General features: G+C 43.3%; 3 protein-coding genes across 4 annotated transcripts in view; 2 read left to right on the top strand and 1 right to left on the bottom strand.

The window, feature by feature from the left end:
* AMN1 (antagonist of mitotic exit network 1 homolog) overlaps positions 1-3,356 on the top strand; it is a 13,850-nt gene extending 10,494 nt beyond the window's left edge. The window contains exons 6-7 of the mRNA XM_058023073.1: positions 262-373; positions 939-3,356. Coding sequence (XP_057879056.1) covers positions 262-373; positions 939-1,012 — 186 coding nt within the window. The 3' untranslated portion in view covers positions 1,013-3,356. The remainder of the gene's footprint in view (positions 1-261; positions 374-938) is intronic.
* A 634-nt stretch (positions 3,357-3,990) lies between these two features.
* Positions 3,991-11,872, bottom strand: ETFBKMT (electron transfer flavoprotein subunit beta lysine methyltransferase). 2 transcript variants are annotated; one of them, XM_058023070.1, is made up of 4 exons: positions 11,822-11,872; positions 8,381-8,812; positions 5,729-5,859; positions 3,991-5,008 (listed from the first exon to the last, which is right to left on the bottom strand). In XM_058023070.1, exons 2-4 carry the CDS (start codon positions 8,698-8,700, stop codon positions 4,644-4,646), a joined length of 816 nt encoding a protein of 271 aa, XP_057879053.1. In that variant the 5' UTR covers positions 8,701-8,812; positions 11,822-11,872; the 3' UTR covers positions 3,991-4,643. The 2 variants fall into 2 exon arrangements, with proteins under 2 accessions (XP_057879053.1, XP_057879054.1); XM_058023071.1 differs by lacking the exon at positions 11,822-11,872 and adding an exon at positions 9,045-9,167.
* Positions 11,873-24,987: 13,115 nt separating this feature from the next.
* On the top strand, positions 24,988-130,849 carry DENND5B (DENN domain containing 5B). Its single transcript, XM_058022656.1, has 21 exons — positions 24,988-25,119; positions 73,581-73,690; positions 78,746-79,412; positions 90,681-90,868; positions 94,093-94,626; positions 95,967-96,198; positions 98,246-98,396; positions 106,868-106,961; positions 110,314-110,445; positions 111,400-111,552; positions 112,001-112,079; positions 113,273-113,354; positions 117,833-117,961; positions 118,684-118,805; positions 120,462-120,607; positions 122,245-122,363; positions 123,409-123,596; positions 124,811-124,893; positions 125,039-125,165; positions 125,893-126,067; positions 126,909-130,849. Exons 1-21 carry the CDS (start codon positions 25,008-25,010, stop codon positions 127,090-127,092), a joined length of 3,807 nt encoding a protein of 1,268 aa, XP_057878639.1. The 5' UTR covers positions 24,988-25,007; the 3' UTR covers positions 127,093-130,849.
* Positions 130,850-142,999: the final 12,150 nt, after the last annotated feature.

Genomic DNA, 142,999 nt, shown 5'->3' with positions numbered 1-142,999 from the left:
AACAGCATTTTGAAGAGCTGCCTGGAGTCCCACATCTCTCACCTCAGGCTTTTACACTTTGTTTTTAGTTTAGACTCTTTACAGAAAAGCTGTCTTATTTTTCCTTAGGGTATTTTCCTGCTCTGCACAGGACCACATATGAGGTCAATGCTATAATTCCTTCTGGTTGGGGATCTCTGAAATGGGTTGGGCAAAGGAAAGCTTTGCCTCTAAAACTTTGGCTGCTCTGACAGGCTGTTGTCATTCCTGTTTTCCTAACAGGAGATCCACATGGAGCGCTGTGTGAATCTGACGGACATCGCTGTGGAAGCCGTCCTTACTTGTTGTCCCAAGATACACATTTTCCTGTTCCATGGATGCCCACTGATAACAGGTAGGTCTCATCACAAGAAGATAATTACTTACTAATCAAGTGCTTTCTGAAAAGCACACTGTACTCCATAAGTAATCCCAAACAAATAACTTACTGGATAAAATAATCATCGTACACTGAGATTTTCAAAGCAAGATGAGAGTTTTGCTTTGAAATGTGGCAGCAGCCTTCAGAGAGGTGATTTTTTTTTTGTTTGTTTGGAAATCATGGGGTTTTTTTCCCCATCAACATGCTGATGAAGACCCAAAGACTTCAGAAAAATATTAGCATCTTAAACCCCTACTCTATTCCAAAAGTGTGGAACAGCATCCATTCAAGAAACAGTGGAATGGAGTAGGACAGCCTGTGAGTGTTTTAACTTCTGTTGGTTGGTGATGCTTTACAGTTAGGTGATTGGAAAAAGAACTAAGAGGGTTTGGATTCCTGTAGATGTGTCTGAAGTGTGGTATTGTGACAGCAAAAGTAGTATAGAGATGTAGAATTCCTTTACTGTGTTGTGTGCCTAGTCCAAATACCACCTTTATATTCTGAATGAGTAACAAGAAATTCCTTTGTTCTTTTTCAGATCGGTCCCGAGATGCTTTAGAGCAACTCATCATATCAAACAAAATCAAGCAACTAACATGGACTGTTTACTGATTATTTATCCTGTACATGTGAGTGTCAGGTTTACAGGTGGAGAGCTCCTTCAGTAAACAAGCACCTTGGAGAACTAGCTGGTGACTTTTGTTCCAGCAGGTTGCATCCCTCCTGCTTCCCACTGGAGGTCTCCATTGCCATTCCAGTCCTTGCCCGTGAGCCTGGGCTTCCTCATTAACTTTCCTTGGGGCCCTGTCTGTCTTTGCATTGATCATACTTCATTAAGAGGAAAGTTAAACTATTATTAATATTACAGGGCTGTTGCACAGGCTTCCTGAAGTGCTGGATTTGGCTGCTACTTAGCATCCATTAGCAATTTAGCCACAAACCCAGTTTAGGTAAGTGTGTGTTCTGAGTTTGTATTCTGGGATGGTACTTAAAATTAAAAGTACCCAGTTCAAATCTAACATTGACACACAGCAGTGTCTGTGAAATTGGGAGTTGAATCTAACAAAAATCAGCAGCCAGAACTGGTGAATGGAGGTGGCATTAACAGTGAGACAAATGTACTTGCAGTAGTAACAAAGAATCTCCTTTCACGGTGTACTTCTGCTAGGTCTGGAGTAAAAAACATGGGTTTCTTTCTTCTGATGTTACTGATGCTGCAGGTTTCTGTTCTTACTTACCATCAAATACTTGCTGGATTTTTACACACCCTAAAGTACAGCCTGTGAATGTGTAAACATAAACTTGCTTTGGAATTGTTATGGTGACTTTACAAATTTCAGAGTAGTAGCTGTGACCAAGAAACAGGATTTTATACATGGGCAAATATTTAATTTGCCCTGGCTTTTGCCTGTTTCTACATGAAAATCCTTTTAGGGAACAAAACACTGGTACTTAGAAGCATATCTGTGAGTGAAATAGGACCAAATGGAGTGTCTGAGCACATAAATCTCAGGATGGTGTTCTGCTGCATGCAGTTCATTACATATCCAGTGGCCCCCAGAAGCTGAAAATATAAATAAATTTATTGTTCAGTTATAGTAATATTAAAAAATAATTTTTCAACTGTAGAGTGAGTTTATTACATGATGGAGCAGTGCTCTCATCACAATTGTAAGTCATGTTCCTTGGCTTTTTTAAACCAGCATAACCTCTAGTCAGAGTTCTAGGATTTCTGCATTTAGCTCCTTAATGCCAGCCATTTTAGCTTTATAAGGGCATGGAGCACACTGGGTTCATCCTCTGGATCTGGAAGTAGAAGGGTTTAGCTACAGTGGTCTAACATGGATTTGATGACATCTGGAAACCTAAAGAGTTTAGGCAACCATAAGGAATATGTTTATTTTAGCATTTAACTCCTGTCATAGCCACACCTAAGTGTTGCAGAAATAAACCAGTCTTCTATTGATATATTTAAAGTTGAGGTCTAATTGCATGGAAGGTAATTTTTGTTGCCAATATTAAATAATATTATGATGTCTGACAATCTTTGTTCTTCTGTTGATTATATGGTTTATGAAAGTGGAAGACTATTTAGAAAAGTTGTTCAGGTGTCAGTAAAAGCATATTTTTCCAGGACCAGCACCTAAATCCCTTACTCTTGTTGCATGGCTCAGCCCAGTGATGAATATTTTCCTGTGATGCCTGTGGGTGTAACTGCACCAGTACAAACCATTGATACAAGGAGTTGATTTTGCTACAGTAGCCACAAGCATCTGGCAGCTGTCACTGCAGCAAATCCTTGCACCAGATAGAGGCCTAATAACCAAATCTACCAGGTTTTATTTATTTTTTAATTTTTTTTTCTGAGGAGTAGTTTATTGTTATGCCCTGTGGAATCCCTGGGATCAATCAGGACCCATCATTCCTTTGAACTCTTGGACAATAAATCTGTGTTGCACTATTTTTGATAGTGAATCATACAGCTGTTTAGGCAGCTCTGTGAAACAATGCTATTGCTAACCTCAGTGGCCAAGTTGTCCTTTTTCTCCTTGCTAATATAACCTTGGGTTTGTCACTTGTTGAAGGCAATTGCAGCTTATATTGTCTTTAAGTGTGCCTGTAGATTTACCATCTTCCCCTACAGCTTCTCCTCAATGTGCAACTTAGTGGTGCATCCTCACCCAGTGCTTAAAAAGCTGTTCAACACTGCAACGAGGTAACACTGTAATTTTAGGTTTATTTTTAAAGTTACTTTAAATCTTTCACCATTAGAGCTTATGTTTTTAGTATTTCCATAACACTACTGGAATGTTTTTTGGTTCACAGTAATTTTCAACAAATGTTTACAGGCACTGGGTGAAGTGGGAGAAGAACCTCGTGGATGTGCTTGCCACTCCATATTCTCTATTGTTTGGACATTGTTGTTGTTGTGAGCCTTGCAGAATATTCACATATTGTTATGAAGATTAAAGTTCAGAAGTTGGCTGTTTGGATAGTTCTGAAAACTTGCTGGATTATAGAACCATGTATGTCTGACTAAGTTCCTAAACCTCCTACTTCATGAATCCCATGGTTTTCTGAGAGAGTACCACACACTATTTCACATTTGTAAGCTTTCACTACAGCACCTGGCACCACTGCACAGTGGGCTATGGTGCAGTTATTAGCTCCCCATCACTGCTTGTTCAATGATTGACTGCTCAAGTTGACACTTCCTCTAAGACTGCTCTGAAAAGATTGGTTTCTTCTTCAAATGGCCACAGTTAGAGCATCTTACCTGAGGATCAGATTTTTTTTTTTTGTACCATGTTTGGCAGATGAAACTGGTTCTTCTTAGTTGGCAGATAAAACTGAGAATGATTCTGGAGTTTGTCCAGCATCTCCTCAGGAGAAGAGCAAAATAATTCTATCAGACTTGCATTCCCTGTTTTTATTTCATTGCCCTCTGTTTGTCACAGAAGTAAAGACTTCATCCCCCAGCAGCTTCCCAAGGTGACAGATTACCTGGTTTACCCTTGCAAAGGGGAATATAGGGAATGTAGATCAATTGACCCTACTCTCAAGGGAAGGAAGGTACCCCATAGCTGGTACTATTTATTCACTTTCCATTTATTACAGCTTTTACACTGGCTGGCAGTCAAGAAGCAGAGTTTAAATTTGGGTGCAACTCCTACATAATCACTCTGTCAGTTTCAAGGAAGAGGAAATTTTTATTACAGAGGGGAAGGGGGAGATTTAAATTAGTTACTTTGACATTCAGAAGAGATACCCAGAAAAAGAGCAAGGCACTTCAAGTTGAGCATAATCTGAGCTAAAAATCTAGTGGAGAATTTTATGGAGGACAGCAATAGTTTTCTATATTTAGAAATTTTCTATAAATAAGCTGCAGAAGCCTGTAGAAGCAATGCAGTAGTCCTTCAGCCACAGCCCTTTCCCCACAGCAGTATGCTGGACATCCAAAACACTTCACAGTAATGTCAGCAGGACATAAATACACATGGGAAACATCAAGCATGCAAACTCCTACATGTAAGTTGTCTGTAGATCTGCACTTCAGTGCAGGCCCCTTTGAATACAGTTTGCATGTAGCTTTTACACCAAACTGAGCAAAAGCCTCAGTGAGAATGATTGAAATCACTCCAGTGAAGGTACAGTAAGCTGCTTTACTGTTTAATTCCCATTTTCATGTTATATACCTGCAAAAAGCCAATCAAGTGAGACAAAATCCCATAGGAAGGCAGCTTCAAGAATCATCTAAGCTGTTTGAGGGCTGATAACTCCAGACAATACTTGATGTTAGCCCATAGTTTTCTTGTCTTGTAGACTCAGGCAGTGAATATTCTATAACTTTGTGCAGCTGGCTGTGAATGCTGTGGCTTAAAAACTGATGTCTGCCAGGGTCACCAATCAGCACTTCAGTCTGGTGAATCCTGATGCACTTCTGCAGCCAGTGATGCAGACCATCAGCAAGTTGTTCATCATAAAACATATCTCCTAGAACTATGAGGTCCCAGTTGCCAGCCTCTGAATTAATGATGTTCTTAATGGTGATGGGGAAGGGATCCAGGTGGTTCAGTTCACAGTTCAAGATCATTGCCATTCCTGCAACTGAAGAAAAGTCAAAGGAAAATTAAAGTTACATTTTAGGATTCTGCCATTCAGCCCTCTTACATATTTCTGTGATGAAATATTTCAGTTTCATCTCTTAAATGTTGTTGTTCACCCTATCTAGGGTGCTTCCACAGTTTTTATTATGAGTAAAAATCTAGCATGAAGTGATGAAATTTTATCCTCATTACACTATGACACAGGGAAGAAGTTTTCCTAGAATGGATACCAGTGGAAACCAATCATGGAATTGAAGTAGAATATAATAACTGCCTTAATCTATGGATATACTTCCTTCCTAACTAAAGAGTAACTAAATTATGCATAAACTGTATTCATAAGTCAATTATGGAAGGACAAAGCCTAGAGGAAAAAGGCAAAATCTAGGCCCTGATGTACATGAAAGCACAGGAAAATGCTGGGGTCCTACAGAGAAGCCAACTTGCTGCTTGTGCTTGGAGTTCTCATCCAAACCAGCTGTGGTGGTGTATGGGCAACACTTGGCAGAAAGTTTGCTGTTTGTTCTAAGGAGCTATGGAGAGATACCTGGGCCAAGAGAGGCCCAGCTTCCAGTACTGGCAAAACCTATTCCTCTTTTTAGCATTCTTAAAATTCTGTTTGGAACTTGAATTTCTCCCAAACAGAGCAAAGAAAAGTCTGTGTTAAAGGTGCTTTAAAAATGAGTAAGTATCTTTACACAGAGATGGAAAAAAGCCTTACTGGGGTCAATGTCATTGGCAAGGACTTGGGATGCACCACTCATCACAGCAGCTATGGCTGTTGCTCCACATCCACTTCCAAGATCCAGAACTGATCGCCCTTTAACCACACGTGGATTATCTAAAATATACCTGAAAAAGAAAAGCTGTTAAAGCAGTGAACAAGATCAGGCAAATTTCTCAGATTTACAGTACACTGCATAAGAGTTTCTTGCCAAACATGTAATGAAGTGTGGTACCTTAATACTATTCCACATGTGCAGCTGCCATAAAACTCCTTATTTGTTTCAGATGATATAAAAATCAAGGACCATAATTTTTCTCTCTTAGTGTCCTCCCCCACCCACAAACAAAAAGAAATTCAGCCAAGTAAGCAACATTTTATGTCAATCAGCCCCTTCTCTGACAGGTGAGCTTATCTGTTAAGTAGACACAAACTGGTAAGTAGACACTTCTAGGTAAATAGAATTCATCAGAATCCATGAGAAATAGTGAAGTAAGGATTTGTAGAAATTAAAAGCAATCTGACTGAAAAAACATAGTGTGTTCACAGTGAATATGGTGCCCACCCACCAATCTGAAACACTGCTTTTGCAACTGCTTGGCAGAAGAGGATTTTCTCCTGGTTTTTTTTCCTGAGCCATGCAGATAAAGATGCAAATACTTTGAGACTGCTTAGGGTTGTTCCTGAGTAGCAATGAGAAAAAGACTAGAGTGGTGGTGAGCAGAAAAGCTATCTTCACCTAATTGCTGACATCTGCCAAGAGAAATCCTGAAAAACCTCTGAGCTGGAAGTGGAGAACTGACACGAGGCAAGTAGCAGTTATTGTTAAATACTATGAACCATATTGTAACTATTGCAGAGTGTTCAAAACTTTAACAACTGCCATGAAATTCAATTTGCTGCCAAGGGGAAAGGTGTCAGGGAGAAGAGTCCTGGGTGAAATGAATTACTGTAAACTGCCATAATTTTACTACCAATTTCCATAACTTCTTTTGAACTAGAAACAAGAAAGGATTCTACATTTATGTTATCTTCTGACAGGGAGAGTGATGGCTGACTCTTCACAGGGGTCAGACAGAAATGTTAAGACTGGTGTGCATTGGGAATGGATGGATGGAAGTGTCTGGCCTGGAAGCACCAGCAGCAATGGCACCAAGAGGCTTAGTAAGCTTGTCCAGTGCAGGACATTTGTGTCCAAGCTCAGCAGCTCACATGTTTAACAGCATTCCCCCAAGGCCATCACTCCCCTAAGTACAGCCCCTAGTTTACCACCAGGACCAAGGACAGGCGTGGGATCTCCACAGAAGTGCTTTGTTTCTCCTTTCTAGGAGCCCCTCTGGGATTTGCCAGACTTTCCATTAGTAATTTGTGTAGGGTGTAATGTGGCCCTAATGCTGCAAATGCCTTGTTTCCAGCTGAGTGGTTCCTGAGTTGCTGCTGCTGGTTGGGTGACTCAGGACAGCTGGATGCTGCTGTGTCCCCTGGCACAGTGCACACAGTGTCTCTGCCCTCCTGGGTTAATGAGCAGTCTTGAATTACACCAAGAGTAGTGTGAAATAGGAGATTTCTGATGCTGTGGAAATGCCAGCTCTGATAGGAGGACAGTTATGTGGGGGCAACCATATGTTTTTGTGCTCCCTTTTTACTCTTCCAATTTATGCAACTGGTTTCTGACATTTCTTAATACATCAAACCAGTGCCTAAACAGTAAGACAATAAAGTAGTGAAATGCCAGATAATTATTACTGCTACCCAAATATCCAACTATATAAATTATAAGAAAATATAGAAATTAGCTAATCTATTTTACATACCCAATGTTTAGGAGCACTCTATTTAATCTACATGGCATAATCAACTCTTAATTTAACAGTAAGACTCATCTTTTACCTGGTCAAAACTGCCTTCTTATTAATGCTTTCTTGCAGAAAAACAGTAACGCCCCAATTCAGATTCTTCCCTTTCATCTATGTGGGGACTCTCTGACAGCTTGTTCTCTGCTGTAAAAATTAAGATTTTTTTTTTCTGCTGTTTAAATGAGAGATATGATTTCACAAAATAAAAGAACTCTAGTTCTTCTGAATCAGGAACATTTAAAGACATTTTGACAGTCAGCAGCCAAAATCAAATGTGCCTTCTGATGTGACTAAAAGCCACAAAAAGTCACGACAATAAGGCTGCTGAATCCTAGATGAGGAGAGTTATTCAGGCTAACCAACACTCCAAGTGCATCAGCATTAAACTACTTTTCTCAACAGAGGCACATCCACACTCCAACAAAAAACCCATACACTCACTTTATGACAAAATAGCAATCCTCTTGTTTGGAGTGACAGAATTAAACACCTCACTAGGTTTTGATGGCATCTGCACAGCCCTTCATGGATCCAAATTCAGCCCTGTTGCCAGCACATGCATAGCCATGATTATAACAAATTCCTATTTAAAAGACACAAGTTATTTTGCACAACAGGTGCTGAACTTGCTGCCAGCCAGCAGGGACTGGGACACTGCAGTATAAGCAGAGAGGAGGATGAATAATGCACCCATAATAGGCAATCACACATCACTAAGAATTACCACAAACAGAGCCAGGTCTGACATCCTGGCACACTGCACTTATCAGCTGTGGTGAATTTTGCTGCATACCTGGAGAGGGCTTGTCCTCCTGGCCAGTAAATTGCCCAGAATGGGTCCCCATAAGGCCACAGGTCAGGTTTCTCTCTCCAGAACCTGCAGCGGGGGGTGAGCAGGCGCAGCCGGATCTCTGGCGTGAGGTGCCCGCTGTTGGTGACCTCGGTGTTCTCCTCCAGAAACGCTCTCACCTCGGGGGCCAGAGCCTTGCCTGAGCTCCAGTGGCAGCAGCGCTGCCAGCACACAGAGGGGCCTCCCCTCCTGCTCCTCCACACCTTGGCAAGGCTGTTCTGCCTGCCCAGGAGGAGGAGCCACCTCCAGCCACGGAAGGCCATGCTTCCCCAAGGAGAACAGCCTTCCTCAGGAGAACTTGGAGCACAGCTTATCTGAAGAAAGTTTGAAGCAAACTCACAGGATGTTGTTGTTCATAGTGATGGATGACAATTCCTGAAAGGAGAAAAATGCTATGTCAGTGATGTTTCTTCTGTGACTTCAAGTCTTTAAGAAGAGGAGATCCCTGTGCTCTTGTGCCTTGCCCCTGCCCAGTCTTAAGTCTGAAAGAAGTGGTATTCAAGGAAGAAACTATCAAGAACCCATTCAGAAGAGTACTCTGAACTTATCCAGTGAGAAACAACCAGTTAGTGGGACAGCCAATAGAGCTAAAAATTGAATGTGCAACCTTTTAACATCTCTCTCCCTCTGCCCTGAAGATAGACACACAGCAATCTACTCCCATTTTGGGTTCTTCCACTCTCTTCAGATTTTGCAGGGAGACTCTGGCATTGCAGGGCCTGTGGACACAGCAGTGGTTATCAGCAGGTTGTTTGAAGAGACACCATTAATTACCATTTTTATAATGGTGATGAATCCTTATACAAAAGCATTATTTTAAAGGCATTCCTCTCTCTCCTTAAGATTTATCAATCTACCAACTCCAAAATTGAGAGAAACACAAAAAAATCCTCAAAACTGATCTTAACCAGAGTAGTCCTAATTCATTGCATTTCAGCCAGTATTTTAAAGGATTGGTTAGTCTTGTGGTGCAATAGTCTCATGTGGATGCTGTCAGTTGTAGAAGAAAGCAGACCTCCATCCCTGTAGCCCACTCTGAGACGCTATATAAACATGCTCCAAAGCTGTCTGAAGAGAGAAACTGAACCCAGCACATTTAAATTCATTTTTAAAAGGTGGACAAACATTTGGACTGGACAGCCTTGTCACACCACTCAAGGCGTGTAGTACACTTCACACAAACAGTGAAGAAGAATGAAAGATTGGTATGTCAGAGTTTAGATTCATTTATGAATCAAGAGCATGGGGAGTAGAGAGCCACAGTACTGCATTGAGATGCAAAGAAGAGCCTCTCAGCACTTTATCAGCAAACTTTGCTCACTTGCCTTCTTTTGTAGACCCTGGGCCTTTTCTGTGCTGATCTTGAGAGTACACTCAGCAAGAAGTGTCCTGAAGGGAGAGGAAATATTTTCCAGCCTCCCTGCTCAGATCTCCTTTACCTATCCATTAATATTTCCATATCCTTTTTCCTTCCTCACCTTCTCTCTAATTTCTTTTCAATAACTTAGACTTCCTTGCTTCAGGGCACGGCTTTTGAACCTCCCCCGAAACTGACGACCAGGGAAGCATTTCAGGCCTGTGCTTCCACAACAGCAAGACTGCAAGTAGAAACAAACAAGAAACTGAACTCGTTGTTTTGTAAATGTTTTCTCTCTTCTGCAGCGGCTTTCACAAACCAGCAGAATAATGCATGAAGAAAGACAACTTTCATCCCAGTCCCAGCAATTTTTCACAACAACAGAATCATGGACAACTTCAAGCTGTGCAGGTTGTCCTTAAAACTGGACAAATGCACAACAGGAAGAATATGTCAGTGAAACAATCTTAACACTTTTTAATTAATTAGATCAGATTTTCTTTATTTGTCTGTATCTTTAGAATAAAATTCATAGGTGTTTAACTGTATTTTTGTTGTGTGCTGGCCTCTGCTTTAAGTACTGGCTTTAGTTTCATCACTTACTCAAATGTTAAGCTGTGAACTTCACACTTTGATTTTAGGCTGATATTCCTACTAAATCTTGTTTAAATCATTGGCTAAAGGCTTTATGTTTCTATTACAAACAAATACACATGATCAAACATTTTGCATTTTTCCACACTGGAGAATACCATTCAGTAGAGTCCATGTAATTAATGAATGCAATTAGCAAATGCCTTCCTTCTTGAAGGCAGATCTCTATAATCCTCATCTGCCTAAGGGAAGCATGATGTTAACTGCAATCAATTGGACAGATGAGATAAATCTTGTCAGCAAATGCTGTATGCTGGCTTTTCTCCACGAATTGCTGCAAATTAGCAGGGCTGAGATCCTGTGGTGTTTATTTTGCATGGCCTGTCACGATGGTTACTCTCCTGAAATTAATTGTTGGTACAGAAACACCTGCCAAGAGCTCAGCATTCACGATGCCAAACTGAGCTTAAATGCTTAGTGAGGGAAGGCATCAGGATGGACATCCCTGTGTTGACTCTCCTGGCCCATCCATCTTACAGGGAATAAAACCAGGATGGATAACAGGATGGACATCCCTGTGTTTGACGCCCTGGCCCATCCATCTTACAGGGAATAAAACCAGGATGGATAACAGGATGGACATCCCTGTGTTTGACGCCCTGGCCCATCCATCTTACAGGGAATAAAACCAGGATGGATAACAGGATGGACATCCCTGTGTTTGACGCTCCTGGCCCATCCATCTTACAGGGAATAAAACCAGGGTGGATAACAGGATGGACATCCCCGTGTTTGACGCTCCTAGACTGTCCATCTTACAGGGAATAAAATGAGGCTGGATGACAGGATGCATATCCCTGTGTTTGACACTGCTGGCCTGTCCATCTTACAGGGAATAAACCAGGATGGATAACAGCATGGATATCCCTGTGTTTAACACTCCTAACCTGTCCATTTTACATAGAATAAAATCAGGGTGGATAACCGGCATTTGACACTACTGCTTGTCTTACTCTAAATCAGTGGGTGAGTAGAACTTGGACCAGAAGACAAAACCTAGCAAAACACATAAGAAAAGCCTCACCTCCCTCCCCCCCCCCCCCCCCCCCCCCCGCCCCGATCAAAAAAGAAAAAAACCAAAACCTCAATTTCTATGCAATTTAAGCTCTTTTTTTTTTTTTTTCCTTTTTTTCTTTTTTTCTCTTTCAGAAAGAACCGTCCAAAGCCCAAGCACCCATCCCCATCCCCTCGGGGGATGCCAGCCCTCCCCACACGCCGCCCGCGCCGCGGGCCGAGCGGAGCTGCCGCGGCCGCCGCGCCGCCCTCCCGGCAAAGCAGCCACAGGCCTCGGCAGCACGGGCAGCTCCCGGCCGGGGCAGGGGGACAGCCGGGCCCGCTGCCCGGCCCGATCGGAGCTCCCGGCCCGCACGTACCTGCTGCTGCCGCCGCCGCTGTGCCGGGGCCGGGCCGGGCCGCGCTCCCGCCCGCCCGCCCGCCCTTAAAGCGGCAGCGCCGGAGCGCCCGGCCCCGCCGGCCCCGCGGCCTCCGCTGCAGCTCGGGCCGCTGCTCTTGGCCGTCCTGCCCCGCTCCCAGTCCGCAGCCCTGCTCGGTGCCTGGGCTCGCTCCGCTCCCGATGCGTTCGAAAGGCTTTTCTGAAAGACGTGCGTCAGTGCGAGCGTTTAAAAACGCTGATAAAAATCCGCGCGGGAAAAGGAGCGATAACACACGGCCCAGCTGAGCGGCAGGGAAAACGAGGGCGTTTTTGCCCTTCGCACATCAGATCAAGGGCGCTGTCAATGCGGTGGGGGCGAGGGAAAGCTCTCCGGCCTCTCGGAGACAGCGGCAGCTCCCATAGGCAGCGCCCAGGGCCGGCTCTGCCTCTGGGGCGAGTGGGACCTCTCCCCGCTCCTCTGTTGTTCCATGTCCCGTTCGTATTTCTGCTTCTCCAAAGATCCCTTCTCTTCTCTCCCCAGACCCTCTCCGGTGTGCACAGGAGAGGGGCCTTCCCACCCTGTGTTGTTGCTGTCCCTCAGGAGGGCACAGCTCGGTAAGGCAGGTAAGGCACACCTTCGCTACAAACGCTGGTGTTTCCTCCGAGGCCTCGAAGTGGCCACATTTTCACGTGGCAGTGACTGGGACTCATTGGTGTGGGGCAAGGAACCAAACCCACATGCACCCCCTCCAATTCCCCAGGTTTTGAGGTTCACAGAGATGTCCCCAAACGGGCTCACCTCCCTCTGAGACCCCTGTGACTCTCCAACAGCTCCCACCTTGTCTCTGCTCCACCTCCCATCCCATCTGCTGGGATTTAGGGAATACAAACCGCTTCTAAAGGTTCTCTACCTTCCTAGTGGGACAAAGTGTACCAAATTTCTCACTGTGCGTTTTTGAAAGGCTCCTGTGCATTGCCCGAGGTCATGATTCTGCAGCACTTGGGGTGCCAAGGGTTTAAACCGAGCGATTCCTGAGCCCCAGCCAGGGTCTGCCCAAATCTCTGAGGTTACGAGGCCATCTAGTGATCTGCGAGCTTGTTACAGTCAAAATGTACTCTCCAGGGTCGGAAAGCTGCTTGTAAATCCGATCTCCCCTTTAAATGCGGGTGATGTGCAGCCTCCCGAGAGAAGGTGATCCCTCCGTGCTGGGCTGTGGAGTGACCAGGACAGAAGCTGGTGTCCTCCTGCCACACGAAGGAGCCTGGAATCCACAGACATGTTCAACTACAGGGATACTTGCATGCCTTTTACTCTTCTAAAGCAGGACCCACACTCAGTCTTTTTAGAAATTCTATAAACGTGGACCTTTGTGGTTTATTTGGTGTGGACCAAAGAAATTATTTATTTAATGTGGACATTATTTCTTGGGGCCCCCAGGGAAACTGTGAAGTTTCAAAGGTTTTTCGGCAGCTCTTGCTGGTCCTCTCCAAGAAGGTAGATGTTGAAAACATGCATAGCACCCAAAATTGTGAATAAAACATGCAATATTTTGTGAAATAAAAATTGTGAATAAAACATTGTGCCCTCTAGATACTCACCACCATGCTAGGAATGAAGAACTCTAATGTTATCAACATCAGCTCAGGATGCCATGGAAGATATGGGGCCAGGATGCTGACAGGTGATGATACAGCTCTACCTTGCACATTTTATTTTGTGCCTGACATGGTTCTCAGGGAAGCTTTTACACTTAGATCACCAGCCTCTTTGATTGACATTTTAACAAGTACCTTCTCAGATCTGGTTTTTCTGAACTTCTGATAGATGGTTTTACTTGGTACTATGTGAACCTCAGTGAAGTCACTGCTGTCTGATACAGACTAACATCACACTTGAAAAGGCAGTTAAAAAGGATTGAATCATAAAACCACAGAGTGGCTCGTGTTGGAAGGGGCCTTAAAGATCATCTAGTTGCAGCCTCTCAAAGAAGTTGTCTGGCAACTCCCAGCTGAGAGATTTCTTAGGTGAAAAAGGAGGGGTAAAGCCTTTGCTTCCCAGTAACACTGGCAGGGATGTTAGAACCAGAAATTTTTCTCATTTAACTACAAGTAATTAGTTTTAATTGTATAGATTCCTAGCATGACACAAGAAGCCCCAATACCAGTGATAGCTGCTGTGCCTCTTGTGAGAGTCTTAACCTTTCAGAACAAGCTTTGTGCTGATAATTTTAGTAAAGTATCAAAGCCTGCCATCCATTAGAAAACAAGTTTAATTTGCAAAGGCTTTTTGCTTTAGATGGTGACATCTTAAGAATTCCAGCTACAATTTCTGGTATCCTGTGCAAAGTACCAGAAGAGTGCTGGAATTTGCTCTGAGGACAAGGACACCTTTGATCAGCACAGAACATCGATTTGGTGTTATCATGGAGGAGTGCAACACCTGCAAAATGCCGCTGTAGAGTAGCACACAGGGGACTCCCGGGTGTCCAAGGGAATTAGGGGATTACTGGCTGATGCTACAACCGCCCAAGTGTCTGGGGAAATCTTGTTTGAGCCAATTAATAACAAAGAAATGGAGCTGCCCAAGGACAGAGAGGAAGGCAAGGCACAGAGGAGCTACCTTCACGTCAGCAAGCTCACAACCCATGAGTTTTCACAGACACAAATGTTAAACTCAAAGGAAGGCAGGCCAGTGGTTCAGCAGCCAGGTGACCTCCCCAGGTCACTCTTCCAGCTGGTACAGGTGACGGGGCCAGCTGCTCCAGTTTGCTGTGGTGAAAAGCCCTCAGTGGAAATTCACCAGAGGGAAAATGGATGGATTCAGGACGCTGTTGATTTGTAAAAAGCATTCCAGCAACTCAATATGAACAGTCAGGATTTGTACATCAGGCTCAATTTGTGGTTGCCCAGAGGCTGTGGAAGCAAGTCATTATCAGAATGTAGCTGGTGCAAGTAGCTAAGGTAAAATTGAAGCTGAGAGCTCTAGCTAGGTAAGGGAGAGGCAATTCAGTTATTCTGTCACGCCTTCAGCTACAATCCAATTTTAGAATAGCAGTACATCTTTTGCAGTTGAAGAATAGGCATCTTAACATAACAACAATCACATATTACCTGTGATGTGTCTTGAAAGCACTACATGTGCTTTTCATAGGATTACCTTTCCCCACTGCCTTGCCAGGTTAGGAGCAGGAAGGAGCAGCAGCTAGCAGAGATGAAGCCATCAAGTGCCTTCTAGCAGTGGAGGCAAGAAGGGGAATTTGTAAGGTGCAGCTACTTATCAGAGTGGAGGTGGGATGAAGTGAGGATAAACTGTATTATCTGACCTTTGTGCTGCTGTAGATTCAGGTTTTCTGGCACAGAAAATCTCTCCTCTGTGAGAGCCTTATTGCTAAGAGTGAGAAATTGAAAACTACTATCTCTGAGCTCATTCTTGATTTTGTCTTTTGTTCACGTCTGTGGTTGAAGTATCCTTGGCCTTTGCTGGCTGGATTTATTTGTGTGCAGTCAGACATGAGAGTACATTTTTAGCATGAATGAAGATGTGACAGATGCACAGAATCAGGTGGCTTGTGCTTCTCTTTGGTCCATTTTTGGATACTTGTTTTTCTCTTCAAACTAGAGGGTTCATATTTTCAAGCCCTATTTTTTGAAGTCTCCTTGAGCTGGAGGGACTTTTGTTCTCATATATCTCAAGCAGGAATGACCCTTGGGCTCCTCAGTTTCAGGTCACAGGAATATTTTGTAATAATCAGCTGAGTAATGGTTGTGCCTGGCATCAGAGCCTTTGTTTGGGGGTTATGTAATTGTTTTAGACATTTTTGTGTGTATGGCTCCTGCAAAGCCCTGAAAGATGATGGAAGCTGAGTGAATACGGGCAGCCAGAGAAAAAGGCTGCTTAGGCACCATGGAGTGTCTCTGTCTGGTCTCCAGACAACAAGTAGCTAAGTTTTCCTGAATGATACAAAATCATTCTTCATGACCTCATCCCTCCTGACTTCCCTGTGTAAAACCCATCCCATCTGTCTTCCCTGTGGCTTTGTCCCACATTCACTCCATGTGTGATATATCAAGGGTGATATGCAAATCTCATTATTTCTGGGTATATATTAGTCCTTAGCTTTTCCCAGACAGGCAAAAAAAGCAAAGCATCAAAGACCAGAGCTGAGCCAACACTTAGTCTGGAGCATGAGATCATGACAACCAGCTGGGGCCCTAATGCAAGGGATGCTTCCCACTCTTGGCTCTCTGTGTTGCCAGGCAGGCTGGATTCACTACTGGTTTAAACCTCTAACTGGTCTTTGACAAATTCTTCTTCTTCTGACTAATTTCTTCTCTTTTCTCCAGGTAGAGTAATTGCTCCATCTTGCTCCAGAAACAAATCCTGAAACCATCGTACCTTTGGCCATCTGATTGTAAGGATCAAGCAGTTGGTGCCAAGGGGCAAGGTAAGCAAATCATATTTTTAAGGAGCTGTATCAGTTCACAGCAGCTGGTTTGCTTTCACAATTCAGCTTTTCTAGTTTTCCACTGGTGTTCAGATCCAGGCAGCAGCAGAACTTTTCCTTTCACCTTCCACATGTTAGCCTACCAGAAATTTGGACCCAGGGACAGAGGAAAGAGCGGGGATCTGAGACAGACAAGGCAGACAGGTGGTGCTTACTCTCTAGAGCATCTAGAGGAAGCTCTTTGCCAAGGACCTGACACAAATGCTTCCTCTTTTGGCTGATGTTTGCTATTGTGTCTTGGGAGGGTGTCAGGGTCCTCAAGAACTGTAGTTGTGAGTCAGGGTCATGCTATGTCAGGGCATGTGCTATTCATTATTTTGCACTAATATCCAGAGGACATGGAAATCAAGTGATACCGCTGCAAGGAAAGGAATGGACACAAAACTCCCCCACAACACCAGCCAGCTCCCTCACGTGATAAACAGGGTGAAACTGAAGTTGGATGTGACCAAGGACAGAATAGCTGCTGTTTATGCACATGGAGGCATGGAAAGGTCATAAGGAGCTGAAAAAACTCAGTCTTTGAAATTCCTCTCAATTTTCATTGATATCCTACAAAGAGTTAGCTCCACTGGCTTTCTCACCCATACTTATGCAGCATATCCTCTAAAACGGGGTGTTTGGCATACCTCTGCTTTAGGATACAGGCAACTCTGTCACTTTTGTGTCAATAGATTTCAAACACACTTGTGAAGAGACAGGTAATTGCCAGAGGTCTTTTCCAACCTAAACTATTCTATGGGCTTGGATTGCAAAACGACTCGGGCTTGGTTTGCAAAACAACTCAAGCTGACATTAGCCCACATATAATGTCTTTGTCTAACTCAAGCTCCTGCAAGTTCAGTGTGTTGGCAGTACACTGCAATTTCATTCCCTGCAGCAGAGGACATGGTGCAGTGACACCCAAAACCCAAATGGCTTGTTGGGAGCAGCTTGCTTCCAGCTGGACCTGTTTTCTTCAAGGCTGGGCAGGCTGCAGGGGAGCTGCTTGGACGCCTCCTTGTCACAGCTCCCAGGGCTCTGAACAGCAAGGGAACCTGAGAACCCCCAACCTTCTGCTGTGCAATCTCCAATGCAAGCAGCTGCATCAAGTGGAAGCAGCAGTGTCACCATCACACTAAAGCTCTGTCACTGTGACAGCAGTGTCACTGTGACCCTCTTCAGCTGTGGCACCTTGAACTGGTGCTGGGGGAGCCAGGACAGGAGTACCTGCAAGAGAACTAATCCTCAATATGAATAAATGGCCCAAGAATAATGAAGCACACAGGCTCTGTTATCTTCCAGACAAGAAGGTAAGCACTTCTACCACTGAAATCAGCACAACTCAGCTGTGTGTGCTGAGTGTCAGGGCCTTGAAGGCATCAATGGGTCTTACTGGCCCTGGCTCTCCCCCACCCCTTACCCACAGCCCAGGACCCTGTTTCAGCACCTCTGGGGCTCTCAGTCCTTGCCCAAGCAATGTCACTGCAGGGCTGGTCTCTAGCTCCCCACAGTCCTGCTCAGTCCATTCATGGATCCCCAGGAAGCCATCCCAAGGTTGTGTTTCCAGTCTGGCTCCCTTCAATGTCACCCATGGGCTGACATCAGAGTTGGAGCTGCCAGACACTCTGACAGTGCCTGGCACCAAAGGTCATCCAAAGCCTTCATCCCTGCAGGATAGTGTTCAGCACCAGGAAGCCAATGGCTCTGATCTAGCTGGGAAAATACTTTTTACTGAGTTTTCCCAGTAAGAGCTGAATTTTAGCCTGGAGGGAGGTACTGAGCTAGCTCATTGCCACATTAGATAGTGTCAAATGCTCCTACCCCCAAAGGATGTGCTTGATGGGAACTGCTGGAATTGCTCAGCATGGATCTGGGCTTAAAGAAGTTGTGACTATTACTTTGCAAGGAAGTCACTAAGAAATATGATCTTCAAGGAGAAGCAAACTGCTTTGATGTCTGTCCTTCTGGTTGAGCTCCTCTGTGTGGGCTCAGAGCTGATTTCCAGTAAAGCACGAGCACAGCCAGCACAGAAAAGCTGCAGTGTGGCTGCTCTCAGTAGTAACTCTCCTGAGCAGCAAATACTGCAAGAACATGTGCTGGTGGCAGAGAGATATGGCTGGACCTGTGGTTGTAAATGTTTAGATTTTTGCTAAAAGCACTAGTAGGGGAATTGAAACAGACCCTTGATTAGTATGAACTGCTTCTACATTCAGAACAACAGCACTGCAATGATGTAAACACAGAGGACAGAGGAAAGGCAGTCCTTGCTAAATGACAGAACAATTCACAATGCATATTCATTGCAGGAAATACTTTTCATCCGTCCTTGATTGCATGTTGTATATTGGCTATGGATTCGATGGCTTTGGATTTCTTTAGCCTGCCCTTGGGCTTTCGAGTGTGCTAGGATGCATTGTAATGTAGATGCAGGGTGTCTGGCACTTCTTACTGAATGAGGCTTCAAAGGGAAGTTTGAATCAGACTCTAATTACATTTGTAATAATGCCAAAGGCATTTTGACAAAGGGATTACCTGCTGTTCATGGACAGATTTTGTCCAGAGCACTTGAAACCCGTGGGGTTGGTTCACGCTTCCACTGGTATTGGCAGACATGGGATTACCTGATTTTTGGTAACTGAGGTAAAGGCAGGCAATATTTGTGACTAGGCTTTGAACACAATGGTGTTACTCAGGTAGATGTGACAGCCTGGATATATCTTCTCTGGAAGCTTTCCCAGTGCCAGAGATGATCTAACTGGGAGCACAGACCACTGGCACAGCTGTGCCTGAACCCCTGCCACTGCAGACAATATTGCTGTGGGCATGTGGTCCAAGCAGCTTGCCAGGATCCCCTCATGCCTTTCTCCTTGCCACAATATGTGCCTTTGAAGCTCTAGTGCTTTAGAAAGAAGCACACAGCCTTTTCCTCATGCTTTATGTGGGGAGTTGTATTATGTTGCAAGACTCTTCCACCTTCTCAGGTCTTGTAACAGACTGGGTTCTGGAGAACTGAAAACAGAGCAATTGGAGTTTAGAGGCAGGGAAACAAACACCTTCAGCAGAGAGCAGAAATTAGTTTGAAATGCAGAACAGAGGTTTGCTGTCCTCACTGAATGCCTGCCTCATGCCAGGCCTGGTGTGAAAGGCATCTGCCAGCAGATGATGGTGTTGGGAAGCGTGGCTGGAGGGATTTGGGGCTGCTGCCCTGCAGAGGTGCATCTGCCTCCTGGTGCAACGCCATTGGGCCAGCCTGGGGAACAATGGAGCTTTGTGCCTGGCAGATGTTCAGGCAGTGTTTGCTTTCTTTTCCTGAGGGCAGTTGAAACACAGTGACCTGATTTGCACAAGGCCTTCTGCAAGTCAGGTTACAAGCAATTTGGCCAAGGTCATGCAGCGAGTGAGGGATGCTGTCAGAGACAGATGGAAATCTCTGTGTTCCTGCTTTAGCTTGATGGTCCCAGCACAACACCTCCATCACTGCATGACATGCTGGTGATTTATCCAAGCAGTACTTTGCTCAGTAGGTTTTATCTCAGTAGCAGTGGGAACAGTCTGTGTCTTGTACATCCAAAGAGCAGGAAGTGTACCTTTCTCAGAGCAAAATAAGGTCTTTGACCCAAGGATCTTGGCAGTGAACCATACAAAAGGTAATGGTTACATATGATCTTTCTCCTGACTTCATGGAGTGAGGAGGGACTGGAGCAAGCCCTCACCTCCTTGGCAGGAGAAGGTGCATCTCACAAACTCAGTATAGAATTACAGGCAGAAGTGCAGGAAAATGGCAGGAATCACCACAGATTTTTGCCATACTGTGCTACTGAACATGGGGAAAGAGCTCCAAAACCTCCAGAAACCAGGCCTGGCAAACCCCAGGACTTACCTAGGAGTGGTTTCTGTGTGAAGTCTGACCTCTGTGTCACTTCCCCCCATCCAAGACCCCATCCCTCTCCCCTTGAGGAGGCTGATTCAGGATGGGAGGAGGTTTGAAAGGCCAGAGAGACCAGCCCTGAAGCAGAGCTGCCCACTCAGCAGAGGGATGAGCTGCATGCTGAGAAGCCTGGCTTGCAGCATGATGATGATGTGAATGAAAAGAGACAACACAGTTCCATCCCTGCCTGTGTTTTGGGATCTGTTTGCCGATGGTAAGCTGGATGCACTCAGGAGAGGCAGACAAGGCTGCAGATTTGTTTGTGAAGGAAGCAGTGGGAGCACAGAGCCAGCCCCAGGAAGGAGAGGGGAAGAAGGTGCAATAAACTATTGCATAATTTCAGTTGCCTCATGAAACCTCTCCCTCAAGGATCCTCTCAGAAAGCAGATAACAGTGGAATGCATCTATATGTGTCTGGAATGCAAGGCCATGTGTGTGACGAATGTACATAAAATTAATAAAATGCAATGGGCTACAATAGGGAATTAGAGATTTAAAACCTTCAAATTTTAAATCACTGGAGCTTCAGAGGTCCTGTGGCAGAGATTCTGGAAAGCAATCATGTTTTACTTTATCTGTAAGTCTGCTGGATGAATAATAATTACACAATGTGGCAGACGAAAACCATGTGCTTTTATTTAAGCTTAATCTTCATAGATATGAGGCAGTTATAGAAGGTGAGCTGCTTGCTTTAATGGTATTATAATTTGATAAGATATTAGAATATGCCCCTGCAGTCTCTGCTTTCTAAGCAACGATGGATTGGGCTGGAGGAAGTGTTCTTTGCTTTATGCCTTATGGTTTATTTGGGTTTAGACCCTAAGGCAGCCAACACTTCTCCCATGCTCTAAGCAGTCTTCTTGCATAAGCTCAGAGAATGAAAATTGCATTCTTTATGAACCTCTTTATAAAATCTTCTGCTGTTGTTTTTTTTCCAACTTCTGCTATAGACTCTTCTGCACTTTGTGCCAGAATGACTTGGATTTCAGTCTTACAGTCCATCCTTAACCCATCCTTATCCCGTGACTATTCATATCCAGATCTTCATGAAGGAGCTGACAACACTGCTCCACTGAAAGTCAGCCAAGGGTTGGAATGTCCTGAGCCTTACCAACATTCATGTTGCATCTTAGTGGTTTTCCTTCCTTCCATCCTACAGGATCTCCTGACCCCTTAGATACTAGAGCAAAACAGGAGAGGCTTTCAATGGAAAATCAATGTGGCTTGGCAGCTTGTGAAAGATCTTAGAGAGGGAACTGTGGAGCTGTGTGGAGGAGTGAGCAATCCATCACAGCAGCATGATTTCCAATTCATGGAAGAACGATGAAGAAAATAGAAAGTGAAGCAAGAGTGTCACAGCAAGGGGGAGGGACGTAACCTTTAAATTGCAGGTTTTTCCACCTCTGTGAAGCATTGGGCATTGGCTTCTTGCAGAAGTAGGACAAAGAGCTTGATGGTCTGATCTTTTATGGCAGATCCTAGGGGCAGGGGGAGCTGACACGCTTGTTAGCATTTGACCCAGTTTAAACTAACGCGTTCTGAGGAACAAAGACTCACTGAGAGGTTACTGAGAGGGAAACTTGAACCAAATTGACATTGAGAGAAATATTCATGGCTAGAGATACAAGTACCTAAGGAAGAACAAATCTGCCAAGCCAAAAACCTTCCCTTGCTCTGTTGTACCAGTGACAATACAGCTGGTGAAGGAACAAAGCTGCTGCCACAGGAGAACAGACCAAAATGAAAGGTCACAGGCAGATCTGGTCTATGCCAGTAAGTTTTTTGTGCCTGTCCTAGTCTGAAATCCTCAGTCCTACCTTATCCCTGTTCCTTGGAGCAACTCATAAGAAGTTCTGACACTGCTTTGTGCTCTGCTGTGCCAGGGACAAACCTCATCTCCCCGGGGTTATTGTTAATATGATTTGATTAGAGGACACCCATTCAAACCCCTTGTGGAACTTTAACACTTTTTGTTGGTGAAAGGAAAAAAAAATACTCATAATCCCAGCCAGTTATCTCTGATCATCCTAGATGTGTCTCATGGCACAATCCTATCAGGCACTGCTGCCTCCCAGGCTGTACAAATGTTTTCTCATGGCATTTGCCTGATTAGTTAGTATGTGCAGCACTTTGTGGTGCTTTTAGTCCTCATCTCTGTTTTTCTCTCACTCTTGCAAGAAGCTCCACAGCACCTTGGTGGACCTGCTGTGACTTCTGTAAAATTTAAGCACTCAGTGTTGCAAGTAGAGCAGAAGTATTGAAAGCAGGGCAGCCTTTTTAAGGAGGCACTGGTGATCACCACAGGATGGTTTTGGATGGTGAAAGGACAACCAAAATGCCTAGGTTCTGCTAAAATATAATAAATTACAGATTCCTTGGGATGAGAGCCAGGATGGAGGCGGGAAAAAACCCATGAGAGTGCAGAAGAGATAACCAAAGGCAGCATGCAGTATCTAAGCTAGATCAGCTTGGGGGGAAATATTAGAACAACTTAGATGGAGGGGTTTAGGTGAGAAAATCCAGGCCTGGGGACATAACATGGCTTACCAGAGCCCAGGCAAGCTGGATCTGCTGGCACTGCTTGGCAAAAGATCTGAGTGGCCTCATTAGGATGAATTTTGTGCCCAGATCAGTTGTCTTAGGAGAACAAATCAGTGCCCCCACAAAATTCCCGCACAAAATGTGTCTGTGGCAGCTGCATGTATAGAAGTGGGGGCTCAGCCTCACAGCTAACCCAGGAAGGATGAGTTTAATAATTTTACACCTCCAATCCCATGTGTTGTGCTTTTCCTCTTGTTTAATGCTATATGCACTACTGATTTTATTGAGATTGAGGTGTCTGTGAACTGAACTTTATTAAAGAAAAAAATGCCCTGTACAGAAGACAGCTAAACCAAAGCAATCTAGAACCAGCTAGCAGCTGGTTTTTACTTAAGGTAAAAAGGTCAGAACTATTGTGTTAATTTTTGGGTTATTTTTAGAAGCATCCTTTAGAGGGGCTGATGAAGCTTCTGTCTTGGACTTCCTGGAGACATCCATGCCATTGGGCCTCAAAAAACAAACATACCTACAATATAAGCACTTGGTTTTGAATGAGAGTCAGAGACTGACTTGTCAAGCTCTTACCATCTGACCCAAAGCTGAATAAGCAAATACAAGTTAATAAACAAACCAAACTAAATAAAACAACCTAGCTCTGGTGCAAAGTCGAGAAATTTACCAGTCTCACAGAAAATTTCTCTGCAGCTCCAGAAAGATTCAGGTTGCTACTGAGGGCTAAAACAACAAGAATTGGGGATTGTGAGAGAGGATTTGTCTTCTTTTTAATTTTTTAAAAATTTTTTTTTTATTGGAGATTAAAGTTATTGGGAAGGGAAAAAATTAGTTTAGTTCCTGTCTGCTTTCACTAGAACACTAGAGGAAGCTGAGAAATAAAAGAGCATAAAATTTGTTAATTTGATGAGATAAAGAGAGAGAGAGAGAGAGAGATGCTGACCTAGGTGGCTTCGAGGTCAGACAGTTACCCCATGTACCTCCATAAAATGACACAAAGTGGATGAATTATCAGTTTCCTTGTAGGCATTTTCTTATCAAAGGCGCTTGTTAAACAAGGACAAATATAAACCATAAAAAGAAAATACGTGATTCACACTGCTAAGAGGTAAAATAAAGGGGTCATAGGAGTCCACAGTAAGAAAATGAGAAGACTGTAATTATTACAGGTGGCATGGACCAAGACTAACAAACAGATGAAACACAAAAGGATAAAAGTGAAAATACTGAATAATATGATATCCAGAATGCTGGATAACACCGGAATACTAGAAAATACTGGATTATCTTTATGATATTCCGATGTCAGAATTATTGACATATGGGGCGGGGGATCTTATCACTTTGGAGAAGAAAAAGTTAGAACTTCAAAAGAATCATCTCTGCCCCTTTAAAAGTAGGTGCCGCTCGCGGACAGAGTTGCCACTATTTTGGCATCGGGTGATCCTAACGAGAAGAATTCTAGCAGCGGGAGTAAAATAATGCGGATTTATTTCTGGACGCGGCACAATGGCTAGTAAATCTTAAATAAACTAGGAACGAAGCAACATTTTAGATTTTTGCTTTGAAACGGAGTGCGGGTAGCCCAGGAATAGCTCTCCCGTAACGTGGCACGGGTGCCATCCATCACGGCGCGGGGATGGAGAGCGCACAAAAGCCATCCCCGTGGGTGGCGGCTGCTGCTTGCACATTGGGCTGGGGAGGAGAAGCAGCCGCTTCCCCCGGCAGGATTCCCGCAGGAAGCGCTCAGCGCCGGGCGGGGCTCGGCGCGTTCCGGCAGCGGGGCTGCGGAGCTCCCTCCTGGGGCGGGGGGAAGAGACATTCCCGATAGGAAGCGGCACCGTCTCCTGCTTTATTTAAATAAAGCCAACCTCTGCGGTTCACACGCGGGGGAGCTTTAGGCTGCAATCGCGGATACAGCAGGTGACAAAGGCGCCCGCGGCTCTCCCCACACGCCGGGAACGCGGGCCCGCGGCGCGGCGCGGGGCGGCCGCGGCCGCGCAGGGTTTAAATGCCCCGCGGGGGCGGTCCGGCAGCGCGGCGTGTCCCGCCCGTCCCCGCCCCGCTCAGCTGACAGCAGCGGGGCCGCCCGCCCGTTCTGTGCTCGGTGCCGCCGCTCGGTGCCCGCCTGCGCGGCCCCGCCGGGGATGGGGGGCGGCGCGCCGTGACCGGCCCGAGCCGCGCTGCTGCCGCCGCCTCACGGAGCCGCCGCCGGCGGGATGAGCGGGAGCGGCAACCCCGGGCCCGGCGCGGCGCCCTGCCGCTTCGCCCACTACTTCGTGCTGTGCGGCATCGACGCGGAGAGCGGGCTGGAGCCCGACGAGCTGGCAGGTGAGCCTGGAGGCCTCGCCCGCGCCGCTGCGGCTCTCGGCGGGCGTGCGGGATGCGCTGCCTCAAAATGTCTGCTCCCCCCGAGGAGGGCAGGAGGAGGAGGGGTCGCCGCGCCGGTGGGAGCCGCTGGGAGGGAGCGACTCTGGAGGATAAAGCATCCCCCTCCGGAGGGGCTGGTGGAGCATCCCCTGAGGATGTGGGGAGCGTTCGGCCGCGGGATGCGCCGATCCCCGCAGGCCGGGCTGCGCTGACCCCGCTGGCCCCGGTCCCTGGCGGTGGCGGGGACAGGCAGCCCCCGGCGGGTGTCACCGGCAGAGAAGGGAACCCAGGGTTACGGAATTGGAGGGAGCCGAATGACCGAGCTTTCTGCCGGGGCAGATGGGTTTTCTTCAGTCTCTGCGCTGGAAAGGAGGGGGAGGGATCTGGGGAGAACTGAATATATTAATGGAATCGCATCTTTCTTATGTTTATTCGCACCTTATGTCTACTCAGAAATAGTCTTCCCGCATTCTTCTTTCCTTCTCTACCCCAAAAACGTTACAGAAAAAAGGAACAAAACTATTGCTGCAGGCTCAAATACATTTTCTAAAATGTTTATTTTTGATGGGTTCATGACTGGATATAAGCTGATTATGTTGGCATAAGGCAGCACTTCTTCCTCAATGTCACTTTTGTTTATGCAAGAGAAACGAAGTCAGGTTTTTACATATAAAATTTGATCAACTTCAGGCTTAATAACAGGGCTTAATTTCATGGAAGGTGTTTCCTCATGGAGTTCCGAGTTTGGAAGTGTTTAAGTGCCAGTGTTTGCCCATTCCCGTGCGTTCTCACTGCAGGCAAAGGAGCTGTGTGTGGCTGGAGTTGAAAGCAGCTGTGAGCCCCTCTGCCTGGCAGTGAGATCCTGGAGATGGGATCCTAATGAGGTCTCTGCAGCTATTGCATCAGGAAGTACCTTGCCTTCTGGTTGTGTAAGAGAAAGACACGATGATCTGTATCACTGGTCAATGTACGCTGGTTGAAGTTCATGTTTTTGTCACCAGTGAAAGGGGTGGATGCACGTATGTTTCCAAGGAACGACTTTCCAGGGAGCCTTATCTTGAGGCAGGGTAACTAAGTCTCTACCCTTGGCAGGGAGCACACACTACTGTATGGAGGTAGCCCTGGGGACTCCAAGTTGAAGCATTAGCTAAATGTACTTTCATCTCTTTGTTTTTTCGCATGTACTTGTGACCACAGCTGTGTGTTTTCAGTTTTGCTGCTTTTAGTAGGAAACTCCTGACTCCCAGGAGCCTCCTCCCAGCTGATGGTGTGCAGGGTTTGATTTGCATGGTGTGACCTATTGGGGTTTCAGCTACCTAAACTTGGAGTCATCTATCTGAAAAGAAACTATTTTTAAAGCTGTGTTGGCTGGTAGGCTGTGTTTCCCTGATGTACCCGGACTTTCCAAGTTGTCTTTTGCTGATTTTTGCACCATTTCCCAGGGAAGTGCACAGCTGTGTTCTTGGGGAGCACTGCTCAAGGACAGCCTGAGTGTGGTGGGTTTGTGCAAATGTAGTGCCTTGACTACAGGGCTCCTCCTCTGTGGTCTTTCAGTAGGTTTGGATGGACTGCTCCAGCAACACTAAGCTGATTTCAAAGCTAAAGTAATCCCCCTCTTCATTTTTCAGTGAAAGAAAGTGATTTTGGCACATACAGGATAGACCCATTTAGAAAATACAGTGCAGCTGTGAATAATTTCAAAGAGAAATTAACAAAAGTAGTAATTTTTGAAGCAATGTCTTTGTAGCTGGTTTCAACTAGGCAAGGTCCAGCAATATGGTTTGGACATACAAACACTTTTGGTAATGCCAGTTCTGGAGGCATTCTTAATACCTTAGGAGGGTTGGGATGTGATAGAGGAAGAAGTGGAGTAACAGAAATATGATGGGACTTAACATTGCCACTGAGCAATGTTATATTTTTAGGGACTCGTGACATGAGCTTTCTGCTATCAGTTGGAAGCTCAGCAGTGGGAAATGCTGGGGAGGAACAGGGAGTGCTGTGAGCCACAAATACAATGCAGCCGTGGAAGAATTAACTCTGGTTTGAGATGTAGCGGAGAAAACATTTCTGTTAAAGCTTGGGGAGTACTGATGCTGCTGTAGGTAGGTGGTAGTGAGAGCCCATCTAGAAATCTGTGCCACAGATTTCAAAAACTAAGGTACTACAATAGAATTCTCTGATGTAATAGGCGGGGAGAAAGATGCTAGAGGGAGCAGAAAGTCTGTTCTATCACAGGAAACCCACAAATGGCTATTCTTTCTCAAAATGTTCTTAAAATTCTTTGTGGAAGTAAATGACCCTGTTCATTCAGTGTTATGTAGCTGTGGTCGCTACATCTTGCTGTCCTTGTGCTTGAAGAGCTTGTTGAGGTAAGTCACAAGGCATCAATGAAAAGTTGCTGTGACTTAAGCTGCTGCACAGATCATCCCCAGTTCAGCAAAAAAAGAAAAGTAATCAAGAACCTGCTTATCCCCAAACCCATGAATCCCTTGGCAGCCAGTGCTCACAAGGCCCCTGCTCACCCCAGCTCTGACTGATGGAGCTGCCTTGAGGGAAGGGACAAGAGGAGCTCTGCTGCTGCCTTGGAGGCCCCAGGGCCTCTACTGTGAAGAGAGGAGCAGAAGTTAGAAAATCTCAGAGGATTTGAGGTGAACCCTGTGGTGATATTCAGGCAGCTCCCCGTGGTACATGGTGTGCTGAGGAGCTGCCTGTGAGTCAGCTCTGGCGTCACCTGGAGCTCCCTGACCTGTGCCCTGCCTTGCCTGGGGACAGCCTGGCACTCTCCCCACTGTGGAGGCTTTCCTTGCCTGAAGCCCAGAATATCTTTTGACAAAAACTCTCTTCAATTAAAACCAGCAAAAAGCACCAAAAAATCCTCATCTGCTGCATCAGGCAAGAAGTGAAATGTTTCAGTGTTACTTGTGAAAACAAAGAACTGCTTTTCTGATTCTTGTAGTGTTGATAGGTTTGTTCAGAAAATGAAATAAAATCAACATTTATGGTTGTATAGCATTTTTACATGCTTTTAGGGGAGAATATTTTGGTTTATAGTTCTTGTTCCACTGAATGGATGTTCATGCTTAAAATAAGCTTGGTAGATGAGAATTTTCCACCAAGCAAACAGTTCATTTTGCTTAGATTATTTTTTGTCTTTTGCATGTATGATGTTTTCTGGTACAGATTTTTTTTTTTTTTTTGTGAGTTGCTTTGCAGCTGGCTCTTCAGATGGCTGATTTGGGGTTTTTAAGTGAGCTAATTCTGAACAGCTAAAAGCTGTTTACCTATTACTCAACTTGGTAGTGTATCCAGGCACACAGCAAAATTGTGTGTAGATTATGATGTTGTCAAAACACTTGTGGCCCTTATCACAAAGCTCTCACTCAAGGATGGAGGGAAAAAAACCCCTTTTTTTTTCCCTGGGGTTTCTTTTCCAGGCTCTTTCCAGGGACTGAAGGAGGAAAGGAAACTATCTAAGGATTTATTGGTGTTTAATAGTTGGAGGGGTCATAAAAGAAAAGCAGGGTATTTGATGTGAAATATCTTGAAAAGCATGAAAATTTCAGTATTGGTTTCAGTGCCCTGTTGAACTCTCCTAAAATAGGGTAAAGGGAGCTTTTCTGTCATATGCAGGGCTGATGGAAAATAAATTTCAGTTCCCTTTCCTCTTCACGCCTGCTTCTTTCAGGTGAAGCCATTTTGAGACTATCAGCCTTGGAATTGCATGTGCTCATATGAATTTGTTACAGTAAATATTTAACATTGCATTTAACAAAACCACCTAATCGTACATTAAATTGTTTCTATCATATGTTTTTTCATACTATGTGAATTTCATGTTCATATATAATGACCTATATGTGCAGGGCACAAGGTTTTCTGGCTGTAGCAGCTTTTACCATTTGCTTGGGGAACATGTTAAATTTTGTAATATCTTGTTTGAGTGTCACAAACCACAATTTAGAAAAATCCATAGTACACATGACTCAATTAAAAAGAACATGAAATATACTTAATTGGGGAAGTAATTAAGTGCTCTGAAGGAAAGTAGGGAGAGAATTAGGGATGGGTGTTTTGTTCTGAAGTGGAAGGACTCAATTGAGGGTGCAGTTTGGAGGAAGAGAAGGTGCAGTAAGCTAGTGTGGGAATTGGGACTTGAAGGACCATGTTGGATGGTGCCTTCTCTGTCTTAGAATGTGAATATTGGTGGAGTTATGGCTGCCTGCCTGCTGCTTATAAGATTTTTATAGGGTTTTTCTCCACACATGAGCTGTAAATGTTACATTACACTGTCTAGTTTTGGCCATTGTGTAAAGATTCAATGTCTTACTGTCCTATTCAGTGTATGCTTGAAAACTCTAGGGAGCTTCATTACCCTACTGTTAAGATCAAATTCTTTATTTTAATGGCCAGCAAAGCGGAGAGTGGATACTGGTCATGCTGACTGAAAATGCTGAATGTCTTGGGGAAAATGCACATTTCTTCTACCTTATGCTGTTTCCCTACAAAATATCCACATATTGGTAATTAATTTCCCTTCAATGAAATGGTAAAATCCAAACAGGGCATGCTGCAGTCTGGCTAACTGTGCTTCTTATCTAGTAGGCTCTTATTTTTAGAAAGCTAAAAGACTTTTTTGTCCTTGTGTGTGCTTGGCACCTGCGTGCTGACGCCCCGCGGAGCCTCCCCGCCGCCTGCGCCGTTCTCCTTCGCGCTTCCTCCGTGCCAGGGCTGTGCACTGCCAGAAAACTCGGTGGCATTACTACAGGCATACAACTTCTTGTGTGCGTGGCTTTTCTGAAAATAGGCAGTTGGATTTTTTCCTAGTTTGCTGGAAATAGACTAAGTTTCCCTCTGCCGAGGAATATCTGATCAGTTGCGATTCCTGTTCGTGACTTACGCAACTGGAAAGCAGGCCACAGAAGTTCTGCTTTTCACTTTTAAGTGTGGTCCAGATTTGCACAAAGCATTTTTGGAGGGATTGTCCAGATTAAGTAACCTGGATGTGGATGAGAATGGTGCAAGTAGAGGCAGAGATGGTTTATGCTGTTCGAGTTAATAAAGCTTAACTTGCTCCTCAGAAGCAGTTGAGGTCGATTGCTTAGGATTTCTCATCTTTGCAGGGCTTGTGGGAGGAATGGAATTCAAGAGTTTCTCCAGCCCCCCTTAAGAAGTGATGCTCAAATGCAGCACTAAATCTCCTGACATTATAGCTAGAAAAAAACCAAGTCTCATGGATTAGGGATTGGATGGACTAGCCAGCTTATTGAAGTAAATGTCATTTTTTGTGAACTGTCGTAATAATAGGGAGATACTGTTTATTCATTTAGGAAACCTGTTTGATAAAAATCTAAGCTGGGTTAATATTTTGTTCATGTGAAACCAAATCTTATTCTGCATACATAAAGTGTTGCTTTTCTAGTTAAAGGAGCATGGAGATAATCCCTGCTTTTGGAAAACCCAAATTGGATGCTGAAACAGAAATAATGTTTCTGCTCTCTTCTACATCTTCAAAGGTGGTGACATGGATAATTGCTGTAATGGTTCATTCTTCTTTTTTTGCTATTGGAGGAAACCCGAATTCCACTGTAATACCACAAAGGTTTTAATTTTATTTTTAAAAAATATCTGAATTATGCATTAAAGACTTAGTTCCTGATTTCTGCAGCCAAAGGAGTCAGTGCTTTTTATAAAGAACTGTCAATATTATTGATAAGTATGATCTCCATTTAATAAGGAGTAACTCTCTCTTGCTGGCTTGGATAACACACCAGTTTGTGGAATTGCTGATGGTTGTGATGTATTGCTGTGTTTCAGCAATAGCACTTTCATTCTCTATCTGCATGTATGCCAGAGAAATGCAGGATTTAAATGCTCACCCAGCCCTGATGTGACTATTCTGTTATACATTTGCCTTCATCTAAGTTTTTTTTACTGTATTCCTTTGAAAATAAGGTACTGACGGGGTTGGAAAAACACCATTATTCCTATCAATAGCACTGACTCACTAATGCTAAACCAAAGAGAATTTCTTGTACTTTGCTTGCCAGATAAGCTGCTGTTTTGATTTCCACTTAGACTAAAGCCTCTTGCACGCTTGGAGGCTGCTTGGCTGCCAGTGGCTGCTGCAGTGGCCGAGAAGCAGAAGGTGTGATGGTGTACGTGAGGGGCTTTTTCAGCGAGGATCCCAGAACTGCCCCGTGGATATTGCAGGGGGCAGCCCTTTTCCTTCTCACTCTGTAATTGCAGCAGTGATCAAAGCAGTGCCAGGCAGAATGGCTGAGCTGCTGTCCTTTAGAAGAACGACCTAAATCCAGCCCTAATCTTGTTCCTGCGCAGCAGCCTGAAGTCACTGCTGGCCCCATCCTGGCGGCTTAGTGCTGCAGTGGCTGTGGAGAGACGGGGTCCCAGGCCCACAGCCTGTGCCACAGAGCCCTGGCAGACAAAGGTGGCACACAGCCTGTGCCTGGGGCACAGAGCCCTGGCAGACAAAGGTGGCACAAACGTGGCACGTCCCGGGGAGCGCAGTGACAGTGCCGGATCGGGATCGGCACGGTCGTGTGTCGGTGGGGAGGGCATAGATGTGGTGGTGGTGTGAGCCTGACCTGCTGCCAGGAGAGAAACCCCTGTGTTGGTGTCCACCTCTGTCCTGTCCTCAGGGTGCTGGAGGATGGAGGCATCAGGGTAAGGTGATGCCCACCGCCCTGCAAACGGAAGAGCAGTAACCATAAGTGTGTCAGAATTGCTCAGGGCGGTGCGTGACTGTAATATTGATTTCTCTGCTCAGCTGTTTTCCTGTGTCCTCGCCAGAGCCTTTTCCCAGTGCTGCAGGAGCTGTGCCAGTGCCCTGACACCCTTCCCACAGCATGCCCGTGCCAATGCAGAGCTCCATGCAGGAATAACTCCAAAATCAGCTGCTTCAGGAAAGCTGCACGTAAGCCAGCAGGGCAGGGGTGTCAGGGCTCTCTTGCCTGCCTTCTTTCACCTGCTTGTCATGGGCTAATCAAGTTGTCCTTAATGCCAGCTCACCCCTAAAACATGCTGGCAAGTGTACAGCCCACAAAGGCTCTGCGTGGGCTGGCACTGGGTATGTGGCTGGCACACTGCTTCTGCTGCAGTTCTGGTCTGTTGCAGTGAGGGCTGGACTCAAGGAGAAATGTGAATGAAGGGGAAAAAAACAAACAGTGCATGCACTTCGATGCAGTTAAAGCTGTGATCTTTGGCTGGTGCTGTTTGAGATCATGTAGGACCACTTACATATGTGGGAAGAGTTTCTTTTTGAGCCATTTCTGGTGTGCATGGAGAGGAACTGTGTGGAATATGTGAATCTCTGTATAGCTCATGACTGAGCCTACAATTTTTGTCCTTCTCTTGTTTTTTTTTCCATTATTTACCTCTTAACCAGTGAATAACAAAAATACATACAGTAGGAAAAATTGCATTGAGGAAAACTAAATTTGGTCAGGAAACAGCCTTCACTGTGGTTTTTTGATCACATTAGCCATATAGATAATCCCAGAAGTAATTAGGGAAGAAATGGTGATGGGTCATCATAGTAAAAGAAACATTCTGGGGGAATGACTAATGTGTGATAGACTGCTGAGGTGTCAGATATAGGCATGGCTGGAAAAAATTTCTGTTACATTACCAGTATGAAAATATAAACAATGCCATTTGTGCTTGTTGCTTGGAGTCAAAGATAATTTTTAATCATCTGCCTGATCAGCTGAAGATTCTCTCATTAGGGTGTCCCAGGCTTGGTGGAGGTGCCTGGCTGAAAACATGAAGCCATTCTCCTTTGAGGTCTGAAGTTTTGCTTCTACCGCCATGCCTACCCAAGCCATGAAAAATAACATCACAACTTCCAAGCAGATGTTTGAACAGTGAAATGTGAAGAATATTCCATGGGAAAGAGGAATAGGAAGAGTACTTCTGTGGTTTGAAGTACTTTGTCCGATCTCAGTGACCTGCTTCAAGTGATAGTACAAAAATTAACTCTTACTAGAATATGATATTGGACAGAGGGGTCTGTTTTTGGTGGATCTGTAAAGAAATCTTGTTCTCTTCGCAGTTTCTTACAAACACGTCAGCTGTTCTTGGTTTGTGTTCAGAGGCAATGTTTAAATATGTCAGTCTTGTAGAGTAAGCACCCCTTCACCCTGGAGCATGAATTTGAGTTTGCTTTACAGTCATTTTAACCATCAAATTGCAATAATAATTCTGGGATCTAGTAGCACTTAAAAGAAAACCTAGTAAGCTTTATATCAAGCTTGATATGGAGTCAAATCACGCTTTGAAGCTGTGTGAGTGGCAAGTTGCACAGCATGAAAGCCAGAAGTATCCTCTGTCCGCCCCCTTCTCGGTATTCTCTTGTCGTGTTAAAGACTAACATGTGGAAGGGTAAGGGGGCTTAATCTGAAACACCATTCTGTGTAAACAATGACAGGATTAAACAAAAAAAAAAAAAAGAGCCAAGCTCAACCGCCATGGGTGTGTAGTGGCTGCTGCTTTTCACGGATGACTGCAATTATTTGTGTAAATTTGCATTTTCCCCTCAGCATCTCTATAAAGCCCTGCTCATTCCCATGCAGAGCTGTTGGCACGTACAAGCGGGTTGGCATGCGGTGGCACGCGATGCCATGTCACCTGTGGGAGCAGGAGCTGCACTTACAAGGGAAAATCAAATATCACCATTTTTGTTTTGTTCCTTACGTGTTTGCTCCTTACACGAGGCTGCCCAGGTGTCAGAGGTGCTTTGAGTCCCTTGTGACTGAAACACAAGAGGGCTGAGCTCTAAGTAATGAAATGATGAAACCCAGAACTCACTTATCTGGTAATTCCTCAATGAAATATTGATTAGATGGGCCAAGCAGCCTGCGTTGGACTGACCGGCATCTGGAATCAGCTGGAGCCTTCTGGAAGAGGATGCTGCTGTCATGGTCCAAATAGGTATTGCTTACACTGACTTCAGGTGTCTGACAGGTTCTGCAGTCTGTGTTCTCGCTGGCCTGGAGCCTGCCTGGAGGGTCTAAACCATCTAAGAGCCCCCCTCTCCTGCTTTTTCTCCAGATTGCTGCTGAGATTAATCCAGTCAGATGGTGTAAATACCTTCTGCTGGGCCCTCTGGTCTCCCCTGAGATGCCCAGGGAAGAAAATTGAGATTTGTTGTTTTAAATTCAAATTATGAAGTATTTGAGCAAAGAATGCAATATGCAATTGAATAAATATTTGGCTTTTCATTGTTGAGGGAGGGGAGGATTTGCTGATGAGTTAGTTATTCACACAATACTATTTTTCTATCAGCATTCCCACTTGGTATTCTTGTTTGTTTTATGCTGTGCAATACTCTGACATGAATTTAAAATTAAGAACAATTTTATGCTTAAAAACAAAACACCAGTTCTGTTAACAGACTTTCTCTAAGCTGTGATGCTGGCTGGTGTGGAAGAGATAAAGGGCTGCTGCACTGTTTCTAGAATGGGAGTTTTTTGTAATGTAGATTTTTGTGCTTTCTCACTTTTATTCTTCCAGTATGGCTATATGAAAATACACAGTACCAAGTATTTTGTTTGAAAAAAAAAAAAAAATACTCAGTACCACTTTTTGTTTGAAAAAAAATCCCAAAACCAAGGAATCCAAACGAAACTAACAGAAACACTAAAAATGCCCAACCCCCTAAAATTTTGTCAGGATCTGAAGATTAAATGTTGGTCATAACTCACATTGCTTGAAAACTGCCAGGTGCTTTATAAAAATGACTGATGGTAGATGTGTGTGAAGGATCTATTTTGCTGTAGTGATGCCTTGTAAGCACTGCAGAAATATCAAGGCCAGGAAGAATGATATTAGTGTCTTTAATGCACCCCTTCTGGGGTTGTCAGCCTTTGTCTGTAACTACTATTGCTATGAATCTATTAAGAGAGAACATTTATCTCTGGAAATCAGGATAGCAGCTATTCAGCATGGATGGATTGGGTGTTTAGCCTTTTCCCAAGATGATGCTGTTCAAGATGGGTTTTTCTTACGAAATATTTGCAAATATATTGACTCTTTCTGGCTTTAGTGAGTATGATAGCAGATGTTGTTTGACTCTCTTAATTCAAGCAGGGATGTGTTGTCTAGTGTTTGTGTCTGAAATTTGGGAATGACTAAGAATTACAGAATCCTGTTGTAGGGAATGCTATTAAGTAATCATTTTTTTCCTGTATAAATATGAACATCTGCATGGGGTGAGGCAGCTGTAACCATGGTCTGCTATTGCACTCAGCCAAAGGGGAATGGTGGTGGGAGATGTTAACTTTCACAATAGCAGTTCTGGGTAATAACTTACTGTCATTTCCATGCCCATGTCTTTGTTTCTCTCTACTTGGAGCTGCCCACAGGGTGGTGAGTTGAGTGGGGAAAGAAAGAACCCTGTTGAAATTTGCTCAGTGTAACATACTGCTAAGAAAAAACAACCACCAAAACAAAAAAAAAACAAAAACAAAAACAAACAAACAAAAAAATCCCTTCAGCCTCATGTGTGCTGAACTTCCCATGAAAGCTGTGCCTTAATGAGCTCAGGCCCCTCAGCCCTGCTTTGTCCCTGTCAGCAGGTGAGAAAGGGCCAAGGTCCCTGGCGTGGGTGCCCTGGCTGTGACCCAGGAGCTCGGGGCCCCGATTAGTTCAGCTCTTGTGCTTTCAGTGGGAATAAGAATGACAAAACATTTGTCTGGGGGCCTGGTTGTATTCATACTCCTCCCTTCAGGTCCGTGCTAGCGCTGGCAGAACCATTTGTCCAGGAACCAGGGAGAAAAGGCACAGATTTAGGTCTGCCCCAGAGCTGAGAGTGCATCACTCAGAGCAGTCATTGCTGTGGTGTGTCCGAGATACAGATCGTATATGATGGTGATAATGATCTGAAAGCTATCTGCAATTCAAAGTGGGTATTGGGTTTCAGTTATTGGTTCATATTTTGTCAGCACTTTGTGACGATGACTTGTGACCGTGTCCCAGTATTGCTTGTGATGCACTGAATAACTCAAAAGGGAAGCTGATGCTAACTAAGCAGGAGACCATCTGTGTTGTTAATAGTGCAGTGTTATCACACTCAAAACTCAGCTTGAGTGATTGATAACATGATCACACCAGGCTTGTTTCCTTTTTATTGAAAAAAAGTCAAAATACCAACCAATCTTATCCTCCCCCCAATCTTATCTACCAACTTCTGAGCACGCATGTCAATTTAATTTTGTCAGAGATGGAATGGAAAACAAAGAGGATTTTTTCTTTGTTTTGTGAAGTCCCTGCAGCTAGAGCAGAGATCCTCCTTAACCTTCCAATAGTGTAGGTACATGGTTTGTGGTAATTGGGAGTGGGGCTGTGGCTGAGCCTCATCCCCAATGGGCTACAGCTGTGCAGGACAGGTGAGCAGCACTGAGGGCAATGGGTGCCCAGGGGCACTGACCAATCACCAAGGGGAACAGAGGGCACACAGGTGTAAAGCATGTAGGATGATGGCTATAAAAGGTTGGAGAGCAACAAGGGCAGATACTTTCAGCCTTGACAAGTGACGTGGTGGTGCTGTGTATGGGCAAGTGCTTAAAATCTGATGTGGTATGGTGTTACTCTGTATGGGCAGGTACCTGATGTGCACTGGTGTTACTCAGTTTGGGTAAGCGCTTAAAACCTTCTGAAATTGTCTGGTGATACTCTTGGCCATCACAGCTGTGACATATGCTGCAGCACAATAGCACAAAGGCTGCAGGAAAAGCAGCAGCAGTTCCTAAAGCAAGGGAGGCCCCTGCATGAGGGTGTCCTGGCAGTAACTGGCAGCCCCAGAGTGGGATCCGAGCAGAGCATGCACTGCCTCCTGCCCAAAGGTAGCCCCTGGTACTGAGGGGAAAGGAAGGAAGGAAGGGCTGTTGGAGCTAGCAGGCCTGTGTGAGCAAAAGGAGCTGCAGATGAGAGCACCGTGACTTCTGTCCTGCCATCCTGTTGCATAATTCCTCGTGCTATTCACCCCTACCTGTGAAAACCTACAGCTGTGCTAAAGCCATTGTCCTCAGTCTTTCTTGCTCAGTCTCAGCTCCTACAGTGTGATAACAGGCAGTGGGAACAAAGCTGTGTTTGGCAATAAATAGCAGTTCTCAGATGGTTGTTTGCAGGGTCCAAGTCCTTCCTCGGCCTCAATGAAAGGATGTAGGAGCTTGAGTGTGTTGGTACTATTGCATTCAGAGATGTGCCTATGGAAAAACACCTCTGTATTTCTTCAAAATATACTGAATGGGAGATTCTTCCCCAGCATATTCTGCTTCTGTGAGTTCTTTAATATCTTTTTCTTTTCTTATCTTCCCTCTTTCTACATTCAAGAAAAAACCAGCTCATCCTCATGCTTTATTGTTCTAAAATGCTATTCTGACCTTTCTGATTATATTGTTCAGAATGACAATCTCTAGTCTGATATATTAAAGTGCTAATGATGCATTAGGAGTCATAAAACTGTATTTAGTGCATTAAATTTTGAGTAACTCCAGTAAAAGGCGCTGCAAGGGATGGCTAATCACTTGGCATTTATGAGTTGTCTTGGAAGTAAATGACAATATCCAGCTGAATCTGCCTGCTGGAATAGCCCAGAAGGAGATGGCATTGCCTTGCAGTGGAAGGTTGGCAATCTGTGCTTGATTAATCTGCTCACCCCAAAGTGGCATTGCTCCATGCTTCCAGCAAGCTTGTAACAGATGAATGCATTAATGAGCCCCTGGGTAAGTGAGACGACCCCCGGGGGCCCAGGGATGTGGGGAATGATAAACATTGCTGACTCAGTTTCTTGCTCTTATATTACATTTTTTTCCCCAAACTGTGCTTAAGTGATTCCATGTTAAAGTGCCTTTGTGCATAGCTAACAGTAGCAGAGCTGTTTGTGTGGGTTTGACTGGCTGGGTTACTTAGGCCTTTTTATTTCCCTGACTTTTCTTTACTTGAAAAATGTTGCTGTCTTCAGATGTGAAACGCTGACTCTTGGTTAGTTGCTGCTAGACCATGCTGAGTCTTTGTATGTTAGAGAGGCTGAGATCAAACCTCCCTTGGGGCCAGCCCAGTGATCCACTGAGCCATCATCATCATCTGTGTGTATTCAATTAACTGGCTGGTAAAAGTGTGCAGAGGCCTCTGAGGGCTGATGGCAATATGTGGTCCAGAAAGTTTAGGAATTATTCTGGCTATAAGAAAAAACAGTTTCAGGAGGCTACTTAGCTTTTGCAGACTAGATTGTCTTTAATTGTCACCATCTGAACAGGTTTAATAAGAAAGGAATTGCAGTTAAATTTAAGCAGGCTTTTGCATTCGGGAATTAAATTTCTGTTCTTCTTTCTTGTAGTGGCTTACTAACAATTGTCTTGCTAATGCATTTAAATTCTGCTCCTTAAAAATGTATTAAGTGGTTTATTTGTAGGAGGTCATCAGTTTCACAATATTGTATAAAACTGAAACCAAATCCTCCTGTCTGCAGCTGCAGTGTTAAATAGAGCATCATTGTCATGTGGTGAGCATGGCTGTCAAAACACTTCGGTCAGAGTGGGTAACATGAACAGTTCTTCTACATTAAATATTTATAGAAGAAAATACAAACTCAGAGGGCTGCCAGCAGACAGACATACTACTTAAATACATTGTTGTGGTGGTGAGGGCACGGATCTTTGTGCTGCAGCTTTAGGAAAAAGACAGCAACCTGTTTCTCCTTGCTCGTGGGCTTTTCTGCGTATGTGTATGAAAAGGAACTGGAAATTTAAAACTTCCAAAGGAAAACAGTAGCTCAGCACAAGCGATTTGGCTGCCAGCATCCCCCAAAATGTCTGTTCTGCTACAGCAGCCACAGAAGAATGCAGCACAAGCTTCTCTTGCCTGGCCCCAAGGGCAGCACGTCTTTATTTCAGGTCCTCTGGTGCAAACAGGTGGTGAACTACAAGTGGCGAGATGCTGAGGAGAAAACCATGTAATTAAATCTGGCGCTGTAGCATAATAAATCTCCCTTGTATTCTTTAGCTTCCTAGAGCCTTTCTAGCAGTACACAATGGCTGTGATTAATGACTGTTGTATTGTCTTAAATAATAAGCTTGAGCTTTTAGATAGGTGACATAATTTACCCTTAATGAGCGTCAGCTTCATGTGTTTGATCTCAATGCTTTGAATTTCAGTGTCGTTGTTGCCATGTCCTTGAGAGATTGTTTTATGCTGAAGCAAACCAGTAAAGGAAGGGGGATGGGGAGCAATTTTTATCAGGGTGTGAAGAATCCAACCAAACTGTTGCTCTGATGATGCTGACTTTCTTGTTGTTTCGTGTTTTTGATATGTGAGATGAAAGTGATTTGAATTGTTCATAAACTGGACCCACTGCTATTGAGAGAGATCTTTTCTTTGATAAAAGTGTTCCTTGTGTGAGGTGTCTGAGAGCACCATTGATGGGTGTTTCCTTTTGTGTGTCAGGATGCACCAAATAGCCAGAGCAGGGAAAAGGCTTTTCGAGCCTTTCCACATCATTGCCTCGTCCATCACCACCTCAGTAGGCTTCTCTGTTGTTTTCTCCCTTGACCGAAGATAAGCAGCTCTTTGATATGAGCTCCTGTGTCTTCACATTGCCTGGATTCAGCTGGCAGACAAGAAATAACATTATATTCTCTTCCCTGCAGTACCTGTGAAGAGCTTTCCCCATCTCCATCTACTCAGCACTTCAGCAGGGCTGGAAAGGGAGGGCTGAGAAACTACAAAGCACATCAGACCTAATTATTCAGCCAGCATAAGGGCCTTTCTTTCCTGCTTGGGATATTCACTTTTGCCTGTGTGGGTAGTTTGACTGACAGAGCGTGCTGATCCCAAAGCCATTGCACTGTGCCCTGTAAATGCTCCAGCCCCAAATCCATCCTCCTTGGGGCAGCCTGGCCCAAGGGGGCAGCTCTCATGGCAGGGCTCATCAGTGGAGGGTCAATGCAGACTCCCCCCCTTTGTCTTTATTTTTGCAGGGACGGTGGGGAAAGGGATTTAAAATCCCTCATCCTTTCTTAGTAAGTCTGACTCATTTTGTTTGGTTTAGCGTTGTGGTAGAAAGAAACATAATGGATTTGTTAGGGTCAGTGCTTCACAATGTGACGGTTGACTTTGATGGGCAATAGGGCCTAGTTTGCCACTCCAGACAAAGGATTTGTAGGTCTTGCAGGCTGCCATCTGTTCCTAAAAGCGAGTTTTGGTGGAGAAGTGATGCAGCTTGCATGCTGAAAACGTTGGGGTCTTTCTATTCAAAACTGCTGTGCCCTTATGTTTGAGCTTTAAATTTCAAAACTAAACACAGTTTATTAATAGCAGGACTCCCTTTTGCCCTCCCTCAGGCAAGCTGAACATGCAAATAACATTAGTGATGTATTGGCGTCTTCTAAAATATTTGTGTTTTAGAATGTGTACGCTGATCCCCAGAGTGGGTTCTATTCTCTTCTTCAGCCCCCACCCAAACTCTGAAATGCTACATCTGGCTGCATTCAACAATGCAAGGTTGAATGCAGCCAGATGCAAGGCTGCATTCAAACAAAAAAGGTTGTTTGCCTTTTTTCTGCTACTTCAGCATATAAGGCACAGATTGGACAAGAAATCATGTTCAGCTTTCATTTGATTTTTCTCTTGTGCTGACGTTTTGTCTTATGCTCCCTTAAAAACAGCAGAAAAACAGTTGAACATTTCTGCCTCTATAATCCAGAGTGGAAATTCCTGCTTTCCTGCTGTGAGTCTGCTGCAGAGTCTCTTAAATAAAGTGACCAGCCGACCTGTAGGGCTCAGACATGCTGACAAATACAGTCTATTTATGTGCTGTGCCTTAACCTGTTAATGGATTGTTTCTATGTATAACTACTGGAGGAAGCACAGAGCTGCACAATCCAGGTCTGGTGGGCAGGAAGGCATCCTGCTGCAGGATTTAGCAAATGTAACTAGTAAAGCAAAGCTTTTGCAGTTTTCTTATTTACAGCTGGAGATGAACAGGACCTCTGGCACTATAAAGAGATCCTGGATTCTGGTCCTGCCCATTGCTCTCCTGGTGCAGTCCTTCCTAACACTCTTAGAGTGCATTTTTCTTTTTTATTAAGGGGAGTGATTGGTGTGGCTGCTGTAGCTGTGCAGGTACACAGGAGCATCACTAGAAATGGGGCTGGAAGTGCTGTGTTGTGACAAGTGAGTTAATATGCTGCTGCTGAATGTCACAGTAAGATTGTGATGGCAGCCAAAGGAAACTGGCACCTTCCCTTTGCCCCCAAACACAGCACCCAAGGTGTGCCTCTGCAGACATCCTGGACATGTTGTCACCCTCCTGCACACCAGTGTGTGCCAGCCACTGGCAGAGAGCTGGCAGGCTGCACTGGGACTCATGCTCCTGCTGCTCAAGTGCTGTGTTTCTGGCTGTTCCTGGATTAACCTGCTCTCCAGACTTGCTCCCAGCCCTGGCAAGTGGCTCAGTGCTGGGGGCTGGTGTGGGAGAAGGGGCTTGCTGGCTTCCCTGCCCTGCTGGGAGAAGGAAACACAGTCATCAGCTGGCAAACAGCACAAGCAGCTCTGCTTCCCTGTCCTGGCTCTCCTCACAGCGCTGTGCCTGAGCCAGTGCTGTGCAGGCAGCACTGAAAAGCGGATTTTTTTTTTCTTTTTTTTTTTTGAGGGAATTAAAGGAGTAAATGACTGTCTTTGATGTGGTGGCCTGGTTCTGTACTGAGCTTTCTGCTGCAGGAGCTGATAGGCTGTCCCTCTGCCAAATTTTCCTCTGAAGGGTGGAAAACACTACTGACAAAGACCTGAGGCCCAGAAAAAGGACATTTCTGGTCAATAGGATTAATTTAAATGAGGGGGTACCCATTTCTTACATGAAGATGAGAGCTGATCCATAGTAGGCAGTCTGAACACAGGCTGCTTCTACTGATTCAGGCTCCTATGTCATTTACCTGGCTGTTCTGTGGAATTTAAATAGCTTGCCAAGGAGGGGCTTGTTGTGCCTGGAGATGTAATCTAAACAGCTTTGGATAGCTTATGCTCATGATTTTCTTTGGAGATGATGTGATGGTTCAATGATGAAATGTATGTCCCAGGAATGAGCCCATCCAGCTACCTCTAAACTCCTCTCAAGCAGCAGAAAAACTTCTGTCTCCTTTTAGGTGCAGTAGTGCCATGGTGTCAAGTCCCAACACCTGTATGGGACCCTTGGAAGTATGCTTGAGGAAGCCCATGATTTTCATGCATTCATTCATTTCATTTTAATTTTAAATTTCCAAAGCCGAGACTTTATTGACTTTTGCTAAAATACAGGGTGACATAGAAGCTTCACAGAAGTGCAGTCATTAGCTTAAGAGGATCAGATAAAAATTGAAAGGGTTTTGTTTAAGAAAAATTTGCATCAAGGACTTCCAGGTAGCTGTCTTATGATTATATTTAAAATGAGTATTCAGTTTGAGAAGCCAAGAAGTTCTTTATAGTCCATTTGTGGACTCTAGGTTTTTGGCAATGTGTATATACTGCAGCTTTGGAGCTATCAAATTTATTGAAGTGGTAGGTATAGGAGCCTCAGTATCTTTTTTGTGTAGTCTTTGTATTTTCTACACCTTAAAAAAATATAAAAAAGAGGGAGTTGCAGGGAATAAACTTCTGAAGAGTAAAGACAAAAATGGTGGGATTGTCATTTTGTAGATGCAGCAGTTGATTTAGTCAGCTTAGCCAAAGAATCTTTGGCTCTATCAGAGAAGAACTTTTTCTGCTGTACTTAATTGAATTTGCCAAGCTGGAACAAGCCCTGGCATAGCAGTTTCAACCCCTGCCTTTGCTAGTCAGCAGCATGAAGAGCTGCAGAGAAGTGATGAAAAATGCTGAGCAAATGCCGTGTGAACTGGAAAGTCAGCACTGCAATGCCTTCTTGACCTGGTGGTGATGGTCATTTCCTCCTCCTGAGTCAGTTTGGGACATTTGGCACATGCCCAACACACAAAAATGAGTTGTTCCACAGGGATTCACTTCCCTGCCGAGGTCTGTGTGTGCACTCAGTGCCTGTGCAAGACAGGATGTGCTCTGGAGAAAGGATCTGATCTGATCAAGCCTCTGTGGATGAGGAAGGCTCACATCAGTTGGGAGCTGCAGGAGTAAAGCAGGAGTTTTCACATACCACTGCAAAGGAGCATTACTTTTGTCTGGAAGCATAAGGGTTATAGTGGAGGAGCCTAAATCCTAAATTTCAAGTCCTGATGTGGATTGACTGTAGCTCCTAAGGAGCTTTATGTTCTGTCATTCCTGCAGCCTACTGGAAAAAATGTGTTATTTGTACAGGCAATGAAAGCATTGGCTGTGGAAGCTGCAGTCACTTGCACACACAACTGGATGGTTCTGAACCAGTTCAGTGATGAGCAGTCCCAGCCTGCCCAGTGAGATAGTGGGGAGCTCACGTCCTACCAAATTAGTCCTTACTTGAATTGGGAAGGAGGGGAGTGGTGTGCAAATGAATGCCTTCCATTTGACTTCATTTGGATGTAGGAGCTGCTGTTTTTGTTTGATAAACTTGATAAACCTCATCTGCTGTTACAGTGATTTCAATTGGAGGAAGATAAATTGAGGTGGAGAAGGAAATTGGAGGGCACAGGCTCAAGCCTGAGCAGGAAGATTGTTTTAATAGCCTTGTCAAATGTATGTTGCTCTGGTTCAGGGTAAATGATAATTCTTCAAAGTTCTTAAGGTAAAAAAGGCAGAGACTTCAGCTTTTCAGGTATATTTGAATACAATATTTGGATACATTTGAGTTGCCTTTGAAAAGCAAGCCCAGTTTCCACCAGCTGAGCAAGACAGAATATTGTGTCGCTTCCTTGAGGAAACACTCTCTGCTGCGTTTGTTTTCCCAGTCCTGGAATGAGAGCTTTCTGTTTGTGCTGTCTGAAATGCTGATTTGTAAGATGTCCTGACAAAAAGGAGGAATTTAATGCAGCAAGAGGCAGAGTGATGTAGTTTATCTGTGGGTGTGCCCCTGTGGGTGTGTGAGATTCATGCCCTGGATTAAGGGCAATGGTGTGTGCTTCTGTTGGACGCAGAGGAAATTACTTTCAAGTTAATTGAATAGTGTTGGGTGTGTGTGAAGAATAGAAGGCAATGAGCAGAAGTAATTTTCTAACTTAAGGTAAGTTTCACTTTTATTTGATGCACTGCACTAAAATAGCTCAGATACAAAGCTTGAGGTTAAAATACACACTAAAGCTGGAATACAGACTCTGTTTGGAAAAGCTAAGTTGCAGAAATTTGTAGAGAATAAAAAGTCTGTAGCTTAAGACATAAGCAAAACCAGTAAGAGACCTGATAGCTTTGTTTAGGTTATAAGGCAAGAAAGATTATCAAACAGAAGTGATGAGTTAGGGGTGCTGGAAGTCAAAGCAAAGCTGCACAGTGCCTGGGAAGCGGAGAGTGATGGTGGCTGTTCTTTCTCCAGATCAGTGGGGAACTCTGTGTGTGTGTACACAGATGCATGTGCAGACCAAGTTACTCCTTCCCATCACAGAAGAGCCCCAGGTGACCTGGTTTGTTAGAAAAGCAAGTTTCTGCAGGCTCACAGCTCTCTAAGACCCTTTTCCACTCACTAATGGCAATTCACTGGTTGTTTCTGACTGTCCTAAATGAGGGACAATGACCTTGATGGCCAATAGGGACAGCTTCAAGAAGAATCCTGGAAGCCAGGTAGCTTCTTGTGTGCATTTTTTCTGCGCCAGATCAGAGAATTGTAGTAATCTTTTGCATAAGGTCTCCAATCAATGATTGAGTGAAGGAGCTTGCTTCATTTGGTGCCAGGGGTCTTGCACATGGAGAACATGCAGTGGCACTTTTTGGCTTTTTTTTATAACAACCAATTCTAATGCTTGTTGAAGAGCCTCGTTATTCCACAGGTCCTAATGTTCCACCAGGATAGATCTTCTAAATCTCTCCAAACTTTTCACTTATGCTAACAAGAGAAATTTTGGCATCTTTTTCCCCCACTCTGTCCCTCAGTCCACTAACAGAAAGTTGTGGAAATGGGAAACAAGAAATCAGTGTTTTTGTGGGTCTGTCTGTTTCTATGTATGTTCATGATAAGTCAAGATCATGTTCTTAACTTTCTTAAGGCTCTGAATATAAAATCCATACCTCAAAATCTATAAGGTAAGAAGTAAAAAGACATAAATGGGAAGTGCTTTTGATAAATGTTTCTAAGAGGATTTGTTGAGCTAGATGACACATAGGAATTACCTCATATATATATATGTATATTTGTACTGCAAGATGGACTAATGTAAAACCTTTGACAGACAAAATCACAGTATTTTGTAAATGGGTACAGCATTTACATTTTTCTTGTGATATGGCTCTGATGTGGAGTCATTTCCCCAAGCTTATTCAGAAAGCTGTGGAAGTATGAACTCAGTTACATCCAAGTTCTGTAAAGCATTCAGTGAAATTAGAAGCAACTCATGGCTGACAGCATTGCTTTTTCCTTTCTCTTTGAAGCTTCCAAGCAGGTTGAGTCTTTTCAGCTAAGATGGTGGTTTTCAGGGCTGCATCATCTTTGTCATTGCATTGCAGACACCACAGAGTTCTGCAGGGTGATGGATGGCTCCTGGAACAGGCTGCACAAGCTGTCCTGCTGCTGGAGCAGTGAGGGGGGACTGAGTTGGCAGTGCTGATGGTTACTGCAGCACTGTCATGCAGTTCTCTTGTTCCTGCAGCCAGTGCTTGTCAAATTCTAGGGAGATGTATGACTTGATTGTGACTGTCCTATCTGGGGACACTTAACTGCACAAAAATACTTAGCCAAACTAGCCTACTGAAAATCTCATGGGGAGCAAATTTTGACAATTTTCAAAATCTTTGTCCGTTCACTGGTGTCTGAAATTCTTTCTTTCAAAAACAATTTTCAGAAGAAGTTTTCCCTTCCTCCAATCTCTTAACAAAAGTGTTAACAAAAAGGAGGTATTTATGTCAGGGTCTCTAAGCCTGTTTTGCAAGGAGAGATGTGATGGAAGAGGCTTCCAAGGGCTTGCTCTGACAGTAGATACCTTTCAGAAGAGAACTTCTGTGTGAAAATCATCTTCACAATACTTAACCAAGAAGGGTCTTCCACTCTCTTTGCCTTCTCTTTCACCTTCCTACATCTCTGAAGAAAAGTAGTTTCCTTTTTGAAACATGCCAATTTAATGCAAGACAACTAATTGCAGTTGTGGCTATATGTTGTATCACTGAGTTAAATTCTGTTGGAAGGTTGAAATAAAAACCAAGATGTCGCACTCAAGCAATCCCATGTGTTTATTAAGTAGCTGGAGCTACAGATGCTGTTCTCTGCTGCATCAATGTTTGTGTAGATTCCCAGAGTCAGCCTAATGCCAGAGATGGTTCAGAGTGCTGTCTGTCATTCCCTCATGGTGGTTAGCTCTTATATGGGATTTCCTGTCCTGCTCAGGTGCATTGTCCATCTTGTCTAAGAGCTGGTGTATGCTGTTGCTGTGGAGTGTGAGGGAACATATCTTCATGGTAATCCTTTGGAAAGGTTGATTTCCATACTGAAATGGTAGGGAGCTTGTGTGTGCATGTGCATCCCTCTGCTGAGCTCAGTGTGCTGTGATGGCAGACATGGGCAATGGCTTCTCATTCTCCATTGTAATCAGTCAGGTTTTGTTTTGCTGTCCTCTGTGCACTTCCTGATGATCCCCAGCATGTGAAATTATCAATGTATAACTTTCTTCAGTTTGTTTGATGGAGGAGGTTTATCCCCATCACTGTATAACCTCTGTATTGCAATTTGTAGCCTTATTTTAGAAAGTGGTTTAGTCACTTTAAAGGTGGAGGAAAACAACAGAGCTGATGATATTTTTGGAAGTGAGAGAGAGGAGACTGTTGTTTGGATTGCTTCCTTGAGGCTGCCAGATTAATTTTCTGAAGACTTCCATAGCAGGCAGATTTGGCATTTTTGAAGAAGATGCTTACTGCTCTTTTACACAATATTAGGAAAATTTTCCAGCTTGGGAAGATGCTGGACCTCTCCAGTAGTCTAATAAACTGCAGCAGCAGTGTGTGGATTGCCCCAAAAGGGATTGGTGTACCCTACCCTCTTGGAAACCTGTCTCAAGTGGTACAGCACTCCCTCAGTGCATAGTTACTCATGCTTAACAAGCCATGGCCCTTCAAACAGAGGCAAGAATATGAAGAAATAAAATATTAAGCAGGTAGAAGCTGAGTGCAATCATTGCATTAATCAAAGATGCCCTCCTCCACAAAACTGGCTGAAACAAAGTGGTGGAGTCATCAGTATGGATTTAATTGATTTCCAAATGAGTCCATCAATATGTTGATCTTTGATGCATTCATTTTACCCAGTTCATTTGTTATGCAGCTGTTCTCACCAGACAGTCTCAGTCTTACAGGAAGCAGCTTGGTATGGCAAAACTTAGTTTTTATCAGGTTTTTTTGCATGTCTGCCAATGAAATATACATGTGGTTGTTTATAGATCTCTAATTTGGGCTTGCCTATAGAAAATTTCTCATAGGGTCCTCGGAATCCTCTAGGAATAGCTAAAAGAGCCTCTAGGTCCCATTTTAATTTGTGGTTTTGTGTTGTGGTTGGCTGAGGGTTCAGCAGATCTTCACCTCCGAGCACCTGGGAAGAGTGGCACAGCCTGGCAAAGGTTTGGCAGGGCTTCCTCCAGAGCCCTGTTTGTTCCCAGGCTGTGTGCTCTTCCCTGCCCTTCCCTTCTGCTGCTTCTGCTTTCTAGGCAGCATTCCTGAGCTGGCCCTCTAGATAATAAAAGCACTGCTTCCTTATCATAGTTGGTGTGCAGTATCTGTGGGACCAAGGAGGCACCAAGTCCTCTTGCCAAAACTCTGGTCACAAAGGGGATATGAAGTAATTTGGCTATTTTTGTAAAGTTTAAGGTCTCACAGTCTGTGATGGTTGCTTACAGAAAGTCTCTTGTGGAAGAAAAGAGGTGGGTGGGAAATCTCTGTGGAAGCTGTGTGAGCACATGGTGTGGCTGGGTCTGGATGCTGTGTCTGATTTCTGAATGGCAGCTCCTGGCCCAGTCATTGCTGATTAAAAGATTAAATATCCTTATGGTGTAAAACATAAAATGAGGTGTCTTTTCAATGTCATCCTGTAGTTTGTTTTCCAAGGCTTCAGTTTACAGGGACAAACCTTTGGTTGTGACGTAAGGCCACTAGTGCCTCTAAGGGGCTGTGTGAAGGAGTGCACTCTCCTAAGGCAGGAGACAGGTCACTGCTTTGCTGAGTCTTGGAGAACTGCAGTATCTGGCTGAACAGAAGGCTTTTGCAAGTTGTATAAAGTATTTGCTAGGGCATGGCACAAGGTAATGCAGCATGTTGTGAAATATTAATGTAGAACTTAAAATCTTGCTTTAAGAACTTGTTAAACTTTAATTACAACAAACACGGCGGGGCCACCACATTAAAATGTTAGAATTTGATGTTCAGTGTGTGAGTTCAGGCAGGCAAAGATCATCCTGAAATATACATGTGAACAGGATTTCCCCTGCCCTTCCTCTTCAGAATAGTAGAGAGGAAGCACCAGAAAGTGACGTGTGACATCAGCAGTGCCAGCAACAGCAACATGCATGGATTTAAGTCACTAGGTTTGTATCCAGAAAAGAGCTTGCCTCTAGGAAGGAAAAAGCAATTGTTCATTGCCTTCTTAGTGGGGCTCACAAATCTGTGTGATCTAAGGAAAGCTGCAGAGCTCAAGAGGAACTTTAATTCTGTTCAACATGAGTTTGAAGTCCTTGTCCACGCTCCCGGGATTTGTCCCCATGATTTACCCAGCTGAGGATTGGGCCAGGTATTTCACCTGGCAATGCTGAGCTCAGCCCAGTGAGATGAGTGGTGTCACCAGGGAACTGTGGAGGTACAGCCACCTTACAGGTCTGTGTGACCATTTTACAGGCTTTCTGGCTTAGCCAGGCATGATGTTTTTCCTTTACTAAAGTGTTGTCAGTGGCATGGTACCATTTGAAGCACTCCTCAATCCTTTATGAAGGACTGTGAGTAGTGATTGTCTTGGCAATGCTTTGGAGCACCCTGTTTGCAGCTGGGTGATCCATATGGAGAACTCAAGCACTGCTCATACATCTCCAAGAGGGCCTTTTGTTCTTGGTTGCAGCAGTTATTTGACAATGAATACATTTTTTAAAAAACAAGGTGATGTCCCTAGCTTGTCACAGGCTGTTGTAAAGCAGTGAAGAGCCTCAGGCTCTTCAGGTGCAGGTTTCTCTCACTGTAGTGGTTGCCTTGGTGTAAATTATAAAAGCAGTTATGTCCAACAACAGCACGTGACTGGACTGCCTATGAAGTGTGTGGGAGGGAGGGGGGAAATGAGCAGTATCCTCTTAAGAGGGAGTTGATGGCTACACAATTCCTCATTCATAAGCCGGCTTTTGGTAAGGTAGCTATTTTGAAAAATTACCTTTTTTCAAAAAGAGGTAATTAAGTATTTTTCATCATTCCACATTTCAGGTTGGTTTTCACTTATTTCATTCTTACCTTCCTTTCTTCTGTGTCCTAGCAGTTTTCTTCCACAAGTTTGGGGCCTCAAGTTCTAGAGAGCATGAGTATCTTTTGTTTTTATATTTTGAACCAGTGCTCATGGAAATCCCTTTTCCTTTAAAAAGGAAACCAGAGAGTTTCCCTGAACTGTTTAAAGCTGGTGTTGTTTGCTTTATTTTCTTCATATCCTCCCCATCCTCCAGGTGTCTTTTTAACAGAAGAAGCTGAAAACACCTTGGAGGCATCGCAGCCTCCCATGGAACCCATTGGATCCTGGGGAGATTTTTATATCATAATTAAGGTGCAGATGTTTAACATGAAAATTTTATCTGTGGATCTGAATATAGCATAATTTACCATGTGTAAATAAATCAGGCACAGGGCTTTGCAATAATAATGAGACTTGTTAATGAAAAAAACAAGTGAAAACCAGGAACAGAGATGTCCAAGTTTCTGTGGCACTCAGAACAAAGTGAATTGACTCAGCTGCACAGGTGTTTAGAACAAGGACACAGGAAATAGAAAACTTTGATTTCTCTCTTAAAATAAAGCCAAAATTAACAAGCACAGTTGGTGGTACCTTTTTATAGCCCATACAAATGTTCTTGGTAGAACACTTGTAATCTCCTGACAACAGTCCAGCCAGTAAAGGCTGCTAGCTCTGGGTTAGTTGTGAAAAGCTCCCAGTGACATGTGCATGTTTTATTCAGTTTCTCTAATGCTACAAAGGTCATAGTTCTGGAGCTCTGATTAGAGATGGCCAATATTATACAAGAGAACATAAAAGTGCTGCAGGTTTTCCATGTTATTTACCATGTCAGCTGTACTTTTGCAGGGATCCATGTGATCCCAGACACTCCTGAAAATCTGATTACTGCAGGCAAAGCAGAGGGTGGCCTGTGGGAACAAAGTCTCAGCATTAGTTAAAAGTGAATGTGTGCAAGACAGACTGAAGAGTGTGTTTGAGCAGCAGCAATAGACAGAAAATTGTAAATAAGCCAGTGAAATGGTAATGAGTGGAGTTGGAAGAAAAAGTATCTGGAAGTGTCTGATCCTTGCTAAAGACTTGACAAGAGACGCTAAGACAGCCCTGAGAATAGAATATTCATCTCTTCCTGCCTCTTCCCGAGCCAGAGCCTGTGGAGCAGGAGCAGGGATAAGAAATTAAGCAGAAGATTGCAGCCACTTTAATGACAGCACATCCTGTTGCCTCAAATGAAGCTTCAGTACCATCTACACACGTTTTGTAACTGCTTCAAAAATGTCAATACTCTTTCTGAATTGAGGCAGTAAATTACACAGATAAGTACTTGAAGATTAGTTACTCTTTCTTTGAATTATGGGCATAATAATTTAAAGGTTTCAGTATTCACTAATCTATGAGAAATGGACATTGCTTTCCCATAATGTACAGGCCTGTCCCTTATAGTGAATACAGCATGAACACGTTCCCATCTGGTTTTTTGTTCAGTTGTTTGTGATACAGTGTTTTAAACAGCTGTTGCTGAATAATTGAAGGTGTCTGCAGCTCTGTTTTCAGCTGAGTCTCACTGCTAGTGTGTGAAAAGTAACAGATGCTTCATGGTAGTGGCTATCTAAAGTTTGTTAGGAAAAAGGTGTGAGTGCATAGATACCAGGTCCCAAGGTAGACCTTTTTGGTTCCTAATTTATTTATTTTACCTATGTTCTCCTATTTGTGTTTCCTTTAACATCCCTATGTCCTTGGGCTGTGCATTTGGTTGGCTTGGTTCCTGTGGCTTTCTTCTAAGATAGGTGACTTGTGTTTCTTCCTATTTCCCAAAGGAAAGATGATGTGCCAGAACTGTGTCATTTTTTACTTTGAAAGATTAAGTAAAACTTAGAATATTTAATTTACATGTTGGGGTGAATGTTGCAGTGAAGTTGTCATGTTGCTGAGAACTGTCATTGTTTGTCCAGTTGTTTTGCTATGGTCTGTTACACAAAAAGGCAGCTACAGGAAACATATGGTGTCAGTTTTAGTGTGTTCATTCATGATTTGTGTTCTTAACCTGTTTAGTGTGTTAATTCATGATTTGTATTCTTAACCTGTTTCTTGGGCCTGATTTTTAGTAACCTCTATCAGTAGGGTTGGTTTGTTCTATTTATTGGTGGGGCACTGTGTCTGTTTACAACACAGATGTCTCTCTCCTGCAATAGAAATTGAGCTTTTATTACAGGCATTTGAATGTTTTTAATATTCAAGCCCACTGCAGTCTCATAACTTAACCTACCAGCTGAAGTGAAGGCTTTCAAATGAGGCTCTTCACTGCTGTTCCTATGGTTACACTGGAACAGACACCTGCTAAGTAGGAGCCAGAAGGGCAGACAAAATCTAGTAGCAGTTGCTGTCATTATTGCAAGTTTATAATTTCCAATTTATTTAATTTTCTGTGCAGTATTTTATTTTTAAGTGGAAGTGTATCTTTCTGAGAATTAATGATTGGTGCTGTTGGAAAACAGTAGCCAGAAGATGATGGAGACACACCCCCTGGAAACAGGTTTTTGTTCTGCTTGCAGGGGGGTTTATATTTTCCCCCTTTACCAGTTAACTTAAATTGCAGAGCACTCTTTGTGTGCAGTTCTAGAGACAGATCCTGTGTTATTGGTAGGTGACTTGCATGGGAACTGTGAGCCAGCATCAGTGTACCCCTTCCTATCAGATGCTGGGAGTAATAAGTGGTATGCTAACTGTTATTGTGTGGAAACAATACATATTTAAAGCAAACAGCCACAGCTCCTTGAGTGCTGGAACAAATGGAGCCCAGGTCTCCTGTGGGTTTGCCTTGTGCGTGATTGATTTTTGCCATCTGAGAATGAGCACAGGCATTTCCTCGCAGCTGGGGCATTTTCTGGGGTTTCCCTTGAGTCCCATCTCCTGGGGGAAGGAACTCATGGCACTGCAGGTGGGAACTGTGGTATCCTGCTCCCTGTCTCATTCCCATCCTACACTCACCTTTGGGCTGCAGCAGAGTGGTATCCCCAGTTTCACTTTCTGTTCAAGAGCTTTGCCCTTGTGAAAATACCCCTGGCCTGTGGCATGAGTGCAGGCCAAGGCAGCTTTTGTATTGCAAAAAACTCAGGGTAAATAGACATTACTATAAATAGCAGTTTTAATAGCACACATTAAAACAGAACAATGTTTATTCCAGCTTATTTCTGGATGACTGAATTTGCCTTGCTTTTTACATCATTGTAAAGGGTGGGTAGAAGATCATTGCAAACAAGGAGCAAAAAAAAATCTGATTATAATGACATAATGCAAGCTTTCATGCTCTCTGTAATTCTGTTTGTGACACAGGCCATGTGTAAGTAAAGAAATAAGGAGATTTTTTAGGAGGGACTGAAGGGAAAGCAGGAGGACTACAAATTGGGAACTGGGGGTCTGCTTCCTCCTCTGAATAATTTCAAGTTGTGTCCAATGGTATGGTGCCTGCTGAGGCAATCCATGCTTTTGTATTGCTGGTGATGTGTCAGGAACACCTGGGGCTGTGGGGTTAGGACAGCTGCTGGGATACGGGGAGGGAATGCAGCAAAGCAACAGACTGTAGCAATATACACTTATCTGGAGTCAGGCTTTGTGATGCATTAATTGCTTTAGGTGTGGACTCTGCTCTCTGAGTCAGCTGCTGGCTCCAGCCTGTGCTATTACCTGGTACCAGGTTTGGGGTTCTGTAGCCACATTTCTCTTCACAGAGAAAAGCAAGGAACAACTTCCCAAGAATATTGCTGGGATTCACATTCTCTGAGCCTCAGAGAAAAGCAAGACACAATTCTTCCCATGAATATTTCTGGGATTCACATTCTCTGAACCTCAGAGAAAGAAAAAACAATTCCTATCTCATTTACTGCTTCTGTGTTGTTCACAAGTGGAATGCATTGTGCCAGATTGTTTACGTGAAGGGAACTGATAATTGGATTCTGGTGTGAGTGTTTTGATTCACTGACCAAATGAATCCAGGTGTGTGTGTTGGGACTGTTGGCTCACAGTCACAAGTTGTTGTGCAGGGAGTGCAGTTGAGTGCTTGGCAGATTCAGTTTAGATGTAATGTAGTATAGATGTAATATAATATAGAATAATATAGTATAATAAAGTAATTAATTAGCCTTCTGATAAGATGGAGTCCTCCTCATCATTCCTCCTGGATGTCAGGCAAAAATATCACTGATGGGGTTCTCTCACCCCCTGCCCTCTGTGTGCCCCCTGTGCCTGCCTTGCAGCCTGGGGACAGCCACCTCAGGGCTGTGCTGGTTACTCCAAATACCCAGGGGACAGAGGGTTTCATACAGTGATGGTGCTCTGATGCTGTCATTTCTGGGATAGCCACACCACAGAAAGACAATATCTTATGTCCAGTGCTTGACCTGAAACCTTTTCTAATGGGAAGCTGCTTGAGATCAGTATAAAAGATATTTTGTTTTATATTTATTTTATTAAATAAATCATGAGGTTGAAATGCAGACAATACAGTTGCAAGGCTGAGAAAAACAGGGATGAAAGGAAAACTAGAGCTGAGTTCTGTTGGATGCCTTCTGCTTAGCCAAACAGCTGGCTATACCTGCCTGCTCTGGATATCCCTGTATCCCTCTAACCCATCTCCCCAAGAACCAGCCAGCTGTGGGCTGGTCTGGTACCTGGCTAGCCCTTATGTCCTAAAGGGCTGATGGCAAATCACTGGAGTTTTCCATATCACATCTTTTAAACCAGAGGTGCAACCATGATCAATGCACCTTGCATGCTTTGAGGTTTCACTCAAGACCAGCCGGGGCTCTGATCAGTCACTCCAGGTGATGTTCCATTTAGGGGTAACATCTTGGTCACAGGGAATACCAGCAGAGGCTCTGATCAGTCACTCCAGGTCCATTTAGAGGTAACTGGTACAGTTTGGTCACGGGGAATAGTGGAGCAAAGGGATTATTAGCACAGACTCACTGGGGTGCCTGTCCTCTGAGGGTCAATGGAGGCACTGCTCGTCCTGTGCTGCATCTGAGACTTCTGCTAAGCTTCATCTGTAATAATGTTTTTAGCAGAAGTGAGTTCCCAGCACGGGTGTAGTAAATAACTCTGCCATGGTAAATTTACTGAACTGTTTATTGACGGTTGCTGACTGCTAAGAGACCTCTCTGCCCTGTCTGCTGCTTTCAGGGAAGTGAAACTACTGTTCCAGAAACTGGGGGTTTATTGGTGCTCATCTTCAGATGCTTAAAATCTTCTTCAGTCTTTGATACAGTTATATTTATGCAGACACAGCAAGTCTTGGTGGTAAAATGGGGAACTTCAGAAAAACTGTTAACTGCACAAATAAATTCTGAATTTAAAATTAGTAACACTTCTGTCTTGTCAATATATAGATGTATAAGAGTTCACTTTGTACCTCCCCTCCCCTTCTCTGTCCATTTCTGTCTTTTAAGAAAGTTTCCTTTTTTTTCTTTTCAAGTCATCAGTAAGACTGGCTTTTGCTTTTCCCTCTGTGTAAAAGCTATTGATCAACTGAGAAGGAAAGAAAGGTGTTTAGATTGTGACCTGAGGCTGCTTTCTGCATGACCAGGTCTTTCTGCACAGTTCCCCAAGTGGCTTTAAATGCAAAGTTCCTTTGGTTTACACCACTTTTGTTATTTTGTGTTGACATTTTTTCCCCTTTTTTTAACAAAAGATGGCATATTGCTGTTTTGCAGTGTTGTAGGTGACATATGAAGTAAACCTTAAATGACTAATGTGTTTCTTTAGATGCCTTTAGTTGCTGGGATCTCCTTTGAAGGCTAGACACACCACTTGAGAGATACCACACAGAGCCTTCTGTTAAATGAGGGTGGTTAGGAGGGTCCCAGTGCATGTGAAGCTGGGCAGGGAGCAGACTCCAAATATATTAATGGACTGACTGAAAATCCAGCTGGACAATGGCTGGGATTCTTCTTGCCTGTCTTCTTTCAATGGTGTATTTCTTTTGTTGTGCAGTAAGCCATTTTTTGTTGATATCACCTCTTTTGGGAAGCAGGAGAGGGAAATTTAGATGCAGTCTCTCCTCACTCCAGCAAGCAGAAAATTGAACACATTTTTCATGCCTGAAGGCATGTGTTCTACTTCTTATTTGGTGTTAGAGCAGCCCCTTAGAAAGAAGTTTGTCATGGTTTAGCCCAGCCAGCAACTCAGCCCTACACAGCTGCTTGCTCACTCTCCCCTGGTGGGATGGGGGAGAAAATTGGAAGAGTAAAAATGAGAAAATGAGGGTTGAGATAGACAGTTTAATGGGTAAACTAAAAACAGCCTGTGCAAGCAAAGCCAAAAAAAAGGGAATTCATTCACTGCCTCCCATGGGCGAGCAGGTGTTCAGCCATCCCCAGGACAGCAGGGCTCCAGCACGTGTGACGGTGACTTGGGAAGGCAAATCCAAGCCAAAGCTCACTACTGTGAGGAAAATTAACTCTACCCCAGCCAAAACCATCACAAAGCTGTAGCTGCATCTTGTGGGGATGCTTGTAAAACACTTGAAGCTTATTTGCTTGCTGGATCAGGCTACGCAGGAACTGGAAACCAGGGAGAGTGGTGCCTCAGCTGTAGCTGACATGGGCAGCAGCCTTGTTTCTGGTGGCTGAGGGAGGAAATGTGATGGGAAGGAGTATCCTGCAGAGGTGCCCTGGTAAAAGGAGGAGTTACTTAACAAATCCATAAACCCCCAACCAGCAAGCAGCCAACCCTGCAAGTGACAAAAGCCAGGGTTTTCTTAAATATAGAAAGAAAATCCTGTGGTGCTGTATCCAGTTTTGGATATGGATTTAAAGACTTTGTAAAGAGCAGAAAGCTCAGCAGTGTTACTTTTTCCATTTTGTAAAAGCCTGAGTAATACCAGCCTTGCTGACAATAAGTTTGTGCAAGCAGTTCACATTCAGCTTTTGCTTCTGTGCATGTGCTGCCTCTGGGAAGATGCTGGATTCTGTAATTCATGTCAAGAGATCTGTGTGTAGTTCTGCAAACAGGTGATACCCCAGATCAAATCAATAGATCATTCCTGAGCAGGAAACCTTCCTAACAGGATACCCCTCTGCATTTTAGAAACAAGGAATAGCAGAGCTTGTGAAGGCTGGAGGCTTTTCTCTTAGGGCTGGAGGAAAAAGGGGCGGGGAAAAATATGCTCCAAGAAAGCATGCACTGACTGTCTCTGAAAAAAATCTGGGGGCATTCTGCTTGTAATCTTACCCACAAAATACTTTCTTTTTTAAAGTGTAGCTCTTCCCTGGACTGGGGGTTTGCTGGACACAAAGCATACACTTCCCCTGTGGCTTCCTTGAGCCCAAGTGATGGGACATGACCAAGTTTCATCTTGCACCTTCAGAGCCAGGTTGGCATCACTGGCTTTTAGGATTTGCTCTGTCCTTCTGTCTCATGCTGGGCTAATTTAGCCTCATCTTGGTAAACAAGAAAAGGGTCCTTATTCAACAGATTTGAGCTGGAGTGACTGCAGCTGTCGTCTGGTCTGCGCGCAAACCAATTTTGTTCATTCCCTCGCCTGGCAGGAAGCCTGAACCAGAATTGTGTCGGGACTAATCAGCATTAAAGCAATGTCAGAGAGGCTGCAGCAGGCTGCTCTGTGGCAAGGCAGAGCAACAGGGCTGTTTGGGAGGGATTAGCCCAAGTCCTGCTTGGGATGCAGCTGTGCTAGGAAAGGCACTGAAACTGTGCGTGTTTTTTCTTGGGCTTTCACAACAAGGAGGGAACTGCCAAAAAAAGTGGCTTCCCACTGAGAAATCAGCATGATTTACTGTATATGACCATAGTTAAAAAAGCCAGGAGAAGGTGCAGTGTCCACAGAGCTGCAATATCCAGGAGATACAAATGATGCCTTTGATGCAGGGCTTTCCTCTCCTGGAGAGGCAAGGCTGCAGACACTGAAATGAATTCAGTGTGTGGTCTCCAGCCAAGAGATGATGTTAGTGATGCTGCTGTTATGTTACCATAATTGATGTGTTAGTACTAAATAACATGAAGACTAGGAGGTGGAATTATGTTGAAGAGAAGACCAGAGGCTTGGCAGGGCTGACTCATAGCTCAAGTGGCTCACAGGCTCTGTTTTGCTGCCTGGCATTTACCTTGCAGGTTCACAAGTGCCTCCTGGTTTGCACTGCAAGTGTTAAGTCAGAGAAGCTGCCTCTTACACTGTTTGCTCCAAAGATGCTGAAATATTGATGTCTTACTTTGAGTGCCCCTTCTCACAGCTATTGAATTGTCTTTGCAATTTTTAATCTCAAAAATTTTGTCTTGCTTCTGAGCACCATGATTACGCTTTGAAGTCATCCCTGCTTTAAACAGGTGCATGGACCAGATAACCTCTAGATCTGGTTATAACCTTTCTGATTTGGTTATTCTGATCCCCCTACATTTACAGGTACATATCTTGGATGATTCTGCAGCTGAAATTCTTCAGCTTCTTCTGTGACTCTGTCAGGGGTCTGTTTGTGTATGTGCTCAGTGTTAGTCATCCCTTCTCTGACTGCAGCTATGGGAGTTCCTTGGGAACAACCTGAAATGGGCTCATGTGTTTTCCACAGCAGGCACAGCCATGCTTTGAATGCCTTCTAGGCTTCTGAACTTCTGCTAAATATGAGTCTGCCTAAATTTACCTGTCAAAACTGTTTTCTTGTACAAAGCTAAGCCCAAATGAACTTTTGAACCATATCCCTGCCACATGCTAAGCATGTTTTTGTTGTTTCAAAAGCTGATTTAGGGGGAGCAAGCAGACCTTCTGGTCTGGGGTGCCCCAATTAATTATAAGCTATGCAACATAAGAAGTCCTGCTTCTTAGGGAAAAATCTTCAGAGGCAAACCTGGCTGAGTGAACTGAGACACAGGAACAGAGCAGCTTTCTGAATGCTTTCATCACTAGAAAACTCCTTCATGTCTTAGTGAAGAAAAAAGGACCAAAGGCCCAGCCTTGCCTTTGGTATATGATATGATCTCCTCCAGCAGTGTCTGATGGCATGGAACATTTTAGTGGGTGTGAGATTATTCATTAGACAGAAGAGTATTAGCTACCAGCACTGCTTTCTGGAACACCAGTTTCCTTGAGGGAGGTGAAATGTTTGGGGCATACTCTTAAGTGGGAGTTTATAAAAAAACCCCAGCTAGACAAAAAGACTATCAATATTCTGAAAAGCTGCTGTCCAGCTGGATACTAACTGAGCTGGATGGGCTTTGGAAGGAGCCTCCAATAGTCATCTCAAATAGTCAATGAAATTGTTGGAAAATATGTATGAATGTCTCCAATTCAGGCAGCATTGTAACTGTTGTTGTTATTACAGTTGTTATTATTGTTATGGTTATTGTTACTATTATTTTCTTCTTTTGAGACAAGGAACTGAGAACATCTTGGCTTGTATGAGGGCTGGGCTGTTTAAATGAGGTAGGGCCAGTAACAGAAAATAGATTTGCTGTAAGTCAAAGCCCCTTTTTTCTTTTGTCCTTCAAGACTGGTATTTTTGTTCCTAAACAATGTACCACTTTAAGTTTCAGAGTCTTTCTGTTAGTGTGTGGATATTCAAAAATTGCTTTCCCCAGTGCAGCTGTTACACTTGGATTCTGCAGGGACCTGTTTTTCATTCTCAGTTATGGGCAGTGGGCTCTGCTGATGGCCAGTGGCTTTAGGCTGTTATCCTGAAGTTGCCACCTCTTGCCATTTCTTATGCAAGAGGTGATATTTTTTTTAATTCAGGGCATTTGACAAGTTTGGGCCCCCTTGCTGTGGGAGCACAGATGGCAGCTAAAGGGATGCTGGAACGATTTCAGTCCTACCTTGGTGATGACAAACCAGGTTTCAGGAGAGAGTGGCAAGACTCTGCAGATCTGTTTGAACATATCCTGTGTCTCTGACAACTGTGGAAGGGGTTTGATGCTCCCTGTGATGGCCAGTGCTGAGGTCAGAGGTCCTACTTGCTTACCTACACTCTCCTGATTGATTTTGGTGTCAAAAAACTGTCCAGATTTTGGTGTTGGACACTCTGCCTCTTCTGCCTGAGGGCACCCTGTGAGAAGTGCAGAGCTCTTCTTCTTGTCAAGGAATTAATTCTTCATCTTCAAGTAGAAGAGCCCTTCAGGAAAACTCATAGAATGATAGAACAGTTTGGAAGGGGCCTTAAAGATTATCTAATTCCAACCCTCTTGCCATGGGCAGGGACACCTTGCACTAGAACAGGTTGCTCAGAGCTCCTTCCAACCTGGCCTTGAACACTTCCAGGGATGGGGCAGCCACAGCAACCTGTGCCAGGGCCTCACCACCCTCACAGTGAATTTCAGCTGGTGCAGCTCCTTTCTCCATCTTAAATGCCACCTGTGTTTCAAGTTTTGTGTATGCCCAGCTTGCATAGCCCAGGGATTTGAAGAAAGGGACAGTTTGGACTTGAAGTGTTTGGAGGTGCAGCAATTTCCAAGTTCATGATCTGACTTTGGGAGTTTTGTTTTCTGTTGAGGATCTTTGCTAAGCTTTGTGTTACTTTTTGTTTGGAATACACAGTTTTGTAGTTTCCTTACTGAGCTATGATCTTAAAAGAACATAATTTTGAAAATATTGAATAAAAAAAAGGTTAGGGAAAGGAAAAAACTGACTTTGGGTCAGAACAGTAGTCAGTGCTTTTGTTTCTATACATTAACACATGGTTGCAATTGAATCCCTTTTCAATGCAGAAAATAAAGACTTAGGAAACATCAGTTATTTTAGACAATACTGATTTCATGGCTTCTTTGACATGCCCTGACAGTTCAGGGAAGTGCAGCAGTGTTGATGTTTGTCTAAGAAAGTGCAAACCTCTCAGATTCCACGTGGATGACTATTGCAGGGTCATGTGAGTGTGTGTGTTATCGTTTGGGTAAGGCAATGGCCCTTTGATCTAACCTGGAGAGGAGCTGTACCTGTGTGGGGCTCAGGTTTTGCTGCCATCACCTCACCTGCTCAAGATCTCCTCCTGTGGGCTGCATCAAAATTCATCAGCTCTTGAGGCAGGGAGAAAGCAGTGGAGAGGTGGGAAGGTGACATGGATTAATGCCTTTAGTGCAGGATTGGTACATCTTCCCCTTCATTGTAAAATCAGAGTGTTCTGACCTGAATGAAACAGGGCTCACTGCTTAACCTGCAGCCTAAAGCAGCTTTGTTGGGAAGCTCCAGTGCAAGAAAGGAAGCAGGAGGGGTGAGGAAGATCTCTGGATGAACACACCAAATAGTTGAGATCTCCAGGATGGGTGGCAGAAAGATGTTTTTATAGGGAAGCAATAATTTGGGAAGGGGTTAACCAGGAGCACCACCAGAACACTCAGTTCCTCAGGCTGTTTATAAATGTATACTCTGATGCTGCAAAATACAGATTCAGGTTGAAGTTTCATATTTCTGCATTAAAATAAGTCACATTCAGGCTGTCATATCAGTACAAACAGAGAATCAACCTTGCTGAATTCAAAGCTTGGGGTGAAGTCCTACTTTAGCAAGCAGCCTTTTCCAGAGGCAAAAGAAGCATGTTTTGGAAGCTTTGTTGTTTTGCCTCATAAATAAGTTTAGCCAGAAGTTCAGCGTTTGTTTTGAAATTCTTTCATGACCCTTGAATTTGCAGCTGTAGGATGTATGAGTGCTCAGAATCCTTTAATCTCATACATACATAGTGGTTTTAATTTCAAAGGGGAATTCTGTTTTCCACATGCACTGCCTGTTCTTGTGACAACTTGGAGACCAGCCCCATTGGACTGATTGCCTGTATACATGTGAAACCCTTGAAATATTCATTATAAACTGTGATAATCTGATATTAGTGAATCATCTTATAGTCCTTAACAAGAAAGTTGTTTTTTTTTTCATTCTGATAGTAAAACTACAGAGTTTATTTTAGCAAACATCCAGTAATACTTGTGCTCAGGTATCCCCTGCTTAGCTTATTGCTAACATCTGTGTGACTGCTGAAATCTGTATCATTTGTTGTCACAAATATTTTTAGTTTTGGTCTTTGTTCTTGTGTGTGCTTCCCATTTAAATATGAAAAAAATGCTTCTTTAATGTAAATATTTAATGTAATGCACACAGACCTGTTAACCTTTGCATGGAGAGGCATCCATCAGGGATGCTCCTGGTGTGTATGCTGCAGGTTACAGAATAAATCACCACCAACCTGTCAAACCCTGAAGAGGTATGCAAATGCCTGCGTCTCTTTAATCTGACATGTGTGGATGCTTCCCAATTTGAGATGGGAATTTTAATCCCACAGGAGCTCCTGATGCTACTGCATTGCTGTGAGGAATTAGGAGCCAGCTGGTGTCCAGGTTTGGGGACTGTGTCTATTGTTGCTCAGGCCATTTTGTGGAAGACCCCAGGTGCTTTTATCCTGGAGCATTGTTCCTGCCTTTCCCCTTTCTTTGTGGGGGAGGGAGTGTGCACGTGTGTGGTTGTGAATACACTGCATGCTGCTCTTTCTTACACAGACTAATGATCTTGAGTTGGTGGGCTTATGTTTTATAGGGAATGTTGAGTGGGGACTATTGAAACCCATCCTCAAGCACCCAAAATTATACTCTTCCCTGATTTGAAGAAATAACAACTTTTCCAAAGCAAAATGAACAATAAATTTTGCTTTTCCAAAGCAAAATGAACCATAAAAACAAAATTCTTGGGTTTTTTTGCAACAGGATGTTCAGTTTTAGCTGTCCTACATTGTCACACCAAGACACCACTACTTTCAGTTGTGTTGCTACACCCATACATTGTGTTAATTCTGTCTCCTTTTGTGTGTACTTCCTTGCATTTTTTATTTAGACCTTCCAGACTTTGTACAGTCACAGAAACCATAGGTACTAAAGTGTGTTCAGCTGTGGTCCGTGGCTAATCCAGCCTTGATCTGCTCACTGTGAAATGCTCCGTTTCTAATGTGTAATTTTGTAACAGCTACTGAGGCTCCAAAACAGCATGGCATGGTTTGCCTCATTAGGTGAAGCATTTTATTTAACTCCATAAAACTCCACTTTATGCCAAAGGAAGGTGTAAAATACTATAACTTATGTTGTGCAGAAATAACAGGAGTTGTTTGCAATGGCCAGGAGGGTTCTGGTGTCTGAGGTAGCTCTAAAAGCCTTGGTTTCAAGTAGATCTGGAGTTGGTGACAGTTCATGCTTATGTAAAAAATTAGAGCAGCAGTTACATGCCTTCTATGCCTTCTACCTGTGTATTTTTAGCATGCCAATCAACCTGGATCCAGGCACTGAAAGATTAGTGGATTAGTGGTGAAGAGGAAACATTTGCTTAAATGCCAAGTCGCTTTAGGTTTGTTTAGATCTCTCCTCTCTGCTGCTTTCATCTCTACTAAGAGGGCAGTGAATAATAGGTAAGACATGCACTTTGGTTGAGAGTGCGCTTCAATTTCTTACTCTCCTTTCTGTGTGTTCTCTTTGTCCTGCTGCTCTCTTCAACCCAGTTTCAGACCAGGAATTGCTCCCTGTTCCCTTTTGTGGCTCTCATGAGCCTTTTTAGCTTTAGGGTCTAAAACCATTCCTGAAATGTATGCCATTCTTAAGTGACTATCTATTGGTAGAGGGTTTTTCACTGGAGTGGCTGTAGAAATGTGAGGAGAGAAAGGATCAAACACTGGTTTTTATTACTGGGCTTTGGCAACAGTGGTACTTGTAAGACAGAGCCTTTTGCACTTTTCTGTGTTCTTTAAGAGATCTTGTTGATGGCAGTGGAAGATATATCCTGGGGTTTAAAGCTGGATTGTTGGGAGAGCAAGCAACCCCAAAATACACCTGAGAAAAAAATCTACCAGTAACCTTGAAATTAGTGTTTTTGAGGCACAAGGGTCAGGGCTGCACTTGCAGAATTGCCTTCATTTCCAGATGTCTGTGGGGACAAGTGGGACCAGGGAAGAAAGGATTTGAGGCACATGGGCATTTGTGAGCTGTACCCAGAGACAATTACTCTTCTGGCCTTTTCAAGTGAGATCCTTCTTTCCACACATGCTTTGGCACCTAATACTCCCCAAGGCTTTAAGGGAAGCCAAAGGATTTTGGTTCTGGCAACCTTTGTAGGGATCTGAACTAAATCTAGAGACATGGTAGAAATGATGCTGTGCTTTGAGTTTTCCACCTGGAATCTAGTTTGGATCCAGAAATTAATGTTTGTCCAAGCCTTTGGATCTGAATCCTGAAACTTTACAGTGACCTGGTGATTGGGTCCTGGTGTCAGCTTTCTGTATTTTCAGTAAATTTGGAAACTGGCCATGAGATTGGCAGGAGTGATAAAGCTTCAGTCTGGGGGGTTGTGCTTTGTCTGAAATAGAGCTCTGCAGCAATTAATAAAACCTAAAGCTGTATCTAACTAGTAATAATTTACTTAAGGTTTACACAAGCATAAAGAATATTCTTCACGTGGCTTACATGCACAATTACTGTGCACTGATGCACTTAATGATCCCTTCTGTAAACTCACTGGCATTCTTCAGATTGTAAATTAGGCTGGTGTTTAACACCTGAAGAGATGTTTGTGGAGTAGTTACAACTGATCTTCTTTCAAGATGATGGGGTTTTTTCCTTTTAACAATGTTCTAACACTTCTAGTTGACAAAATTCCATTTTCCCTCCCAAAGTTAATAACTGCATCATCCAGCATGGCGTGTAATGCCTTAGTCCTTTGTGACAGCTTTGCCCACTTTCAAAGCATTTGCAGCAATATGCTGATCTCCAGTTACTGTGGTCCAGCTGGGTTGAAGCAGCTGAGAGCAGTCTGCAAACTGAGATGGTTTTCAGGTAGCTCTTAAATGTAAGTATCTGCTTTTAGAGATGAATATGGCTGTGTGGGCAGCATATCCTTGTCTCTCTGCAGCTCCGTTCCTGCTCGCCACCCTTCTCCACCAGGAAGCTCTGGTAATTTCAAGCCTTGCCTGAGGGTTCTTGTGACTTTTCGGTGTGCAGAAGGTTTTTGTCTTCTGAAAGGCTTCCTTTGTTGAAAACTGGTGGAAGACTGGCTCTTGGAGACTGTCATAAGGCCAATTCCTTATTGGCAGCAACTTTTACAGCAGTTGCTCAAAACTCCCTAAATAAAGTTTGTGCTACATAAGGGAGTGCTTCTACTTTATGCTAATGAAAGAACTTTGTTGGCTGCAAGCAGCAAAGTTCTTTCTTTGCCTGACTCTTTTCTCACCAAGACCACATATTAACTAAGTTTTCATGAAGCTAGCAGCTGCAGCCTTTGGCAGGTGACAGCTGCCTTCTTGTAACCCTGTGCTTGTAAAGGGTGTGCAAAAGAAGTAACTCACTGCAGTGGGGAGCCACTTCTGGGCCCAACCTTTCTAAATCTTCCTTTTGCCCCACTAAGAAAACCATCTATGAAAACCTCACAGGTGTGTGCCTGCTCTTCAAAGGGCTGCAGTGAGGCTGTCCCTTCTCAGGGTGTTGTAAGTGTCCATCTTGTGTGCCAGTGTTGGGCTGTGGAATGTGCTGTTGGAAGAAGAATCTTACTCAGAAACTGTGGATAGCTTCCTTCTGATTCATGCCCATGTGGGCAGTGCTGAGTAAAAACCAGCCACGGTCCCTTGCATCCTCAGTGTGGCTCAGCACATCAAGGGATGTTCCACATGGCAACATCAGCAAGGAAGGGCTTCCTTTAATCTGGGGAAATCCCAGGGGAAGGTTGCTGAGTCCAGAGAACTGAGGCCTCAAGCTTGTGTAAGGTGGATAAAAACAAGGATTAACCCCTGGGTATTCCAGCTGCAGTGTGGACATCTTCATGCTCTGTTGATGTCAAAGTTATTTAGTGCTGAAAATAGTCCAGGTCAAATTAAACTTCTTTCTTTTCTTGTACTGATCTGCAAGCTGAGCTTAATTTGGGTGGCAGGAGATGTTCTACAAATGCATTTTTGGTGAAATTGCTTCTGACTTCAAGTAACAAAACACCTGGAACTTGCCAGTCTGAGTGGAGACTAATATGGGTGCATGATGTATGTGCATTGCAGAGTGTCTTAAAAAACCCCTAATTTAACAGCTCAGATTAAAATGGACTGGAATTATAAAAATAAAACTGTTTGTCCCTGCCTTAAAGCCCCAAAGCAAAATTTACTGAAAAACTCCTCTTTCTTTCCTGCATTGCTGCACACAAACCTCAACAGTAGAAGTATAGGGATTTTCAGGATGAAAGGTTCTACTTGTTTGTGAGGTTTGGTAGGTTTTTTCCTTACCTTTTCTCCAGAAAGGCCAACTGTAACAAAGCAGATATTGAGACAAGACTCTGGTACTACCTCTGTAGTGTACCTCTACAGTGGAGTTTAAAAAACCTATTTTAAGATTTGAGTCAGAAATTATATTGGTGAGACTATTTTCAAAACCAGTCTAACACAGAAATTAGATGCATTTGGACTTGACCCTGTCCCTGTAAGTGAGTAGAAAGCACAAGCATGAGGGATGTGCTGTGCCAAAGGCCTGACTGGGCACCTGGTCCTGTGTCCTGTCTGTGAAGGGAGGTGAACACATGGAACAAGGAGAGGGAAACTGGCATTGCAGTGGGTAGGAAGCTGTTCAAGCTTTGCAGGAATGTGATGGCTTCTAAAATACCTTCATTTTCTTCATGGTTCAGCCCAAGACTGCACTAGTCAGGTGCCCGTTGCTCCAAAGCCAAGGATCCCCTTGTTGGACAGGCTTTGGCATCCTGCTGTGTTTAAGGACCTGAGCCAGTGTCTTATTCCTGCTTGAACATTTGTCACTCTGCCATCATTAATGTGCTTTTGGAATTGAGAGCTGCATTTCAAACTCTTCAGTTTCATGTAGTTATATACCTTGCTCGTGTCCTGTGTAACTAAACAAAGACTTAACAAGCAGTTTAAGAATTATGATATATACAACTTCACTTTAAATGAACTTTTAATTGTTGCTTGGATCATTTTCTCTATTAGTAGAAATGCTCATTCATTCTATATCAAGTGTTCAAAAGATACAGCAGGTTTGAATATAAACATGTAACAGAAAAGCAAATATGCCACTGGTATGTGAACAGGATAGGCCAAGGATCTCTGGCATGTTTTCCCAAGATTGGGAGCCCGTACTTGTAAAGGCAGTATGAAAATTATGAGTGAATTCCACACCTTGATTTCTGGAGAAAATAAAGGCCCAAAGTACAAATAATTTTTACTTATAAGTACAGGTCTGGTTTTATACCTGCTCCACTTGTTGCCTTCAGCCTTTGCAGACAGACTCCAAGGTAATCGTGTAGGAGCACCATGCCTTGGGCACCTCTTTATTAAGCTCCCCCTGCTCCACTGCAAAAAATCACCCAAACTGACCTAATTGGATTTTTTTTTTATTTGACAAGATTATAATGCAATTTTGCTGTAAAAGGGATGGGGTAATTCATACTCACTAATGTAGTGACCTGTCTGTGATCTCTTGGCAGCTGGGACTTGGGGCTATTTTAAGACTGACAGTGTTGATGCTGTACGGTGTTATTCAGTAGGCAAATAGTTTAGTATTTTAATGAAGGACAGAAGGAAGATATTATGGCCAACTAAATTTCTCATTTTAAGAACCTTTTCTTTATTTAGTCGTACAATTACATGTTTATGTGAACAAATCTCCTTTTTAATAGAATATTTTAAATACTGCACCTTTTCCAAGTATAATTACATTGTGTTTGTGTAAAGCATTAGGTGGTACAACACAGGGCAGTGTCCATAGCTCTGTGTTTTTATCCTTGCTGGCAATTTGACTTCCTGTGCAGGAGTTTTTACATCACTTCTGTGGGTGCTTAGCCATGTGATTGATAATAAATGATCACAGTACTGAAATGGGCATCAAACCAGAGCCTGTCCTGGAGCATCTGGTTATACATTGTTTCATGGTTGCTCTTTTTCCGTCTTTCTATTGCAGAGGTGCTGGCTGCCTCTGTGGAAGCTCAGTGCCAAATTCCCTTTGAATTAAAATCTTTAGGGGAGAGCTGGTAGGACAACCTGGCAGAAAGACTTGTAAAGGTAGTGTGGATATGGGCCATTTAGCAAAAGGCATCTCTCTCGTTTTGACAATTTCATTTCATTTAATACTTATGCAACTTTTAGTTCAAACAGCTCAAAGTTATAATGAAATTACTTCAGGCATATGGGGTGGAGAAACATCATCCTGAAGACTTGAATGTGGGCTATCTTCAGGTGCCTCCTAAAGAAAATGGAAAATTATCCTATAATCCTATAATACATATTCACATCTGAAAATCTCTGTTGAAGGAACTTTTGTGCCCTCTGCTGAGCGTTGCCTTCCCAAAAAAATCTGGCCTTGGCAGAACTATGTGTGTCCTCTGCACTGGTGTCTGGGTTGACACTCAAGTAGGAGGTTGTAGCAGAACCACTCTGAATTTACACCTAGAGAGTGAATCACCAGAGAGGTCACTGCTACTGCCGCTTTAACATAGGTGCCAGCTTGTAAAAAGATTGAACTTGAGGAGGATTGTGTGACGCCTTTGTGTGGATGTGACCTTTTTTTGACACAGAAGTGCCAAGGCATCTGTGGAAACATTTTTGTTTGTCTGCAGGAGATGAGCAAGCCAGTTAGAAGAAGCCTTAGTTAGACACGCTAGCAGGAAGCTCTTCCTTTAGAGGTGGTAGCTGTTGCTGGAACACATTAAAATTGTTCATCCATGTTCTAAACATAGCTTATTTATTCGAGTCTTAGTCTAAAAACACCCAGTTATGAGACAGAAATGATGAATAGAGCTATTAGGTAACTTCAGTAAGTCCTGAAAATGCAGTGGAGGATTGAAGGTGTAACAACATAGCTAACAGTATTATACTATATAATACTCCTTGGGTTTAGTTCAACACTAGCTGAAGGACTGATGTGTTTTTTCCCCTGATTTTCTCAGGCTCTAGAAGGGCTCAATATGTGAACAAAGATGTCTTTCACAATAGGGAAGCTGTAAAGCAGTGTGTTGTTTGAAGTACTGAGAATTTAATCTTGTTACTAATTTTGACAAGTATTTCTGCCATGTCTGTCATTGCATTCAACACCTCTACAGTAATCCAGTCCTGGAAGGTTTTATTTGTCTTGTGGATTTACCCTTTGCCAGTAGTGGGGGGAAGTGAGATTGTGAGGGGGAATATTTAATGTCTGATTCATGTTTTTTCCCCTTCCCCAGTACATTGTATATATGTTCATTTTGTTCATACTTGCTTTTTTTATTTCTGTTTGTTATGTTGTGTAGTCTTGTACCAATATCTACAAGCAGATCTCCATGGCAAGAGCTCAGACACTGCAGACAAAACCTCAGGTAAAGAGGGGTTAAGGATAAAGCAATGATCAGGACCTCTCTATTTCTTTATTTTCAGTCTTCTAACTCCTCTTGAATCAAATTGAAAATCACAGATCCAAATCAAAACCAAACCTCTTGGATTTTTTAATTCTTTTACCTAATTTAAAACAATATTTGGAAAATTTTGTTCTATTTCTTGAAGCTCTCTTGGCAGATGTGGTTCTCCAGCAAAATCCCACTAGTGATGTCAGTATATTGTCACTATATTGGTGGAGAGGAGACTGTGCTGGATCTCTGTGCATCATAGACTGAACAATATCTTGCATGAGGCCATTTTTACAGGATGCTTACCCAGAAAACTAACAAGGCTTAGTTGTGTGGATTTGTGAATATGGGGAACTGGAAGGCTCAGCTCCACCAAATTCTGCTACAGAGACACAAAGTTTCCTGGCACCTCGGGGAAGCTTATTTTGCAGTCTAGATTTAAACAGAAATACTGGTGAGGTTCACATAGACACATACCCCCAAAAATTCTAAATAATTTAGATGTATTGATAGGGTACACATCCCCCCATAATTTCCTGCTTAAATATGATCCATTAATTCCTTTACATATTGGCATATAAAAGGAAAGTTAGACACTGCCTTCCACTGTGGTGGTGTTCACACCGGCCCCAGGACGAGGGAAGAGATGAGAATCTTAACTCCATGTTTCAGAAGGTTGATTTATTATTTTATGATATATATTATATTAAAAGAAAATTATATATTAAAACTATACTAAAGAAAGAGAAAAGATTTCATCAGAAGGCTAGCAAAGGAAAGGAATAAAAAGGAATGATGATAAAATCTTGTGACTGACCAGAGAGTCTGAGCCAGCTGGGCTGTGATTGGCCATTAATTAAAAACAACCACATGAGACAATCACAGATGCACCTGTTGCATTCTACAGCAGCAGATAATTATTGTTTTTCTTTTCCTCTGAGGCTTCTCAGCTACTCAGGACAAAAAATCCTAACAAAAGGATTTTTCAGAAAATATGTCCATGACACTCCTCCTCAGTCCCCCAAAATCCACTGCTGTCTTACAGACAACTCAGATTTTAAACCTTTGGAATGAAAACTGTTTTGTCTGCCTTGTCCCAGTCCTCCCTTTTTTATCATCTCCATCCTCTGCTATGAGATTGTGAGAATGTGAAGTCAGAAATAAGAGCTTTGAGTTACAATGTCCTTGAACTCTGCTCAGCCTCTCCCTGCCACCTTGGCATCCTGGGGAGGCATGGGAGAAAAGCAGCAGAGCAGTTCTGCACTACTTAAACTAACCAGATCCTGAGCCTGACAATTAACAGCTTGCTTGCTCCCCAGCCAAGCACTGTTATTCCTGTGCTCACATTGTTTTCTCACTCACACATTGTGTATTATTTGCTTCTCGTGCAGGGTCATCCTGTTATTAAATGAGCTTAACAAAATTCCATCTGCAGGGAGAGGCCATAGCTGGGTGTGCTGAGCACTTTTAACTAGAGGAGGCTGTCACAGATGTGGTCACCATGAGCACTGTGCATAGCTGTGTTCCTCTAAAGGAATAAAAGATATTTTTGTTTCTGTAGTCACAGGCATTCCTGTCTGTGTTCCAGAGCCTGGAAGGAGTGACAGATAGCTGGCATTCCCTGGACCAGAGGGTGGAAGATGCCTCTGCCTATTTGGTACAAAGCTTTGTGTGCCTCTGTCACTGTGACAATAATTGAAACAGATCTGTTTAAACTTGAAGATCACTAAATTTTGATGTAGGATCACACTTATGAAAGTCATCATGGTTAACGGCTTCATGAGTGTAGTAGCATCATTTCCCTAGTAATTCTGTCTTTCATCCAAAACACAGATCAGGCTTGTCTTCTAATTTTGAGCAATCTTTTTGTTTTGAAATTAAATTAGCGCAGTTTTTTCTTGATCTAGCATCCATTGCTTCACTATTTGCTTTTAATTTGAATCTAAATGTCCCTTTAAAAGCCAGCTCCTTAAAGGAAGGCACAAGTTGTTTAAGAGTACCATTAACAGGATGGAGTATCCAAATGCAATGGAAGCTGAATCTGACATGTTTTACACAATATTTTAAGTACTTCAATTTTTTAAAAATATCTTGAAAGCAAAAGGATTGACTTCAAACCAGATTTTTTAATTTGCATCTGGGAGTTGTGCTGTTTGCATGGGCAACAGGCATCAAATACAATGTTCCTGTCCACATAGTGTTATCTGGCCATTGGTATTTTAGCAAATGGATTCAATTTGCATTTAATACTTGCTTCACTTTAAATGTGCCTTGCTAATCCTGTTTGGAAAGTTAGCAAAGAAGCACTTGGAAGCGTGTGGGAGGTTTAATGAAAATTCACTGTTCATTTAGAGTACCAGCTAAGTGAATTCTCTGTGCCAGGTGTGACTCAGCAGTTCAGAGCTACCAAGGCTGCGAGGATCAGGAACCTTTCAGTCCAGATCCCTTCCCTCATGTTTGCCAAGAAGTTTCTGCTCCCTATGGTTCTCTTCCAGCTGCCTGTCAGTGTGGAGCTGGCTGTTGTGCTCCATGCTTTTCATCTGGTTTTGCTGAGACTTGGGCTGTTTCCTGCTAGTTTGGGCAAATGATGGCATTTCACCCTCACACACAGGCTGCTCCTTCACATCCTTGTATTGTTTTTTTCCTAATTTGTGTCTCCTCTTAAAGCTTGCCCTCCTTGTCTTTCTGTGAGGCAGCTTTGTATGGTGGGTGCAATGTCATGTCCTCGCAAACTAATGACAGGTTGATTTTACTCCAGTGTGGTGTCTTGGCTTTTTGCTTTTCCCTCATGATCACTGATTGAGAGAATAGCATTTTCTCTATGTGTGTTTTACCTAAAGTTTGTATTTTTCTTAAACTACTGGAATGGTAAAATGCAAACACTGCTGAGACTCTACGAAGGTAAGTTGTTTGTGCCATTTATTTTCCTGGATAAAATGAATCCAAGTTGTCAGCCTACAGGGACATTGTAGTTGCTGGGTTTGGGCAGATGGATTTCTTAAAGTAATACTTATACTTGATAACCAAATTTTTTTTTCTATTTTTTTGTCATGAGAAAGGAAACCATTAAAGAAATTCAGCAGTCATTTACTGCTAGCAGTAGAGAACTTCATTAAGTCATCCAGATATTCTCTTCTAACTTTTAGTAGAAACAATCAAATAAATTTAGTATTAAATACCTGCTTTTCTGCCAAGTCACAGTTGTAAGGTAAACTCTGTCAGATGTGAGAATGATTGAAGACCTAATTGGGAAATAACCTCGTGCATATTTGTTTGATTATGCAAGCGTGTTAATTACTGTTTGATTCTAAGAAGTAAAAATGTTGCTGAGTTTGTCTAGGTACATACCTGGAGAGAAAATTTTTGCTGGCTTTGCTTGGTAGGATCTTTATTTTGTGACATTTTGGGAAATGGTGGATGACACTGTGTCTTTAATGGCACTGCAAAGAGCTTTTGGACAAAAATGAGAGGTTATTCTACTGCCATGTTCTGAAAGAGAGAAATGGTCGCTGTTTTTGGTGTATTTGGTCTGAACTTGTAACTGAGCTTGAGGAGGATCTTGATAGATACTCAAATCCTACCATTAAACCTGACGCTGCCTTTTTGCTACTAAAACATATCCGTAAATGCCACATCCATGTGTTTTTGAACACTTCCAAGGGTGATGATTCCACGACTATGATGCTGCAATGTGTCTAAGTCCTGTGTTCAAAATAAGTGTTGTATAAAAATAACAATATCATTAAAATCTCAGAGATTACCTGGGAAGGAAAAGATTTAAAACCCTTTCTCAGAATGCACTTGCATATTAGTGCTGTTGGAAGAGATGGCTTTGTGTGATAGTGTAATAGATGGTCATTAAATTAATAAATTTTAAGAACTCCTTGGTTTGATTACTGTTTTGCATGCTGTAGACAATCCAGTGGGGAGAACTCCAATAACAACATCACTGTGAAATGCAGTATTTGTATGCTGATAACTGGATGCATTTCTGCCTGAAGTCTGATTTCAGTCTTCCTCTTTGCACTTGCTGGATTCTTTGTGTGGAGGATGTATGCCCTTGAAATTTGATGTAGAAAAAATAAATGTTTAATTTTCACATGATATAAAAAATATCATCTATAATGAAGGCTTGCATAATTTATTATAGCCAAGAGGTGCTCATATTTTTTGTTGACCTTAAAGACAGCTTCTGACAAACTTGAGGGAAAGTGCTCTTTAACTGACTAAGTGAAGCTGTCTCTAGATACTCAAGCTGTTGGAGAAGGTCAAGAATCCAGTTGATTGCAAGGTGTTTTTCTGTAAAATTTCAGCAGTGATTTTTTTCTCCTGACAATATATTTTCATTCTGTAAATACTAAAGTGAAAGCTGTGTTGCAACTGCAGTAAGATTTTGTGGGAACGAGGGTAAAGTCAGACTGAATGGGAATCTTTTCTGTTTCTCTTTTAAGAGTAGTACCTCTGAGAGTCAAAATGTCCATCAGATTTGATTAAAAAAAATAAAACTCAAGTCACCTCTCTCTGAAGCCTCACTGCTGTTTCAAGTCATTATTTCTTCATTTGTTGCAGGAGAGAATTTTGACCAGAGTCCCCTAAGAAGAACCTTCAAGTCCAAAGTTTTGGCTCATTATCCTCAGAACATTGAGTGGAACCCCTTTGACCAGGATGCTGTCAACATGGTAGGTAGAGAAGAGCTCTCTTCTCAAATGGTTACTGACATTGTCAGCTCTGGAGAGGTCCCTGGGTTGTTTCCAGCCAGCCCTTGTGATGCTCTTGTGGCTCTGGTGCTTCTGCTGGGACCAAGGGCACTCCCTGGGCATGCTGCATGGAAAGCTGCAGAGGAAGAGGTGTTGTGAGGGCACAGAATACTTCCAGGCACAACCAAAGCAGAGTGCTGTGTTCCCTCGTTCGTTCTGAGTGTGCTGTGTGATAAAACAAGTCCCAGCAGCATCCCAGGGACTGGCTGAGAAGGGGTTGGGTCACCTAGGATACCTATCCCCAGGTAGGAAAGGGGGCAAACCAAGGAATTTTTAAGATCCTGATATCCGTATGAGGTTTTGGAGTACAAAACACTTGGATTCTGCAGAGAAGGGAAAGAGCAATCTTTGTGCAGAAGCTGGAACTTAGCTAAAGCACAGCTTTTGCTGGTCATCACTTTTGATGGCACCTCTGCACCTGTACATCTCCTGTACATCTCTTTCCTCTCAGTTATATTTGATGTGAGCATTTGTGTGGCTGAGCCCCATGGACTGGGAAAGGAGGGGGAAAACAGTTCCTGGAGTGGAGGCAGTGACAGCTGAAAGACTGATAAGCCACTGGGAATTTTTCTGAAGAACTGGTAATTAAAGGATGATTCCAAAATCACCAAAGCACTTGTTAAGAACATAACCTGACAAAGACAATAGATATTTGAGCTTCCCAGTACAGAAAATGCCATATGCTTATTAATTTAAGAGTAATCAATTGTTGTGACAGTAACACTGAACAATATTGTAGCTGTTTTCAAAAATGTGAGTTGTGTCTAAGTCGACATTGGAAAATTAGGGAGGGCCTTCCCCCAGTCTAGGTTAGATGAGCTTTGCATTTGAGGAAGGCAGGACAGCACATCACCTGCTTCAAAACAGGGTGACCTCATTGTGTGGTGGAAGTGAGAAGTCAGGAGAATTTCCTGGCCCTCACCCAGCAGATGGAGAGGTGGGGAATACATAAAATCCACATTAAGTTGGCTTTTGCAAATGCAAAAAATGCATTTGGAACTTCCCTGCAGTCATGAAGATGTAGAAATCTGGAGTTCATCTCAATTTCCACCGAATTTTATTTTTAGCTTTCTGACAGATATTTACAGGAAAGCACAGGAGCTGGAAGCAGCAGTGACACAGAGAGCTGGTACTGTGGCACTGCACTTGCACAGAAGGGCAGAAATGAGCCTGGCCTCTCCCTCTGCCTGCTGACAGCTGGGGCTTTCTGTCTCCTGCTTCCAAATGTGCTCTGCTGGAGTCGGGGTGGTATTTGGGCTGGTCTCCCCATCAATGTGGTGATAGAGAAGGCATGAAGGATTCAGAGCAATGCTTTGTCAGCAGTTAAGATGGTAATAGCTCAGCTGCCAAGGTTATTTATGCCTTTTAGTTTTGCCTTTGCGTTGGGGGAGTTCCAGTATGAAGTAATGAGGGGTGTGCAGCAGGAATCAAGCAGCTGGAATTGCTGTGTTATTTGTCTCTCACGTTACAGTGGAGAATGTCTAATATTCATGAAGTGTGATCACAGTATTGGACAAAAATGGAATGCTAAAACCAGCAAGAGACCTATTAGAATAATTGAACTGAGCTGCCTTGAACACATCTTTCATTTGCAATGTGTCTTGGAGAAAAAGAAAGCATTTACTAACAGCAGCAGTATTTAATGATCTTTTAAATTATCTTTTGGAAAACTTCTTTATTGTTTTGATCTGAAACATCATTTTAAGTAATACCCACCTCCACAGAATCTCTTGAGGCAATTATTGGCCTTTCTGATCTTGCCTTGCTGTATTAGTTCTGCCTATGTGTTTGCTTTATGTGAGCTTCCAGAAGCAATTTTCCTCAGAGAAGAAAATGCATAAATCCTTGAAGGGTAACTTGTGAGAACTCTGTTTGCTGGATGCCTAAGGAATTTCAATTGCCTTCTGGAACCATCCTGTTGTTTTAAAAATAGTCCCCTGAAGTTCCAAGCAATCAAGCTGCAAAGGAGTCATGTTTTCTCTCTGTTTCAAAGTATACGTCAAAGTACAGAGTTCCCTTTAATAGGAAATTGTCTCTCCCCCTGCTGCTTTTTGTGATTTTCCCTGCCTACCCTCACCACGTTCTGTGGCCATTCTGCAAGTAAATGTTGTACCAATCTAAAGTTCTCAGTAAAGAGATACAGAAATTTTTAGAATATGAGTTTCCTATTTTAGCCCTCTGGTTCACCAAGGTATATAAATCTTTGCTGTATTTCTGAAACTCGAGGAAGCATTATCTGTTTAATGTCTCATGTACTGAAATAAAAGAACTAGAGGTTCCCTGGTGGAATTTGAAGGAGCAGGCTTTAACACAAACAAAAGCAAAGCATCTTTCTCTCCACCCCCTCGCCCACAGTGCGGTTTGGGTATGGAGCTGGCTGCCACAGAATGTTGTGAACATGAGAAATATGTAGAGGTTTAAAAAGTGAAATGAAGGATTTAGTAGAGAAGAGGTGAACCGGTGCTGGTGGGCAGTGGTCCAGAGGGGACCTTTGGATCAGAAATACCTGCAAATGATGATGGCTGGGAGAAGGAGGGAGGGATTATGGGGAGTGTGTGTCCTGCCTCTGTACTTGGGGAAAGGGTATCTTCTGCTCAGGACTTCCAAGACTGATTATGGATTAGCCGATAGCTCTTTATCTATCCTGGTGCAGCTTCCTTTTGTTTTTACAAACCACCTTGGTTATAAGCCTTATTGCAAATCTGGTGTAATTCCACAGTGTTGTGCTGATAGATACCTTTAAATACAAATAATTAAGTGAAACCAAAATCCTGTCCTTTGATCAGTAATCTTGGATAGTTTCAGTGTTTAGACAAAGATGCAATGCAGGTGACTGACTGTGTTCTCAGCATTAGTGAGCCAGATTCATACCAGCAGGCTAAAATTTCACCCCCTTAGCACATCCCAAGCTTCTCTCCAACTCTCCTGTGGCATGTGTGACACAGATGAGATGGGAAGTGATTGATGTCCGAGGCACTAAGATGAAAGTTTTCATGCATTAACCACAAATTCAAAGCTTTCTGTATTGCTGGAAAATGATTACAGGCTTTTGATCTTAGGTTCTTAAGTGACTCCTGGTCATTCCTCCTGTCTCAGTTCTTCCCATCTTTTATTTTTTTCTTCTGCTTTTTCCTGTGTCCTCTTATAGGTCTAACAACAGCAGGAGTCTCTGGGCCAAGGTTTGCAGCCAGGGTGTTAAAAGGTCGATATTCTGCATATGTCAAGTTGTGGCTGAAACTTAATGGATGGGCGTCCCTTTGTGTGTACTTACCCACTACATAAAGGACGAGGGAATAATGATTAAGACTTGGAGGAAATTTATTTAAACAGCCTTCTGAAACAGTCTCAGCTGATCTGAATTTCCCTGATGCTTATCTGTGCCTGATTGTATTAGTATATCTAATTTGCTTGTCCAGGTATTTTTCTGTTAAGTGAAGAAAATTTAATCTCTGATAGCATTGAGATTTAAGCCTATGATTTCAGCCTGGTTGGCTTTGATAAGGCTTACAGCCATCATTGAAAGCCCACATTCTAGAAATAAATTTTTATTAAGCTAGCCTGCCAAAAAGTGAGGTTAAGAGAGATATTTATTGTGGAGAATAAATTTAAATAAAGTGTGAAACAAGAATTTTTTACTACTTTATTGGAGAAGCCTTAACCATGGCACTGCTGTTAATGCCTCAATAAAAAAGCTCTTGAATAAAAATGTGACTGCTCTTCAGAAATAGTTCAAGCTGCAGTTTCATGGTTTGTGTCAGCAAAGCCCATCAATTGAATTAAATTCTTCTGCCAACTCCAGGTTACTTATTTCCTTACACATTACCTTTTTGAGCAGTACATAAGAGCTGTCCTAGATAATTTAGGGGCCTGATAGCCTGTTGCAGAGTCTGGACCACTTGCCTGATTCCCAGCTTTACCAGGCTCTTGAAGGGTCTCTGCAGGGTGCACTGCTGAAGTTCAGGGTAGGATGTGCCTGAATATATCTAGTTATTTCTTCCAGCACCAGAAGAATTTATTCCTGCTCAAGGTGAGACATTAGGGGATGCACTCAGTTGTGCCTGCGTTCACGTACCGTGGTAAAGTTGGCTTCTACTGTTGCCTTTTTTGAAAAGGAACACTTTGAAGGTTCTCTTTCTCTTCTTTCCTTTTATTTCTTCAGATGGTACAAATAAAACTATAGTCCTCTGTTTATAAATATACTTACTTAACTAGAGCATGAGCAGTTTCCTGCTGATGCACAATTCAAACGAGTTTTGCTGGATGTTTGTTATTTTGTGTTAGATGGTTGATAGCATTCCCAAAGAATGTCTTGAAAAATGCCTTGATTTATCACTAGGGCCATGCTTCAGAGAAACACCCAGTGTAGCAGAATCACTGCAAGGGATTTTGCTGAGTGGTAAATCAAAAATGAGGCTTTCATAGATTTTGGGTGTTTCCCTCCCTGCCCCTCCTTTTACCCAGTCTAAGCTATTTAGCACTTAGAGAAGAAAGTAAATGTAATAGCTGCCAGTCAGCTGGGGTTTGGTTTGTTTGTTGTTTTCTTCCCCCAGAAAATTAGGGAAGATCAAAGAATTCCAAGAAGTCTATGTAATTTAAATCCAGTGGTATAAGATGCTTCCTTCAACTCTCTGATTTTAGAGTACTGTGGGCATATATATGCAAATGAGAGCAGAGCTGGATGTTTTTATGATGCTTAAATAAATGGCACAAAGACCATTCAGTAGTGAAAACAGTTTCAGCAAGTAATGAAAATGAGTTGTAATGACTTAATGGATGGATTATTTTGGAGGGTGCTTTCCATTCTTCAGTCATGTCTCCCTCTTAAGTAGCATCAGTGATTTTGTTCTTGGATACTTTTTTTTAAAGCTAAGTGGCTTGTTGTGATGCAGGGGATGAAAGAATGTGCCTGTACAGCAAAAATAGCAAATCAAAATTGTGTCTTAGGTAACTCTGTCTATTTCTTTTCTCCTCTCTTAGCTGTGTATGCCCAAGGGGCTGTCGTTCAGGACGCAGGCAGACAACAGGGACCCGCAGCTGCACTCGTTCATCATCACCAGGGAGGATGGCTCCCGCACGTACGGCTTTGTGCTCACCTTCTACGAGGAGGTCACAAGCAAGCAGATCTGCACAGCCATGCAGACGCTGTACCAGATGCACAATGCAGAGCAGTACAGCAGCGTCTGCGCCTCCTCCTCGTGCAGCATGGACTCCCTGGCCAGCAGCATTGACGACGCCGACGCCACGTCCCTCGCCAAGCTCCAGCGCTACAACTCCTACGACATCAGCAGGGACACGCTCTACGTCTCCAAGTGCATCTGCCTCATCACCCCTCTGCCCTTCATGCAAGCCTGCAAGAAGTTCCTGATCCAGCTCTACAAGGCAGTGACCTCCCAGCAGCCTCCACCTCTGCCCCTGGAGAGCTACATCCACAACATCCTCTACGAGGTGCCGCTGCCGCCCCCGGGCAGGTCGCTCAAGTTTTATGGGGTTTATGAGCCCATCATCTGCCAGAGACCTGGCCCCAACGAGCTGCCCCTCTCTGACTACCCTCTGAGGGAGGTCTTCGAGCTGCTGGGCCTGGAGAACCTGGTCCAGGTCTTCACCTGTGTTCTTCTGGAGATGCAGATCCTTCTGTACTCGCAAGGTGGGCACTCATCCAGCAATGTCTGTTTCCAGCAGGCTCTGTTTCCTGGGCAGCTGCAGCCACAGGAGCTTGTAGCATTTCATGTTATATGGAGCTAAGGTTGATTTTTTGAAATGTGAGAATGCATTGAAAAAATGAGAGAAATGAGTGTGTCCTAATGAAAGCATTAAATAATTGTTTCCTCCAGGCAGTCTAGGTGCTGCTTGTTTAATTATGCATTGTATTTATCACTTGTGGCAGCTAGCAATAGAATACATTTGATTATTATCCTCACACTGCCCTTGATCATGCAAGACAGCATGAAATTAATCCTGTCTTCTTCAGAAATACCAGCAGAAAATAATACATCTTGCAGAAGACACTCTTGCTGCTACTTTGTTTTTCAAATTTCAGCAGCATATTGAAGTCTAGTGTAATTTCCTGCCTCCCATACAATTGATATGTTCTTGTTAAAATATGGTTTTAGCACTTGGAGGCTAAATATTTAATGGGTTTTGAAACTGAGTGGAACTACTGGTCATTCCTTTTTAGTCCTGCTTAAGGTATTTGGCAATGTTGCTGACAAAAATGCAGTTGGTCAAACATTGGCAGAAGTTGCTTGCACAGAGCCTGTCCATGTTCCATGCTGAAGTGTGCCAGCAAGCTTTGGAAAATCTGGTTTTGGAAACATTTTCTCTTATGGTTGTGTCTTTCTGTAATAGTGCAACACTCTGCTGCAGGTTTGGGGAATCCTGACTTAGCACTGGGCATGCTTTGGGATGTTACACTGCTATTACTGTTTCCTCTAGGATGTTGGTTCCTGTCAGTGTAGCCCTGGTGCTTTTGGATGCCCAACATGTCAAGGTCAAGTTTTCCTGCTGACTTTCAAGGGGACATTCAGACTTTTTGGGTGTTCCTCTAAGTCTCACTGGAAGCCTGTCCATATAATTTGCATTCTCAAATGGCATCTGTGATTCTGGCCCTAAATTAGGAAAATGTGCGTCAGGGAAAAATTTTTCAGGGTGGGAGGAGTGGTTTCATCAGAGGAGAACGAAAAACCTGGAGCCAGGATGCCTTTTAGTGAAAAGAGGAAAAGATGCTGAATACCTAGGCTTGTCAAGAGAAGTGGTTTGAGCAGCAGACAGCTTGAAATGGAGCGGGGAGAGAGGATAGGAAATGGTCTAAAATGGCTTTGGATAATGAACCTTCAGGTTCCAGAAGGGATCACTTGGGTTTGTCATATAAAAGAAAAGGTCAGGAAGTGTGTAATAGTAATGCTAATAACTAAATGAATGAGAATGGGGAAGAATGTTCAGGGAGGTGGAAAAAAGGTAGTTCTTCTGCAAATGACTGAATTCAAAGGGTTGATAGTTCTTTGCAGAGCTCTTCTCCACATGGACTCCAGGGGTTTGCTTTAAGAACTGAAAATGAAAGGTTTTATCTTCTCTCAGTTTGAAGTGTGAGCAGAAATCCTGCTGTTAGTTTTGATTAGGCTGCTTTTCCCCTCCCTCCTGCTTCTCTGTGTGTGTGTGTGCAGTTATCCCCTTTCTTCCTCAGTTTGAATCATGCTGCCTTTGCCACTTTGCACTGGTGTTTGATATTAAACAGCAGCACCACTGAAATGCCTCTCACCCATCCCTGCTCATCAGTACCACCCTGGTCCCTGCTTATAGACTCACTGAGAACGGTTTTGTTCTTTTTTCTTTCTCACTGAAAGATAGCAGCATTAGGAAAAATGTGCTTGTCAGGTTACATTTTGGCAATATTTTGTGCATGTGGAGAGCAGCCTCTATATGCCTTACTTTTGTAATAGTCATTGAGACAGATAGAAAGTATGTGCTAAATAATTTTGACTCAGCCTTCATGTCCACCGGAAGTTTGATAAATGTTGTTCTTCCAATTACTGCTGAAGATTTAAAGGTTTACTTGGATTTGTTGGTTTCATTGTGTGTATGTTTTGGTTTTTTTTTTAAGAAAAGTGAGATAGTGAGAAGTAATCCTTTCCACCCTTCAAATTTCAGAATTTTTTCTTCCCCCTCTCTTATTTTCTATTTGTGAATCTAGGGATGTCCTTGACATGACTTTTACTTGCCTATATAATATGGACACAATCTGATGGTGCATGGGGGAAAGTATATAGCTGTGTTAGGGAAATTCTGTGATTATGTAAATGGCAGTGTAATGCTGGTTCCCAGAGGTGAGGAATGTGGAGTGGAGAGCAAGTGCAAAGCCTCAGTTTTGGCATACCCTGATAGCTGAGTGCTTGCCTAATTGTGCACTGAGGCTTCTTTTAAATGTCAGTCTTTCAATTCCTGAAAAAGAAAACAGCAGCCATTTTCCAATTTGAAGTACAACCAGCCTAGAATGTACCAAAATCTGCTTTCTTCAGCTTTGGGATTGTGATGTTTTCGGGGTCCCCCATGGCAGGAAGGAAATTATGAATCTGACTCCATATTCTTAGAAGGCTAATTTAGTATTTTATGATGTTATAATTAAGAATGCTATACTAAAACTATACTAAAGAAGAGAGAAAGGATACATACAGAAGGCCCAACAAGATTCTAATTAAAACTTGTGACCCTCTCCAGAGATCTGACACAGCTGGATGTGATTGGTCATTAAGTAAAAACAATTCACATGAAACCAATCAAACAATGACCAGTTGGTAAACAATCTCCAACCTCATTCCAAAGCAGCAAAACACAGGAGAAGCAAATCAGGTAATTGTTTTCATTTTCCTCAGAGGGTTCTCAGCTTCCCAGGAGAAGAAATCCTGGTGAAGGGATTTTTCAGAAAATGTGATGCTGACATGAGTTCCAGTGGGGAGAAAAACTTTTTAAACTCCCTACTTCTTTCAAGGCAAAAGATGAAAAGGTTTCGGCTGACATATCTCTTGTTCCAAAATAACAAATGAGAGAGGCATTTTGCAAGTTCACCATTCTTTGCTTTTCTGCTTTAAAGTGAGGTGGACTCATTGGACTCTGTTTCCAGAGGCCTGGTCTTGCTGCAACCTTCCCAAACTCAACAAGAGGTTAGTAGGAGATCCTCTGGTTGCAATTTCAAGCAAGACAGCATTATTTACACGAAATCACAATTCACTGACATCATCATGTAATACTCAAGAAATCAGAGCTGGAGCAAAACCTACTTCAGTTCACTAAACTATTTCGGTGAGAGCTGCCGTTAACACATATGGGAAATGTAAGCTGACTTTTTTGTGGTTCTCCTAGACCTGTTGGAAGGAAGCTTTTTATTTAAGCTTGTCAAAAATTTAGTTCTTCTATAGAATAAAGGCTTCTTTTGAAAGTGGAGTGAAAATACAAATTGTTGCACAACCCCAACCATACAAAGAAGCCCAGCTGATAATAACAGCAGTGAAAGGCTGGCACAAAGGTTGCACAGAGAGTGTACTGGCTTTTCTGAAGTGTTTTTTCTCAAGGGAACTAGGAGTTGAGGATGAAAAAGTTTATTTTTAACCCTGGGGCATAATGCTTCCAGCAGCCTGAACAAAGGCATCTAAGTCAATGAAGAGGTGAGGGTGTTGGGTGACTTTATCCAGCTTGCCCTGGATGTGTTCCCAGCGTGATACAAGAGTGTCTGGCACAGCTCTGCCTTGGGGACAGGAGCAATGAGTGGCTGATTGTACCATGGCTGCTACAAGTCCTCTTTGGGTTTCCAGTTGCACTGATGATGGTGTGTTAGGGGTGACTGGTGCCCCATCACTTGGGAGAATGCAGGGATTGCAGTGGATTGTAACTTCACTTTACAGCTGTGGTGGTCGAGCAGAGGGCTGAAGAGAGACTGGCAGCAAAGAATGATGAGCTCATTTTTGAAGCTGCTTTGTTCCCTTGTATTTTGGACTGCATGGCTGAGTAACTGGCAGAGACCTGTGCTTGCACCAAGTCTGAAAAGATGAGCACTTACTGCTGCTGGAGACTGTGTGGACTTCCAGGGAGTTAATCACAACAGCTGCTGGTGCGAAATGCCAACTTTGGTCTGCAAAGGTGGTGTGGAAACCTGTACCTAAATCACCTTCACTGTACGTTAATTCCTGCAGCTTCAGGTTCTGTGTATAGAGAATATTTTTATTCCTTCCTTCTGCATAAAGGTTAAATAGGGCAAGTTTTCAACATTTGAGCTTTGAAAACCAAGGGGAGGGATTAGATATGCTTTCTCTGCAATTCTTCAGGGTGCAGTCTTTGCAGTGCTCTTGTAAGTGCCCTTTATTCAGAGCACAGCTCTCCCGTGCAACTGTGCAGATGGAAGGTCTTGCTCAGGTCCACTCTTCAATAGCTACTACAATTTCCAAAGGATAAGTAACAAAACATCACTGGTGTGGGATTCCTGTTGGAGAGAGATGAATTAAACTGTGAGCTCTGTGGAAACCTCAGCAATCCATTTTGTATGTCTGCCTTTCAAGGGATTTAAGCATGAGAGGGAATGTGTGGATGAGACAGAGATAAACTTCTTAGAGCTTAGGCTGTTTCTACTCATTATAATTTTGAGCGTTTTCCAAGTTGTTTTTTCAAGGGCTTGAGTAATTGTTCCTCCAAGATTGAAATATTCTTTATATTATTTTTTTTTTATCTTAGAAATTGCAATACAAATGACTATGCATATATAAAGTCATTGCCTAGAAAGTGTAGTGTCTGAAATATCTTTCTTATGAGGTCTGTTTTGGGGTAGATTTTTAAAAACTAATACATGCATAATGTGTTTGCCTTTTAAAGTGTTTTTACATCAAATAGTTACATGGAAAACCTTTGCTCTTCTACTCATTATTTAAACAGCTGCCCTCCACACTAATACTCATCAAAATCAATGGAAAGCTATTGCAGAGAGCAAATTATATGGGGACAAAATCTGTGTGCTGTGGAAGAGACCTGGGTTTATGGCCTCAGTAGACCTACACTCAAAGTCTGCAGTGCATGTTTCCCTGGGAAAAGGACAAGTAATTGGGTAGAAAAATCAGAGAATGACATATAGTCTTCCTTCTTAACTTAGGTGAAATGGCAAGATTGTTTTTTAATTAGAAGTTGCTCCTTTTTGTTGGCTGTCAGTATGACCTGAAAAGTGAAGCTTTTAAAGCATTTTGAAAAAAGGAGAAGGATCTGATTCAGGTCTGTGCCACAGCCCCACTCCTGTTTGTGTTCACAGTGAGCTGTAAAAGAGGTAGGGCCACTGCTTTAACTGCACACACACACACCACAACCTCTCCACTTTATTTTGTTTTTAACTTGGATCCTATTCTTTTCCACAATGAGACATCTTTACCTTTTCAGAATGAGGGGAAGAAAGTTAAATTAGACCTTTACATGGCAGTTATGGCAAATGCCAGATAAATAACATGGCAGTCTAAAGTGATCATGACCAAAGTTGTTCCCTGGTGGACTCGTGTGTCCTCCCCATCATCTTGCTGCTGCTTAGGGAGCCTGTTCTGCCCCAGCACCATGGGAGAGAGCAAGGGGCTCCCTGTGTGCTCAGGAGCACCTTCATGTGTCCTGCTGGCACAGACCTGTCAGCCTTGGCACAGACTTTTGCACTCTTCTCAGAGATTTAACCATGCTGGTAATGGGAGCTAATTCTTGGGATGGCTCTTAATCATAAATTAATTCATGCTGAGCCACTGATGGCAGGCTGGGACATAGTTAAATTATACAAATGGAAATGTATTGAAGCAGAAGCTTTTTAAATTAAGCATTGGGCAAAAAGGAAAAAGGGTAGGAACTGACCTTGGTGAATATTGCCCTTGGGATGTTTCCCCTTGGGGCAGAGCTGAGCCCCAGTTTGAGAGGCTAATTCTCCAGGCAATCACATGCAGGCTTGTCTTCACCCTTCTGTTTAAGAAAATATGTATTTTCATATTTGCATAAAATGCCCTCTGCTTTTATCATATAACTGATGTGCTGCATCACTCCCTGGTGAATGCACCTTTCCTTTGGGGTGCCAGGGGTCATTTCCTCAGGACAGGCTGCTGGTCACAGCCCCAGGTTATGGCACCTGCCCAGGTTCCCTGAATGCAGCACTGCTGCAAGGTGATTTCTGCAGTGAATAAACATTTCTTGCACCATTTTTGTGTGTTTTGTCTGAACATCTCTTGAAAGTCACCAGGACTGGCTTGTCAGTTGTCACAGCTGCCAGCAGGCAAATCAGATGAAAGGTGGAAGCTTCCAGGGCACTTTGATGTCTGTAGCCCTTGTGTGTGCTGCTTCTGTGGAGCTGTTGAGATCTGATTTGAAAACCTTAGCTTTCATAAACAATTTTTGTCTCTGATGTGAATTTCAGATTTAGTTTTTCATCTGCACTGTGCTTTATATAAACATTACAGATCTGAAGGTACCCAGACCCAAGACAGGTCTGGTTTGGAGCTGTTCTTGACTCATACACAGAGCTCAAAGGAAAAGAAAATACTTTTATTTTCCAGTTTTTCCTATGTACCTGACTCATCTAACTCGTATCTTGTTACCAAAAAAAAAAAAAAAAGGCAGTTGCATAAGAATTACTTATAATACTTGGACTGAAGAGGTAGCATGTGGAAAAACTATTGGTCACAAGAATGCTTTAAAGCCTGTTCAGGTGTTTCCCTCTGAAGAATTAGCTTTATTCATTCAGGTTCATTGATGTTTTTCTTTTCTCTGTTGTTGGTTTATTTTGGCTTTATTTTGTTTAAAGACAATTGTTTTGTGCATATTGATAAGGTGCTCTTTGAGAATACCATCTGATTATCATCTTCCAGGATGCATTTTTAAATATGTGGCTTTGCAAAGCTGCGGTTATCCTTTATGTGTGTTCTGAAAGCAGTAGAGCAAAGGAAGTGGTGTCCAGGTAGCTCATCTCTTGAAATGCTTTCAAGTGCTTTCAAAATGTATGTAAAGTGAGACTTTGAAAGGAAAATAAAGAAGCAGTCTATTTTTAAAGCCTTGGACTGGATTTAGAGGATCCAGGCTGTGACTCCAGCTCTGTGGTAAGCTTTCTGCCCTACCTTTGGTAGGTTACTGGAACAGAGAGTTGGAAAATGGCCAAGTTGCGCTTTCATTGCGAAGGCTGGAGGTGTTGAAACTGGAGTAACAGTGCTCTGTTCCCAGCAGGAACACCGTTTCTGGGGAGAATGAATGTGTGTGCCCTTACACATGCCTTATGCACAAAGTTCCTGTGATTGGGAATTTGCTGAGAAGGTCCCAGGTGAAATCCTCTTCCGTTTGACTATGATAAAGATTTGAATCTGTTTTGGAGGTAGAACCTATATGTGGTCTTAGCTCTTTGGAGCAGGGGTAACACTGATGTCTTTTTGCCTTCTCAAAGGGTCTTGGTTTTGTTCTGCTGCAGCATGGGAAGGATTTTGAGGTATTAGACTTTTGTGGCAGGAAAAGTAATTTTTATGTTGAGCTTTGTGAATTGCTTAACCTCTCAAAGATTCTTTCCCCAGTATGTATAATGAAGAGAAGATTACTTTGTTTCTTCAGTCACTGCTTGTGTTTTAACTTTAAGGTCTTTGGGATAGATATTTCTTACTGATTATTGTCCTGTTATTGTGTTATGGAGAATCAACACCAAGACAAAAAATTGTCAAGCTTTGTTCTCTCTCAGAAAAACATTTGTAGCGAACTGATGTTCAAGTGCTGGAACCATTTCCATCTCCAGCAGAAAACAGTGGTTGGGAATTCTACAGGAATATCTCAGGGTGTGCATTTTAAGCACTATAGCTTTGAGCCACATGCATGTTACCAGAGCTGGGTAAGGCACGGCTGAAGATGGTGCTGGAGCAGCAGAGCTGCCAGCCTGCAGTGGAGCAGGTCCCTGCAGCCCTGGCATGTCCTGCACAGGGAATTGAGGTGCTTGGCCAGGTTCCCCTGGAGGATGGTGCTGGAAAAGGGAGGTGGATCCAGAGCCTTTGAGCTTGACTCTGCTGCTCTCTCCTTCACTTGGTGAAAAGGCTGTGTGAGAGACAACAAACACTGCCCCACATCCTATTGTAAATGCTTTCTCACCAATGAGGGGAGAGAATGATGCATGACTCCATGTTCTCAGAAGGCTCATTTATTACTTTATGATACTATATTATATTAAAGAATACTATACTATACTAAACTAAAGAATACAGAAAGGATACTTACTGAATGCTAAAAAGATAATAATGAAAACTTGTGACTCTTTCCAGAGTCCTGACACAGCTTGGCCCTGATTGGCCATTGAGTGGAAAGAACTCACAGCAGAATCCAAGCAGGCAATCACTTTTTGGTAAAAAATTTCCAAACACATTCCACATGAGCACAACACAGGAGAAGCAAATGAGATAAAAATTGTTTTCCTTTTCTCTGAGGCCTCTCTCGCTGCCTTTCACCTTCCCAGGAGAAAAACCGTGGGCGAAGGGATTTTTTCAGAGAATGTGAATGCTACAACATCAAGCTAAGATATTTGGAGGCGATGGTTGCAGTAGAAGCCCCAGGGACCACTTTGCCCCGGGGTTCTCCTCCTTGAGCAGTTTCTCTTGGAAAACATTCTGTGAACAAATTAGAAATGGAGCTTTGAACATGAAGAGTCTTAGAATAATTTTGGTTGGAAAAGACCTTGAAGGTCAGCTCCAGCTGTGAACCTAACACTGCCAAACCCACCACTCAATCATGTCTCTAATTGCCATATTTACATGTCTTTTAGATGCCTCCAGGGATGGCGACTCAACCCCTTCCCTGGACAGCAGTTGCAATGCTCAGCAATCCTTTCAATGGAGAAATTTTTTCCTAATATCCAATCTAAACCTCCCCAGGCACAACTTGAGGCCATTTCCTCAATCTACTATTTCCAGGTTGTCCTCAGTAGCCATATAAGTTTCCCTCAAATGATGATAGGTACAAGAATCTCTTCATCAAAAATTTTTTCAGGCTTTATATGATAGGTGTCTAACCTCATGCAGCTTGAAAGTATGTAAAAAGTAATAAGAGTTTGACTTCTTTAAACAGATGACAAAAAAGTATTTACAGATTTTTGTATATTATTTTTCTGGAGGAAAATGGCACTTCCTTCTCTTCAGTGAAAACTGCTGGGTACACAAACACTTTTTTATCTGCTAATCACTGACAAGCATTGCTAGATGATAACAATCTAATCATATAGATCTCAATAGTTTTTGGTAATTTTTTTTAAACCAGCTTTTCTCATAGTAATTTGGTTACAAAATTTGTGCTAGTGACCATGTGAAATATTATCAGTAGCACTAGAGAAAAGTCCGCATGGAGTTTCACAACTGAATGCTCTTATCCAAAATGATCCTTGCAACTTTTCTGCCAAGACCTGTTTCTTCATGTGGATCAGGAGAGACTTTGAAGGTGTTTCGCAGACTAGGACGTGCTGCTTTTTCTATTTGATGTTTTTGATCTCTAAAGCTTTCAGAGTTATGAAACGTTACGAGACTCCTGAGCCTCTCCAAGTAGGGATTATAACTTGAGTTTGTATGAGTGCTCTTCAGCAATACTGGGAATGCACATGTGTAGCTGTGGATCATTGCATGGTCAGGGATTCATAAGTGACTAATCTGAGCTGGGAGTGTTTTGGAGGTGTAACCTTGAGACTGACTTGTGTGCATGACAATAATTTTGCAGACTGACTGAATAAGCTGTTAGTAAGACAAGAGGAAAAATGGTTTTGCCCTGCCTGCTGACCTTCTGCACATAGTGGCTGGTTTTCCACAGAGAGCTGCTAGCAAGGAGAATGGGTGATGCAATTTGTTGTTGTAATTTGCATTTTTATTCAAGAACATCTTCCCAGTGACCTCCTAATGGCTGAGCAGTGTCAGATGACAGCGCTTTTGCTGCTGTTTTTGTCTGCCAAGGTCTCGGGCTGGGATGTTCAGGAAATGGGAAGGGTGAAGCTGGGCTCCTCTCCAGGCAAAAGCAGTCAAAGGGACTGTAGGAAAAAGCCTTCTCACCTGACTCAGAACCAGGGGGTTCATACAGGTATCTTTCATCTCCTGGAATGGGGCAGAGAGATGGGCAGCAACCCAGGTGTTACCCAGGATCTGGGTCTGGCCTCTGAGAGGGAAAATCTTCTGGTTGTTCAAGCCAGAGCTTGTGAGACTTGCCTGGCACTGATGGGGCTTGGGTTTGGACACTGCCATGCAGCTCACAAACCCAGGGGTCTTCGCCTTTTCCAGATGGATGGTCTGCAGTTTGAGATTTGCTGTAAGGATGACCATCTCTTTAAGACCAGTATGTGATTTATTTATTTACATTAAAAATTTGTGCTTAATTTATCATTTATATGAATAAATATTTATATTAATAAATATCTTGTGGTATTGCATCATGCCAGCTGGATATTTGATAAATAATTTGCTGTTACCCAAATTCTGAACCATTCAGCTCAGCTGGACCAAAAGAAATTTTAATTTAAAAATAATGCACTATGTGCTTACTAAAATCAAAATATTTCAAAGCAATTAACTAGTGGGTTAAAGACAAATTTGGGAAAGTAACATAATATAAATACACTAGCTGTGCAGAATATATTTGAGAACTAAGTTTATATTGGGCTTCTGTTTGGATTTAACTTAAAAGCACTGCTTTTATATACTTAGGGACTGTAAACTAATGCTGTTATGTGGCCAAGATAAGTCTTCTGGAAAGTACACTCAGCTTTGGAAATAGAAGGCAAGTGGAGCAGAAGCAGGCAGGCAGGAGCAAGCAAGAAACCACAGTGTTTCCTTGAAATCCACTTCTTTCTCCTCTTCTTCTTCCCATGTAAAAATATATGCTTATTATGGAATTAGAGTATTATTATCCTGTACTAGAGACAGAACTTCTGCTATCTTTTTAATAAATTAATTTCATGACAGAATAGATCTAGTTAAGGTATGAATGTCTATGCTCAGCTGTTTCTTTATGGGAGGAATGAGTTTTAACGGATTTAAATAATGTTTAAGGTTTTTAAGTTCTCTATTACTTTACAAACAACATCTTGCCATATAAATACGATTTCTGTCTTGTGAATTAGGATATTATCATCCTGTACCAGAGACGGAACTTTTGGTATCTTTTTAATAAACTAATTTAATGACAGAATAGATCTAGATAAAGTATTAATATCTATGCTCAGCTGTTTCTTTTCAGGAGGAATGAGTTTTAACAGATTCAAATAATGTTGAAGGTTTTTGAGTACTGTATTATTTTCCAAACAACATCTTACCATATAAACATGGTTTCTGTCTTGTTTTGTCACAGATGTCCTTGCCAAACACATCTCAAAAGCAGAACACAGGGAGATAATTCAATATCTGCCTTTCTCTCCCGTGTCTAGATTATCAGCGGCTGATGACGGTGGCAGAGGGAATCACAACGCTGCTCTTCCCGTTCCAGTGGCAGCACGTCTATGTCCCCATTCTTCCTGCCTCTCTCCTGCATTTCCTGGATGCTCCTGTTCCCTACCTGATGGGGCTGCAGTCCAAGGAGGGAACCGACCGCTCCAAGCTGGAGCTGCCTCAGGAGGTCAGTGTCCACCTTGGGGGGCTGTCCTGAAATGTCTGACCAATAGATGTGTGAATTACTGCTGGGAAACAATGCCTGCTGTTGGGAGGCTTCTCTGGCACTGTGGATACTGATTGCCAGCAGCAGTGACCTAGTAGGGAGGTCTCCACTGCCCTTCTTGCTCCATTGCTGAATTTAGTGAGCACTACTTACTGTTTTGATTTCTAAATGCTTCTCTTTCTCCTGTTTGTGGTGACAAAACTGAATTTTTGTCTATTTTCCCTACATCATGCACTCCACCAGGTTTTGTTACTCCATCAGTGTCACAGTCCTGCTGATGGAGGGCTAAAGAGCATTTTTCTGGGGGAGGATTTCAGTGGGTCTGGATCTCAGGTGCAGTTGCTAGATGGTGTAAACCTGTCCCCTTGCTGGTGAGGAGCTTCCCATGTCCTGCCAGTCCTATCCCATCCGTGTCTGAGCCCGTGTGTTGCTGTCTCTTACTAGACCAGAGTCCTGGCCTCAAACAAGCCAGGCTTGCATTAATACTTGCCTATGAACCACTTAGAGAGAAAAAAAAGGAAGGAGAGGTCATCCTCTTAATCTCAAACTGAAATGGAGGTTGCGGTGGTGGAGAGTGAAATGGAGATTTTTCTCCTCAAAATTTGATGAAGGTGATATTGATGAAGTGATGAACTGCTTAACATTTTAAGCTGGCCATACAGCAGAGTCTTTGGGATATGGCTCACCTGTCTGCATTCCAGAGGGTGTCTGGAACCAGAGCATGCCATGTGCTTTTAAACTTAGGTTTCTTCTTAAAATCAGTGGGAACCCCAAAAGTACCTGTTCATACAGCATTAACATCTCCTGCCAGTGGCTGTGCTGAGGGGACCTTCCTGGGGACAGAGTCCTTAAGGATTCCAAATACCTGCTCTGACTGAGAAGGCAGATGGGAACAGCAGCAGAGGAGAATATACAGGAGTGGGAGTTTTTGTGTGGAGATGGAGAGATACACACGGGGCAGGGGAAATAGAATTTTTAATAAAAGTCTGTTTTACACACTGCATGAAGGCGGCTGAGTCAGCCTTGGTGTCATGGAACTGCAAATCAAGTTTTACCTCCTGGATACAGTGACTGAAGCACATGAAATCTGCACTGGTGTGGAAGCAAGGCTGCTATCTAGCTATGCTCCTCAGTAAAACCATGCTAATATTACATAATTGCTGTGATTTTTTAAATTATTAGTCACATGCTTTTGGTTAGCAGATTAAGCTGTCATTTTCCTTAAATTAAAATTTTAATGTGACAGTATTTAGTATTGCAGTATCGTTGGAATAACAAATATCACCAGGGAGAGAAGATTAAGAGTGGGGTGGAATCTGCCCCCTCCATGATGTTTAACAAATGAGTGAAAAATATCAGCATTTATGAATACCACAGGTCCAGCAACTGTGAGAGAGGGAAAGAAGGAAGACACATTGAACAGGAAAGATCTTGAATCTCAAATTCCTCTAGACAATAAAAAATAAAAAACCCCTCAGCATGCGAGCAGTGATGAAGTGCTGTTCACATCAGCATTCCTTTATTGTTCAGGCCAGGGGCTAGCTTTTCAAGCTATTGCTCTAAATATAAACTATTTGTTTGTTAGAGATAAAAATTCCAACAACTGGCCATCATGCTGTCTTAAGGTTACTAATTTCCCTGCATTGACTTTAATCGTCAGATGTTTTTGAAGAGAGAAGTGAGATCAATTCCCCAAGGGTTTTCTGAGTCTAAATCTCATTTTTCAAATTTTGTAAATGATATGCAGAGCTGAAATTAAAAAGCCTTTGAAATGAAATATTGATAGATAAGAAGGCAGTCCCTGAGCTAAAGAACTGTACTGATGCGTTCCACAGCTATGTAATAGCTATGTAGTTTAATCAAATTGTTTTGTATGAAGAAATGCATTTGTTTGTACAGACTAAATTTAATACAAAACAGCTGAAGGACCACTTCTCCTTTATCAGGTGAATCCTAATATGCTTTAAAGTATCTGTGTGAAATATGATTAATGTTAATAAACACATCCCTGAAATATCCAATATATTATAAACATATTTGCTGTGGAATGTGTTGTCTGGTTGAAAATTAACCTCTCAAAAATGAAGGAAAACAAATAATTTGTCTTCACATAACCTGAAGATTAGTCTAGGGTGTTTGGTAAGAAGTAAGGAACACTGAAAGTGCCTCAAAGAAGGCAGAGGATCTGTGCTAATGGCCAAATCAAGCTAACAAAGACCTGCTGCTGCCCTTTGGGTTTTCTGCATCTCTTGTTCTGCAGTTTTATGCCAGGATAAAACACATCAGAACTCAGCACCTTGGGAATCTGACCTGGTTTAAGATTTTACTCAGCACAGTGCACTCAGACAGCAAATTTTAGATGTAAGCCACCATTCAGAAGATCAATTACTGTTTTTCATTCTGCTGTTATTCCTAAGGGTGCATTTGCAATGTAATTAATTTTTATGTGGGGTTCTTCTATCCCTCCATTGACACTTACCTAGTAAAAGTATCTGCTCTGCTAGATTAATGTCTTCACTTAACTTTAATCTTACAGGCTGAGATCCATCTCCATTCATAGCAAAGCTAAGAGCACTCTCTTTAAATCTCAGGCAGAGGAATTGCCACTATTAAAAGCCTCCATGGAAACAGGGGGTCAGGGGAGTGGGGAGACAAGACAGCTTCTAGTGGACAAGATGTACTCATAGTCCCAAGGGATTTCTGTGGGACCCTCTTTTGTAGTTTTGCTTGAAGCAGCATCATCTTTCTCACTGAACATCTCATTTCCTGGTAGCTCAGCTGCAGAGGCTTCTTGCAGTTGGGTCCTAGTAAAATAAATGTGCCTGTGAGATGCAGTAATTCACACAAAGGGTATTTGCATGGGCTGATAAGTGGTGGTGCACTTCCTGCTTGGTGGTGTGTCCTTGGCTGCTCTGGGAGGGTATATGAAATCTTTGTAGTGGAGAGTTTGGGGTCTGCATGTCCTAGGGAAACAAGAGAATGCAGGAGCCTTTATTTGTCATCCAGCTGACCCTCAGCTTCAGTGAAGTCAAGAAATTTCACAGGCTAGACAGCACAGCTAAAGTGTCCTGCATATGTGTGCAGGACACACATGCATCTTCCTTCTGTCTGGGAGAAAGGGCTACATTGCAGGCGAACCTGTTCAGTGCTGAGTGTCCATTTTGAAACTTTTGTTTGTATTTCAGGCAAACTTGTGCTTTGTAGACATCGATAACCATTTTATCGAACTGCCAGAGGAATTCCCGCAGTTCCCCAACAAGCTGGAGTTTATCCAGGAAATCTCTGAGGTTCTCCTGCAGTTTGGGATCCCTCCAGAAGGCAACCTGCATTGCAGTGACAGCGCCACCAAACTCAAGAACTTGGTCCTTAGCGACCTGGTGAATGACAAGAAGAACGGGAACATCCCCAGCAATGCCCTCAACATGTACGAGCTGCTGAAAGGCAACGAGACCATCGCCCGCCTGCAGGCCCTGGCCAAGAGAACGGGCGTGACCATGGAGAAAATGACCATCAGCACCCCCCTCACAGAGGAGAAGGATGGGAAGCTGTCCTGTGAGGAGCTGGAGCTGAGGGACTACAAACTGAACGTGCAGCTCCGCGAGGTTTTCGCCAACCGCTTCACGCAGCTGTTTGCAGACTACGAGGCTTTCGTCATCCAGGCTGCCCCCGACATGGAGTCGTGGCTGACAAACAGGGAACAAATGCAAAACTTTGACAAAGTAAAGATAGCCATGTCTCCATCTAAAAGGGGGAGGGAGGATAGCTGTGTTTGTGTAAATATAGCCCAGGCTCTCTTTGGTCTGCCGTTCCTCATCTGCCTCACTGCGAGATTTGTCTGTTTCCATTACACAGGGCCAGATCTCCTGCCAGAGTGAATCGGAGCACATCCACTGAGCTGTTCAGAGCCATCCTGGCTTGTACAAACCAAGCTGGCAGGCTTCTGCCCAGCTCGTGGGGCTGCTCCTGTGGGCTTGGTGGATGGGTAGCAATGCAAAGTGACTTCTTTTTCTGTCTTTCTTTTTTTTGGGAGGAGAGGTGCACTCTTGAGATAAAGAACCAAATCTAGTCTTTCATTTTTCCTATCCTCATGGTAGAGGTTTGGGTAATGTTGTTCTGAAGAAGGTTGTCACTTAAAAAGTGTTGCTATGACTCTATTGTCGTGTATGCAAAAGAGGGATAAAGAATCTCTTGAGGTTAGAAATAGGGATATAAATAGATGGGAGGATAGCAAAAAGAATGGGAAATGTTGGGAAGCTTGCACAGCTGCTGAGTGACCCTACAAAGCAGATAGTATTCTTAGCCATCATCTTTTTTAGGTCCAAGTCCTTCTCTAAGGAAAAGGAACACTGTTAAGAGGATGAACAGTGAGGAACTGACTAAATACTGATCTGAGTCAGTTTTTGATTTACAAAAATTGCTGCCATGCCTTTTATTGGTTTGTTTGGTTTTGGCCATTAAACAGTGTAGCATTCAAAAGGATGGGGTTGTTTAGGCAATCTCTGCTAGTGTTTCTGCAATAAAATGGGCTGTTAAGTTTAGGGTTTTCAAAGCTCAGTTAGAGATTTAGACACACAGTCAATTTAATTGGAAATTCGTGATTAATTGCCCTGTGTAACATCACTAAGGAGCATCAGCTGAAGAGCGCTGTGCACCCCTTTATACATGTGACGCCTTAAGGGATATGGTCCCAAGAAATGATGCCCAGACCAGAGGTCCCATGGGGGCACATGTGATGGTCTGCCATGCATTTCACAGGGTTTATTCCATGGGGTGAGAGCTGCTAGGTTCTTTTAAAAAGCAGGCAGCATGAAGCTACTTTAGTAATTCGATATCCCTTTGTTCCAGCTGTCACAAAGCCTCCCTGACTGCTTATTTCCTACAGTTGTGAACCAAACCCCTTTGCAGATGGGTTCATAGCTTTCTGAGAGGTGTTTCTGTGGTGGGGGAAGCCTTGTCCAAGCCTTCCTGCTGGCTGCTGGAGCAGTTCTGTGCTGAAGGATGGCTGGGCACATCAGTGCTGGGCGTGAACGTGGCACTAATGAGCTGTTCTGTATTTCAGGCTTCCTTCCTTTCGGACCAACCCGAGCCTTACCTCCCATTCCTTTCACACTTCATCGAAACGCAGATGTTTGCAACCTTCATAGACAATAAGATAATGTCCCAGTGGGAGGAGAAGGACCCTTTTCTGAGAGTTTTTGACTCCAGAATTGAGAAAATAAGGCTCTATAACGTCAGGGCCCCTGCACTGCGGACGTCCAACTACCAGAAATGCAGCACTCTGAAGGAAGCAGGTATGTTCAAATGGGCTGGTAAAATATTCACAAGTACAATGTCAGCCACCAAGAAATGTAGGTCCTCAGTCATCTGAGTGTTGCAGTTGATGAAGTCCTAGAGCTACCTGAGGAGGACTCAGCAGTATCCTTATCTCATCTCAGCAGCAACTTTAGCATGCTGTTAAACACCAGAAATGGCAGGAGCCTTTACCTTCTCTTTGAGCTCTCCTGGGCTGGTGCCTTCAATAAAATCAAGCCAAACCCAAATGGAACTGGCTCACAGTTTCTCATTTCAGGCAGCTCCTGTTCCTTTTCCAGGAGAGCTTTCCTTCACCCTGGTGGTGGGACCAGTGCCAGCCACACAGAGGAGTCGAGCCCTGGTGTCTGCTCCACTGGCCTTGTCTCTCCCTTCCATAAAAAGACATTGTTTTGCCTTACACTATTTGGTTAGAGCAGCAGGGGATGATGGGTGGGGATGTAATCCTGTGTAGCATACTTAGCACCTCCAGCAATAGATGTTCAGTGTTAATGAACAATTCACTGTACTGAAGGATTGGAATTTTTTTCTGTTACTGTCACAGGATGCCTTTCCAAATTATATTTTAATTTCTTACCTAATGCTTGTTCAAGTATTTATTTAATTTTTAAGTAATACAGGGAAATTATACTCCTAAATTTGTTGGGACACGTATTAGTAAGATAGGGCAAACATCTTTCTCATGTTTTGTGTTTTTTGGGTTTTTTTCTAACTCCTTCAGTGTTTTACTTGCTGTAAACATATCAGAAATAGAAATTTGTGTCTGTTTAAATTTTTCTGTCTATACTCAATTCTAATTTGCAGGTCAGCTGTCTATTCAGCGTCTAGTTTTGGCAGATATTGTGGCACCAGAACCTCATATTCTGTCTTGTGAAAAGCAGCAAACTGATAGTAATATCAATTTTCCTTCATATTTATCATTCACAGTATATGTGACCCCAGCACTGATCCAGCACCTGTTTGTTTAACTATTTTTGGACCCTTCAAATCCTCTGACCCCACACCACCCACTCCTTTTCTCCAAAATGGAACAATGCAAAGTGGTTTTTTTTTTTGTAGAGGGGAAAAGTACTTGCTGAGTTTCTAATGATAATGTATGTAAATCTTGTGACAGCTTCTTTCCCATCACAGTTTTATAAAGCAGGAAATGAGTTATATGTTGTTCTTAACAAATGGTAAACAGATTTAGCTTCCCCATTTTGCATATGTATTCTGTAGCTGTGATACGCTGAAGGAACAGGCCTGCCCGTTAATAGATGGGCTGGAAAGAGTTGAATATTACAGTTGCTAATTAAATGCTGAATTCACCCATACACCTCCTTTCCCAAGTTCTTCACAAGTTAAGAGGGTGACAGGTTTAATTTTCATTCTGTTTGAGGTTTGAGATTGACACCCTCAAATCCCTGAAGCAAAGGATTGAACTGCTTTAGTTTCAGTGGAGCTGAGATTCCTGGGGAGCCCTCTCCCTTCTTACCGTAGCCTTCCCTGTTTCCAAGAATCTGCTCATCCTCCTGATGCTACTCAGGTCTTACTACAGTTAGCTATGCTTTTTGAAGGCCTATCATCCAGTTAAGGCAGATCTAAATTCAGGAAGAGGATATTTATAGTCCCAGATGTTTGCAAAACTCAGGTGTCCCCCCGCAAGCATCTGCCCAGGGAACGTGTCTGGGGCCAAGCAAGGTGCCCAGTCCCACAGAGGTTGCAGCTGGCCTTGGAGGTCTCTGCTCTGCTGAAGAAGCCTTAAAATCAAACAAGGAGTTTCAGGGAAAGATTGCATCGCTGTTATCAGTTCCTAATGCATCTCGTAGGCTCCTGTAAATACCTGCTTGCTTAATAGCTAACTTGCTTGCACCAGTGCTCGTTGTGTTGGGTAAAGAAACTAAAAGCAGAATTAAAAACCCCACAGCACAAGTGTCTCCTCACCTCTGTGAGTGGCAGAATTGTGTCTAAGGTCACCATTTAACTCTCTAGTGGGTTTCCAGGGGTCTGAGTGTGACACAAATGCTCACCTGTGACTGTCACCTGCAGCCCAGTCCATCGAGCAGCGCCTGATGAAGATTGACCACACGGCCATCCACCCCCACCTGCTCGACATGAAGATTGGCCAAGGGAAGTACGAGCAAGGATTTTTCCCAAAGCTGCAGTCAGATGTCTTGGCAACAGGACCCACCAATAACAAGTAAGCGTAGCTTTTATTTTCTGGATTTAAAAACAGGTTTCTCATACAAATGCTTCACATCATTGGACAGAAGTCCTAATTTTGAGTGGCATATAGCCAGTCTAATGAATGGAAAGCTAACAGCTGTTTCCATTTCAGGTTTTTTTCAGCCTGTTTCATGGGCTGTGACTTTTGAAAATATGACCACAGTTTGGGTTATGTCAGGAGATATTAGCTGTTTTGGGGAAGATTCCTCACTGCTGTTTTCTGTTTAGTAACTACCCTGTCTTCTCATACATAGTTTTTGTTTTCTAATTGGTTTTTTGAGTTTCAAATGAATTGTTTGACTGTTTTGCACTAAATACAGTAATTTGGGAACTCGAGCCAAAATTCAGATTCTGAAAGAAATTTTGGGGTTAAAACCTTCACACCATCATGTGGAATGAAATTAGTGTCCACTGCGTTCCTTTCTTTTCTTTAGCTGTTATTACACAAACCAGAGATTTTGTGGCTCTCTTTCAGTTCCCACATCGGAGTACCCTGGAAGGATAACTTGGTGATGGTGGAAAGTACATGACTCCGTACCTGGGTTTCTTTTTTGAGTCTGATATGGTTCTGTGGCCCACTTTGATAAGAGGGTAGTGTTACCTACAGCTGTGGAATTGAGCATGCCATTACATGGTTCATTTACCTAATGCAAAATGGTAACCTGTAGCACTGATACGCTTTATAGTTATAATGCAAAGTAAGTGCTGTGAGTTCCTTTATTTTTAATCTTTGTTCCTGCAAAACCCATGAATGAGGGGTTTCTCCCTCTTCAAAAGTAAAATACTTGTGCATCACTGATTACAAACTTATTAAATTATCAGCTGAAGCCCTCAATTTCAGTTTCTGGTAGTCAAAATGTGGGAGCACAGGTAAATCCAAGAGCTTCAAAGGCTACAGTTGTCCAGATGTTAAAGCTACCTCTTGTTTTAGATGTGTGCATGCACACACGCTGCTCTGAGCTTCTGCATGAGGTGTCCACTCAGTTCTATTTAAACACCTTTTGTGCATACCAGTGCTAGCTAAGCCCTTTTGAATAACCTGCTAGGAATAAAAATTGCAAATGGTAATGTAAGAGATCCTTAAGCACTGAAGGTTTAAAGAAATGGAGTTCTTTAAAAGAAATTTTAAAAACCCCAGAACCAGCCGCAGAGGAGGAATTCATATTGCAAAGTTCCTTTGGTTTCAGGCTTCCTGCAAATGGAGACAGAATTGTATGGGTAATGGTCCTTTGAGGAATGGAGGATTTCTTCATCTTGTGAGATGCTGTATTTAGCAGTCTGGTTCTTACCCTTATGGGTGGGTTTCAATTTCACAGTGTCAGCAACAGTGAGAGTGTGCCCAGCCTGCTTCAAGTTTCTTAAATCTTCTGTGTCTATTACAAAATCATAGTGAATCTATGAATAAGCATCACTTAAAAATAGTTTTCCTTATGCTCTTTGAGATTTGCTTCCATTAGATTGGTACCTGTTCTAAATTGACTTTAACTCCTTGAGTGGTGATTTTGATTTAGATCACAGCATGTTTCAGAATTTCTAAGTTCCAAAATCCCATTGCTTACCACAAAAGCGATGTCAAAGTGACAAATGTTTGGAATTCCTCCAGTTGTATGTTGCCAAAAAGGCTTGTAATTGGAAAATCTCAAGACCATCTGTTTATATCTTTCTTCTGCCTAGTTTTCATGTGAGCAGCTGAGAAGACTCTTTCTCTGCCATTTAGGACATGTAATTCTGCTGATTTTACACCCATGTATAGAACAGCTTTTCCTTGCCTTCTGCCAAAGCAATGTGACTCTTCTGACCACAAAATCAGCTGAAATATAGCCTTCCATTAATTTGAATTTCCCAGTGTAAGATTCTTGGAGATAGATAAGTTTTACTTACAGGACTGGAGCTTTGCCTATGAGCATGGGCTAAGAGAACATTCCAGCTACATTTCTAGACTCTTCAGGTGTATCTATTGTGTGTTTATAATATAAAATTAATGCAAAGGATATTGCTGTGTGGATGAGAATTATTTTCGCAGGTTTCAGTTTTACTTAGCAAATTTTGTCCTGAATTTTGTATGGAAGTGTATTTGTGGGAAATGGGGAATAATTCCCATGTTGCAGTCAATTGTTGCTGGACAGCAGCAAATAAACCAATTCAAAGCTGTTTTAATGAAAAGATGTCCTCAGTGGCCAGCAATCAGGGATTTATTGCTTCCCTTTCTGGGCTGATAAACTAACAAATACATAACCAGAGCTCATAATGTTATGTAGCTGTTCCCTTCCTGTGAGCAGGAGGAGCACTGGAAATTCCTCAGTTACTGGGCTGTTACATGTGTAATATATTATATCTAAATCACAAATATAATGCAGCAACAAACACTTCTAGTTTCAGTTCTAGATCCTATATGTGATTTAAATAATTTAGACTAAACCCAGTTTTGTCCTCCTTCCCATCCGGCAGCAGTGTCCCACTTGGACTCCCTCTGTGCTGCTTGCCTTTGATACATCTCCCACATCATGGGAAAACCTTCTGAATCTACAGGGAGCAGCTGCAGCTTCCTCTGGGTACAAAAGCATCCCCTCCACGCTGCTTTAAGTGTGTAAAGCAGTGGCTTGTGCAAAGGTCTCCTAGAAAGCATCCCAGGAGCAAACAGGCTGCAGTCCCTCAGGCTTATTTCTCTGTTATTCTGGAAAAGAGCTGTGGTTTCCAGAGCCCTCATTTCCTTTCTCAAACCCCAGCACCACTCTGTGGTTTCTATGTGTTCCCTTCTTCCCTCTGTGCATTTTCTGCCAGGCTTTAAAATTGTAGCTGGAGCTCCACTGGCTGAGGCATTTGCAGGAGTGGAATTTGAATGACAAAAAGCCAAGCTACATAAACACTTCATGGTTTTTGATTAGCTAATTGTTAAATTAGGGGGAATATGCTTACAGTGCAAAATTAAAACAATGAAACAAGCTGTGTTTTCAATCTAATTGATTACCTTGTAACTCAATTTGTACTAAGAAGCTTGATAAATGAGATTAACTATTGCAGAGGAAAACAGTGATTCCCAAGCATGGGAATATATTTGCTTTCTGGCAATTTGTATTGAATGCCTTCAAAGAACAACTGACTGCATTTTTTCTTGCTTCTTTTGGTTTTCAAATGAAGGGTTTGCTTTGTTACACATTTACAAAATGGCTTTAATTACTCTTTTTTTTTTTTTTGCCTTCCTATCTGTTTAGGCCTGCTTTCCCTCCCATTTCCTCCTCCATTTCTTTATTGGAGCCCTGCTTTCCTCCTTGCTGACTTTCCTGACCAGCTTGTTTCCTCTTTCCTGCCCTGGCCATTTCCATTTGTTCCTGAGCTGTGTTTTGCTGATCTGACCACTGTGTCAGTATTTATTTACAAAACCTATGCAGTAGGAGTGTATGGAATTGGGATTCATTTTTGTGCTCTGTTTTATGGCATGACTTGGTGGGCACTGTCCTGTGACCTTCATCTTCTGCCCCCTCCTTCAAGGTGAGAACTGGGCAGGGTTTATCTGCCTGGGACTATGATCCTCCTCATTTTTAAACAGGGCTCTTTTTTGCTTGTTGCTGGCATTTAACATCAGGTAATGATTTTAAAAGGAAATATGATGTATATATAACACAAAGAAGTTGATGTGTCTCTGTGTGATGACAGAATTTGTTCTGGTTTTAACTACATTATTTTTTGTATGCCAAATGGTCTTTTTCTTTTAACGAGTGCTTCATATTATATGGCCTTTCACTGCCCCCCTGTCTGTTGGGTACTGTTTTAAGGCTGTGTTAAATGAAGATATAATCTTTTTTAATCAAGCCAAGCAATTGCAAGTAATATAGAGTGTCATCTCTGTAGCACATCTAGGAGAGCATGAAATGAGTCAGCAATGAGCCATCCACAAACAGCACTGAGGTTATTTACTTTTTGTGAGTAGTAAAAGTTCACCTTTTACATAAGATCTGAAACAAGGTAACCTAATGTAGCAAACCACTGATGGGTGCAATGAAAATATGAACCACTTGTACTCCTATACATTCATTTTCAGGAATAAAAAGGGACTGACAATCTGTGCTTAAAGATGGTTTCTGAGATAGGAAATACCCATTGTGGTGACTTGGAACCTGCTGGGTTCCTCCTGAGCTACTGATCCTCTGCTCAACTGGTGCAAGGCAGGAAAAGTGCAATTAACTTCTTTGAGTTAATATGTCATTTAAACATAGCTGTGCAGAATTAAAGCTGACAGGGGAAAATGGGCAATGACATTCTTGCATCCACTATTCCATTTGCTTTCCTCTGAATAGTACTCCTCTCCCAAGGGACTTGCAAATTAAATACCTCACAGGACAGTGGTTCCTCAGGGCAGGTGATGCTGCCAATTCACTACAGTTCTTCCTTACAGAGGATGACAACTGTGTGTGCCACCCTTTAAAATCACTTCTTTTCATGTGAACTGCTGAAAGAGCCTGTCAGTGCAGGGCCACTCTCTTTAAGGCATTTTACTAATTTTTGTCCATCCAGCGAGCAGTTTCAGAGCTTTCCTACTTCACCCTATGGCAGAATTGAAAAAGTCTCTATCTAAGCCTTCATTCTCCTTACCATGGAGCAGTGTTTGTGGAGCAGATTCACACTGTGGATCCGCATCCATGATCAGGTGGAGCTCACTTTCAGTGCTCCTTTTCTTGCTTGGTCTGACATGTGTTTGGCTTGGAATCTCTGTGTACAGTCCCACACATGTGAGCCCTACCAGGAGTTGCATGTGCAGGCTGTGTGTGTTTGATGTGTGCATGTTTTAGGGGGCTTGCTGGGGCTGTGCTACAGCTGTGTGCTAATTTGTAAATCTGAAACTCAGATAAATCCTTTGATGGACCTGTATAGGTAGAATGGGTATTGTCATGATTTGCAGGCCTAAATAGCAGCCTGCCTCATGAGATGGTGTATATGAGGAGATTCAGGTGCTGTCCCATAGACAAGTGCATTTCTCTCTTTCCTTCTCTCTGTGATCACTGTAAATGGACTGTAAATTACAATAGTGATTTTCACGGTGATGGTAATATTGGTTAAATCCATCTGAGAAAGAAGTTCTCTAGCAGCGTGTTCATGTTTTGCAGTATGAATCTTGCCTGCTACACCCATGTCTGATTTGGGAAGACATAATATCTTCATTTCTCCAGAGAGCTTTAAAAAGGGAGGGCAGGGAGAAGGTATGGGAAGAAAGAGTCTTGTACACATGGTCACAGTACAGCATGGCCAGTCCCTGGTGTGAGGTGCTCTCCTGCTAGATGATTTCTGACAGTGCAACTTTGCTGCTGGCTGCCTTACCTCTTTTATTATAGAAATGTAAAAGATGGTGCTTAACATGGGGTGTTTCAAATGTCACCATTACATTCCCTCCAACCTCTGCAAGCCTATTCCTATGCTTGTTGGGTCTAATTTGATACTAAATTATGCTGACTTGACTGCTTTCATATCACAAAGATCTTAGTTGGAGGTGCCTTACTTCATTTCCATATGTTGAACAGAGCACAGTGTTCCCTAGTCCCTGCTCTAAAATATCACTGCTTTTCTGCAGTCCCTGGAGGTGAGGAGCATTCATCTGTGGACATGGGAGTTAGATACAGACAGACACACTGAAATGAGCCTTTCCTCATTTCTCCATGGAGGCAGCTTGTCCCTGGGCTCCCTGCAGCACCCAAGCTGTGTCTGCTCCATCCCCAGAGAGCTGGTGCTTGTAGCAATGCTTCCACTGTGAGGAATATATGAAAACTGCCAGTAGTCCATGCTCATGGCCCTGCCAGCAAAAAACTAAAAGGGAGAAGGTGTTTTTGGGGTTGGGGAGTCCGTGGGCAGCATCCAGGCTGAGCAGCAGGAGGCCTTCATCTCCTTAGGACAGGGAGAGGAGGGACACAGGCAGCAGGGGTTATCTGAAAAGCCCAAGTCTAAGGGAGATGGAGGGAGAACAGCTTTCCTTGCTGCTTTGGCAGCACCTGGGCTGAGGTGTGATTAGAGCAGCAGCTGATGACAGGGCCAGCAGAGGCACCCACACAGGATTTCAGCAGTCATGGAGAGCTGGTGCTCTCCACTGGGCCTTTAATCCCCCTTAAAATCACTTCAAGTGGTTGCAGGGAGAGGAAGAGCAATTTGAAATGCAGTCACTGCTGAGGAGAGGGAATGGTTATTGTAATACTGAAGCATTGTTTTGGGAAAAAGCAAATTCTGTGTGACCCAGTAAAGAAAAGGCTTTAAAAGATTTAGCTGCTTAATCCTGTTTATCTGCTGTTAGATCTTCGCAAAACCTCCCAGAGAGATTCAGAGCAGCATCTGAGTGTACAGACCTCACCCAGTGACTCAACAGCTCCTCTTCCTCAACTTAAGGTTTGGAAAAGAGGGGACATGCAGCTCACTGTGTGTAATTGCTCCGGCTAATGAGCAGCAGTCTTTTTTGTTCATAAACATTCAACAGTCTTCACTTCTGTATGATTAAAACGTTCAAATAGTTCTGGTTAATAACCTGGAAAATGGTCTGTGCAGTCTCCCAGGTGAAGTACAGCTCTGGAATGAACTGAAAATCCTTTAATAGTGGTGTGTTATTTTGTAATTATTCTGTGGCTTTCATTCTGCTTTCACCTTTGGTGAGGTGTTTTCCCTCAAAGGACACTTAAAGCAATTCTTTCATCTTCAAGTAAATGCAGAAATGCAGATGGAGGAGGATCCAAGCTCTGTCTAGAATTCAGAAAATAACCATATAAATTGGAGCAGAAAACTATGATATGGGGTAATAATTAATCTAGAACTTAAATTTCCAATGTGTAACTGGCATTCTATTGTGTGTAGCATAAACAGGGTCCTGGCTTGCAATAAATGGAAGGTCTCCAGAGCCAAGTGGCCAAAGTCCCATTAATATCTGCTATCTCTGTTCAACAGAGTTTTTCTGTGACATTTCTGGTTGTTGAGATTACTAAAATGTGAGGGTTTATTTTCCCCCTCTTTGTCATCTAATGAGGCTTTGGCTGTTTCTTCTGAAAAAAAATAATTAAATGATGACTTAATAAACTCGGGCTGTACATTTTTAAGATGTCTGTGGAGGTGCAAAGACACTTATGTCAGTGATTTCAGTGTTCCTCTGAAAAGGTACCAGCATTTACTGTGCAGACACCTGTTGGGCTGTTTCATTTTGTTAGCAGAGACTTGAGGCCACAAAGAAAATTGCTTTAAAAAATAAGTGTGTTGTCATGTGGGATACTGAGGTGATGAACCATAATTACATGCAGACCCAGATTTCTTCCTTTGTACTTGTTTTCTTGATGTTCTTTGTGAGGTACAGTGGGACTTCAGTTTGACTTTTCAAACAACAGTTCCTGTGGCTTGTTTTCCCTTTGTATCTGTGTGGTGAGCCAAAATTCAGTCTTTTGCTGACTCTCTTGAAGGAACTGATGAAGATATTTCTGTACACGTTTGCAAAGTCCTTCTTTCTGGAAACAGGCTTTTTTTTTTTTTTTGGTCACCAGGGCCACATCCCTGCACTACTCTTGGGTCAGATTCCTCTCCCTGCACATCCCCAGTGTTTGCCCGACTTGTCAGAACCCAAGTCCAGCTCTGTGCAAGAGTTTCCTCCCCAGGCATTCATCTGCTGAAACTCCTTGCCCAAACTCTTAGATCCCAAATTTTATTTGTATATGCTTTTGTTTGGAATGCACACAGAAATATCTGGGTTTGGGACCTGGAGACTGCTGTCCTCACCAATGCCACATGTGTGGAGAGAGGATAAGTTCAACTGGGTGTACATGAACAGGTGGAAAAAACACCCCAGGCTTTCTGTGGTACTTGGGAACTAAATGCAAACAAAAAGTTAAGGTGAAAATAGCAACATGACTAATCCTAGGAACATCAGCATTGTTTATAACCTTTAGACATAGGTTCACCCAATAACAGTTGTTAAAATTGCAAAGAGAAGTTTGTCTCAAATAATTCCTGGAAATACCATAGAAAGTGGAGAAAGGAGAAGTAGCACTTCTCACAGAAAAACAAAATCATAGAAATGACTACTCAAAATAAATCACTATGTTTTGTTTTTTGCTAAAGGGGCTGTTTTTGTCAAACCTCATTAAATGCAGCAGTGGTGTTGGGTAACTAAGCACAGTGACTTGCCTGGAGATGGCATCAATGCTGTGGCATAACCTGCATTTCAGGTACCAGGAGCTGTCACCGGAGACCCTGACAGGCAGCTGGGCATGTTTCCATTGGGATTTTTGTCCCTTGGGTGGGTGCTGGTCTGTCACCTCCAGGTGGTTTCCCATGGGGAGATCACACACCAGCTCACACCCATGTTTACTGCAAGGTCCAAGCTTGGGCTTTCCCTTCTTCTGCTGCAGAGCCACGGGATGTCCTTCAGCTCCTGAGGCAGCCTTTCCCCCCTGCTTTCCTTCTCACTCGTGTCTCCCCTATGTTTTGCAGCCGCTGGGCCAGCCGCAGCGCCAGCACGCAGCGCAGGAAGGACCGCCTGCGGCAGCACTCGGAGCACATCGCGCTGGACAACGACATGAGGGAGGTGGGTGGCCTCCTCTGGGGGCAGCACCAGCTGGGATCCAGGAGCTGGAGGCTTGGACAGCAATGTGCCCATTCCTTGGGGCTGCTTTGTGGCTACTCTGTGGTTTGGTTGGGTCTCTGTAGCCGCTTGGATGCTGCTCGGCTTGTCACCAATGCTGTACAACTTCAAATCACACAACATAAATAAAGTGCTTTTATTATTTTGAGGCAAGACAGCCCCATTGTCACCAGGGAAATGATTTGCTGATGTAGACCCTGGCTGTGTTACTGCACACAGCAGAGCCTGGCAGTGCAGCTGCCAAACTCTGGACAGAGTGGAAGTCTCTGGAAAAGTCAAGTCCTTGAGTAAATGTCAGCCATGTAGAAGTGAATGAGGCAGGATCTTCCCCTTTTTTTTTTAAAGGAACTTTTTTTCCTTTCTTTTACGTAGATTTCTAACATTTTACATATTTGAAAGGTTAAGACTTTGGGGCCTTTTTATGCCTAAAGCTTGCAAACTCCCATGCATCTTGTAAATGTCAGTCACACACATGTGTTTCTTTCCCATCTTTTCAGTTCTTCATCCTTCCATTAAATATTTTTCTGCCACATTTTTCCATTGATGTCCATATGCTTCTATTGTATGTTACTAGCAAAAATATAACACTCATGCTGTTTTGTGGTAAAACTCACTCAGTAATGATAGTCAGGGTTGGAGTTTGCTCTCCAAAAGAACCTGAGTGGATGAGAGGACTCTTCAACCATAGTTTTGAACGATGTTTCATGGAAACACAGCAAAACAGCACTTGTACCTGTTTGTTGCTATTTTTGCTAACATGGCTTTGCAAGTATATTTTAAGCAGTGCCTCGTGCGTGTACACGGCAGCAGAGCCTTCTCAGTACTTTGTCATGTATTTACTTTCTTCTTTTTTTTTGGCTGTGGATCATATGCATGCTTCTTTTGCTTTGTCTCTTCTTTCTGTTCTGCCATTGGGGCATCTGCCTCCTCTTAGCCCTCGGAGGAGCTTTTGCTTCGTCAGAACTCAATGGCCTTCTGGGAGTGGGATCAGGGACCACCCCCTCCTGCACGGCCTCCTAAAAAATCCTTCTCTGAATGCTGCCTGGTATGTTTTAGTTCTTCTTGTTGAAAGCTGCTTTTGAGATGTTGTTAGCATGAGGAACCTCTGTCTTTGCTGCCTCTCAAACCTGCCCCTTTCTTGTAGAGTATGAGCACGTCCCTGTAGCGCTTGGAAGTGTGGTTATAGTCAGAAAAGTAGCTGGAAAGGAGCTTCCACACCAGCTCCCTGGAAAACACAGTGGCTCCAAGGCTGAAAGACAAGAATTTTGTTTTGCTTTGGGGTTTTTTTTTCCCCGATGTTGCTCACCTGGTAATTCAGTTTAGGGTGTCGCATCCCAAGAGCATTGCTATGGATGCTGGACCATTACATCCCAGTGTGCAAGAATGTGGTGGTGCATGGATGCTGGAACAGGCAAAAGGCAATCAGCTGATTCTCTCAGCCCACCCTTAGTCTTCTCTGGAACCTCAGAGTTTGTTGGTTTTTTTAAATTTTGTTTGTTTTTTTTTTTTTTTTTAATATAATAAGCTATACAATGAATAAGGTTATCTGTGTTTTGTACTCTTCAGACTATAACCACACTTTTTATCCCTTCACATTTAGAAAGAAATATTCATTTTTCTAGTTATGTATTCCTTGTATTACTTTTTGCTGATTTTTCTGTTAATTTTTGCACTGAGATGGAAGTCACTTATGAGGTTGCTTGCTGAACAACATACTTTCATTGTCTGTAGCTTTTTTTCTTTTATTCCCACCTATAGTTTTTGAACTATTATAAAATCCTTACAATATTTTTGGAACTGTAGTTACCTAACTGAGAATTTTAGTGGAATACAGCTTTTTCTTGGCAGAACCCTATATTCTTGTCTGGCCTGTTAGGGTGGTGCTAAGTGGTTCTTGTTCAGATTTCTGTGTTCAGAAAATCCAATTGCATCAGAAAAACTCTATTCCTATTTAAATTAAAAAAAAGAAAAAGGTGGGGGGGAAGCCATTTGCTATTTCAAGGTGTTAAGATTTTGGTTTTGCTTTTCCTAATCTCCTGGAAGGTGTCCATGCCCATGGCAGGAAATTTGGACCTATGTGATCTTTAAGGTCCCTTCCAACCCAAACCATTCTGTGTTTCTATGGAATAAATTTTCTGCCCAGACAGGAAGCTCCAAGGATGCAGCAGCCATAGTGACCTCTCAGTTCCCCAGCCAGCAGCAGCAAGGATTCCCTGGAGGGATGTGACCTGCTCCTTCCAGGAAAGACTGGTCATTGTCACATACCATCCCCGAGAGAGGCATCCTTAACAGGACACAAACCCACTGTAGAAACAGAGCATTCCCACACCAGGCTATGAGCTCTGTTCTTCAAGACTTTTATTTGGCAATATTCTTTTATCTTGCTCTTTTTAAGACAAAATTATGAAGAATGCTCAAACAACATTTTGATAGTTGGGGCCAACTTCTCATTCTTGCTCAGCATGTAGCTCTGTCACTGATGCTGGGGTCAGAAGTCATGTGCTGATTGGTTTGTGGATTTTGGCTTAAAACAAAACAAAAAAAAAACCAAAAAACAAACACCCCCAAAAAACTAGACCAAAGCAAAAAATACCCTACCCTGAAGACAATGCAGTGGAACAGGAAAGTTTGAAAGTCTTCAATTATAGCAATTATAGCTTGGATCTTTTTTTAAAGAGTATGCTGATTTTTGTCCATACTTTACAATTACCATAGTAAGAACATGAATGATCCCAAGTGTCAATTTTGTTTAAAATGAGCTTCACTTGTTATCAAGAAGTTAATTGAGAATAAGATCAAGTCTCATTTTTCCTTCATAAACCATCTAGATGAAAAGTAATGGATGAAATCTTTCTCATTCACTAAGTGTATTTCTGCTTCTTATAACTTATTTTTAGGGTTTTTTTTTCTATTCATATATAGTCTGGTCACAAATTAGACAATTTTTTTTTTAAGTGAGAAATAACAGTGGAAAGCAACTTTCTTGATGTTTTGGCTTTATTGCGGAATGAAGGTATTACACTTTATGCACTTGTACCTAACCTCATGCTAGTGACTAACAGCACAGTTCACTGGCTAATATTGGCTGATTCTGTGCCAGTCCAGGGAAATATCTTGCTTTTTCTCTTGTCAGAGGGGATCATTTCACTTCTCTAGCCTGACACCTAAACATCAGACAAATCAAGATTGTGTTTCTAGATTAACACTAGCTCATTTCTTTTCATCACCTTGCTTGCTTAGGATGAGGAGAGTCACTCTGACCTGTAATATCTAAAATTATTCTCTTTATTTTTAGAAATACATGCAGGAGGCCAGGAGTTTAGGTAAAAACCTAAGGCAGCCCAAACTGTCAGACCTCTCTCCAGCTGTGATTGCGCAGACCAACTGGAAATTTGTGGAAGGGTTGCTGAAGGAATGTCGCATGAAGGTAGGTCATCCCTTGGATTGCAGTGAGCTGAAAGGGCACCTGCAGATGTTCTGCTGGTTCACAGCTGGAATGACATGGTTCTTTTGGAACACCTGGTTGTTGCAGGATGGATAGCCCTGTAGTGTTTTTCAACAGCTGGAACGTGTTTTGAAAGGAACGTGTTTTCATTTCTCTTTATGCAGTTGAAGTTGATGGAAGTAGAAAGGACAGGAAGGAGAATCAGCATGATCAGACATCTTCTGGAGGATTTCCTTTAATTGTTCATATTTACATGTAGCCTAAACAGAATGGCCTGGAGACCTGTGGTCAAAAGGGAAGAATTCAGCATGAGTGGCTTGTGCATGTTGTTTATGCATAGCAAATGAAATATAACAGTTCCTGGTGGTAAAGAAGATTTCATAGCCATGGACATAAAACTTCTTTGTGTCTGTTGCAGTTGGTAGTATACTCCTTTACCTGAGTGTTAAACTTTATTAGCTGTGACAAGAATTGAAATGGAAGCTAAGTAAGACTGAGCATGTGTTCTGTACTCTGCTTGGTAATAAATCACCAGCAATGAAATAAGACAATTAATAAAGGGTGTAGAAGTAGGACAGCTGGAACAGGCTCCCCAGGGAAGTGGTCACAGCACCAAGTCTGCCAGAGTTCAAGAGGTGTTTGGACAATTCTCTCAGACACATGGTGTGACTCTTGGGGCTGTCCTGTGCAGGCACAGGAACTGGACATGGTCTTTCTGGGTCCCTCCCAACTCAGGGTATTCTGTGATTCAAAGTAATTGAGCAAAACTTTTTAATATAATTACTTCCGTTAATTTACAGTCTCTGCAAATAGATTTGAAGTTTCTCTCTGTTAGCCATGGTCTCTAGATTAAGAATGTGTAAACTCATCTGTACATTCTGTGCCTTGTTGGATAACATTCTTAGAAACTGTTGGGATCTTTTTTTTTTCTGGTAGACTAAACGCATGTTGGTAGAGAAAATGGGCCATGAAGCAGTTGAGCTGGGACATGGAGAAGCCAACATAACAGGTCTGGAGGAAAACACACTGATTGCCAGTCTCTGTGATCTGCTGGAAAGAATCTGGAGCCATGGTCTGCAGGTCAAGCAGGTTGGTAGATACTGAATGTCATCTCTGCATTCTACGCTGCTATTCAATGGTATAACCCCAAAATAAAGCAGGAGATGTCTTTGGGATCAGTGTCCCTGGTTCATATTTTGCAAAGATTTGATATGTTTGGGTTTTTTGAGGGGGGATTGTTTTGGGGTTTTCCCCTCTGGACATTGCAGTGATATTGTCAAGTACGTGTTTGGTTTGTTCCCTTTCAACCTTCATAAAGGAAACCCAGAGGGAGAACAAAGAAACAAGGTGGGTGGTGTGACTGCTGAATCAGTGGGGTGGTTCTCTCTTCCTGAGGTTTCATGGCCCAAGAGAGAAGGATTGGCTTCCATTACTGAACATTTTGCTCATTCAAATGCTGTTCCTTATTCTGCCATGTTTATTGGCCATTACTGGTTATTTTTTTGCCTATATGTATTTTTTTTTTATTTATTTTCAGGGGAAATCTGCATTGTGGTCCCATTTGCTTCAGTACCAGGAGAGAGAAGAGAAGCAAGAGCACAGTGCAGAGTCCCCAGGTGAGTACTTGGTATGAGCAGTCCATCACAGCAAGTGAGCTCTGCCATGGTAGGAACAGTGCAACCACATGAAACCTGTGCAGGATTTTCAGTGTATTTGCTTTCTAATACCACATTTACCTTTTGAGACTTCTTATAATCATTGTGGGGATGTCTTGATGTCTGGACAAAATGGATTGAAATCACTGGAGGCCAAGGCACATATTTCCCATCCTTGTCTGGAAAATCACTTGATGCATGTGCACTACCTTCATTCCCTTTTAATGAGCATTGAGTGAGGTTTGAGAAGCATTGTCTCCATGAGAAATAATTCCAGAAGAAGCTGAAAGTGTGGAACTGGGAATAAGAGAGCTGACATTTTTCTTTCAGTGAGCATAATCTGTCTCTCAAATCCCAATATGAATAACTCTATGTTCAGTAAATCTTTTTACTGGTGGGTGGTACACTTCAGAAATTGTGAAGTTGATGTCTCTCCATCAGTCTAGGTGCTCCATTTATGCTTTGGCTTGGCCCCTTGCAATTACTAAATTACTTCTGTGTTTAAAGAGAAGTTTTCTAAAAACTTTGAGATGGGGTATTGTAGTAAGTCTCTGAACTTCAGTGGGTCATCTTGCAAGGACTCTCCAATTCAGATCCTGCAGATGGAAACTTTTATGATCAGTCCTCAAAGAGGCATTTATGGACAAACTAGTCTCTCCCATGAAAGAACTTTTTAATAAGCTTCAATGAGTAATGCACTAAACAATCTGGCTGGCAGGCACAAATTCCTGAGAGCAAAATGTGTCACCACAAAGTGGTTTGATCAGAGCAGAGAACTGAAATGCACAGCATTCTTTGCATTGAATATGTTACTGTAGCTTAATTTTCTTTGAGTTGTTCTCAGTTGTGAGCTTTCCATGGAAACTTCTCACTAATAAAACTCACTGCTGTACAGATTTAACCTAAGGTATTTCACACACAAAAAAAGGCAGCTACATCTCCCAAATTGAGTGCTGGGTTAAAGAAGGAATAGGTAATATATTCAGAGTTTTCATTTTGTCTGCTTCTACATTTCCAGGATAGAGTTAATGACAATGCACAGAAACAGTGCAGTAACCAGCCAGTGAAGATTCTTTTCAGCTGTATGTAGAACAAATGTATTGCAGACTGTTACTGTAGTGTTGTGTTAACTGTGTGTATTTTCTCCACTGTAGTTGGTGGTGGAACAGAAAGACGAAAGTCTGATACAGGAATTACTCTGCCTACATTGAGGGTTTCCCTGATACAAGACATGAGGTATGCAATTTGGTTCCTATAGCATTAATTGTGGGTTTAATTGTGTAGCATAAAGTAAACATCCTCACTGGGTTTGGGTCTACAAAGGCTAAGGAGAATTAAACCTTCTCTTCAGCCCACATTGAAATCTACAATGTGTTGCCTTTCTGTTTTGAAAAACTTTTTTGTGTGTTCACTTCATCTTTTTTAGTGAACAGAGAATGAAAACCACACATATGTTACTGCAATTTCTGTTTTTCCAGGGGGGTTCTTCCAGTAACAAAGCCAGCTTCTACAAATAACAGCAAACAAGTTCAATTCCTTGGTATTTTCAGTTTGTTTCTTTCAGTTCATTTTTTAATTACTGACCCAGCAAGTACAGTTGGTAGGCAAAGCAAAGGGACATAAAAACCTGCTGACAATGCCCGAGCAATATTCTTTCTTTTCAACTAGCATTTCATGGCAGAAAGTAATAAATGTACAAGCTTAGAAGTTTGATCAGACCTAGAAGTTGGGTGAGTTTAAAGCTGGGATGTGAAGTTAGGACAGTTTCTCTCCAGTGGACCACAGCCTGGCTCTGGAGACCTTTTCAAGCAGTGTTAATTTGGAAGCAGAAGGATTAGAGGGTCAGAAGAGGTGGAGACTGGTGTGACACCAGCAGGCAGAAGTTCTTCAGGGCATCTCCTTGATTAAGCCACTTCCAGGTCAGGCCACTGTTTTGACACTTTTCTTGCCAGGGCTAAGGATTACAGTGGGGTAAACATGCCGTGAAAAGGGAGGAGGAGTAATGCAATAATGCTCATCTGTAAAGAGCTGAGAGCAATTAAATGTGTAAGACAACATGAGTACTGCTTCTTACATTCTTCTCACACCTAAAAATATGGCAAAAGAACCTTAGGGTAAAAAATAAGATTTATTGTAGTTAGTTCAGAGAACCCTGATTACAGTGATGTGATTTTACTATGTGGGTTGATAGATTAGTCAGATTTTTCTGGGAAAAAAAAAATCACTGTACTCCCCACCTGCAGTGTGCAACCTTTTAGTTTGATGCTTTGTAGTATGAGTCTTTTGTTCTGATTTCAAAGAGCATGACATGCCATGTACTGCTAAAACAACATGTAAAAGAGGGAGAGAGAGAGAGAATGCATAGAGTGTAGTGCCAAGAGGTCATTCTGAACATATGTCTGCCATTTTAGCATCCCTCTCATGGGATGTGGCAGCTCTCTCCTTAATTCAGTCCTGGGAGACTGACAGGCATGCAGAGGGTCAGTGTGAGGGAAGGATGAGGGAGGATCTGGAGCGGAAACTCCTGTGCTGGGGGGGTGGCTGACAGAGGGGGCTGTGTGTGCTCACTGCTGCATGCATGGGTCTGTCTTCCACTGGAGTAATGAAAGCCCAGCATGGATCTGAGCTCTCTTGTGTGAATCACAAAAGTCTTTCTTACTGCTCTTCAGAGGAAAAGTACAGAAGCAGAACATTACCTTTTGTAATATCTTGGGTATTTGTGATTGTCCATGAATATGTTTGGTCATAGGAAAATGCTGGGCAGATGGTGAGTTGAATTTGTCATCTGTAATCTCGAGGCATACTTTCTCCTGCTTGGAAGGAATGCTGCCTAATATTTGTTTGCACACCAGGCTGAAGTTGAAGGATGGGTAATTGTTAAATTGCAGGGCTTGTGGTGCTGACTGAACTAATGGCTGGAGGATTAAGCATTGCCTTAAGCAGGGCTTGTTTCTGATGGCTTATGCAAGGTTATGTAAACAACTTAAAAGCAGGGCTGAGTCACAGTCATGCTCTGAGTGTGCCATGTGCCACAGGTACTGTGGTGTGTCCTCTACCTCCCCTCTGAAAGCCAGGCATCTCAAATGTGGTCAGGAAGATGCTCAGGGTGTTTATTTTTGTTCTGTGCATGGAATCCCAGTGGCACAAGCCAGCCTGGGGATTCTCCCTCCAGCCTTTCCCCTGGCACAATCTGCCCCATCTCTCTAGCCCCTCTTCCAGCTACAGCCTGCTTCCAGCATGGCATTGCTGAGCATCCAATCAAGCCAGTCAACATCAGGGCCTCCCCAAAACCTTTGGTCCAGCTGGATTCAAGTTTCTGATCCTTCCCCTTTGGGCAAGCTCTTCCTTGCTATCAGCACTTGCTTCATGCCCATGTCGTGCCTCCCTCCTCAGGGAGCTTGCACTGGAGGATGTGAGCTGGCCCCTGGGCCCACAGCAGTGATGCTTAGCCTGCTGTGCTCAAAAAGAAGGCTGAGCAAAGCCCTGCTGCCTGCCTGGGGTGAGCTATAGGCTCCTTCCTGACTGTGCTGCCATGGGAGCAGGCACAGCATCCCCAGGGCATGGCGGTGCTGGGCAGCTGCAACCTCTGCTGTCAGCACAGCTGTTTGCACAGGGTTTGTTCACCAGACCCCAGGCTTACATTTGACAGGGCAAATAGATTTTTCTTTATTACTAATGGGATTAAAAGCAAGTCCAAACCAGGGGAGTTGCCTCGAAATGGCTGCTCAGTGCTATGACAAGAAGAATTTGCTGTGCAGTGCTGAGCATACGGTGCTTACACTTAGGTCACTGATAAAAATAGAGCTGTTCTGACTCTCACAACTGACAGTGAAATAAATTTGGGTCCCTGCATGCTCTGTTCTGTTACACTCTGCTTTTGCTGACACCAAGACTGATTACTGAATCTTTTTAATATCTCTGGCAAGCTGCATGCTTGCAGATATTTTTTTTTTTTTCCCAAATGCACAATTAACGCTTATCTAGTCTGAACCAGACACAGGTAATGAAGAGGCACAGAGCGTGCGTGGAATAAGGTTGAGTCCATCTGCACTTGAATCTTCTCCCAGTGAAATAACATATTCTGCTCAGTGTTTCATATTAGATGTAATTCAAGCTGAGCACTCAGGGGAAGGGGAGGGAGATGATAGTCTGTGCTTTGATCTTCCCATCTCAAAAGGCTTGAAATGTCTGAGGAGAGTGTCTCAACACGATGTAGTTGATTGTAGCATGCATCCTGTTTCTCAAGGACTGCAGGGGTCACGTGTCCAGCTCTCTGCTGGAAAGTCTAATGCTGGCTGCCATGCTCTGAGCCAGGAAGGGCTTTCCCCTGCCAGGAGCAAGGCTTCAGCCTGCAGGTCAGCCTGGCACAGAGCAGGGCTCCTGGGCTCTGCGTGCTCTTCATTTGTGGAGAGAAAACTCCTATTTCTGGACAGCTCCAAGTTGTTCTTTGCAAATTTGCCCTAAAGGTCCTGGGCTTGCTCTGTTAGAGGCTCTATAAACAAGAGAGTAGTTTGCTCAAATAATGCAGGGACTAAATATAACACAAAGCACACACTTGGGTGTAACAGATGGGGGAAAGCACGAGACTATAGTAGTCAATGTAAAAAGCATCAGTCACAGCATGACTTTGTTGGATTTCCTTTGGAGTAAATATTGCCACATTCCACAACACTCAACAATGCGTGGAGGGCTGTCAAGGAAGTTGCAGGAGTTGGACAGTAAATTGCAGCTGAGATTAGCTCAGATTTCAGCTGATGGTACTTGGAGCCTGCCATGGAGATTTGGAGGGCTGAACTGCCTGTGCACTTAACATGCAGATTGCATGAAAATTAAGAAATTTGAGCCTTTTCTTTCCCCTGCTGAAAACTGTTACTCACTTTTCTTGTTTTTTATTTAACCAAGTGGGGAGTTTTTGGAAGCAGCTTTGTCCTGCCGTGGCAGTTCTCTTCCTCTTCTAAAACTCCTGTGCTCTAAAGCTAGAGTTTTGGCATTCTCCAAACTGAAATGTGGGAAGGTTTAAAAAGAAGAACGCATAACTGTAGAAGAAATCCCCTATGGAACAGTTCTGCTTTCCTACAGATAAAACATATGGAGGGCTGTTCAAATTATCACTTACAGGAAGGCTTTTTCTATCCCTAAAAATGTGATTCTGCTTGCAGCTTCCTGCTGCTGTTTTTGCCTCAGCAGTCCTCCTTTTCTCAGCTGTGCCATTGCTGCTGCTCTTGAGGGGCTTTGTTAGAGCCTTCAGAGCCACTGTGGCTTGGAGAAACCGTCAGGACTTTGTCTTCTGCCCTCCCAGACACACCTCAGGTCAGCAGCTTGAGGTGTAACTGAGATTTAACTGGGTCTCACAAGGTGCCACTTGTTTTTAAACAACCCATTGCTGTTTTTAAGTCCTAGCAGTGTCCATTAAAGCACCTACCTTGGGCAATGAAGGGGTAAGCAGATTTACCCCTCCTCACGTTGGCCAGGCAGCCACAGAGCAGCTCCTATGGGCTGCCATGCCCAGGAAAAGCTGCCCCATGTCCTGGTGCCAGCCTGGGATCTCATTGCCCCACTGCAGGGTTCTGGGGGCCCTGCTGGGGATCTCTCCAGAAATCATGTCAGAAGACATTTTCCAGTTCACTTGCTGCATCACCACACTGCATGTTGCCATTTGAAGCATGCAGAATTTTTATGATTCATCTATTTATTTTCTTCCCCACACATTTCAGGCACGTTCAGAACATGAGTGAGATAAAGACAGATGTGGGGCGAGCCCGAGCCTGGATTAGACTTTCTCTGGAGAAGAAGCTTTTGTCTCAGCACCTGAAGCAGCTGCTTTCCAACCAGGCACTTGCAAAGTAAGCCAGCTCTTTCCTTCAAACCTTCATTTCATGTTGTGAAAGTGGTGCTGCTTGGGGTACAGCCAGGCACCCTGTTTGGGTACTGTGGTTTCCAGTAGAAGTGATTGAAGGGCAGGGGGGAGCTGGGAGAGGTGGTGCTGCCCACCCAGCAGGGCAAAAGTCTGCTCCTCTGCATGGAAAGCACATCACAGATTTCAGGAAGGAGGCATTAGTTCATGGTCAGATCCCTGCACTGCTCCAAGCCACACTGCAGCCCTACAGATCTTGAGCTGACAGGGTGGTGGGAGGGCCCCAGCTGCTGCTTGGTGCATCCTGCTGAGTTTGCTGTCACAGTGGGGAGCAGAAGGAAGAAGGAAGATGTGGTTGTTAGAGGAGACCATTCCACAGTGGGAAGGCGTGGGGAAGAAATGAGGTTGCTGTGTGTTGGTTCAGATCTGCTGCTGTGAGTAGTGTTAGTTTTTAGTGTTAGTTTTTACCTGTGCTTTCAGCAAACCCCAAACTGAGGTAACTCAGCAGCCTTGCTGTGGGAGTGCTCTGTAAAATATCTGTAGCACATTTACATGTCCTCTGTGGGTTTCTAGCAGCTTCTGGTTTTGGGGGGTCATACATCTCATTAAGAGCCACTCTTCATTTGGTGTTTGGAGATTCAAACACCTTTTAAGATACTTGGTGCTTTTTCAGCAGCAACAACTCAAATGCCATGTGCTTGTTTCTCCCAGGAAACTTTACAAGCGTTACGCTTTCCTGCGCTGTGAGGAAGAACGGGAACAGTTTCTGTATCACCTGCTGTCGCTCAATGCTGTGGATTATTTCTGCTTCACAAGTGTCTTCACTACGATCAGTGAGTTGGAGAATCAATTTTTTTCCCCCTGACTAAAAATTAGTTGCTGTCATGGTTTGTAAGAGATGATGTTGGTGGTGCCTGAGTAGCTGAGCCCTTATCTGGGAGCCTTGGTTGTTGCTGCGGGGCTCCTGGGTGCTGGGTGTTGCTCTGGGAAACCAGCTGGAGAGCCAAGGTTGTGTGGGAGTGCTCTGGATAAGAGCACTGCACAAAGGAGAGCAATCAGCAGGGAGTGCTGCTCTCTGTGTAGTTTCTTTCAGTTTCCCTCCCAGACAAGTCCTCTACCTCCTAATGCTTCTTTCTGGCCTTCATTAAGTGTGCACAGCAGTCTGCTCTCCGCAGACTGAGGAGGAGATGCAAGATTAGAGGATGAAATACTTTGTGCTGCTCTTTGTATCTTAAATCTCTTTTTGTCTCTTCTTAAATGCCAGAAAGATTCCCTTTCTCACTCTCTCATGTAAGGAGAAGAGCAGAGATTGGATTGCTATCTGGAAATGAATCTTTGTCTCTCCAGTACAGGACAATGCAGAAAAAGCAAGATCCCATTAGGTGACCTAATTATTTGGATTCACCTGGGCAGCCATTATTTTTAATTTTCTTGCCTGTTCAGAGTGAACTGAAGCAAGTTTTACATGGCTGTCAAAACAGGCACTCATTCTACTTTTTCCCCTCTAAAAGCAATAAATCCCCCAGAACTACCGCAGCACCAAGAGATTTATTCATCCTTGATTACCTTATTTCTGTGGGGTATCCAGCCTAACAGCTTTCTTCTGCAGGACAAGTGCTTGGAATCTGAGGGTATTTTTTGAGTGCAGTATGATTGGCTGGCACACAAAAATAAAAGAGGCTGGCTTGGTTTCCCCAGTCCAAAAGGCAGCTTGTGAAACATATGGGGAGAGTGGATCTTGTAGTGCTGGAAGTGCAGTGTCAGAGCCAAATCCAAATTGGGGTGGGTGGCAGTCCTTGTCTTCAGCATGTATGGGTGGCACAGGTTGAAAAGCAGAAGAGTAAGGGATTAAGAGCAGGAATAAGAATAAAGTGGGGGATGTACACAGAGACACAGCAGACCTGAGAGTCTGTGGTGTCAGCACTACTTGAAGGGGGCCTATACCAAAGATGGGAACAAACATTTTATCATTTACCTGTTGCAGGAGGACAAGAGGTGATGTTTTTAAACTAAATGGGGGGGGGGGGGGGGGGTCAGTTTAGGTTAGATATAAGGAAGAAGTTTTTTTCACGTTTTGTGTAGTGAGACCTTGGCATAGGGGATGGGATGGGATGCCCCATCCCTGGGAGTGCTCAAGGTCAGCTTGGACGGGGCTGCGAGCAGTCTGCTCCCTGCAGGGGGCTGGACTAGATGGCTCCTAGAGGTCCCTTCCCAGCCAGGCTGTTGGAGGGCTGTGACATGCCCTCCTTCCCTGCCCCATCCTCGGCGGCGGCTCCGTGCCGCCCGTGCGGTGCCGGCTCCGCCGCGGGGCTGCAGCTCCACCGTGCGGCACCGCCGCCCTTCTCGGGAGGGGGGGCCCCTCCGCCTCCGAGACCGGCAGCCAGAGCTTGCCTTCAAGGGAAAGGCGTGGTTTGCCCCAGAAATTGCGATTACCGTAAGGAAAAAAAATAAAAGAAGGCTAACGTGCTTCCCACTCTGCCTGTTCGCAGTGATCCCTTACAGGTCAGTGATAATTCCCATCAAAAAACTAAGCAATGCAATAACCACATCAAACCCGTGGATATGTGTGTCAGGAGAGCTGGGAGATAGTGGTGTCATGCAGATTCCTAAAAACCACCTAGAAATGACGTTTGAGGTGAGTACATGCTCTTCACAATTTCCTTACAATTTTAAACGTGCTTCCAAATAAATATGAATTTGTTGAAGGGTTTTTAAGAGCACAGCATTTCAGATTCTGTCCTGATTTTCAGCATCACTGTAGATTCAAATATGTACAGGAAAATAGCATGCTCTTCTTGTGTGAGATGAAGGTTTCCTGTGAGAACACACTACTTTTAACCACAGGCCTTGCTGCTGTCCAGCCCAGAATTCCTCACCTTGCCTATCTATTTCTACATCTCATTCCCTTCCACACCTCCTTACCTAATTGTCCCTTTTAGTGCTTATTTCCACCTCCTCATCTCCCTTCCAAGCTTCCCTTCTTTCACTCTCTCTTTCCACTAACCACCACCCAGGTCCCTTTTGACCTCTGCCCAGTCCCAAATTTCTTCTGGGCCAGTTGTCTGGCATTGCTCTTCAACATCCCAGCTTCAGGTGTTGTCTGTGGCACACCAGGAGCTGCCATCCCCCCTGGGCTCTCTCCCCTGGGCTTGCTGGGGTTTTCTCTTTGCTTTCTCCTCTGCTTTCCCACCCAGCAATTTCAGGCTGGCTCAGTGCCATGCCAAAGCAGCTGGTAGCAGGAATTGCAGGGAAAGCCCCATCAAGCTCCTCTAGCTCCAGGCTGTACCGTATCCATTAAGGAGTCATTTTGTAGGAAAATCTGCTACTGAAATTGAGGTTGCATCCACTGAGCATATGCAGACTGATCTTCAACAACAATAGCAAAAAAAGCCCCTTGCCAAATACAGGTTGATTTTGACAAAGAGAGGATATTTTTGAGATAAATGCCCACGTATCATTCAGATATTACTGTTTTGTAGAAAAGATCTCCAGGCTTCTAACAGGCAAAATGACATATTTAGATATTTCTAAGGACCATATTGTTTCTGTTCGGGATTATTCTTTTGGCTGAAGCTTTCCTAAAATATCAGCTTGGGTAGCCACCCACTTGTAGAAATGTCAGCCCAAGCTGCTTTTTTGGCAGCATCAGAAGCAGTGAAAACCAAGGTATTTCAAGGAAAGTGTTAAGGTGACATTAACAGATGTTGTTGCCAGCCCCACCTACAATTACATCTTGCTCTGGAATTCACAGTGCCTTGTTTTCCTTCTTCTGTGTCTTTGTGATGCTGAGTCTCATGTTAGTGGTTTTTGTTTGGGCCAACAATAAGCAAATCAATCTTAGAAAATAATAAAGGATCTAGGGACTGCTGCATAGTGTGGAGTGAGTCAGCTGAAGGTCAGTATGCCCCAAATGGATTTTTGAAAAGCTGTTTGTGTTAAAGATCTATTTCTTCTGCAAAAGCACGCCTTTTTATCACCTTACACAGAAACATGTAATTAATACTTCTCAGAAATATTCAGAGTGAGTGATCCCAACAAAGAATATAATCTCTCCACAAGCTTTTAAGAGTTTTATTTCTTTTTCTCTTGTCTTAAAATAATTATGCTGCTTTTGCAAATACTCTGCATATTTGGTCAAAAACACTTGTTCTATAAACTACGGAGAACTAGAAAACTGAATAAAAGCCTATATTTGACCATATGCCTGCATGTGGTGGGGGTGTGTGTTGTCTGTTCTTTTTGAAATGAAGCAAAAACTGTTACTTATTTCAGTGCCAGAACTTGGGGAAGCTGACGACCGTTCAGATTGGTCATGACAACTCAGGGCTGCTGGCCAAGTGGCTGGTTGATTGTGTCATGGTCAGGAATGAAATAACAGGACACACGTACAAGTAAGCAACAAGTTGTCATTTTTCTTGTCTGAAATTCTTTATTTAGAGAAAGCAAGGAGGCGTTCACCTTCTCTTTAACTCTGATTGCAGCTGGTTTGAGTCCCTGATAGGGTTGGGTTGGTCTCCCCCACCCCCCTGGTTCTGTCATTTCAGTAGCCCTAGTTGAAGTCTGATAATCTGATAAATCTTTAATGAGATTTGAATGCAGGATTTTCTTTGCATCTTTCTGAGACAGGACAGACAGTATGGATACTGTTGAAGTGATTGATATGATTGTGTCTAGTAATTAGATATCTTGATTTAAAGTAGTGGGGTAAAGTTGGGCACAGATTGACTCTTGAAACTCCAAGAGCTGAAATGACGGTCTGGGGAAAATATTAAGAAAATACAAAATTTTGATGATTTCTTAATCTTACATTGAGCACATACCTCTGTGTCAAAATGGTCTCCTAATTCACCATTGGTTTTGCAAAACAAGGCTAAGCAGACACTGTTTTTTTTAAAAATGTGAATGTGGGAAACTGCAGTTCAGAGAGGTGAGCTCCAGATCTCAGAGTTGGCCGCAGTGTAGAGGGGAAAAAAGGAGAACGTAGAATAAAATGACTGGATATGGGCATGTGCATGGATTTCATTAGGGTTGTGTATGGGGTCCAAAGGTACAGCAGTAAAATGAGAGGTGAGGTTTGAGTAGGAGGAGATGTCACAGCTGGGTGGAAATTCTGTGGGGATTTGGTTGTTAATCATCACAGTGCTCTTCAAGGCTGCATATCATTTGTGGGTGCAAGTGCAGAATAACTCAGCAGAAAACAAGATGCAAACCATAAAATATGTGTAACACAAGCTTTGCATATTTCCCTGTTTCTAAGGGCGATCAGTTGTGGTGCAGGGGCTGCTCCTGCAGAGCTGTGCTTGGTGAGAATTTTCTGGGAGCAAAGATGGTTCTTCGTCCCTGTTAGCAGTGTTGTTGGCTGCCAGCTGTCCCCAGCTCTGAGACCAGGCTGCTCCGTGTGTGTGGCTGACCTGTGCTTGTCCTGGGCGTGTGCAGGTTCCCCTGTGGGCGGTGGCTGGGAAAAGGCGTGGATGATGGCAGTCTGGAGAGAATCCTCATTGGGGAGCTGGTGTCCTCCACGTCTGACGAGGAGCTGGGCAAGCAGTGCCGCACCCCGCCCCAGCAGAAATCTCCCACTGTGACTCGGCGCCTGAGCATCACCTCCCTCACGGGGAGGAACACCAGTGAGTCCTTGCCTTCCTCCCCAGGCTTGTAGGGAAGGGAACAGCTGCCAGCTGCTGGGGAAAAAAAGCTTCTCTGTGGGGGTACCAGTCATTGGTTTTTCTGGGTCTGGGTTGAAGGGACTTGGCAGAGTAATTTGTGTTTGGACTCAAGTGTTGATTATTTCTTATCAGTAAAACAGTCTCACTACTGTGAGTTGGGCAGCTTTTCATTAGAAGGCACAAAATGGCCAACAATCTCTTGTTACAAGGTCTTTTAAGACTAAACTATCCAATTCAGAACTGATACCTAGGTTATTTTCCCTTTTAACCCAATAACTGATCCCACAGAACCCACAATGCAGACTTTTCTGCCCAATTACAAAATGCCCCCAAACCCATGAAGAAGAAGGAAGATAAAACCCAGGACAACACCCTGTGCTCTCCATATTGCTTCCATCCACAACATACTAAAAATCCCAAATCCTAAATTTCTCACCCAGTGATATACCTACCGTACTCTCTATAATCTATTTCACTCTTTTGTGGATTCCAGTCTATCTTGAAGTGTAGGAAACTTTCTCCATGAATGAGGGTCAAAGTCAGTGCTGCCCTGGGGGTCAGGGCACCCCAGAGCAGACAGAGAAATATTCCCTGTGCCCTGGATTTCCACACTTCTGTGAACAGGAGGGTTCATCCTGAAGCAAGGCTTGGTGCAGAGCAGCAGCTGCAAGCCAATGAGCTTTTCCTGCCTTCCCTGGTTGGTGTTTGCTCTGTGACGTACATGTTGCCTCTTCAATGTCCCCTTTTGACTGTTGAGAGATAATAATCTCTTTCTTTGGAGCATGCAGATATGAGATGAGGGAGGAGGAGGCAGCAGAATCTGCAGTAGCTGATGCTGCTCAGCCTCCCAGCTCACTTTGCAGTCTGAGGGCAGCTCAGAGCTTGATGTGGCTGCTGGGAGCTGCCTTCTGGCAAAGCTTATTTCTGCAGGGACCCTAGGGCACATTGACCTCACATCCCTAAAATTAGCTTTTATGAGTAACTGCACTTGGCTGCAACAGGACACGCGACTGTGAGGGTCACACAAGGCATTCTCTGCTAAAGCACAGAGGTGGGACAGTGTGGATCCTGTTCATACATCTGTCCAGCTCCTGTAAAACTAGAGGACATGAGTGCTGAAATGACAAGCAACCTAAGATTAACCTTCGGCTGGTCTGCTCTCCATCATTTCACAGAGCCTAATGCGGGGCAGATCCAAGAGGGAATCGGGGAAGCTGTGAACAACATTGTGAAACACTTCCACAAGCCAGAGAAAGAGGTAATTCCTGCTTTTCATTACTTGCCTGCAAATTTTTATAAACAGAAATGGCACTAAAGTACCAGTAGAGGTACTACCTTTAGATAAGAAGTTTCTGGCATCCAGACAAGGCAAGTTGTACTAACCTGCTCTCCCTTTTCCACAGAGAGGGAGCCTTACCATTCTGTTGTGTGGGGAAAATGGTCTGGTTGCAGCCCTGGAGCAGGTCTTCCACCATGGCTTCAAATCAGCTCGCATTTTTCACAAGAATGTCTTCATCTGGGATTTCATAGGTAAGCTGTATGTGATTTGGAGGAGAAGGTTTAGGGCAAAATGACTCCTCAAACACAGACCTTGGATCCTCATCAGCTAGGGGGCCATTTCTCCTGCCAAACACCTGCTCCAGGTTGCTTAAAGTCAGTAAGAAACCTGATGGCAGATGAGAAGTACTAAACTCTGTGTAAGAGAAGAGTGTGAGTCTGCACATAAATTTTATGAGTTCCTAGTTCAAACAAGGCAGGCTGGAGGTTGGAGTAGAGGAGCAATAAGGGGGGAGAGCTAGGAAAGGGCAGGGAGTGAAAGGTTTGGATTCCTGCTTTGTGAGAACTCTCCTAATCATTGCACTGGTGATCCTTACCTGCAAGCCTGTCTAGGGGTAATTGAAGATGTACTTCCTCCCTTAGAACAGGCTTGCAGGCAGAGATGCTCAGCCTGAGGGTGTTTACTCAGAAAAAGTGAAAAATCACTGCTGGTGGTATAACTTAGAGTGAAACCACTGAGGGGTGCTCTGGTGCTGCTCCTTGGTGTTAGCTGTGTTAGACATCAGCCAGACTGACCAGTGCCATGCCATGGCAAAGGTGGAGGCAACCACCTACCTGTGGTCTTCAGAGTCAGGAATTCATAGATAAACTATGCGATATCTCTCAGCAGGTTGGTTTTTAAGGATTCATTCCCTTGTGTGATCCTGTGTCACAATGAAGTGCTGCTTTTCACTGGATTCTGATCTTCTCCCTACCACAGAGAAAGCTGTTGCTTACTTTGAAACCAGTGATCAGATTGGAGACAATGAGGAGGCCCTTCTGCTTCAGAGATCTTCATGCAAAACCTTCTGTCATTATGTCAATGCCATCAATACAGCTCCAAGGAACATTGGAAAGGATGGCAAATTCCAGATCCTGGTTTGCCTGGGGACGAGGTACCCAACTGTTCTTCATTATGTGTGTCCTCTGGCATTAGAGTAGAAGAATATTTTTTCACCATTGTTCTTGCCTTTAGTTTTCCATTTTGACATCTCACACCTATCTATTATCCAATGCCTATTTTAGGCAGCTTTAGTACTACATCAAAAATTGGAGCAAAGAGGCCCTAATAATACATGGCTAGTGTCTAAACTGCTAAAAATGTTTTGAGCTTTTTTTATAGCTGTTAGCTTGACAGTCATGTGTATGAAATCTATTGAAATGCTATTTTTGATGAAGTACTGACTTTGGGAATGCAGAGTTCCTTTTCAGGAGCTAGTTAATTTCTAAATCCTCATTCAAATGCTTGTGAAAATGGGATGCCTGTTATAATTTTGACAGAACTGTTCTTGATGAACCTTTCTTTCCTAATAGGGTGCTTTCTGTCTTGGGGAGGGGTGGGAGGGTGGGACTTAGTTGTATTTTGGAGGGTAGAAGTTGGTATATCTAGAAATGAGTGCCATTTTTGTCTTATCTGTCTGGATACTTGGAAAACCAGTTGGCAAACAGTCTGTCAGCTTTTCCTTGAGTTTTACTTTCCCTATTCCTGATCTGAAAATGTTCTGGAATTCTTACAAATGTCCAATTCTGCTAATACTTTTCAATTTTCATTTCTACAGTGGGTAGTATTTTACTAATCAAATCAAGGGTTGCGATTACGCGGCGAACTCGTACGTGCAAACAACATCCACCGCTCGCCAAAAGGGGCTGCATGTTTTTGGGTTGTGCTCTTCTTGGAGCAGAATTCCAGTGTGATATCTGTTGGTGCTAAAGCAATTCCTGTGCTGCCCTTTTCAGGGACCACCTGCTGTCCCAGTGGATCCCGCTGCTGGCGGAGTGCCCGCCCATCACCAGGATGTACGAGGAGAACGCTCTCCTCCGGGACCGCATGACTGTCAACTCCCTCATCCGGGTCCTACAGACATTGCAGGATTTCAACATCATCCTAGAAGGGTCGCTCATTAAAGGAGTGGATGTTTAGCATGGCTTTGCTGAGAACTTCAATACTCCTTTCCCAAACAAGCAAACCACAATTGGAGACCTGTCAGGACTTGAATGCCATGGTAGTGCACCACTGTAAGGCAGAGCTGCTGGTGGAAGCAGGATTGGGAAGCCCAGTTTGTGCCCGATGGGGACTGGCCTCTAAAGCTGCAGAAAGCTAAGATGCAGTATTGTAGTTTATTTGAAACAGAAATTTAGTACAAAAAAATAGAGTATTTTCATGTGTTAGATGTGTGTAAATATGCTATCTTTCTTTAAGAAATTATATTACTCTAAGAAATTTTTCTTAGAGTGAATGTTCTTGTTCTGACTATGAGTAGCTTAAACCCAGGGGAAGGACTTGGGGGAGGGAGGGAAGGACCAAGGTGGGAAGGGATGCCGCTAGTTGCTTGCAAGGAAGAAGCCAATCAACGTGTAAATACAGTGCAAACTCAGCAGGGCTTTTTTCAGGTATTGCAAATTAATACAGCAAATATCCTTCTGTAGCCATTGTGATTGTGTCACTCTTGGAAATGCTGTAAGCATATGCTGGTTTACCCTACTGTACATGGTCTCTCTTAGTTTGTTGTTTGTTCAAGGACTCGCCTTCCATGCATGGAAGCAGTGAGTTGTTGGTTTGTTTTTTTTTCTGTAAGGTATTTTGTGTCACTCCTGTTGATCTCCAAAAGGGGAAACAAGTGTTGGAATGTTTAAACACTGGAGAGAAGGACTGCTGTCAGCCTCAGAGCCTGAGAGGATGAGACACCCCTGGAAGCCTTGCTGCTGCAGCCTGAGATGGGGAATGCTGGCTTGCTTGACTCGCTCAGTGTGTCCCTTCCCTGTCTGGATGTTCTCATGATTCACCCTCACCCTCAGCCAGTTTGCGTTGTGGATGACCTTTTTATTTTTCTCATGATGAGGAGTTTGGTTTATGCCAAATTCTTGCTGTACTTGAGAAGAATCATTGCTGTAGAGCAACAAACGCTGCTGTTGCTGTGCTACCAAACTGTATCAGCTGGCTTTGAAATGCTGACAGGTGATGAATCTTCCTTTATCCTGCAGAATGAGTGTTCCTAGGGGAGTACAGGATCCAGGATGACATTTTTTCTCAATTAACCAGCTACAAAATGAAAAGGAATTAAGCAAAAGGAGGGGAAAAAAAAATCTCATGTTGGTATTTTGAGGCTTCTCTCCTACACTCTTTCTTTGTATGCACTAATACAGAGATACAGCTCTTGATGAGGAGCTGGGAACAACTGTATGATACAAATTGAACAAGACATATCAAAATCACCTTGTGAACACCATGCAGCAAATACAGAGTGTATTTTCCATTCTTGTGGATGGGAGTTGGAAGGGTCTGATGACACAGTTAGCTTCACCTGGTTTTAATTTTTGGAAGTTAGTTTAAATACAGGTTTTTGCTTTCACTTGTTTATTCTCTATAATCTTGGGCCTTTCTTTGGAGGTCTCACAGTCAGCTGAGGCTTGGGAGAGCCCCTGACTGGTTCTGTGGGTGTGCTGCCTTGCCCTGTGCTCTCAAGTGGCATCAGGAGGGGCTTGGCAATGGTGGGCAGTGGCAGGTCTTGGCATAGTGTGCACATGGTGGAAAGAGAGAAGGGAGATAAGGAAAAAGAAAGAGGATGAAAATTAAGGTTTGCTTTCTCACCTGCCTTTTGTCAAGTTTCTCTGCTTTCCTGTGGTCTCTTTGCTGCTGCATTCTTAGAACAGCACTCACTTCAGTGTCAAAGTTTGATGTCAGACTCCCAGCCAGAAGAAAACTCTTCATGTAACTTTGTTTCATTGGAGAGTTTTACGTTATAGAAGTATTTTTGTTTCTAAGAAAGAAGTAAAATAACACTGTCAAGGAGCCTTCCACTTTAGTGAGGGTTCCAGCTTTCAATAACCAATCTTTCCTCCTGAGCTTGTGCTTCCTCAAACTGACTGAACTCATCCCAAATACTGCAGGCAGCACTGCCATGGCACTGCTGTGGGTGTGAGTAACTAATGTAAAGGCTGTGAATGTTGTATTGAGTTAGTAGCCAGAGCCCACAGCTGTGTGGCATCTCTTACATTTCCAGAAATGTGAAATTTGGGGTGTTAGGATTTTCTGTGTAGCCAGGCATGTCTGCTTAAAGTCAGCAGGCAAAGCATGACAACCCTTCAGCAGCAATTGAAAATGAAAAATGTGTCCCTGTATTTAACTCTATCAATGAATTATACATTTAGCACCAGAAACCATGTGGCAGCATTATTTGGTAATGACTGCTTAGGATGTTTTGATTTCTATTACAACTCAGGCCTTTCATGTCTAATGACTGCTGTACAGGATTTTTTCACGCCCAGCCCAGTCTAAGTGACTATTTCATTTTACTGAAATAACCACCTCTTTAGTGCTTGGATTTCTTCACAGCATCATCTGCATTTGCAGGCTGGAAGCTTCCCAAAGTACATTGCTGCAGACTTCTCCAAAGGCTGTGTATGACTGGAGCAGTTGTAACACTCATCTGACATGGCAAGGGTTAAGTGCAGGCAGGATAAAGGAGAAATGTAGGCACCTCTAAAGGTCATTCATTTAAATGAATAAACCACATACAGAGAAAAAAGGCAATAACTACATTAAGTCTTTCTTAAGTTAAAAGAAGTCCAAACCTGAGAATTTTTAAAATTCAGATCAGGGCCTTTCCCTATTTCAGACTACATTAAGAAACCTTTAGCACTTAACACAACTTCACCTCAGCTTTTTCAGCAAGTGTTGACTTGTTTGGTTTTGTCAGGTTTCACATCATATTAATAATAATACAATAAAAATGATGTATGTCTCATGTTTCCTTGCAGGCAATAAACCACCCCAAAGTATGTGGAAAGGGGCACAGCTGAGTGCCTCAGATTTCTGGAGTAGTTATTGGACAGTCTTGGGAGAATGGTTCTTCATAGTGAATTTTTATTCTACTATTTTTTTTTTTTTTTTTTTTTTTTTTGTGGACTAGTTTTTTTGATTAGAAACTGTGAGGGTTTTTTTCTGTAAGGTTTACAGAAATCATTCTACCCACTAGAATGGTGAGAAACCCATCAGGATTCTTCTAAGCTAACACAGCTTTTGCTTCAGTGTTAAAGCACCTTCTTTGGTTGAGAAAGGGAATCTTGGAAAAGACCAAAGCTCTCTGATATCTGCTTTGTAAAAAAACAAAAATAATTCCTATCCAATGCCCATCTGCAGTTGTCTGAGTTTGCATAGTCCAGTTGTATTAACAGCCAGCATGGCAACGTGAGGGAGTCAGAGAATCTAATGCCTCACTATGTACAAAATGTATTTATAATTCTCTGAAATAAATGAAGTTGTACTGTTTAGTGAAAAATCTGCTCATGTTTATTCCAAGTTGGTTTGTGTAATTAGCTATCATTGTTCAAAGATGTGTTTTTAGGGTAGTTGCAGCGTGTTTGAGGGAATTCCTTCTTTCAATCAAACGAAGGTGCGCATCGTGAGGGGAAATGTTGTGTGTTACACTTGAAATGTACAAATGTGCCCTGTATAGCTTAAAATGATCCCTAAATGTCTCCATTGAGTATATTTTGTCTTTACATTATTACTAACTGAATAAGAACTGGATTATTTTCAAGACAACATGAGTAAAATATTGTTATATCAAGCACTTTAACATACACACCACGAACCGACATGGGTTTTTCAGGTTTTGAAGTACATTGAAATACAGCTTTTCATGCTATGTCCTTTACAAATAAAACTGTGACAATAATGGTTGGTGTCACTTTCTCCTTGCAGAGGAACCAAGAGATTTGGGTCTCAAGCTGAGGAGCTGCTCTGAGCCTGGAGGGAGCAAACCAAACAGAATGATCCAGCTGGTGGTGACTCTGGTACTGGGAATTTGCTGGAGCAAGGATGGGGAGAAGGGGTGTGAGGGACTGTTCCCAAAACCAGCCCTTCTGCCTCCCCAACACACAGGGGAGGCAGAGACCATGCTGAGCCCAAGCAGCTCTTTATTCCAAGGCTTGTGTGGGAAATGTGGCTGATTACAGGGAAGAAATGGGATCCCAGTGAAGCTGAGCTCTTACCAGGGTGAGGTTTGCTCAGCAACAGGATTGCTTTGCCCTTGGTATCTGGAGGAGGAGGATGGGATTAACTTGTAGCAAAGGGTCTCTTTCCTCTCTTAGAATGAGTTGCTCTGATATTTGAACTCAGGGTTAGAATGCTGGGATGAAGCTTGTGCTCTCCAGTCTGTCAGGCAGCATGTTGTGGGAGGAGGAGGGTGGATGGACAAGAGATGGATGCCTACAACAAAAAAGGTGCAAAGAAAAAGAAAAGGTAGTGAAATGCCCTCTATTCTGAGTTGGACTAGATTTTCAGAAATTTCCCTCCCAGCTTCAAATATGCTGGAATTGGCAAAAATAGGAGAATTTTTGGAAACTTTGACAGTTTGAAATGCAGAGCCCTGCATGAGTGTGTGCATGGCATGTGTGAGGTGCAGCGTGTCTGTTCGCTTACTTTAACCCTCTGTTTAGAAGAGGCAGAGAATCTCAGGAGAGGACTGAAAGTCTCAGAGCTTGAGACCATATATGTGGGAATCCTGAAATATGTTGTGTGATGATACTGGTGCTTATCAACATTATAGATGTGAATAAAATCTATAGAGCTGCTTGTTGTCAAATGTCAGTGGGTGGGGTGGTCATGCCCTTACACCTCCTGAATAAATGTGTGTAAATTAGATGTGTGTAAATTAAATGTGTGTAAATTAGAGATCTGACATCTTAAAGGCAGTCAGTACTGGAAGTAGGGCAGAACTAAGCTTGTCCAGGTGAGCAAGTGCAAATAATTTCCTCTCCACTGTGCTGTCATTGATGCAGTCTGGGAGCACTGCAGTGCTTTCTGCAAAGGAGGAGTAGAAGAAAACTGACATGGGTAGGAGTTGAAGTAGCTCAACAATCTGGTTTGTTCCTTTCCAGCATTTCAGGTAAGATTGTTCAATAAAAAAAAATGTGTTCAGTGAAATGGTAAGTGAAGCTGCTTCTCTGTCTGTGACCCCATCAGCTCAGAGGCTGCTGTGGCTGCAGTCAGGGAGCATTTCATTGCTGACATTCCTGATTTCTCCCCTGCTATTCTCTCAGTCATGTATCATGAGCTGCTGTGAGCCCAGCACAGGCTGTGAGGGGAATGGGAAATTCCTGTCTGGGTCTGCTATCTGGTGGCTGGTTGTGGTAAACTCTCTGCTGAAGCCACTGCGGAGCTGATTTGTCAGTGGAGCTGCAGGAGGGCTTTGCACTGCACAGGGCCCGTCTGCATCCCTGCACACCTCACAGGGCATCTCAGAGCCTCTCAATGAACTTTTTCTGTCAGAATATGACCAGGACAATTATTTTTGCCTTGAACCAAGCCCAGCTTTGTCCTGAGGGGAGAGGGAGGGAAAAGCCTTAGGAGGAAACACAGCAAACCCCCCAGATCCTTACCCACAGTGTATTTTTCATCCTGAAAAGGAGCTCACTGCTAGGTGATCTAATGACTGCCTTGTTACCATTCAGTAATGGATTCAGTGAGATCCATAAGTGTAAAATAATTGTGGTTTGCCTAAAAGAGACTCAGGTGTTCACACCAGTCACTGAGTAGCAGAATTATCTGTAAGAGATGTCCCCATCTTCACCCAGGACATTCAGGGGCAGATTTTCCTCTGCTCCCATGGTCAGAGGGAAAATTATACAAATCTAAACTAAAATTAAACTCAATAGCAGCCAGATGTTGCATTCTCCTGCTTTCAAAGAAGTTTCCACAAAAGCTGGTGCTAGCCTAGGAAAGCCATTTCCCTGCCCCTGCAGCCAGTGGGAAGAGCTGGGCTCCTTCAGTAGGCCTTGCAAGGCCTCACTTAGCTGCTTTTAATTATGCCTAAAGAAGCCCAACAGAGGCAGCTTGCCCTTGGAGGCTGTGCAGGCATTAATCTTTGTGAATATTCCCACCAGCACTGTCCTCCCATAGAGTGTTCATTCCTCCAAAGGCACACAAGTGATCCATTGTGATACATTTACACATGAAAAAAAAAATAAACTGTTTACAAGAGTAAAATCTAAATGTGATGGACTCAGGCAGGTTTTTTATTTTTTACAATATATTGATAATTTAGATATAAATTTTAAAAGACAAATTCCTTATTTTTCTTACAGAGACACACAGTAGTGACCAGGAAATGTGGCTTCAATTTGTAAGTCTCTCTGACTTGCCCCAATTTGCTTGTGTCATATTCCATCTTGCAGGTAGGGAGCTGATGTACAGAGTGGGGGGACTTTGCTGCAGCCAGTTCTGCCTCACCAAGGAAGATTGTCCATCCCTGGGGTCAGCAGCTGCCCCTGCAGCACCCACTGCTGTGTGGCTGAGAGCTGCTTCTCAGTGCTGCTGTGACTGAAGTGCCCTGAGGTCTCATCTGTGGTTAAATCCAGTTTAAAGGCATTGGTGAAACCTGTTGATTTGTGGTGTTCTTGGCTTGCAAGCTGTGTTTGGTTGGAGAGTTTTGTAATTGTCCAAACAGAAGAACAAGCTTTCTTCCTACTTAGCTACAAGACAGGAATTATGGTTGGTATCAGCAATGTTGTTAAGCACTGCAAAAATGCATAAAAATCCTTGCTTGGCCGTTGTGTGGGGATGGCAGTGATTCCCTACCAAAAGGGAGGAAACATATTTTGTAAAAGCACCTTTCCATGGCTTTTCATCTTGAGTCCATAGCTCTTGTAGGAGGTACAGACATTAATGAACATTGAGTTAATCTTGTCCTTTCTCTGCCTCACAGTCATTGCAAGCCCAAATAGATCACACCAGATCCACCACATCCATACCAGAAAATGCATGCTGGAAGACCTGTGAGGTGCTGGGGAGAGATTTCCAATGGTAATCAGAAGTGGTCAGTACACTGAGAACCATCTTTGGTGCTGGTGTTTGGTTGTGGGGTTTTTTTAAAGGCATGGATTCAATTTCGAAAGAACGGGGAAGTCATTTAAAGACTCTTCAAATAACTCTTCTTCTGTACTTGAGCTAGTGGAACTCTTCCATGGAGTCTCCTTAGCCTGTTTCTTGTGCTCAGTGCTCTCACCTGAGTTCATCTCTTGTACACATGCAGTTTTTGAGCTGTCATTGCCCCATGGGATAAACAGAATGTGCTCTAAGCTGGACCATGCAGTGTGAGCCCTGCAGCTCAGAATCAGTGTGGCTACTGGCTTGCCTGAGATCTGAACTCCTCACAGATGGTTTGTGGTTCCTGACTGTATAAATAGTGTGAGGCTGGCTAGAAGTGGGTGTGGTGCACAGGATATTCTCCCCCAGCCCATAAAATGGCTTAAAGAAAAACTGCATTCAGGGAATGGAAGTGGAAACATCGCCCTATGGCTCTGCCCAGCTTTTAAGTTCCTAAAGCTGTGGAAAAAGTTTCCATTCGTGGTGACAGGAATACAGGAGAACTAGGAAAAACTTGCAGGCCAGAGAAGCTATTCATTCATCCTAGGAATGGACTTTGTTAGGAGAGAATTTCAGATGTCAGCAGGAATTTGTGCTAGACAGGGCTGTGTTCAGTGAGAAATAGGATAGCTGCTCTGGGCTTAGTCATTTCTGTTTAACTGGCACAATGCTAAAAAGTGAGGAATGAGCTAGCTGATCTTCAATTCAAATGTGTGACCGTGTTCACAGGGGTCTCAGGATGAGGGAAGAGAGGAGGATTTGGCTCCATGTTTCAGAAGGCTGATTTATTATTTTATTCTATATATTACATTAAAACTATACTAAAAGAATAGAAGAAAGGATTTCATCAGAAGGCTAGCTAAGAATAGAGTAGGAAGGAATGATAACAAAGGCTTGTGACTTGGACTCTCTGTCCAAGCCAGCTCACTGTGATTGGCCATTAATTAGAAACAACCAACATGAGCCAATCACAGATGCACCTGTTGCATTCCAAAGCAGCAGATAATCATTGTTTACATTTTGTTCCTGAGGCCTCTCAGCTTCTCAGGAGGAAAAAGCCTAAGGAAAGGATTTTCCATAAAATATGTCTACGACACAAATGTGTGTCCTGGAAGTGCAATCACAAGTTGATCCACCATGGCTTGCTGAAGTCAGTGAAAGTTCCTAAAACTGATGAGTTTAGACAGGGATTCATGAACAATGTAGTCTGCAAAAACTATTAGTTTGTGCACAGAAGAGAAGCAACCCTCTTTTGGGAAAATCTTAAAATGACTTTTGTTGCTGCTGCTTTCAACACACAATGTTTATTAGGACAGCCCGAGTCTCCACATAAGAGTTGGCTTCTGGATGATCTCAGCATTTTAACTACAAATAGGTATCTCTGTGAGGGGCCAGAATTGTGCTAGGGAAGATACTGGACAGCCTGGTGTTACTCTGTTCAGCCCAGATAGCCTGGGAGAGAGCAGTGGCAGGACACAGGATGGGACAGCAGGACACTGATGGTGAAGAATGCTGGTGTAGACTCTGGGTAGAGCTGTGAACAGCAGGGTTTGCCTTATCACAAAGTGCAGGGTGCTCTAGATAGATCCCCCTCAGCAAGTGGGGGCAAATCTGAGCCCCCATTTCATTCCCCGGGGCAGAGCAGGACCTGGGCACAGAGGACAGCCATGTCCCTTTTGTCCCCTCTCGTTATCAGAGGCATTTTTCAGCAGGATGCACACATCCATCTTTCACTTGCACTTAGCCTGTAACCAAATTAAGTTTTCCTTTGACATTGAAGTTCAGTCTGTTTGCAACGGATTGAACACTTTGGATGCTCCTAGGAGCAAACGGATCTGTTTGCTCCTGGGAGCATCCAAAGTGTTGGGAAGCTTTCATCAAAAATTGGTGCAGGGCTACCAAAATGCAATGCATACAGTGCATTGTAAGCCTCATGCCTTGTCTGGTTCATCCCCCAAGCTGGCCATGTTCCTGGAGATATCACAAGCCGAGCTGCTGAACAAGGTCCTCCACACAGAGCTCCCTTGTCACAGACATATTTTATGAAAAATCCTTTCCTTAGGATTTTTCCTCCTGAGAAGCTGAGAGGCCTCAGGAACAAAATGTAAACAATGATTATCTGCTGCTGTGGAATGCAACAGGTGCATCTGTGATTGGTCTCATATGGCTGTTTCTAATTAATGGCCAATCACAGTCAGCTGGCTCAGACTCTCTCTGAGACACAAGCCTTTGTTATCATTCTTGCTTTTTCTATTCTTTGCTAGCCTTCTGATGAAATCCTTTCTTCTATTCTTTTAGTTTTAATGTAATATATATCACAAAATAATAAATCAGCCTTCTGAAACATGGAGAAGATCCTTGTCTCTTCCCTCATCCTGGTACCCCTGAGAACACCACCACACTCCCTGGATGTCCCTCTGTCCCTTGCACTTTGCTCCTTCCAAATGTCACAAGCAGGGGGATTCTGAGAGGCTTTTGTGCTGAGGATCAGGGTTGGGAAGGAGAAGGAAGCAGCAGCAAGAGGGAGGAGCAGGAGGGAGTCCATCATTCATTTGAAGTGGTTCTCAGCAGGCAGTGTTCCCATGCAACCCCTCTGGCCTCCCCCAGCAAGGGGTTTGGACTCCCTTTGCTCCTCCCAAATGTTGAAGTGAATTTCTACCCCTGGCTTAGGCAATTAATCAGGTAAGGAAAAACTACTGAGAACTCCAGGCACAACACACACTGTAACATCTTAATCAATTTCCCCTTCCTCTCTTTCAAAGAAATACTTGCCTGCAAGGGGCTGAACTACTTTTTTCCTTTGTTGGCACAGGAGCCATGGGTAAGGAGATGATGGTAGCAGCTCTTTTTGTGTCTGCATAACAATTCATGACTCTCTTACTCAGCTAATTAAAACCAAAACCCCTCTAGCTAGCCTGAAAAATGTAAATAACATTTATTAAAACATTGTTCTGTGGTATAACCAGCACCCAAGTTACAGAAAGGCTGTTATGAAACAGGACTTTGCTTGTGAAGAAGTGGAGGGCTGCAAATCAAGTGAATACCAGGCTTTCTTCATGAAAGCATTAAGTTGGAGACAGACAGAAGTGTGTACAATTAAAAATGCATGAAATTCAGAGGGCAAACAGTTGGCAGGGGCCAAAGCACTCTGAGCACCTTTGCATTGTGCTTTGCATTTCTCTGGAGTTAGCACAGATATGCAGGGTGTGGAATATGCAGTGAAACAAGATTTCTCCAAGGGCATTGTGTTCTTAGCACAAGTAGCAAGGTAACAAGAAGACAAAACACATCAAAGCAGGAAAAAAAGTTTTGATGAGACAAGAGAGTGTTCTTGAATCTCTGTCTAAATGCACAATGCCTGTTCAACAGCAGATCTGCTGTTATGTAAAATAAAGGGAAAAAACATGAATGTGAAGCCAGGAATAAAGTCAAGTCCAATTTTAGGACACAGCTCCTGTGCATTCACATTTATATCAAAATCCAAGCGTGCTTCATTCACAGAATGAACCAGAATGAACCTTGGTGCAAAAGTGAGTGAGTGGAACTCCTGACTTGTTCCTTGCACCTGATAAAGATGCTATGGAACAGGCCTGGTTTAATTCTTCAGCTGTGGCAATGCCAGACTAGCTTAAAGAATTTGATCCAATTTTTGAGCACTCTAATCTGAATATATAAAACCTCTAAAGGTAACTAAACTAAGAACTCTGGGATAACAAGAGCACGTAAAGCCACATGCATATTGTAGCCTTGCAAAGCAGAGAGCAGGAGCCATCCTAAATACCTGTTTCTTGAAATATGGAACATTTGGGGAAGTGCTTCTGCCTTAATGCAGAAACAAAGCATTTCCCATTCACTAAAAGGGAAATGTTATAATACAGTGAGCAGGGCTTTTGAAACAGTTCATAAAGGGTTTGTGAAACTTCCAGATGAGAATAGATGTTTGAAAATGCATTTTCTTTGCATTGTGCAGGAGTTAATCACATTCTATAATCTCAGTTTAAGTTACTCGTCCCAAAGAATCAGATCCAGAGGCACAATTACCTCCCTAAGTCAATGTTTGCCATCTTGCAAGCAGACTAGGATCAAAAATATCATTGTATGCCTTGGTCAAACCAAAAATCACAGTTCTTCTCTTTTCTTAGTTTTAGTTTTGGGAGAAGATTTTATCTCTGTGTCTAGTGAAAAACTTAGTTCCAAGATGTTGCTTTATGCCAGATCCAGCCTTGTTTAGCACCTAGAGTTTGCACAGCTAACCTGGGTGCATACAGAGTAAGCTGCTCTTGGACTTACAAACTGCACAGTCTGGAAGAAATTACCAGGTAGTAGTTACCAGTTTGATTTATTCTTTCTATCACTCTCACTTTCTGTCTCACCCCGTGCATCCTGTGTTGGTGAACAGCATGAGACATGAAAGCTGACAGGTTTTTTACGACCTTCTTACTAAGGTTCACCTGATACAATCTAGATCAGGTGGTTTTCATCCACTCAGAGCAGCCTCCAATTCCTGAACAGAGAATAACTGGAGTGTGCTTGGCTGGCTCTGCACCAGAACCAGTCTGCACATCCAGGTACTGCTTCCTTCTGCCTTCCCAAAGCTAATCCCTGCTGCCTTTAGCCCCCTGGATGTGCTCATGCTGGTCAGAGACACTCACAACCTGAGAACAAGGCATGGTCTCTGTGCCAGCCCCAGCTTCCTGGTAAGAGATAGGTTAATTTCTTAGCTGGCCACAATGACGCAGTTTATTAATTTCATAATGGTGCAGTTTATTTTCCCTGGACAGAAATGCAAAATCCACTCTGCTTCACACACCATGTGTAGCAGCCCTGTGTCTCTTTTGGGACAGCTGTGTGGAATGGATGCTGTCCTTGATGAGCACTTTGGAGGGTCCTTTGCTGTAAGATCATTTTGTGGTACAGGTACTTGGGAACTGGTTGATGCTGAGTGCTATTTTAATTACCTGTGGCTGATGTTCTGGGCTTATTGATCCTGCTTGAGAGAAACACAAGTTTTCTAGCAACAGGTTATTGACTACCTCAAAGAAATTATTTACTCTCATTTCCATTTTAAAGAGAGGGAAGTGCCAGGAGCACTCATAGAACAGGTGGGTTTTATAAGCCCTGAGTGCCAGCAGAGAGCTAGCAGTGAAAGGAACATGTCATGCTTCCTCAGGAAGTTTTTGGATGTTTTCAAATCTGTCAACCCCCACCACATCAGACTGATTCCTTAGCAGGGAATTCCTTCCCCCATTGATGCACTCCAGCAAGTCAGCCTAAATTTCTCTGAGAAATGCAGTTAAGATGCTACAGCCAGCTACTCTCAGTGTTTTTGCGAGGGCTGTATGTGAATTTCACACAGGCAGATTGTCTACCAACCATTACAGTCCTGCTGAATGGAAAATGAGTAACTGCTATCACAACTGCTGCCTCTGGGCTGTTTAAAGGATGACTTGCCTGAAGCATGACTGCAGCTACCTCTTGGAGGGGAGTCTGAGTCTTCTTCTGCATTGAAAGAATTCAAACCAGTGGAGCAGGAAGCAGTGGTGATGGTAGATTACACAAACCTGGCAGGGAGGGGTGCTGTTGCAGAGCAGAAGCTGGCAGCATGAAGACACACCAAAATACTTGGGAGGAAACAGCTGTGCAGGCATCAGTGAGTCCCCAGGAGGTGGGATGGATGTAGAAACCAGCCAGGAGCATCCCAGCCTTGAGGCAAGGAGTGTTGGGAGCCTGGGAGGGGACTGTCACAGCACAGAGCCTGCAAACCCACACTGTGTTCAGCAGAGCTCTGGGGTCAGTGGCTATGGACAGGGGCACTGTGCAGGGGGGTTTTAAGGAAAGGGGACTGTGGCACTGAGCTGTTCCAGTCATTCCCAAAGAAACTGAGTCAGCCTGCACCAGGTTCACATCCTGACATTTTAATCAGTAGAGGGGTAGATAAATGGGTGCCACTGGTTTGAAGTTGACTCCTGAGTGCGGCCATTGGTGTCTCTCTCCCAGGACACCCTAGGAATGCTGTTTCCAGTGCCCCAGTCAGCATCCACAAGCTGACTCAGGGTAAGGAGCATGCTGGGAGCCCATTTACCACAGCTTATAAAAGAGGCTTTAAAGGGCTGCTGCTGCCTTAAAGAATGGCACAAACAAAACTCCTCCTGTTTTGCAGACCTGCTATGAATGGCTGCTTATTCTAATTTACCACAGGATGGGTTTTATAAGAGGGTGAGTTTGGCCTGAGTGTGTAAGTGAGAAGCATTTGAACACTTACACGAGTGGGAAAGACCTGGACATTCCCACCTCACACACATCTGCTGGATGGGCACCCTTGCTCCTCAGGGTGGCAGCTGAGTCCTCCTTGCCTTTTTTGTGTGGCTGAGCTGTCACTTCTCTCTGGTTTGGAACAGCTTGAGGGTCTAGAAGTAGAGGGAACACCTTGCTGGACAGATCTGCACTCTGGGATCTGTCTGGGACTATGGCTGGTACAAGATGGCACAGAGGAGATTACCTGGGACCTCAAACTCTTTTGTTCCCCATGAAGCAGTTGGTCCAAGCAGGAGGGATTTAACCCCTGTTCAAACTTTTTTTTTTTTTTTTTTTTTTTTTACTCCATCATGTGAATAGGATGTTTGTGATTCCCCAATCCACTCTGAGTGGAGCACTGAGCCCTGACATATGCAGGGCAAAGAAGGATCAGCACAAGAGGTCACTTCCAGAGCTATCCTGTTTTCCCACTTTCCTCCTACAGATAATGCAAATCAACCAGTGAATATTGCTCTTTCTTTTGAAGCCTTGAGTTAGGACTGGTTCAACCACTGCTAAGGGTAGTCATCCTGACAGGAGGAGTCAGTCAGTGCAGCTATGGATAGAGATTTGTTTTGACAGCATGTTGAAAATAGCATCTCAGAAACCACACTGCTAGGTGGTTTTAGAGAGGCCAGTTTTTGAAATGTTTCTGACCAGCCAGCGTGTTACTCTGTAAATAGCAATCACTTTGTTTAGCTGCTTTTCAGAAGTGCCTGGAGGACAATGCCAGCCCAGGGCAGCTCCTCACAGCCTGCTCATCCCTGCAGGCTGCTCCTTCCAGCCAGTCCTGGGGATGCCTTGGCTCAAGGAGCCTCCCTCCCTGCCTCAGGCACTGCTTCCCCCTGCCTGCCCAGGTGAGCTCTGCCCAAGCTGGAATGTTTCCTCTCCTAATCAGCCCAATCCTCACACACAAACCCAGTCACATCCTACTCATCCCTCAGGTTTTAGCTTTTGTGTTTTTCAGATTCTGTGCTGCTTTGGTGTGTAGTTCTGAGCCTCATATTAGGGGATGGTGAGCTCTCTTCACAGAGTAGGGAAACAAAACAATTCCTTCTTTAGCTGGGGACCAAGGACAGGTGATCCAAATTTCAGGCCCAAGAACATAAACCATGTGAACTGAAGAGAGGGGAAAAAAAAAAAAGGATGGGACTTCATAAGGTGAAGCTTAATGAGTAATTAGAAAATAAACTCCAATACACAAATGGACCAGAACTTATAAAAGTGTGAGACCCTGTGACTGGTCATCCATTTTCTGTGACCATTTTGGGTTCATCTTGTGTGTAGCCTTGGCTGGGCTCTTATGCTGCCCAAGGTGGATCCATTGAGGCCTTCTAATAAATCCCTGCTTTATTGTTTAGATCTGCCTAGCCTCTGTTCTAGGTCAGCCTTCACAAGGCATCACTACTGACTGAGAAAGAGACAGAAAACTCCAGCTGTGGCTTTAACCAAAAAAACTTCTTTGGGAGGCAAAAGATATGTAGTATAGAAGTCCCAAACCCTCCTGATTCAAAACCTACCCTCTCCTTTCTGAGAGGCTTCTTATATTTTTCCTGGAGGTGCAAATAAGTTGCAAAATACTCTGAGCCTGCAGGGCAGTGCCCTCCTGCATCCCTTCTCTCCTTCATGCAGATGGAATAGGTCCTGGTGTCCCTGTGATCCCTGCAGCTTGGGGACAGTGCAGACAGAGGAATTGTGTCCCTGTGATCCCTGCAGCATGGGGACAGTGAGGACAGAGGAACTGTGTCCCTGTGATCCCTGCAGCTTGGGGACAGTGAGGACAGAGGAACTGTGTCCCTGTGATCCCTGCAGCTTGGTGACAGTGAGCACAGAGGAACTGTGTCCCTGTGATCCCTGCAGCACGGGGACAGTGAGGACAGAGGAACTGTGTCCCTGTGATCCCTGCAGCTTGGGGACAGTGAGGACAGAGGAACTTTCCTGCTGGCCCTGAGGTGTCTGTCAGATCACTCTGTGCCTCTGGAGCACGGGGATCATGCTGCACAGGGCTCTGTGGCTCTGGCTCTGCCACCTCTGCCCTGGAGGCAACATCTGGGTTCCCTTGCCTTCTCTGCATGCTGTAATTTGCAATCTGAACAGGCTGTCAGACCTGAGGAATGTCACTGAGGTCACATGTGTGTCTCCTGCTTTGGGTTTATTTCTATCTCATCACCCTGTAGAGTTCACCCCTGACTATGAACATCCATTATGGGCCCTGACTTGTTTTTGGGGATCCCCATAATCAATTTTTGCTCAAATTTTGCCTGAAGCTTGCTCATGCTGCTTCTGCCCTCCCCTTATCTCCATAGCTTTGTGAGTGAATACTTCCTCCTGGAAATCTCCTCACCTTTTCTTATCTTCTTTTCACTTTCAGAATGGGATGCCTCTGCCCTGATAAGGGGAATGTATCCTGCTGCATTCTCCCTGCCTGCTCTTTCCCTCCACCTGCCCTTGGCTTGTTTCTCAGAGGATGTTGAGTGTCAGATTTGGTTGATTTGTTGCAGCCCAATTAACTGATTCAGTCCAATTAAGCTATCTGAAGTTATCTCTGTAATGTGGTGGCTTTGTTAGTCAACTCCATTCCCTCCTACCCTTGCAAAAATTTTTGCCTCCAGCTCCTCCCTCCAGATTTTGGCGGTAGATTCCCACCTGGTTCTTGGCTGCTCGA

Source organism: Melospiza georgiana, chromosome 4 (assembly GCF_028018845.1).
Source record: "Melospiza georgiana isolate bMelGeo1 chromosome 4, bMelGeo1.pri, whole genome shotgun sequence".
Taxonomy (NCBI): Eukaryota; Metazoa; Chordata; class Aves; order Passeriformes; family Passerellidae; genus Melospiza; species Melospiza georgiana.
Note: the sequence above shows the minus strand (reverse complement) of the source record. Positions and strands in the feature narration are given on the sequence as shown.

What these genes read in the sequence shown, in the direction of transcription:
- DENND5B (XM_058022656.1), top strand. Translation starts at nt 25,008, where the DNA reads ATGAGCGGGAGCGGCAACCCCGGGCCCGGCGCGGCGCCCTGCCGCTTC. An exon ending in CAGCACTCTGAAGGAAGCAG is followed by an intron (nt 96,199 to 98,245) that starts GTATGTTCAAAT and finishes TGTCACCTGCAG; the next exon opens with CCCAGTCCATCGAGCAGCGC. An exon ending in CTTCATCTGGGATTTCATAG is followed by an intron (nt 125,166 to 125,892) that starts GTAAGCTGTATG and finishes TCCCTACCACAG; the next exon opens with AGAAAGCTGTTGCTTACTTT.
- ETFBKMT (XM_058023070.1), bottom strand. Translation starts at nt 8,700, where the DNA reads ATGGCCTTCCGTGGCTGGAGGTGGCTCCTCCTCCTGGGCAGGCAGAAC. An exon ending in GGAGGACAAGCCCTCTCCAG is followed by an intron (nt 5,860 to 8,380) that starts GTATGCAGCAAA and finishes TTTCTTTTTCAG; the next exon opens with GTATATTTTAGATAATCCAC. An exon ending in TGCCAATGACATTGACCCCA is followed by an intron (nt 5,009 to 5,728) that starts GTAAGGCTTTTT and finishes ACTTTTCTTCAG; the next exon opens with TTGCAGGAATGGCAATGATC.